The sequence below is a fragment of the Rhineura floridana genome, chromosome 2 (genome assembly GCF_030035675.1).
Source record: "Rhineura floridana isolate rRhiFlo1 chromosome 2, rRhiFlo1.hap2, whole genome shotgun sequence".
In the NCBI taxonomy this organism is placed as follows: Eukaryota; Metazoa; Chordata; class Lepidosauria; order Squamata; family Rhineuridae; genus Rhineura; species Rhineura floridana.
In genome coordinates, this window is record NC_084481.1 from 221563555 (window position 1) to 221685450 (window position 121896).

Here is a 121896-nt window from a genome sequence, read left to right on the forward strand (position 1 = left end):
AAGGTCAGACCAAAGCTCTACCAAGTCCAACATCCCTCTTTTAAATTTCCTGTTTTTGGAGCAACATGAAAGTGTCTGTCCTAGCACAATGCCATGTCTCAGCTCAGCTCTTCCAGGAAGCCTTTGCTGTAACCCCTTCTCTTCCCAGAGAAGGTGAGGCCTCATACACACTATACATTTAAAACACAGGGCATCCCCCAAAGATTCCTGGGAACTGTCATTCATTAAGGGCACTGGGACTGTAGTTCTATGAGGGGTCGACTACAGTCCCCAGGATTCTTTGGGGGAATCCATATGCTTTAAGTGTGATTCAAATGTATGGCGTGTATGCAGCTGAAACCAAGTGAAATTATGTATAACCGCATTTGCTCACATCCATTTCTCATGATCCCCCATGCCTCTCCCATTACACTATCTAATTTAGATCTCAATCTCCTCTAGCCAGAAATCTTTCCGTTTGCTTTGTATTATTCTGTAAAGTGCATCACTATAAGGTTTCCCAGCTTTGCATGCAATAGGCTGTCCAGTTCCTTTAATGCCATCCACACAAAGGAAAGAATTGTCCCAGCCAACCAGTGTTCACCCCACATGTGTACTTGATTAGATTAACAAACTGATTTGTTGAAAGAGCCATTTCTGTTGGCTCTGTGAATTGAAACATTGCTTGATTTTCAATCCGGTTTCACCGTTCTCAAAACAATATTCAGGAGAAGTATGAACAGCTCTTGGACAGATTAGTCCAGTGGGGACAGACAACTGGACAGACAAGCATGTAGATTTTCACACACATGCACACACATTGTGCCATCTTGGGGAAGTGCTGTAGCCATGCCGGGGTGGGTGGGGACAGGGGTGCCCCCCCCGAGCTGGATTTTTTGGGGAAATTTTCTTCTTTTTAATTTGTGACATGACAAACAATGACAACCTCCATTTAAAGAATGACAGCTGGTTTTAAGAACAGGAGCAATTTAAGAAGGGGACCCTCTGAAAAATTCAGTGACCAAGGCAGGGCGAGTGCACAACAAAAGTCTCTTCTGGAAGAGCCCCCAAAAGTCTGCTCTCTCAAAACTTTCCCTGAATGAGGCTGGATTTCTTATGATCACAGTCACCCTATAATCATTTAAGTGATCTGGAAAAAAACAGCCTGCATAGCAACATTGCCGCCCTGGGCTGATACTGGGAGAAAGGGTGGGATATAACTCTAATAAATAATAAATAAATAAACACGACCCTTGAAGAGTTAAATATTAGACGTTTGTTTTATGGGGCTAGAGTTAGATCCACCCCTTGGACTTTCCTTTGCTCTGCTTTTCAGTTTCAGTTTCACTGGGCTGTCTACCCAACCAGCAACAAAGTGTTGCTTGCAGTAAGAAGTAAGGGTTTGTTTATTCTGCAGGCACTATAGTGAACAGGGCAGGATTGGCTTCTTATTGCTAAAGGGTGAAATAAAGAGATAACTTAAAATGATCTAAAAATAGCTATCCTTTACTCTTTTAAAGCACTCACTATACTCACAATTGTACTGGCTGTTTTTTTCTTCTTTTTCTTGATTAATTGATGACAAAGGATGAAAACAGGCCTAGAAAAACTGCTACGCACACTACAGTTACCTATCTGGCTGACTGGATACCTAGGTTGTAACTCAGGCCTAATTTCTTATTTTCCCAATGCATGCAGCTTAGCATGAGGCCTTTTCAAGGTTTCTGAAGAGAAAAATCAAACCAGCAACCAGTAAAAAAAACCTCCAATTGCGACCCACAATTAGTTTCCAATGCTTAGTTTGTCCTTTATATAGCATCCAGTTAAAAAGTTTTCCCTTGACTGTCCAACAGGAAGGAAAATCTAAATGCCAGGAATAAGACTAGATGGAGGGGATCTCAAGGAGGAGTTGGCAAACACACCCGATAGTGTTTATTTTCTCTCTGCCTTTCAATAAAACTTGTAGTATGGACAAGTTTGTTTTTCAGGTGGAATCAAAAACTGAGATTCCTAATGCAGTATCAAAGCCAAGCTCAGGAGCTCACTGTCTTTACCAAAGCAGTTTAGTTCATAACTAGTTCAGAACACAGGGACAGACCACAGGTGAAAGGGGACCTTAGACAAAGTCAAGCTTTTCAGTGTGGTATTCCTGGGGATCTCTCAAAAAAGGGTGAGTCAATTCAACCGATTAAAGTTCATCCATGTAAGCTAACACACTATCTAGATGGAGGAGGAGTGATGGAGAAAGTCACTGTCTTTCCCTTCTCCTGGCCTGGCCCTCACATCCTCTCCACTAGTGAGGGGAGGGGGGATTGGCTAGCTCTATGCACCTCTCCCGCCAATGCCCTAGAAATGTGGTTGCCCCACCTAAGAAGAAAGGCTGGTGACAGGGCCAGCTATAGCTCAACGGCAGAGGATCTGCTCTGTATGCAGAAGATCCCAGGTTCCATCTGTGGCATCTCCAGGTAGGCCTGTGGAAGAATCCTATCTGAAATCCTGGGGAGCCGCTGCCAGTCAGTGTAGACAATACTGAGTTAGATGGACTGATTAAGTATACGGCAGCTTCCTATGTTCTTATTTGCACTGTGCTTCCTGAAATAACTGGGAGACTAGAGACCAGGGTCAAAAGTGTGCAAATGAAGGATGGCCCCATCCCCTCTGTCTTTGTTAGAGAAGGTGCCATAGCTCAGGGATAGAGCACCTGCTTTGCATGCAGAAGGACCCAGATTCAATCCCTGGCTTTTTCAGTTTAAAGCGGCCTTTCCCAACTGGGTGTCCTCCAGATTTTTTGGACTACAACTCCCATCAGTCACAGCCAGCATAGCCATTCTGGCTGGGCCTGATGGGAGTTGTAGCTCTGGGGAAGAACATCCAGCATCCTGTTCTCACAGTGGCCAACCAGGTGCCTGGGGGAAGCCCGCAAGCAGGACCCGAGTGCAAGAACACTCTCCCCTCCTGAGGCTTCCGGCAACTGGTTTTCAGAAGCATGCTGCCTCTGACTAGGGTGGCAGAGCACAGCCATCATGGCTAGTAGCCATTGATAGCCCTGTCCTCCATGAATTTGTCTAATCTTCTTTTAAAGCCGTCCAAGCTGGTGGCCATTACTGCATCTTGTGGGAGCAAATTCCATAGTTTAACTATGCGCTGAGTAAAGAAGTACTTCCTTTTGTCTACTTGGGTAGATGGATAAATAGGCTGATAGATATAATAAAGCCACTTCCCAGATGTTTGTGCCATCTTCCCAATGCTTCCCAAACTTACTTTGCTTCGATGGGTTCTTAGCAAACCATTCTCTTAGAATGTTCTGCCTTGATTCCAAACTTTGATTAAGCTGCCTCAGGGACACTACTCTGTGGTGTGCATGGCCTGCCTCACTGCCAATGCCACGTAAATGTAAAATAGTGGTAGCGGTAATTCACATCAATTACCCTGGCTCCACACTGGTGTTGTCTCCGTTGCTGTGGAACCCATCATCCCATGGCATGCAGCTTTGCAAATGTAAAGGTGAGACAAACGAGTTTGCAATGCAAGTTGCCAAGTGTACTGGAATGCATAATAGCCAATGGCAAAGCTGCAAGCACTGAATCAAAATTTACAAAATGCAGGGCGGTTGCATGATGAACCTGTAGACGCCTAACTAAAAACTCACGGCAGCGAACATTGAATGCCAGGGCAAATGTTGCAATGTTGTAAAAGTTTTTTTTTTTTAAAGGAATTTATGCAACCTATCTATCGTTGGATGGTATCATTTCATGGTTCAAATGGGGAACTGCATTCTTGGATGGCTGGTGATGTTTAGAAAAGCCCTTTCTGCAATTATAAAGCAAGCATGCTAGCCACAAGACTAACCTAGCATCCTTGTCCTTGACATGCTGTTTTTATTTTCAGATGTTAACTTTTGTTTTCAGGCGATGTTAACCTTTTGATCCCTCAGCAGTTTAGGCCAGGGTACCTTGAAGGCTGCTATGTCTCGTATCAACCTTCCTGGGCCTTAAGATCAGCTAGAGAGGCCCTGCTCAGTGTCTTGTTATCATTAGGCATGCAGTGAAAGGGTTGTTTCTGTAGTGGTACCAAAACAGTGCAATGTCCAATGGAGGAATTCACTAGGCTCCTTCCCTGTGGGTGATTAGGTAGACTATGGACACAGGGCTAAGGATGGCTGGGGAATTTGATCAAGGCCACGACCACCACACACACACACACATTCAAAATGGAGCCACGCATGGCTGGGAGTGACAGGACATCATGATGTCCTGTCCCAAGTAAGGCCTTCTTTTTTTCTGTATGATGCCTGGAGGGATAGCATGTCAACATTATTATTATTATTATCATTATTATCATCATCATCATTATTATTATTGTTATTATTGTCATCATTGTCACAACAACAACAATAATCCACCATTCACCAGTAGGTCCCAAGGCAGGTTACAGAAATTTAAAATATGGTCATCGCATCGCGACCATTTAAAATATGGTCATCGCATTGCATCGTATTTGTCACCCAATTGTCACCCTGGGCTCCTACTGGGAGAAAGGGCAGGATATAAATCAAATAAATAAATAAAATGGTGAATGCACTCACGGAAGAGGACCGACTCTCTAGCTGCTTGGAACGGCTATTAAAGGCAGCCCTTGGACCACTTTCTGTCTCTGTTTTACTAAGAATTCCCTTGCTGTTTGTTTTTTAAATGTACACTAATTTGGAAATGGAATGGAACAGGCTTAACAATGAACACATGCAAGAGTGACACAAGCTGGAATGGGACGAATCCGCCTCTCCCTGCTTAAGGCCTATTTGTTCCAACAGGCCTTTTGATGATCGCTCAGCTGGATCTTTTCATTCAGGGATGGGGGAACCTCTTTCAACCCTAGGGCCACATTAGGCCACATGTACGCACTCTCCTCCATCCATAGCAAGCAAGAGGCACAATCAGAGTTCAAGGAAACATGCGAGCCAGTCAGAATCACTCAAGGAAGGTGCAGAGCAAGGCTCGTAATGGGTGTAAGTCTAGTGAAAGGGAGCATGGCCTGGGAAGAGTTCTGAGGGCCAGATGGAGAGGACTAAAGGGCCACATTTGCCCCAAAGACCTGAGGTCCCTAACCCCTGTTTTAACTGATATGCTCATGCCACCTTTGCAATTGTTCCTATTTTAAGTTCATTCATATTTCAGCAGTGAGATATAATTTCATTTCTTTTGATGTTTAGGTATTATTGGGTAGGGGGTGGCAGACTATTTGCCACTCTGAATATATATAGAACAGAGTGCTAGAAATATTTCAAAATGCGTCCAAACAGGGAGGTGTTTGGTTTTTGGTTTTGGTTTTGAGATGGCAGAGCAGCAGTCAAGCAGGTAATCTCTCCCCCCCCCCTGCACACACACACACACACACACACACACACACATGCTGCTGGAAACGGTACAGCCCCTTGTAGCATCAGGGATGTTGGGGAAAACCAATGCCTTTCCATGCGGTGCTCCTGAGAAGTAAAGTCCAACAACAACAGAGCCAACTTTTGACTGCAATCTCTGGCTCGTAGATTTTTCTGTCTGGAAAAACTGCCCCAGTTTCATTAGCCTGATGTCTGCCGATCCTTTCAACAGCATACTAGGTCTCTTGGCATCTAGATTTAAAGAGAGCCAGATTTGGGGTGGCCAGTGTGTTTTTTGTGATAGAACTCGCCGGCATACAGTACCGGCACCTCTTTTTTCTTGCTTGCTTTCTTTTGTTGCCCACGGTAACCATGTTGTGCAGGCACTCACAGCACTTTTATCAAGGTATGAATACTGGCACCTCATTTTTTTACCGCCAAAAAAAAGCGCTGGAGGTGACCCTGGGAAAAGTGTCCTCAGGTGGACCAATTCACCCATCAGGCTTACTTATTTATTATAATTATCTCCCATCTTTTCTGCAAGAAGCTTAAGGTAGCGTACATCATTCTCCCTCTCCCCATTTTTATCCTCCAAACAACCCTGTGAGGTAGGTTAGGCTAAGAGGCAGCAATTAAACTAAGGTTGCCCTTCACAGCTGGTGATTAGGGATGGGCAGGAATTTTGCTAAATTTGAACGTGGCACCGGATTTCCTTATAGTTCACTTGTTCGCTGTCTCTGCCGACCAATCTCATATGCTAAGAGCTTTCATGGCTCTTTCTTGTCACTTGATTTAAAAAAAAAAAGACGTATCGGATATAACAATATTGAGAGCAATATTGTTAACTATGTCAACTTTGATAAAAAATGCTGAAATGTGTATTCCCTTTAACTTTTCTCAATGAGGTGTTGATGGTAGCCATTGTTTTGTTCTTAAACCTTTTTTTAACTCACAGACAGCACAGCTGTCATTTATGCAGACACAGTCGGTCAGCGTGGCTCCAATTGCAAGGGCTCTCTCTCTCTCCCCCTCCTGCCTGTCTCATTCCCTCCCACCCACCACCCCCACCACCCCCGTGCCCAGTTTCTCTCTCTCTCCTCTCCTCCACTTGAGTAAAACACAATCCAAGCAGGGAGGGAGTGAAGGAGAGAGCAGGCGAGGCATTGAACTCAGTGGGACTTACTTCCGAGTAAGCATGACTAGGATTTCATTAAGAGCCCTCTAAGGCAAAAGGGTCTGCCATTCTGGAATCTGCTGCGATCCTCTAATATCATTATCATTACATTTATATGCTGCCTTTCTAAGTCCCATGCAAGTTAATGGGGCTTCCTTGCTTCTAAATAAGTGCGTAGAGGGATTGCACTAGCTGCAGCATAAGCATGCCTGCATGTGTTAACTGAGAGGTACGTCTGAATGTAATGAGGCTTACTATGTAGTAAATATGCTTAGGGTTGCAGCTGTAACAATACAGCATGTTTACTCCAAGGTAAATACCTATATGCTCAATGGGGCTTATTCCCAGATAAATGTGCATAGGATCATAACCTTAAAATTACTTAGTTTGGGGGCTGGATTGTGCTACTGATCCTCGCTATGTTTGATCACACAAACAGCATTCTAGGAGAGGGGTGTGTGGAGGACTTGAACCCAGCTCTCCCAGGTCCCAGACCTACATTCTAACCAGTTTACCTTCTAACTCAGCCAGCAGTGGATCAGTTTTCAACTTTCAAAATTAAATCACCTAGATGAAATGAAAATAAATTCAACTACACAAGTCTCATTTAATTGCAGGGGGTTGGGGGGTCAGTTTATAGTCTTTGGACAGATAGTCTTGATAGGCAATTACCTGCTTCATTCACATTTGAACACATAAACAAACAGACCATCTGTATCAAGCACACTAAGAATAATGTTATTTTCTAGAGAGAGAGAAATCTAAACAGTAAAAGCAAAGATAGCGTGGAGAAATCGAACACAGGATGGAACCACCTGCCAGTTTCACAGAATGCAATTGAACCAGGACCAACAAGCGGATCCCATCCCTGCTGGTGGTGGGAAGGACTAGAGTGGGGCTTCTGTGTCTAGTCGCCAATCTAATTTCCCACAATACTCCTGTAGGGTTACCAGGTTCCTGGCCTGAGACTGATCCTGTATCTTTAAGAGAAGAAAAAGTCAGCCAAGTGCAGGTGTTCTTGCAACACTGTAGTGAGAAAAACCACAAGGTGGAATTCTCCCTCCCCCCTGCACAACTTATAAAGATACAGAAGACCTGTTGGAGGCCAGGCCTGGCAACCAAGAGGTCTTCTGTATCTTTAAAAGTTGTGGAGGGGGGAGGGAGAATCCCACCTTGTGGTTTTTCCCATTACAGTGTTGCAAGAACACCTGCACTTGGCTGACTTTCTCTTCTCTTAAAGATACAAGATCAGTCTCAGGCCAAGAACCTGGCAACTCTAGGAGAGTTGTCAGGAGACCCCTACTCGCCCCACCAAGCTACAACTCTCAGAGTCATTTAAGAATCAATCTTTCTTCCCAGGAAACTCTGGGAATTGTAGCTCTGTGAGGGAAAGAGAGGTCTCCTAAAAGCACCCTTAGCATACTACAGTTTCCAGGATTCTTTGGGGGAAGATGTTCCTGAAGCTCGCTTGCTTCTGGCATTTTATCAAAGAAGTTAATCTTCCTTTTTCCCCTCCCCTTCCCCAAAGGGGGAATCAGTGGAGGAGGGCCTGAAGGAAACTTGAACAAACCAGTTTCCTACCACATGCTAAGCAACATTTCTCACTTATTAGTGTCTTGGATGCAGAGCCAACACACCCTGGCCTCGAGTTGCAATAATATTCAAAGTGCATAAGCCAAACTGCTGACTCCCAGAGTTGATTGGAACATGAATATTCCACAATGATAGATTTCAAATCTTTAATTCTTAAATCATTAAGAGACTGCAGTAGGCACAGAACTAAGGTGGCAATCCCATGCACAATTTCCTGGGAGTAAGCCCCATTCTCCCTAATGGGACTTCCTTCTGAAGGGGGATGGGCAAATATGTCTAGTTTGGTTTCTCTCAGTTCCTCACTTTTCCAATCTGAAGTTCAATTCTTCGCATTTCCACATCAGTTTGCAGGGATTTTTATATATATATATAAATTCCTCATGAAAATTCAGCAGCATTTTAGTGCATATTTATCCTAATGTACACATTTTTGTATGCAAGTTTGCCTAATACGCACTTTTGCAAAGCAACCTTCCCTAATATGATGCTTTTCTGTATCTTCAGTAATATGTGCATTTACAGTATGTGCACACTTGACCCCAGTATATGCTGCAAAATTTACAGAAATGGAAATTTCAAAGAATGGCTACATTTTGGTTCATGTAATGTTTTGGAAAGTGTGAATTAGGTAAGCTTGCCTTTAAAGTGTGATTAGATAAGCTTGCCTTTAAATGCAAACTAAATCGAATTCCTCTCCCATCCATACTTCGGAATAAACATGCATTAGGTTGGAAGCTATTGAGGGTTTTAACAGGGGATGAGACGAATGGAGGATATCTCCATCAGGGGCTAATAATAATAATAATAATAATTCATTTATTCATTTATATTCCACATTTTTCCCAGCACTGGGACTCAAGTCAACTTACAAAAATTAAAACAAATGCAGTTAAAATATATAAATAAAACATACCGAAGTTATAATTAAAATGTAATTAAACTAACTACAAAATTAAAACCATTTAAAACACAGTGATACAAAAAAACCATAAACCACAAATCAATAAAAACAACACCCTATTTAATAGCCCTTGCAGTGAGTTCCCAAAGGCCCGTTGGAACAGAAAGTCTTCACCTGCTGACAGAAGAACAGCAGAGAGGGTGCCAGTCTAACCTCTCTAGGAAGGAAATTTCAGAACCCAGGGACCACCACCGAGAAGGCTCTTTCCTGTGTCCCCACCAGACATGCCTGTGAGGGTGGTGGGACCGAGAGAAGGGCCTCTCCCATTGATCTTAGGGCTCAGACAGGCTCATATGGGAAGATGCAGCCCTCCAGCCTAGACCCCAGCCATTTAGGGCTTTCTAGGTCATAACCTGTACTTTGAATTAGGCTTGGAAACAGACCAGTAACCAGTAGAGCTGTTGTAACAAGAGAGTGGTGCACTCCCTGTAAACCAGCCCCAGTTAACAATCTGGCTGCAGCTCTTTGGACCAGCTGAAGTTACTGAACATTCTTCAAAGGCCTAGCCAATCATGGTGGCCAACCAGTGTGAGAGAACGCATGTAGAACCAGGGTGGTTATTGCATGTTCACTTTCATGATCATCCATGCAGGTATGTACAGTTGTGTGAGCTGTTAAACACATGATAACTTAACATCCATATATGAAGTTTTCTTCTAAGCCATGCAATGTAATTTGCAGTTTGTCTTATTTAGCATATGCTGTTGGTTGTTAGCATATCGTAGTGTCCCCTGCATGCCGATTTCCTCCCTCATCCCCACTGTGATACCAATTGGGATACCGTCCAGGAATTTGCTTATATCTGCATGCATAATTAGCTGGAATGAACATGTCAACATGAAAAGACTGTGTGTTTTGAGCAAAGAGACTCGCCCAATGTGTGTGCAAGTAAATAATGTGCAAGCTGTACATTCACTGTACATGCACTTCATGAAACATCTAAACAAGGCTTAGTTGTTTCCAGGTTTACATGAAACAATACTCTTTGCTATTTCTATAGGGAGAATAAATTCTCTGGCTTTTATTCAAACAATGGTTAGATATATACCCAGTGTTGGCAATGAATGAATGAATGAATGAAACTTTATTTTTACCCCGCCCTTTTTCCAAACTGGAACTCAGGGCGGCTTACAAATAAAACTACATGTAGTTAAAAACATAGAAAAACATACAATTAAAATACAATTAAACAATGCACAACCTTAAAACCTTAAAAGGCACTTAAAAATCTAAAAACAAATTAAAATAATACAAATAATAATATAAAACAATAAAACAAGCCTTGTAAAGCCCAATCCTAAACACCGTCTATCCCAAAAGCCTGTCGGAATAAAAAAGTTTTTACTTGCCGACGGAAGGATGGCAAGGAGAGGGCCATTCGTGCCTTCCTAGGAAGGGAGTTCCAGAACCTAGGAGCAGCCACTGAGAAGGCCCTATCTCACGTCCCCACCAATCGCACCTGCGAGGGTGTTGGGACTGAGAGAAGGGCCTGTCCTGAAGATCTCAGGGCCCGGGCAGGTTCATACAGAGAGATACGGTCTGACAGATAGCCTGGACCTGGGCCGTATAGGGCTTTAAAGGTCAAAACCAGCACTTTGAATTGTGACCGGAAACAAACTGGCAGCCAGTGGAGCTGTTGTAACAAGGGAGTTGTATGGTCCCTGTAACCAGCCCCTGTTAACACTCTGGCTGCAGCTCTTTGTACCAGTTTAAGTTTCCGAACAGTTTTCAAAGGCAGCCCCACGTAGAGCGCGTTACAGTAGTCTAAACGGGATGTAACTAAGGCATGCATCACCATAGTCAAATCAGGCATTTCCAGGAACGGGCGCAGCTGGCGCACCAGTCTTAAATGAGCAAAGGCATTCCTGGCCACAGCCGAGACCTGGGTCTCCAAGTTCAGAGCTGAGTCCAGGAGCACACCCAAACTGTGAACCTGTGTCTTCAGGGGGAGTGTAACCCCATCCAGCACAGGTTGAATCCCTATTCCCTGATCTGCCCTTCGACTGACCAGGAGCACCTCTGTCTTGTCTGGATTTAGTTTCAATTTGTTCTCCCTCATCCAGTCCATCACTGATGCCAGGCACTGGTTCAGGACCAGGACAGCTTCCTTGGCTTTAGGTGGAAAGGAGAAATAGAGTTGAGTGTCATCCGCATACTGATGGCACCGAACCCCAAACCCCCAGACAACCTCTCCCAGTGGTTTCATATAGATGTTGAATAACATGGGGAACAAAACTGAACCCTGAGGGACCCCATAGGTCAATGGCCAAGGAGTCGAACAGGAGTCCCCCAGCACCACCTTCTGAGTTCGTCCCTCCAGAAAGGAATGGAGCCATCGTAACATGGTGCCCCCAAGTCCCATCCCAGCAAGGCGGTCCAGAAGGATACCATGGTCGATGGTATCGAAAGCTGCTGAGAGGTCCAGTAGAACTAACAGAAACACACTCCCCCTGTCCAGCTCTCTGCGAAGGTCATCCACCAAGGCGACCAAAGCTGTCTCTGTCCCGTAACCAGGCCTGAAACCAGACTGAAATGGATCCAGATAATCCGTTTCATCCAAGAATCTCTGGAGCTGGGCGGCCACCACACACTCTATTACCTTGCCCAAAAACGGAATGTTGGAGACTGGCCGATAATTTCCCATTATAGAGGGATCCAGGGAGGGCATTTTCAACAAAGGTCGTACAACTGCCTCTTTTAGGCGCGATGGAATTCTGCCTTGTTGTAAAGAGACATTAACTACTCCCCTCACCCACTCGGCCAGTTCCCCTCTGGCACTTTTGATAAGCCAGGAAGGGCAAGGATCCAGCAGACATGTGGTGGCTCTCGCCTCTCCAAGGATCTTGTCCACATCCTCGGGCTGTACAAATTGAAAGGAACCCATTATTATTGGACAAGCAGGGGCCAAAGTTACATCCCCTGAGACTGTATCAATCTTAGCGTCCAAGTTGGAGCGAATCTGAGTGACTTTATCTGCAAAGTGCAGTGCAAATTCTTGACAGCGGGCTGTTGAGTGGTCTATATTACCCTCCTGGGGGCCAGAGTTTAAAAGACCCCTGACCACTCGAAACAGCTCTGCTGGACGGCTCCCAGCAGACGCAATGGTGGCAGAAAAGAAACATTTCTTCTTAGCCCGCACTGCCATGGAGTAGGCCTTCAGATAGGCTCTAGCCCGTGTTTGGTCAGACTCACACCGAGTCTTCCGCCAACGTCGCTCAAGTCCCCGTCTTATTCGTTTCATTGCCGCCAGCTCCCTGGTAAACCAGGGAGCTGGTTTGGCTCCACTCCGTAAGAGGGGACGCTCAGGAGCAATCGTGTCAACCGCCCTGGTCATTTCCCCTGGCAATGTTAACTGCTGAATCCTTAAGCACCCAAGTGCTATTTTTGCCAGTTAGCAAATAGGAGGAAAGTAAGGTTTGGGTTTTTTTGCCACACCTGGGGAGAAAGGTAGGATATATATTTCTTTTTTTCCTCCTCACCTTTGCACCAATAGAGCATCTGCTTTACATGCAGAAAGTCCCAGGTTCAATTCCCAGCATCTCCCAAGTAGGGAATGTCCCCTGTCTGAAACCCTGCAGAATCATTGCCTGTTAGGATAGGCAACAATGAGTAAAATGGATCAATGAACTGACTTAGTATAAGTCAGCTTCCTATGTTCCTAAATACTATCGCATTAGCCTTAAAAGCATAGTGGACGGCCTAGGCTCTGTTCAAGGTCTGTTCACACGATCCAGCTCACAGTGCAATACTTCACATCTCTGCTCAGAAGCAAGTCTCACTGAGATCGGTGGGATATACTCTCTGGTAGGTGTGCAGAGGATTGAGGTTCAGGTCAGTTGTGCTAAGTTCCACTGACAGCAATCAGACTTGCAGTGAACTGGTCCCATTGGTAAGGATGGAAGTATCCGTCAATTTCGATTCCCTCCATTTCTCATTTTCCCAGTTTTAAATTCAGTTCTCCAGTTCTCTCCAGCAATTTGAAATTTTTTTGCAATTACCCTCATGAAAATTCTTCACATTTTAGTGCAAATTTCTCCTAATAAACACATTTTTATCCAGGTTTTGACTATTGTACATATTTTTGCAAGCAATTTCTCCTAATATAATGCATTTTTATATGTTACTTTCACTCATATATTCATTTTTATACACTTTCCCCCCCTAATATATGCATTCTTGCACTCATTGTTTGCATCGCAACACTCGGGTCAAGGTAAATTTCAAAGGATGCCTGCGTTTCAGTTTTCATATTGTTTCAAAAAGTGTGAATTTGATACATTCGGCTTTAAATGAGAACTGAATCCTTCCTGTCCCTACCAATTGGTTTCAATAAGACATCATCATGACTAGGCTGAGATTGATCATGGCCAGAACATGTGTGTGTGGGTTGTACTGTTTCTAGTCCCAGCCAAGTGATGGTAAGAGCGCTGCTGGAACAGGCCAGTGGCTCATCTACAGGGCCGGCGCCAAGCGTGACTGGGCCCTTGGGCACTAACCTGCCCCGGGGGCCCCACTCCCAGCCCCCCCCCCACAGACTGTGCAGGACCACTCCACCTACCTCTTCTTTCTTTCTCTGAATGCCCTGTGCGCTGGGCACACAGGTCGCTGCCATCAACCAAGATGGCGGCGGAGGCTTCTCTAAGGGGCTGATACCCCCACCACCATCCTCGTTCATGGCATGCATGCATGCTACACTGCATGTGTGCACATGCCTGTCATCAATCAAGATGGCGGTAAGGGCATCAGCCCCTTAGAGAAGCCTCTGCTGCCATCTTGATTGATGGCTGCTGCACACGCAGCACGCAGGGCATTCACAGAAAGGGAGGAGAGGTAGATGGAGCAGGTGGGCGCCACGGGCCTGCATGGTCTGTAGGGGGGGCTGGGCGCTCCATCTCTGCAATCTGCAGCAGGGTCAGGAGTCTACCCTTCCAAGGATCATAGAAGGGGAACGCTACCCCCACACCCTAAGGATCTGGGCCACAAGGGCCCTTAGTCAGGGCCCGACCTAGCCACCCTTTGGTGCTGGCCCTGCCCATCTACTTCAGCATTATGTTCTCACAGTGACCAACCGGATGCCCATGGGAAGCCCACAAGCAGGACCTGAGCGCAAGAGCACTCTCCCCTCCTGAGATTTCCTACAACTGATACATATTGCCAATACATATCCTGTTGCCAGTACATATGCTTATCCCATGCAGCCACACCCCAGTAATTTGGGCACTCCACCACTGTTGAGCCCGCAGGTGTGTGATCCTCATGTTGTGCCAGGCAATGTGATAATGACTCATGCACACCCCCACCTGCACATGTGGCTGTAACAGGCAAAAGCCACTACGCGAACCTGGCAAGATACCATGTGACTAAATCCAGGGAAGCCACAAGCCTGAATACTGAGACAACATGTGCTAAAATAACACTGCCGAATATTGGAGTTGCTGGATCAAAGTGAAAAAGGATGTTCAGAGTATGCGTGCAATGGCAAGATACATAGTATGGCCCTTGCATGTGTGTTTGTGCGTCTTCTCTGCTCTGTGTGTGTGTGAGTGTGTAGAGCATAATGACTCATCGCCCCGAGGCCAGATTGGAAATGAATCTCAGGAAGAGAGATGTTTTGTTATGTGTACTTGCATTCCCAACATTTGCAGCCGCAGAGAAACTCCTGCTCTCGCTTGCTCCCTCTCTCTCCACCCCTGGATCCACATTGGTGCTTGTAAATGTGGGCTTAAAGACAGAGTCAGTATTGAAATCCACCCACCCCAATCATCTTCCTCCATGTCTGAGAGTGAGTCACAGACTCAAAGGCATGTGTAGTTGCTCGGGCCCTGGATGAAGCAGTCCAGCTGTTGCCTTCCTGCAAAGGAGGGGGGAGTTGGATTTCACAGGCTGCGGGAGCTGCAACTTCGCAACTTCGCTTGGAGTGTGGCAGGGCAGGAGGACTCCTGGCGGGGGCGACGAGGCACCTCTCTTCCTAACCTGATGGGAGGAACTCTCCACTCAGCCTGACTTTGCGGCAGCGACACATTTGTTTACTGACGCTCTGCATGCTTCAGTTTGCAAGTGCTGCTTGGAGAAAAGGAAGGGGCTGGTCCCGGAGTGGCATGCTTGAATCTGTTTTAACTTCACCTCAACTTTTGAGAACTTTTGTTTGTTTCTTTTGGTAAGTCTTTGCTTTAAAAGAAACCTCTTCTTATTTTGTTGGGATATGTGGGATTTGCAGCACCAGATTTCAAACCAACTCGAGCACATTCGTTTGCGAGGTGCGTGCACGCACCGTGCGAAAAAAGATTGCATGTCAGATTGCACAGTGCTCCAGGGATACCAATTATGCACTGAGTAAAATGTGTACAACCATGTTGGGCACCCACCATCTCAGGCTTGCAGAAGCAAAAACCCAGAAAAGAACACACCTGAGGGTGTGGAATTGGATTTTTGAGTAGCTTAGAGGCAAGGCTCGTTTGATCAAAAGCATAGCGAACAAAAATGGATGGGCAGTTTGTTTTATGAGTTCGGGAATAAGGGGCAATTCTTAAAGGTAAATGAGTTCTACATCTGTAAGGTATTCTGCTTTGATCTTAGAATTTATTTATTATTTATTTATTTATTAGATTTATATCCCACCTTTCTTCCAGTAGGAGCCCAGGGAGGCAATTAAATTAAATGCTTGCAGCCCATACCTGTGCATGTAGACCCAGAACTGAGTCCCATCAACTTCAGTGGGACTTTCTTCCAGGGACGTGTGGACAGGATTGTATCTTGGTAAGAAAGTCCTGCGTGCATCAGGAGAGTGTAGTGGCTAAGTGTGGAAGCCGGATTCCCAAAGTCCTTGCTTAGACGACGTGGTTCTAGGTGAGCCACTGTCTCTCACCCTTGGCAATCTTTGAAAGATTGATATTGTCAAAAGTTGGTCCTCAACATACCGTCACACTGTAGAGTGACCAAGAAACAGTGTGTCTCAATGCATCCAACAAATAGGAGGGGCACATTGTGCAGTCAGTACTCCCCCCCCAAAATAATACTTGCAATTGAGCTGCGGTAGGCTTGATTATCAATGGTTTGGGGAGGAGGCTGACAAGGGGCATGCTGTGGGCTTAGCCACTTCACCCATCCATGCACCCAGAAGTGTCCACAAGTTGCACCACTTTCTTCCATGCAAATGTGTTGTTGCCATTGAGCCCTACAAGAGTGTTACCTTTTGAGACAGTGTGCAGGTGAAACAGCTGCACAGAGCACATAGGGAGCTACCTTATACCGAGTCAGACTATCCGTCCATCTACTTCAGTGCTGTCTACACTGACTGGCAATAGCTCTTCAGGGTTTCAGAATATACAAGCAGTTTCCCTGTCCTACCTGGAGATGCTGGGAATCAAACCTGGGACCTTCTGCATGCAAACCACTCCCACTGAGCGACTGGCCTTCCCCATAGGGAGACACTGCATATACAATTCTACAAAGGGTCCTTACAATAAACAAGCCCTCTCTACACACCCACTGATACATACACAAGCAATCAGTGGGCGGGGATCTCAGATCACTGCCTTTCCTTACCGAGCAGTTGCAAGCGCTGACTCCCTCAAGTTTCCCTAGTGCAAGATCAGTTTTGGTTGACTGCTGTTCTTTGCAAGTTCCCTCTACATCAGTAGCAAGGGACAAGGTGTCTGCCAGTCTTCTGTCTGTAGTGAAATCAAACAACAATTACAGATCCTTTCAAGCTGCCCATCCCACTTTTAAAAACAAATGGCTAGAACAGTGAAAATGTATGGAAAATACACTCCAAAGACATGTCAGGTTTCTGGGGCTGATCCAGTAAATGTTAAGAATGTGTGCAGCTTGATCCTGTGCATGAAGACTCAGAAGTAAATCCCATTCAGTGAACTGGGACTTACTCCCTAATAAAAGTACTTAGAATTGCAACCTTATACAGTGCAATCTTTTACCTGTCTATTCAGAAGTAAGTGTGAGTTCAGTGGGACTTGTTCCCAGGTAAGTCTCATTCGTTACTAGGGAAAAAAATTGGTTTACTGACCACTTTAATGTGGAATTTGCCGTTCCCAAAACAATATGTGAACTGAAACACAGTTGTCTGTCAGAATTCACACTTCTTCGAATTTTGTGATGCAGTTCTCCAACCCAAACCAAGTGTTAAAAATATCAGGGAAAGTGTTCATTAAAAATACATATATCAATGAAAATAACAAACATTGCATTGTATCAGGGAATATTGCTTGCAAAAATGTGCATATTGGGCAAAACGACATACAAGATCATGTGTATCGGAAGAAATGCTCACTAAAATGATGACAAATTTTCATAAGGACTTTTAAAAAAAAAATCAAAACTGCTGTAGAAATGTGGCAAACTGAACTTAAGACTGGAAAAATGACAAATGGAGAGAAACAGAAATTGAGAGCTTCCACCATCCATGTTCATGCACAATGGGAGAGGTGCGGAACCCTGTGACTGATTACTGAGAAGTAAATCCCACTATTTTCAGTGTGACTCACTCCCCCTGGTAAGCATACATAGGATTGCAGCCTTTAACATGCATAAACCCATCCCAGCACTTTTGATGGGATGTAAAAGTATTTAACTGTGGCACAAAGTAAATATCATAGAGAAAAAGGACAAGGTCAAATATAAATAGCATTTTTCAATGAAGGCATAGCAGTCCTGAGTGTGTATTGCTTCTAGCTGAGCCCTTGCTTTTCAGAATATACAAGCACAGGCCCTAGTTCGCGAATTAGCAAGTCGTTTTGAATTAGGGACCACATTTTGAAGGTAGCTGGTGAGGCAGCAGCGTTGGCTCCATTCACAGGCCCACTCCACAGGCAAAGGACTCTTTAACCCCCTCTCCCCCAGCATGAGCAATAAAGGCTATAGCAGAGCCCTTTAGTTAGGCCATTGCTGGGAAACCTGTGGCCCTCCAGATGTTGCTGGACTGCAACTCCCATAATCTTTGACTGTTAGTCATGCTGGCTGGGGCTGATGGGAGCTGAAGTGGCACCAACCCTTTGGAATTCCCTACCCTTAAATATCAGTCAGGTGCCATCTCTGTTATCTTTTCAGCACCTACTGAAGACTTTTCTCTTTCAACAAGCCTGTTAAGTAGAGACCTTATGCCAGTCTGCTTCTGTGTTGGAATTGCTTTTTTTATATATTTGTAAAGATTTTTTTAAAATGTTTTTAAAGATGTTTTCTTTTAATATGTGTTTAATGGTTGTTGTGTTTTAATATATTTTAAAGTCTGTTTTTATGATGTTTTAAAGTGTTTTGAGTGCTTTTGTTTGCTGCCCTGGGCTGCTACTGGGAGAAACGGTGGGATATAAATAAATAATAAGAGGGCCACAGGTTCTTCACCATTGGCTTAGCACTTCAGCTGATAGGAACACAGGAAGCTGCCTTACTCTGAGTCAGACCATTGCTCCATCTCGCTCAGTATTGTCTACACTGACTGGCAGCAGCTCTCCAGGATTTCAGACTGTAGTCTCTCCCAGCCCTATCTGGAGATGTTGAGAATTGAACCTGGGACCTTCTGTATGCAAAGCGGATGCTCCACCACTGAGCTACAGCCCTTCCATTTGTCTGTATGTCTTGGCTTGCCCAGGGGAATAAAAGGCTGAGAGGCACAATGCATAATTTGAAGGACTGCCTGCAACTATATGAACCTACCTGGGCTTTAGAAGATCAGTGTCAGAGTCTGTGCTTGCTGGTCTGACTATAAGATCGCTAGGACTGGCATTTGTACTTTTGGTGTCTTATGGGTCTATTGTTTTAATCATGTTTTGATTTTAGTGAGGGTTTTTTTGTAACCTGCTTTGGACACTTCTTTAATAAAGCAGGATAAAAATAAGAAACTGAAAAAGAAAAAAAACGAAATTGGTGAACATTTGTGATAGGGCCTTCTGCGTGGTGGCCTCTCATGTGTGGAACGTCTTCCCAAGGAAAAAATGGTTAGCTTCATCTGTTCTGGCTTTTAAGTGGGCTTTGAAGACCCATTTGCTTCCAGTTGCCTTTAGCTATGTTAACTTCTAGTTAAGAACTTGGGCTGTTTTTTATTTATTACATGAGCTCTTACACTGCTGGTTTAAAGTGTGTTCTAAATAATAATTTTATGAATTGCTTGACTGGACTTTAAGATCTTTCTAGCTACTGTTTTAAATGATAGCCTTTTAGTTGAGATTGTATGTGTGTGTGCTTTTATAGTTGAATAGTTTTATGTAAGCCACCTTAAGAAGGCTTTCCCCCCTGAAAGGTGGCTTAGAAATATTTAAAATATAATTAAACAATGAGAGAATTCTTGCAGAGTTTCTGTTGCTCTTCATACTGGGGAAAGAGAGTCATTTTGCTTGAGAAGTGGCCTGAGGGGTGCATTTGTATAAGAGGGTGAAGTTATGCTTTGTGCCAGTTTAAAAAGCTTGAACACCTTTGGAGGCCAAATTTGGCCCCTGGGCTTCAAGGTGCCAATCAGGACTGCAGATTCCATCAGCGCTCGTCATAGCTCGTTCTGGTTTCCACATAGGGTTGGCAGGCCCATAAAAAACCAGCCTGGCCTGCTCTGGTGTCTTTTATTTTAATCTATTCATTGCTGCAGCTCAGACTGTCAAAAGGACAGCTACAAAAGGACAGCTAAAATCATAGCATTGAATGGGACCTTGAGGATCATCTTGTCCAAGGGCGGGGAAGCTCAAACCCAGCTCTAAACGTGACCCTCCAGGCTTCTCTACCTGACCCTTGGCACTCTCCCCAGACCACAGCCATCACTGGTCCTGCTTTGCATCTCATATCTGTTTGCCTGGCTAGAATGTGTCCTCAAACTTAACTGAGAGCCAGTGTGGTATAGTGGTTAGAGTGTTGGACTAGGACATGGGAGACAAGGGTTCAAATCCTGGCTTGGCCATGAAGCTTACTAGGTGATCATGGACCAGTCGCTATCTCTCTAACCTACCTCACAGGGTTGTTGTGAGGATAAAATCAGGAGGGGAGAACCATGCTTATATGCCACGTTGAGCTCCTTGGAGGAAAGGTGGGGTAGAAATATAATAATAAAATAAGAATAAATAAATAAAATAAATTCATGCCCCTTGCTTCTCTGGATGGAGAATAGAGAGGGCCATGCTATTGAATCATAGAATCATAGAATAGTAGAGTTGGAAGGGGCCTATAAGGCCATCAAGTCCAACCCCCTGCGCAATGCAGGAATCCAAATCAAAGCATTCCCGACAGATGGCTGTCCAGCTGCCTATTGTGTGCGGAACATAGCCTACTGAAGTTCCCAACCCTGGATTAGCTTGACTTTTGGTCTTTCTGATCTTCTTATGTTCTTAGACTTGTGTCTTCAAATACAGGTTTTCCCCAGTCACGTTTTATGAGTGCATAGTGTGTGATTTGCATCAGGAAAAGGGTTCATCGGTGGAGACTTGGTGCGGCTTAGCATTGCATCCAAACACAGGCTCATCATTTCTTTCTCTCCAAATAAAGCATGAGGTTTGTAAACAAGGTTTATTCTTGGCTCACCTCTCAACAACTCTGCTCCATGCAGTGGTGGCTCCATATCAGTGGGGCAGTGTAATCTGCTCCGGGTTTTAGTCCGGACTTACAAAGGGGTTCAGACTAAAAGCCCGAGCAGATTCCACTGCCCCGCTGACATGGAGTCACCAGCTGCCACTGAGCTGACCAGACCTGAGGTCTGAAAGCTATACTTTTCCCTATCTAGGCCTTAGTAGCTGAGCAGGCTGCTGACAGAGTGTCAGGATCACCCAGGCATCTGGCCAGCAGCAGCAGGGCACTGGCTCAAGGCGATAGTCAGATATCAGTGCTGGTGCTCTAATCAAACAAAGCTGTGTCAGTGCCATAGAGGACACTCCCATTAAAACAAGTAAAGATGGATGGGTCTGAAACTTGCAGTCTGCAGTCCTAAAGGCAATAGTCTCCTAAGCCTTGCTGAAGCAAAGCCAGCATGGCTTCTGCAAGGGAAAGTCCTGTCTCAGTAACCTATTAGTATTCTCTGAGAGTGTCAACAAGCATATAGATAGAGATGATCCAGTGGACATAGTGTACTTAGACTTTCAAAAAGCGTTTGACAAGGTACCTCACCAAAGACTTCTGAGGAAGCTTAGCAGTCATGGAATAAGAGGAGAGGTCCTCTTGTGGATAAGGAATTGGTTAAGAAGCAGAAAGCAGAGAGTAGGAATAAACGGACAGTTCTCCCAATGGAGGGCTGTAGAAAGTGGACTCCCTCAAGGATCGGTATTGGGACCTGTGCTTTTCAACTTGTTCATTAATGACCTAGAATTAGGAGTGAGCAGTGAAGTGGCCAAGTTTGCTGACGACACTAAATTGTTCAGGGTTGTTAAAACAAAAAGGGATTGCGAAGAGCTCCAAAAAGACCTCTCCAAACTGAGTGAATGGGTGGAAAAATGGCAAATGCAATTCAATATAAACAAGTGTAAAATTATGCATATTGGAGCAAAAAATCTTAATTTCACATATACGCTCATGGGGTCTGAACTGGCGGTGACCGACCAGGAGAGAGACCTCGGGGTTGTAGTGGACAGCACGATGAAAATGTCGACCCAGTGTGCGGCAGCTGTGAAAAAGGCAAATTCCATGCTAGCGATAATTAGGAAAGGTATTGAAAATAAAACAGCCGATATCATAATGCCGTTGTATAAATCTATGGTGCGGCCGCATTTGGAATACTGTGTACAGTTCTGGTCGCCTCATCTCAAAAAGGATATTCCCTTACGAGGAAAGGTTGCAGCATTTGGGGCTTTTTAGTTTAGAGAAAAGGCGGGTCAGAGGAGACATGATAGAAGTGTATAAAATTATGCATGGCATTGAGAAAGTGGATAGAGAAAAGTTCTTCTCCCTCTCTCATAATACTAGAACTCGTGGACATTCAAAGAAGCTGAATGTTGGAAGATTCAGGACAGACAAAAGGAAGTACTTCTTTACTCAGCGCATAGTTAAACTATGGAATTTGCTCCCACAAGATGCAGTAATGGCCACCAGCTTGGATGGCTTTAAAAGAAGATTAGACAACTTCATGGAGGACAGGGCTATCAATGGCTACTACTAGTCAGAGGCAGCATGCTTCTGAAAACCAGTTGCCGGAAGCCTCAGGAGGGGAGAGTGTTCTTGCACTCGGGTCCTGCTTGTGGGCTTCCCCCAGGCACCTGGTTGGCCGCTGTGAGAACAGGATGCTGGACTAGATGGGCCACTGGCCTGATCCAGCAGGCTGTTCTTACGTTCTTATGTTATGTTCTTATGCTGGTATCCACATAGTCTGAGGTAGGGATGGAAAGATCTGTCAATTTCGGTTCTCATTTTTCCAGTCTTAAATTCCATCTCCACATTTCTGCAGCAATTCACAATTTTTTAAAAAAAATTCTCAGGAAAATTCTCCAGCATTTTAGCATGAATTTCTCCTAATAAACACATTTTTGTAGTAAATTTTGACTAATGCACCCACTTTTGTGAGTCATTTCTTATCATATAATGCTTTTCTGCATGTTCATTCACATATTCATTTTTATGCACACTTAATCCTGACACATGCATTTTTGCAACCATTGTTTGGTAGGAGAATTGCATCACAAAATTCAAGTAAGTGCAAATTTCAAAAGACAGCTGTGTTTTGGTTCTCATATTGGTTCGGAGAGTACGGATTTGATAGATTCAAATGTGTTCCAGTCATGACAAAGAAGCAAAGTTTCTAGATATTCTAAATGACTATTCCCTAGACCAGTTGGTCATGGAACCGACCAGAGGGACGGCAACCCTGGACTTAATCCTCAGTGGGGACCGGGACCTGGTGCGAGATGTAAGTGTTGTTGAACCGATTGGGAGCAGTGACCACAGTGCTATTAAATTAAACATACATGTAACTGGCCAATTGCCAAGAAAATCCAACACGGTCACATTTGACTTCAAAAGAGGAAACTTCACAAAAATGAGGGGATTGGTAAAAAGAAAGCTGAAAAACAAAGTCCAGAGGGTCACATCACTCGAAAATGCTTGGAAGTTGTTTAAAAACACTATATTAGAAGCTCAACTGGAGTGCATACCGCAGATCAGAAAAGGTACCGCCAGGGCCAAGAAGATGCCAGCATGGTTAACGAGCAAAGTCAAGGAAGCTCTTAGAGGCAAAAAGTCTTCCTTCAGAAAATGGAAGTCTTGTCCGAATGAAGAAAATTAAAAAGAACACAAACTCTGGCAAAAGAAATGCAAGAAGACAATAAGGGATGCTAAAAAAGAATTTGAGGAGCACATTGCTAAGAACATAAAAACCAACAACAAAAAATTCTATAAATACATTCAAAGCAGGAGACCATCTAGGGAGACAATTGGACCCTTGGATGATAAGGGAGTCAAAGGTGTACTAAAGAACGATAAGGAGATTGCAGAGAAGCTAAATGAATTCTTTGCATCTGTCTTCACAGTGGAAGATATAGGGCAGATCCCTGAACCTGAACTAACATTTGCAGGAAGGGATTCTGAGGAACTGAGACAAATAGTGGTAACGAGAGAGGAAGTTCTAAGCTTAATGGACAATATAAAAACTGACAAATCACCGGGCCCGCATGGCATCCACCTGAGAGTTCTCAAAGAACTCAAAGGTGAAATTGCTGATCTGCTAACTAAAATATGTAACTTGTCCCTTGGGTCCTCCTCCGTGCCTGAGGACTGGAAAGTGGCAAATGTAACGCCAATCTTCAAAAAGGGATCCAGAGGGGATCCCGGAAATTACAGGCCAGTTAGCTTAACTTCTGTCCCTGGAAAACTGGTAGAAAGTATTATTAAAGCTAGATTAACTAAGCACATAGAAGAACAAGCCTTGCTGAAGCAGAGCCAGCATGGCTTCTGCAAGGGAAAGTCCTGTCTCAGTAACCTATTAGAATTCTTTGAGAGTGTCAACAAGCATATAGATAGAGGTGATCCAGTGGACATAGTGTACTTAGACTTTCAAAAAGCGTTTGACAAGGTACCTCACCAAAGGCTTCTGAGGACGCTTAGCAGTCATGGAATAAGAGGAGAGGTCCTCTTGTGGATAAGGAATTGGTTAAGAAGCAGAAAGCAGAGAGTAGGAATCAACGGACAGTTCTCCCAATGGAGGGCTGTAGAAAGTGGAGTCCCTCAAGGATCGGTATTGGGACCTGTACTTTTCAACTTGTTCATTAATGCCCTAGAATTAGGAGTGAGCAGTGAAGTGGCCAAGTTTGCTGATGACACTAAATTGTTCAGGGTTGTTAAAACAAAAAGGGATTGCGAAGAGCTCCAAAAAGACCTCTCCAAACTGAGTGAATGGGCAGAAAAATGGCAAATGCAATTCAATATAAACAAGTGTAAAATTATGCATATTGGAGCAAAAAATCTTAATTTCACATACACGCTCATGGGGTCTGAACTGGCGGTGACCGACCAGGAGAGAGACCTCGGGGTTGTAGTGGACAGCACGATGAAAATGTCGACCCAGTGTGCGGCAGCTGTGAAAAAGGCAAATTCTATGCTAGGGATAATTTGGAAAGGTATTGAAAATAAAACAGCCAATATCATAATGCCGTTGTATAAATCTATGGTGCGGCCGCATTTGGAATACTGTGTACAGTTCTGGTCGCCTCATCTGAAAAAGGATATTATAGAGTTGGAAAAGGTTCAGAAGAGGGCAACCAGAATGATCAAGGGGATGGAGCGACTCCCTTACGAGGAAAGGTTGCAGCATTTGGGGCTTTTTAGTTTAGAGAAAAGGCGGGTCAGAGGAGACATGATAGAAGTGTATAAAATTATGCATGGCATTGAGAAAGTGGATAGAGAAAAGTTCTTCTCCCTCTCTCATAATACTAGAACTCGTGGACATTCAAAGAAGCTGAATGTTGGAAGATTCAGGACAGACAAAAGGAAGTACTTCTTTACTCAGCGCATAGTTAAACTATGGAATTTGCTCCCACAAGATGCAGTAATGGCCACCAGCTTGGACGGCATTAAAAGAAGATTAGACAACTTCATGGAGGACAGGGCTATCAATGGCTACTAGCCATGATGGCTGTGCTCTGCCACCCTAGTCAGAGGCAGCATGCTTCTGAAAACCAGTTGCCGGAAGCCTCAGGAGGGGAGAGTGTTCTTGCACTCAGGTCCTGCTTGCGGGCTTCCCCCAGGCACCTGGTTGGCCACTGTGAGAACAGGATGCTGGACTAGATGGGCCACTGGCCTGATCCAGCAGGCTCTTCTTATGTTCTTATGTTCTTATGATTCCCTCAGAGAATCCTAGGAACTGTAGTTTGCCCCTCATAGAGCCACAGTTCCAAACATCCTTAACAAACTTCAGTATCAGGATTCTTTGGGGGAATCTATGTGCTTTAAATGTTAGTAAATGGGGCAAATGTTCCCACTCCTTCGCCACGGATAGAAGCTCATTGGCCAAGGAAGCATGTGAATGGACCTTAACCGGAGCAGTTTTCAGAGAGTTAAAATTGGAAGCAGTCGCTTGTTTGTGTGAATTGTGCTTCTCATTTCCCATTGGACAGGAGCCATTTTCAGTGTTGCTTTTGTTTTTGTTGTTTTAGACACTCACTCACTGTCCATGTGTGAGCCATGCAGTAGCTACTTTAAAGCTTATTACATGGCACTTGTAAACCATGTAGGGATTCAGGCCTTTTTTGCACTTTTCCAACCACTGTGAAACTGTCAGCGTTGTACAAACAGTATGCATTTATCATCCATCCAAAGCTAGACCATGCTATATGACTGGAACATGTTGAACTCATTGTGTGATGTCTAAATGTGGCCTTTGTATATGCTAAACACAGTGCTCAAATTCAGAGCTTGGCAAGGTTACTTTTTTGAACTACAACTCCCATCAGCCCAATCCAGTGGCCATGCTGGCTGGGGCTGATGGGAGTTGTAGTTCAAAAAAGTAACTTTGCCAAGCTCTGCTCAAATTATAGAGTGAAAGGTATGGATGGAGGATAGGGTCCTTAATGAAATCCTAAGCCCCTCAGAGGGGGAAAAAATGATTCAGCTCACATTTAAAGCCAAACCTATCCAATTCACAGATTCCAAAACGGCAAGAGAACCGAAAACACAGCCATCCTTTGAAATCTGCAAATTTTGCAGCGCAGATCTCCAACCAAACATTGTGAAAACAACATACAAAAATGCATTATATTAGGAGAAATTGCTTGGGAAAATGTCTACATTAATGAAAACTGTGTTCAAAAACGTGTTTATTAGGACAAATCCACACTAATAAGGTGAAGAATTTTCATGAAGATTTTAAAAAAACTGAAGAAACACGAAGAACTAAATTGTTAGGAGTTAAAGACACAGTGAAGCCGGTAATTGACAGCACTTGGCAGAAACGCCCAAGGTCAGGCTGCAGCTGTAACTGATAAGTGAAGCAGCAATAAAAAGGCTTCAATGAGCACACAGAGGTGTGGGGGTAATAGGAAAGCATTATAAAGTTGGTTGGTGAGCAAGAGACCGAGCACGGTCTCTTGCAGTCGGGTCCTGCTTGCGGGCTTCCCCCAGGCACCTGGTTGGCCACTGTGAGAACAGGATGCTGGACTAGATGGGCCACTGGCCTGATCCAGCAGGCTCTTCTTATGTTCTTATGTTCTTAAATGTGAACTGAATCAATATTCTCACCCTTCTTTAGTCTGTGGTCTTCAGGAGAGACCCTGTTTGGAATCCCACCGCTTTCAGAAGTGAGATAGAGTGCAGTTGAGTTTGCAAGCTTCCCATAGGCATCTGGTTTGCCACTATGAGCAGGGGTGTAATTGTCCAGGGTCTCGGGGGCTCTTAGACCCTTCACTTTCTTGCAACCACAGTCCCAGGAAGATCCCTATGTCTTCAGCATCCTATGAGCCAATCAGCATGAAAGGGGAGAGTGTTAGCCACTGAGAAGAGTCTTCTAACATGCTTCCTTGTGGTGAGTCAGCCATTGAGAAGACTCTTCTCAGCAGCTAACACTCTCCCCTTTCATGCTTATTGCCTTCTAGGGATATCTAGGCATTAACAAGGATCTCATTCCCAACCCAGCAGCAAAGGAAGGGGGCATGGCTGTGATTAACGTGAAGGGACTCTGCATTTCTAAATTTGCTGCTAAACTGCTGACTGTGAGAGCAAGATGTTGGGCTAGATGAGCCATTGTCCTGATCCAGCAAGGCTCTCATGCGATTGACTTCCAGTAGGAACAAAGCTTTCATGTTTATAGCTCCTTCCTTATGGACTCCCACCTCGGGGCTCCATCCCTCTAAATACTTAGAAGACTGACTGCAGAAAGCTTTCGTGGCTCAAGGCGGCCACTCTCAGGTTGTAATTCTGACAGCTCTACTTTAATTGGGGGAGGGGAGGGACTGTGATTTTAACAGGTGCTGGCCAAGATCCAATCTGGAAACCTGGGTCTTTGCCAAACAGCTGCTAAGTGTTGATGGGAGGAGGGTACCATTTTAAGTGGAGAAGCTGCAGGCAGGTGGCGATGCTTAACCCTTCCCCTTCCTGCTGCTTTCCTCCACATCACCCTGCCATGCTATTCCTAGAGGGAAATGAAGTTGGTCAGCAGTAACGAAGACAGGTATGTTTACCTTGGAGAAGACTGAGAAAGCACATGATAGCCCTCTTCAAATGCCTGAATGGTTGTCACATAGAAGAGAGCAAAGACCTGCTCTCTGCTTCCCCAAAGGCAGGATTAGCTCTGAAGAGGTTACATTACAAGAGGGTAGATTTTGGTTGAACATTATGAGAAACTTCTTCATGGTATGAGCAATTTGACAATGGAATAAAATATATAAAGGGGTGGTGGGCTCTTCCTTGCTGGAGGTCTTCAGGTAGAGGCTGGACACCATCCGTTGGGGATGTTCTAGCTCTTGATTTTGTGTATCAAGCAGGGGGTGAGATTAGATGGCCTTCCTGGTACCCCTATTATATGATTCTATTATTTCCCGCAAACACACATCCAAAAACCTGGCTGGGAGACAAGTGGCTGGGGGAGGGTTTTGTAGGCGGAATGCAGTGAGTGGGAAGGGGCTAAGCATCCCCTCCTGCTCACTGCTTCTCCACCTGATATCATGCCCTCCCCACACTGCATTGCAGCTGTTCAGTGGAGAGCCAGGTTCCCACACACCCTGATCTCTGCAAAATGTCATGTCCCACCCTCATGGCCAGATTTTACTATAAAGTCTTTATTATTTTTATTTTTTTTACTGTAAGCTGCTGTTGGGGGGAATCATGCAGGTTCGACTTTCTTTCCTCACAAGATCTGTTTATTCTGGCATTCTCATTCAGTTGTGCGTTATTGCAGGTTTGATAGCTGATACCAAAAGTCAGCCGGCTTTCTTTGATGCGTCTGTTTCCTTTTCTTGTTGTTTTTGGTACAGCATTTTCGTAAAGTAAACTCAGCCCTTTGGCTGGGAGGTTTATATAAATCTTCTTTGGTGCAAGTGTGTCAAAGATGATCTCAGCCCCTGCTTAAAAGCAGTTCACTGAAGATGGCTCCATTCCAGTCTACAGTACAACTGTTGTTCATGCAAAATGCTGTGGGGGGCTTTTTTCCAATCTGGAAAGAGCACTGGCAAAGTTCTTCTTTGGGGATGTTCTTCTGGGCCCTGGTGATAGAGAATATTATTCATCTTCTTGTTAGGTCAGTTTTTATTCCCAGCTATGAGGTCAATGTGCCATTATTTCTTCATGGCTAGGCTTGCAATTTAATCACTAAAATGAATTCCAACAATCAGGGGATGATACAGTGAAATATATTAAGGCTCAGAGGTCAGAATTAGCGTTCAGGACAGGCCTATGCAATTTATGATTCACTAAGCTCAGTGCAGTTCACCAGCCAGAAATTGTGGATTCCTGACACCTGGATGACCACCATATGGGATGTCAGAACATAAGAAGAGCCCTGCTGGATCAGGCCAGTGGCCCACCTAGTCCAGCAGCCTATTCTTACAGTGGCCAACCAGCAGGCATGTCGTTGTCCTGGGTCATGGGGGGGTCATATACCCCTTTGTGGGGAGCAGGGGAGAAGACTCTTCTCAGAGGTTGACACACAGCCTCCCTTTTCATGCTGATTGGCTGCTAGGGGAGTGTGGAGTCAGAGACAACACAGAGAGCAAGGGAGGTGAGGGAAAGTGGAAAGGGGCATGGCTATCGGGGCGTGGCTGTGGCTGTCATGAAGGGACCCTGCACTTCTGAATTTGCCACTACACTTCTGCCAGCCAGGTGCTTATGGGAAGCAAGCCAGCTCTCCTGTGGATTCCAGAAACTGGTACTCAGAAGCAGACTGTCTCCAACAGTGAAAGCAGAAGAGTGGCTATTATTATTTATTATTTATTTATTTATTACATTTATATACCTCCCCATAGCCGAAGCTTTCTGGGCGGTTTACAGCAATTAAAAACAATAAAAACAAATACATAAATTTTAAAACACACACACAAAATTTAAAAACACAATTAAAAAAAATGTAAAAACAATTTAAAAACACATGCTAAAATGCCTGGGAGAAGAGGAAAGTCTTGACCTGAGGCCGGAAAGATAACAGTGTTGGCCCCAGACGCACCTCGTCAGAGAGATCATTCCATAATTTGGGGGCCACCACTGAGGAGGCCCTCTCCCTTGTTGCCAGCCTCCGAGCTTCCCTCAAGTCCCCCTAGTAGTCAGTGATAGTCCTGTCCTCCATGCATGTGCCTGTCAGGCTTAGGTGGGCAACACAGCCAGTTCCAGACAAGACCGTTAGGAGTTAAAGACACAGTGAAGCCGGTAATTGACAGCACTTGGCAGAAACGCCCAAGGTCAGGCTGCAGCTGTAACTGATAAGTGAAGCAGCAGTAAAAAGGCTTCAATGAGCACACAGAGGTGTGGGGGTAATAGGAAAGCATTATAGAGTTGGTTGGTGAGCAAGAGACCGAGCACGGTGTGAAAACAGTAAAGTTTTGTTTTCTTAAAACCATCACTTGGCTGATGGTCTATTATTTCGGTCGGCGACTGGCACTGATAAGCAAGCTAAAACGCTACTGGACTCTACTGGTTATACTGGTAAATTGGTGCTGCACTCTACAGTGCCTAACCCTCTTTTAGAGCCATCCAGGTTGGTGGCCATCACGGCCTCTTGTGGGAGCAAATGCCATAGTTTAACTCCGTGCTGTGTGAAGAAGGACTTATGCCTGACCTGAACCTTCCAACATTTACTTCATTGGAGTTCCAGCGTTCTGCATGCCCAGCAGGTGCTCTGCCACTAAGCAGCGACTCTTCCCATTTGGCAGTGGTGCCAATCACCTCCGCTGTTCCTTCCTTCAGTGCTCCAGGGAGGAAACAAACCATAATAAATACATGTGAATCTGCACTGGTGATTTGTTTCCCCCAAACCAACCACTAGCGGGACCTGCTTGATATCAGCTTAGATTATTTTTCTGTCTAGCCCAGCACTGTCTGCTCTGACTGACAGCAGCTCTCCAGGGTCTCAGGCAGATAATCTTTACTGTCACCTGCTATCTGATCCTTTTTTGAACTGGAGATGTGGGGGATTAAAGCAGAGTAGCATGTGCTTTGCTGCTGAGTTATGGTTAGACTTATAGAATAGTGGAGTTGGAAGGGGCCTATAAGGCCATTGAGTCCAGACTCCTGCTCAATGCAACTTCCAGCATCCATGACAGGTGACTGTCCAGCTGCCTCTTGAAGGCCTCCAGTGTTGGAAAGCCCACCACCTCCCTAGGTCATTGGTTCCATTGTCGTACAGCTCTAACAGGAAGTTTTTCCTGATGTTCAGTCGAAAGCTAGCTTTCTCTAACTTGAGCCCGTTATTCCGTGTCTTGCACTCTGGGACAATCAAGAAGAGATCCCTTCTCTGACTGGCAACCTTCCAAGTACTTGAAGACTGCTATTGTATTTCCCCTCAGTCTTCTCTTCTCAAGGCCAAACATGCCCACTTCTTTCAGTCTCTCCTCGCAGGGCTCTGTTTCTAGTCCCCTGATCATCCTCGCTGCCCTCCTCTGAACCTGTTCTCCCCCACACACTCTCTTCTTGGTTCTCTGATTATTCAGCACATCAGCTTGGAGTAGCAAAATGTCTTGTGCGTATAGACTAGGGCTGGGATACCTGCGGCCTGCAGATGTTCTTGGAGTCCAACTCCAATTCTCCCCCACCAGCATGGCTAATGGGAATTGTAGCTCAAGAAGATGAGGTGCCCCATAGGTCCCCCTCCTCTGCTGTAGACATAGACACAAATACACACAACCTCTGTCGAAAGAAAGGGTTGTGAAGTCAATGGCTGTCGCACTTTTAAGGGGTGGTTTGAATCTCAGGACAGACTGTAGCCAAACTGATGGATCTGGTAAGGATTTGTCCAGATCTGTTGTCAACTTCTTCCAGAACGCAAAATGAGGGGACAACAGGATTTCCTAATCTGTCAATAGGCATAATAGAATGTTGGGGGAATGTTGCTGGACAGTTTGTCCAAAACCCAGCTATTTTCTCCCAGGCATATATTAACTCTGCTCTGCTCTGGATAAGGTTGAATGGATGCACTCTCCGCACCATTTAACTTTGGTCGCGTTCAGTAATGCCTTCATTGTTAACATGAAACACCGAAAATAAGCGTCAGCCTCGCATCATATTACTTTTTTAAATGCCACTTGACCTGCTTAGATTGGATTCACTCAAACAAGCAGGAAGCAACGCTTTGAAATCCAAACCATCTGGAAGAGCTGTAGCTCGATGGCAGAGCATCTGTTTTGCATGCAGGAGGTCCCAAGTTTGATTCCCTGCCATCTCTTGGTTGGCTGGGACTGTCCCCTGTCTGAAACCCTGCAGAGCCACTGACGCACAGAGCAGACCAGAGATGGCAAGCCTATGGTTCTCCAGATGTTGGACTTCAACTCCCATCAGCCTCAGCCTGCTTGGCCACACGTTCCCCACCCAGGGTATAGATAATACTGAGCTTGGCAGACCAACGGTCTGACTCAGTATAAGGCACCTTCCCATGTTGCTATGTCAGGAAGTGTCTGGGGCCTGGGACTCTCGCTCACCATTTAGCATGCAAACCTACTTTAGACCAGATTAAACCAGTGGTCCATTTAGTCCAATATTGCAGGTGGGGGGACCTTTCGCCCTCAATATGTTGCTGAAGTACAACAGCCATCATCCCTGGCCTTTGGCCATGCTTGCTGGGGCTGATGGGAAATGTAGTTCAGCAACATTTCGAGGGCCAAAGGTTCCCCACAGCTGCAATGTTATCTACTCTGACTGGTTGTGGCTCCCCAAAATATCAGACATTGACTCTTTGTCAGCACTACTAGCCAAGATCCTGCTAGCTGGTGATGCCCAGGATAGAACCCAGAGCCTTCTGCACGCAGTGCATCCTATGTACTAATAGAGAACTCATTCTCTGAGTGTGGATCAATATGTAGCCAGAACAGCATCACCCATGCACGAAAGATTAGCACTGCAGGCACAGGGGAAGCCCAAGGTTTGCAGAAGTACAAAAACTCTTTAGTTTTTTTAAAAAGACTAAGGAGGCCATTCAACTTGCATTTACACCAGGCTGAGGGGAGTTGGATGTGGCGGATCTCCAGCTGAGCCGGCTGAGTCCTGGCTCAGCTGGGCTACACCAGTGTAAGTCCCTTAGCCCTGGCTCAGCCAAGCCCGGTGCAAGTAAAGCTGGCGTAAGCCAGCGTTAATGTCCAGAAAAGGGGCATGTTGGGGCGTCAAGGAAGGGGCCGAGGTGAGGGGACTGGGATCACATCCAACTCATGTTTGGAGCGCTCCTGCAGGTCTTAATCCAGGCAAAAGTTAAACAGGGAAAAGTGTTGGCCTAAGAAAATAATTGCAATAGAAGTTAATGGAAGGGGCTTACTCCCCAGTAGGGGTATTTGGGAGACCAGGCTTTTACTTCCTGGTGGCGGCAGAGGCTTCTTTAAGGGGCTTGATACCCCTGCTGCCATCTTGGTTGATGGCACGCATGCGAGGTACACTATGCGCACGTGTGCACACATGCCTGCCATCAATCAAGATGGCGGTAGGTGCATCAGCCCCTTAAAGAAGCTTCTGCTGCCATCTTGGTTGATGGCAGCCCTGCACGCTCAGCGCGCGCAGCAGCACAGGACAGGAGAAAGAGTGATAGGTGGAGCGAGCGAACGGACAGGCAGCCTGGAAGCTCTCTTCCTGCGATCTGCGGCAGGTAGCCTGCCACGGATTGCGAAATGGGAGAGCTACTCCCCCATCCTAGCAAGGGGCCCTTCAGGAGCCCCTGTGGGCTGCGGGGCCCTCGGCCAGGGCCCGACCTGGCCACCCTTTGGCGCCGTCCCTGGTGACCAGACATTGGGGGTGGGGAGGAAATGAAGTTTCTGTCTGTGATTAACACAACATAGTGGCTCATTCACATGTGCAAATCATCAATTGATGCTACAGTCAACAAGTGAACAGGATGTCTATATATCACAGATGTGAACCTGTGACCTGACCAGATGTTGCTGGGATACAACTCCCATCATCCCTGACCATTGACCATGTTATTTGGGGCTGAAGAAAATTGGAGTCCAACAACATTTATTTATTTATTTATTTATTTATTTATTTATTTATTAAATTTATATACCGCCCGACTAGCAATAGCTCCACAGGCTCTTCATCCATGCTGTACGTGAACCAGCTCACACAAATGAGTCCCCAAGAGCTGTTCACATGTTGACAAACTGCTTCCTGCACAGAGGCCCAATTTGTATGTTTGTTCCCTCTCAAAAAATGAAGAGAAAGAACCAGGCCTCCACACAAAGCATGCATCCACATGGAACAGTAGGTTATATACTTTGGTCACACTGTTGTTGTTATTATCATTATCACTATTATTTACATTTATACCCAACTTTTCCTCCAAGGAGCTCAAAGTGGTGCACATGGTTCTCCCTCTCCATTTTATCCTCCCAACAACCCTGTGAGGTAGGTTGGGCTGACAGGCTGCGACTGACCCAAGGTCACCCAATGAGCTTCATGGCTGAGTGGGCATTTGAACCCTGGTCTCCTAGGTCCTAGTCCAGCATGCCAACCACTACAGATCCACATGATACATTTAAAGCACATTTAAAGCATATGAGACACTGCTTACAAGTGCCTGTACGCTAATGCTAGGAGCCTGCGAACCAAGATGGGAGAACTGGAGTGCTTGGTCTTAGAGGAGAGCATTGATATAGTGAGCATAACGGAGACCTGGTGGAATGGAGAAAACCAGTGGGATACGGTTATCCCTGGATATAAACTATATCGGAAGGACAGGGAAGGACGTATTGGTGGCGGAGTCGCTCTATACGTGAAAGAAGGCATTGAATCCAGCAAGCTCGAAACCCCAAAAGAGGCAGACTCCTCCACAGAATCGTTGTGGGTGGTGATACCGTGCCCCAGGAGGGACTTAATACTGGGAACGATCTATCGTCCCCCTGATCAAAATGCTCAGGGAGACCTTGAGATGAGATATGAAATTGAGGAAGCATCCAAACTAGGAAATGTGGTAGTAATGGGTGACTTCAACTACCCGGACATAGACTGGCTGCATATGTGTTCCAGTCATGACAAAGAAGCAAAGTGTCTAGATATTCTAAATGACTATTCCCTAGACCAGTTGGTCATGGAACCGACCAGAGGGACGGCAACCCTGGACTTAATCCTCAGTGGGGACCGGGACCTGGTGCGAGATGTAAGTGTTGTTGAACCGATTGGGAGCAGTGACCACAGTGCTATTAAATTAAACATACATGTAACTGGCCAATTGCCAAGAAAATCCAACACGGTCACATTTGACTTCAAAAGAGGAAACTTCACAAAAATGAGGGGATTGGTAAAAAGAAAGCTGAAAAACAAAGTCCAGAAGGTCACATCACTCGAAAATGCTTGGAAGTTGTCTAAAAACACTATATTAGAAGCTCAACTGGAGTGCATACCGCAGATCAGAAAAGGTACCGCCAGGGCCAAGAAGATGCCAGCATGGTTAACGAGCAAAGTCAAGGAAGCTCTTAGAGGCAAAAAGTCTTCCTTCAAAAAATGGAAGTCTTGTCCGAATGAAGAAAATAAAAATGAACACAAACTCTGGCAAAAGAAATGCAAGAAGACAATAAGGGATGCTAAAAAAGAATTTGAGGAGCACATTGCTAAGAACATAAAAACCAACAACAAAAAATTCTATAAATACATTCAAAGCAGGAGACCATCTAGGGAGACAATTGGACCCTTGGATGATAAGGGAGTCAAAGGTGTCCTAAAGAACGATAAGGAGATTGCAGAGAAGCTAAATGAATTCTTTGCATCTGTCTTCACAGTGGAAGATATAGGGCAGATCCCTGAACCTGAACTAACATTTGCAGGAAGGGATTCTGAGGAACTGAGACAAATAGTGGTAACGAGAGAGGAAGTTCTAAGCTTAATGGACAATATAAAAACTGACAAATCACCGGGCCCGCATGGCATCCACCTGAGAGTTCTCAAAGAACTCAAAGGTGAAATTGCTGATCTGCTAACTAAAATATGTAACTTGTCCCTTGGGTCCTCCTCCGTGCCTGAGGACTGGAAAGTGGCAAATGTAACGCCAATCTTCAAAAAGGGATCCAGAGGGGATCCCGGAAATTACAGGCCAGTTAGCTTAACTTCTGTCCCTGGAAAACTGGTAGAAAGTATTATTAAAGCTAGATTAACTAAGCACATAGAAGAACAAGCCTTGCTGAAGCAGAGCCAGCATGGCTTCTGCAAGGGAAAGTCCTGTCTCAGTAACCTATTAGAATTCTTTGAGAGTGTCAACAAGCATATAGATAGAGGTGATCCAGTGGACATAGTGTACTTAGACTTTCAAAAAGCGTTTGACAAGGTACCTCACCAAAGGCTTCTGAGGACGCTTAGCAGTCATGGAATAAGAGGAGAGGTCCTCTTGTGGATAAGGAATTGGTTAAGAAGCAGAAAGCAGAGAGTAGGAATCAACGGACAGTTCTCCCAATGGAGGGCTGTAGAAAGTGGAGTCCCTCAAGGATCGGTATTGGGACCTGTACTTTTCAACTTGTTCATTAATGCCCTAGAATTAGGAGTGAGCAGTGAAGTGGCCAAGTTTGCTGATGACACTAAATTGTTCAGGGTTGTTAAAACAAAAAGGGATTGCGAAGAGCTCCAAAAAGACCTCTCCAAACTGAGTGAATGGGCAGAAAAATGGCAAATGCAATTCAATATAAACAAGTGTAAAATTATGCATATTGGAGCAAAAAATCTTAATTTCACATACACGCTCATGGGGTCTGAACTGGCGGTGACCGACCAGGAGAGAGACCTCGGGGTTGTAGTGGACAGCACGATGAAAATGTCGACCCAGTGTGCGGCAGCTGTGAAAAAGGCAAATTCCATGCTAGGGATAATTAGGAAAGGTATTGAAAATAAAACAGCCAATATCATAATGCCGTTGTATAAATCTATGGTGCGGCCGCATTTGGAATACTGTGTACAGTTCTGGTCGCCTCATCTGAAAAAGGATATTATAGAGTTGGAAAAGGTTCAGAAGAGGGCAACCAGAATGATCAAGGGGATGGAGCGACTCCCTTACGAGGAAAGGTTGCAGCATTTGGGGCTTTTTAGTTTAGAGAAAAGGCGGGTCAGAGGAGACATGATAGAAGTGTATAAAATTATGCATGGCATTGAGAAAGTGGATAGAGAAAAGTTCTTCTCCCTCTCTCATAATACTAGAACTCGTGGACATTCAAAGAAGCTGAATGTTGGAAGATTCAGGACAGACAAAAGGAAGTACTTCTTTACTCAGCGCATAGTTAAACTATGGAATTTGCTCCCACAAGATGCAGTAATGGCCACCAGCTTGGACGGCATTAAAAGAAGATTAGACAACTTCATGGAGGACAGGGCTATCAATGGCTACTAGCCATGATGGCTGTGCTCTGCCACCCTAGTCAGAGGCAGCATGCTTCTGAAAACCAGTTGCCGGAAGCCTCAGGAGGGGAGAGTGTTCTTGCACTCAGGTCCTGCTTGCGGGCTTCCCCCAGGCACCTGGTTGGCCACTGTGAGAACAGGATGCTGGACTAGATGGGCCACTGGCCTGATCCAGCAGGCTCTTCTTATGTTCTTATGTTCTTATGATTCCCTCAGAGAATCCTAGGAACTGTAGTTTGCCCCTCATAGAGCCACAGTTCCAAACATCCTTAACAAACTTCAGTATCAGGATTCTTTGGGGGAATCTATGTGCTTTAAATGTTAGTAAATGGGGCAAATGTTCCCACTCCTTCGCCACGGATAGAAGCTCATTGGCCAAGGAAGCATGTGAATGGACCTTAACCGGAGCAGTTTTCAGAGAGTTAAAATTGGAAGCAGTCGCTTGTTTGTGTGAATTGTGCTTCTCATTTCCCATTGGACAGGAGCCATTTTCAGTGTTGCTTTTGTTTTTGTTGTTTTAGACACTCACTCACTGTCCATGTGTGAGCCATGCAGTAGCTACTTTAAAGCTTATTACATGGCACTTGTAAACCATGTAGGGATTCAGGCCTTTTTTGCACTTTTCCAACCACTGTGAAACTGTCAGCGTTGTACAAACAGTATGCATTTATCATCCATCCAAAGCTAGACCATGCTATATGACTGGAACATGTTGAACTCATTGTGTGATGTCTAAATGTGGCCTTTGTATATGCTAAACACAGTGCTCAAATTCAGAGCTTGGCAAGGTTACTTTTTTGAACTACAACTCCCATCAGCCCAATCCAGTGGCCATGCTGGCTGGGGCTGATGGGAGTTGTAGTTCAAAAAAGTAACTTTGCCAAGCTCTGCTCAAATTATAGAGTGAAAGGTATGGATGGAGGATAGGGTCCTTAATGAAATCCTAAGCCCCTCAGAGGGGGAAAAAATGATTCAGCTCACATTTAAAGCCAAACCTATCCAATTCACAGATTCCAAAACGGCAAGAGAACCGAAAACACAGCCATCCTTTGAAATCTGCAAATTTTGCAGCGCAGATCTCCAACCAAACATTGTGAAAACAACATACAAAAATGCATTATATTAGGAGAAATTGCTTGGGAAAATGTCTACATTAATGAAAACTGTGTTCAAAAACGTGTTTATTAGGACAAATCCACACTAATAAGGTGAAGAATTTTCATGAAGATTTTAAAAAAACTGAAGAAACACGAAGAACTAAATTTCAGATCAGAAAAAATAAGAAACTGAGAGAAACAAAATTATCAGCTCCTTCCACCCTTAGCCCCGCCCCGTTCTCCTCCCCATTTTGGCCAGATCATGCCCCCCCCTTGCTATAGCCTTCTAAAAACAGTAGCTAGCTAAAGGCGCGCACACAGAGAGTGAATTCAGATACTGATCATTCGTAGATGGACGCAATGCAGAGCAATCCAGACTGCTCTCTTTAGCTGGCCACTACATCACAGAAATGTGGTGGAAAGATCCAAGCCAGGTTAGCATGCTGAGGCCTTGAAAAGGTGTGGGTTCCACAACAGTAGTTAAGAGGGGGCTGAATCCCTCCCCCTGCAATAATTTGAACACTGGATAAGCCTCAAAAAGTGCAGGGACTGTACTGTACCTTTGGGAGGACTCATTGTTTAATTGTATAGCACATGCTCTGTCTCAGGGTGGGGAGCCTTTTTCAGCCCAAGGGCCACATTCCCTTCTGGGCAGCTTTCCAAGGGCCACATTCCAGTGTTGGGCAGAGCCCAAACCAAAAATGGGCGGAACAACAAATGTGAGCTTCACCTTTGTACAGTAGGCTAGTTTCTGCACACATTCGCACTCAGCGCTCTCTGCCACATCAGCATTCTTTATGCCCATTGTAGAAATGTAGCGGTTGGCAGAGGAGGGAAAGATTGTTCCATCCCAACTGATCCAATCTAATTGATAGAAGGCATGGTCTAGCCTGCAAAGAGTATAGAATCATAGAATAGTAGAGTTGGAAGGGGCCTAACAAAGCCATCGAGTCCAACCCCCTGCTCAGTGCAGGAGTATAGTTGCCTGTGTTTCCATGCTGTCCAGAGAGAAAGTTGTTCCCCCTGTTACACAAGAGTATGGAACTTTAGGCTTATTGCTTTTTTAAAAAACTGCAGGCTAGCAACTTTTGAGGGTTATTTACGAGGCTGCCTAAAGCCCCTCTGTATTCTAGGAATGGGATACATTGGCCAGTGCCAGTTCGAAAGCATTCCATCGACCTAACAGGGTGGCATCAATTTGAGTTTGTTCTGTGCACGCTAGCTGCTGCTATTACCAATCCATGGTTTTTTTCACTCAAAAAAATATTGATATTAATATTGATATTTTTAAAAGGAATATATTGATATTGTAAAAGGATATATCAATATTTTAAAGAAATAACGATAAATGGTCATTCCTACAATCAATACTTTATGACAGATTTTTTTTTTAAGTTTGTTTTCAAAAATAGCTGCAGAAATTTGCTGCATTAAAATCTGATCCTCAGCGATTGAGAATAAGCGAATTAATGAAAAATTCAGGACCAAAGACAAATTGGGCGGAATTCTAGCACATCCCTACTGCATTCCCCTCTATCCTCAGTCTCATAGCTGAAAAAGGATCATGAAGTTTGGGTACCATTGAAAACAAATGTGGGCACTCTCTGCAGCATGCACAGTTTTATCAGGAACCTCTGAGAGATTAGAATTATCGCAGTGCTTCAAAAGAGATACAGTTTCCATGGGACTGCCAATATTTCCTGTTTCTAGCAGCAGAGCATTTCCTGTTTCTAATATCAGCCCAATGCAAAAGGTCCAGAGATACACAAAAAATAAGCCTGGCATGCGTTTCCGTAGGATTTTCAAAAAAAGGACACAGTTGGAATGTGTGCTGTCCCCTGCAGTACAGGAAAAATATGATTATTTAAATAGAACCGTTTCCATTATTCTAGAGCTAATTCCAGTCATCAAAGTGGGCTATTTATGGGAATGAATCCTGGGGTTATGCATGTAAACATCAATATTTCAGGCTTCCTTGAAAGCAAACAATTATCTCATAATTGTGCAAGCCAAATGTGTAACTAAGAATGCTTGAGGAATTCATTCTTTGCAAATTCCAAGGTGAACTGACCTGATCACCAGTTACTGGATTAATGGTAGACTGCAGTTTTCCAAATTTATTGATGCAGATCTCCCATCAAAAACTGTTCCAAAACATTTATTAAAATGTGTATTTTAGGATAAAATACAGCTAGAAATGCATGATATGAGAGAAAAAACATTTACAAATGCATATTTTGTGAGAAAAGGCATATTTAAATAAGATTTTTGTGAAGTTTTGCTTTTAAAAACATCACCAGATAATTGCTGAAATGGAATTAAACAGATTTATGAATGAACACATGCAAAGCTGTCATGGTCTGGAAGTAGTAGGTATATTGGAAATTGCCCTATACCAGATCAGATTATCTGTTCATCTCGCTCAGTATTGTCTACTCTGACTCGTAGCAGTCTGCCAGTCTCAGCTCGGGGCCTTTCCCAACCCTGTTACCTGATATCCTTTAAATGGGAAATGACCCTGGGACTTTTGGCATGTAATGCATTTGCATTTGCTCTACCTCTCAGCTTCAAGACTTTCTATTTCCATTTCTATTTTCTTTTTGTGTTATGAGGGTGAATCCAACTAATACCCAGAGTAGACCTGTTGAAATCAATGGACGTGACTCCCCACAGGTCAACTTTGACAGGCTGGCAGGATCATCCACCTATCACTCACCTGATGTCAGGATGGTGTCAAATAATTGACAGGTGGGTGGACTCACCCACCTCTCAAGGTTGACCTGTTGGGTGTGGGAAGAAAAAGATCTGGCCTGCCGGTCCAAAAAGTTTACCCACTCCTGCCTTAAATGAAGGGCATCATTTAAGAAACGTAGTTAGGTCCATTCATTTCTTTCTTCCTGATGACATGTAACCAAAGAGTAGGTCTTTGAACCTTGCTGTAGACTTCCCAACCTCCACCCTGAAATCTCCCATGCACAGCCAGAGGAACATGAAATGGATCTCCTCAAATGTAAAATTCCTTAACAATTATAAGAAACGTGGTTTTCCTTAAGGGAAAAACCCCCTATGAGACCCAAAAATGGTCTCCTGTGGAAGACCCATGACAGAGACAAGTGTGAATCAATTTTAAAAGCTTTTATTTCGTACTTGCAAGGACGGGTGTCCTACCAGAAGGCAGACACACTCAAATGACATTGGTACAAATCTTTTATCCCCTAGCCCGACGCTTCATGCCCTCCCCTGTTTTCCCCATTGGTCAGGTACTTCCAGGGTTCACAGCCTATCAGATCCGCCTGTCCCTGTCACATGAAACTCCTCCCCTGTTTACATCTCCCACTCCTCAGTTTTAGGCTACCTTATACCCTTATTTATTATTTCCCATATATGGTATATTGCTCCCCTCCCCTCCTCATTAACTAAGCATAAAAACTCCCTTTACATCAAGCAAAGCAATGAAGGGCTAAAAACATCAGCTGAATTAGTCAAGTGTAAATCCCCTTTCTATTTTGAAGTGGAACTCGACCACAAACTGTCTGTTCTGGCTGCTTTGTTTGAACTTCAGACAGATGTCCTATTCTAAGAAAAAGCCCCTTTTTCTCTACTTATGTTAACTTCAGCCTCTATAGAATATCTATTACAAACAGTCTATCAATTTATTAACCACTTATTCTTAACAATAAAATCACATATTTTATTTATCCTTAGAATATTTCTGAAAAAGCAACATAATATATACACTTCTCACATAAGTGGCTGGCAATGCCTGCCAATAACAGTAGCATTGATTGTTCACTGTGATTCATGAAAAGTGAACATGATTGGCATATTTCAAATCCTACATTCGCCACATCGACTTAATTGGTAGGTCGTTGATTGCATTAATCTACATTGGCATCAAGCACATGGTATTGTGATGCCGCATTGCCAGGTAAGGAAACTTCCCTTGGTGAAGAAGAAAAAATAGTATGCAAATTGTGCAAATATGTACAAAGGCAAAACAAAGTTCTTTCAGGGGGGAGGGAGCATTTTATGTTTGTACGTAGACATCAAGTAGCAGGGCACAGCTTCCCTTTCATTCTCTCCTATAATCACTATCCCAGGAGTTTCCAGACTGTGGTCCGTGGACCACCAGTGGTCCGTGAGCTTCATTCAGGTGGTCCGCAGCATGTCCATATTAAATATTCATATTGATTTTTAACTGTATGTTTATTGCTTCTTTTATTTCATATATTGTGTTTTATGGTATTCCAATTTGCATTCCATAAAAATAATAAGAGAAGCAATAAAAATACAATGAAAAAGCATGCAGGATCTAGCACAGTGCATTACAATTGCTACAACGTACATTAAGTGGTCCACCAAGTCCATCAGCAATTTTCGAGTGGTCCATGGGGAAAAAATATTGGGGAACCACTGACCTGTCCAAATAGCAAAGTGTGCAGAATGTGCTTGAGTTGCAGCTATAAAGCACTGACTCATGTGTCATGGTGAGCATGTTGCACTTGGGCTGGGGAGGCTGGAGTTGAAATGGCAACTGAGCTACAAAGTTATCTGGTTGACCTTCGGCCAGTCACTCTAAGGCTACAATCCTGTGAGACTTACCTTAGACTTGTTTCTGAGTCTCTCTCTCTCTTACCTACCTCACAGGGCTGTTATGAGGATAAAAGGGAGAGATCCATGCATGCCACCTTCAGCTCCTTAGAGGAAGGGTGGTATATTAATGCAATCAACAAACTAATGATCAGATCCAGGCTTCCTAAAAAGTAGGCTGCATTGGAATTGACCTTGTAATTGCAGCAGGGTTTCCCAAAGTGGTCGATATTGATGCCCTGGGGTTGATGGGACTGTGCAGAGGGTGAATAAAGACCTAGGGGTCGAAAGGGACCTGGGGGTGGAAAAGAAGTTTACGAAGTTTAGTACAAAAAATTAATAAGGTACTATGAGCCGTAGAAACAGTTGTATAGTGGCAAATCCAGAAGTGCAGGATCCGTTCATGAGTCATGCCACGTCCCCTCACTCTCTTGCTCTCTGTCATCATCTCCTCACTCCTCAGTGTTTCCTGCACATGCCTTCTCGCTCAATAACAGACATTCCTAGAAGCCAATCAGCCTGGAAGGGTAGTGTGTTAGCTACTGAGAAGAGTCTTCCCAGTGGCTGTCTTACCTCCTTTCACCCTGATTGGCTTCAGTCAGTAGGAAAGGATAAGGAAGCATGTTAGAAGGGTCTTCTCAGTGGCTAACATACTTCCCTTTCATGCTGATTGGCTTGTAGGATGCTGGAGACATAGGGACCCTGTTGGGACCCTGCTCCCAAAAAACGTAAGGGGTCTAAGACCCCCCGAGACCCTGTACAACTACACACCTGCTCAGAAATGAAGGGCACAGGCATGTACAGAGTGCACTTCCTTGCCAGGGAGGAACATATTTAATAAGTTGATTCCAAAATATAACAGTATTCCTTATTTTATTTTTTATGTTTTATGATTCCTAGTAATGGTGATTGATGATTAACAAACGTTGATTATATATTGATATTTCTTGACTTTATTCCTAAGAATTTGGGTTGGGGGTTGATGGCAACTTTATAAGCTTATCAAGAGGTCAGTGAACTCAAAGGTTTGGGAAACCCTGATTTAAGGTGTCCATGGTTACTTGAGTATATTGGTGCCCAGTGTCTGTGATCACTTGGGTGTATCAATCAGATATGAGAACTGAACTGATTGGATTATATTCTACAAAGCATTAAACAGGTCATTCCATCAATGCAAGGATTTCTCCTTGTGCAATGCAAGTCACCCCCTCTCCTACCCCCACACACACCCAAAATCTGTTCTGGAGGTTCCCCCAACTCTCCAGAGCAGATGTGGGGATGGCACATGGGGGAGGGAGAGAGGGAAAATCCCACTGTACCCGTGCTAATCCTTATGCTAGCACAGCTTTTTAGTTGAATACCACCCCAAATCACCATCTCTTTAGAACGCCTTGTGTGCCATCCTGATGCAATTCAACTTTCTAGTAATCCTTTTCCTGGGGCTGTTTGTGCCTCTTTTCTCAATGCTTCACTTTGTTCCTCTGGGCTCACCACATCCTCCTTGTGCATTCCAGTGGCCCTTGGGGGCTGATGAGTAACTAATTAAGATCTCTTCATAAGCGCCTGGCCCTCGTCCTGTGAAGCTAAACAGAGGTGCTGACATATACCTGATGCTAATATTAGATCCAATTATTTGTGGAGGAGCCTTTCAAGGCATAAACACAGGCTGTACATTGAATGTATGTTTCTCATTGTCCAGGTTTGACGGAGCTCTGAGCAAAGTGTCCTCTAGTACATCTATGAGAGGGTCCTAGCAAGCTTACCTGGCAGCGGTAGCAGCCCTGGGTAGCTAAACTAAGCCACCATTTGAATTTTGCATAAGGCCCTCTCTGTAGCATCAGTCCAGGGCATTGTGGGAAATGTAAGTGGCAGGTAGGCTCCACTCTCTGTCACTCTTCACAACACGAGACTAGGAAAACATTAAAGGGGGGGCAGGACAAATGTCAGTAGTGGGCCCTACCGGGACAGTGGGGCCAAGCAACTGCCTGAGAATGCTGGGTGCTGACGCCAGCCCTGCTGGTTGTACTCCCTTGGCAACTTCAGAGTGAATTGCTCCCATCCTGTGAGGCCCACAAAACAGGATAACAATGTAGGGTGGTCATATTTAAACCTTTCTTTTTTAACAATATATGTTTAAGCTTTTTTTAAAGATGTCTTGAACACTTTTAAAAAAAATGTTTTTAAAGATGTTTTGTTTTAATGTATTTAAAGTCTGTTTTTTGATGTTTAAAAGTGTTTTTAGTGCTTTTGTTTGCCGTCCTGGGCTCCTGCTAGAGGAAAGGCGGGATATAAATCAAATGATAAATAAATACATAAAATAAATAAACTATACAGAACCCCAAACTCCCCTCCCCCCATGAGATCTGTATGTGTATATCAGAGCTCTCTACCATGGTGACACTCTACGGGTGCAAAATTTCCCAGTCATGACACCCGTTAAATTGTACTGAGTTTGTTCTTTGTAACTTAATTCTTGTATGGTGTTATTTATAATAAGGATGAATATTACTAAGGGAGGTGCTGCACCTCTGGAGCTGTCTGTCTCAGAACTCTTGAAGGGACAGAGGTTGCCTTACCTCAAAGAGGATATCGTAGAGCTGGAAAAGGTTCAGAAAAGGGCAGCCAGAATGATGAAGGGGTTGCAGCATTTGGGGCTTTACAGTTTCGACAAAAAGGCGAGTCAAAAGTGACAAGATAGACGTGTACATAATTATGCATGGCATGGAGAAAGTGGATAGAGAAAAGCTTTTCGCCCTCTCTCATAACGCTAGAACTTGTGGACATCCCATGAAGCTGAATGTCAGAAGATTCAGGACAGACAAAACGAAGTACGTCTTCAGACAGTGCGTAGCTGAACAATGGAATTTGCTCCCACAAGAGCCAGTGATGATGGCCCCCAACTTGGATGGCTTTAAAAGAGGATTAGACAAACACATGGAGGATAAGGCTATCCAGGGCTACTAGCTGTGACAGCTATGCTCTGCCTCCACGGTCAGAGGCAGCATGCTTCTGAATACCAGTTGCTAGAAACGGCAGGAGGGGAGAGTGCTCTTGCAATCAGGTTCTGTTTACAAGCAACTGGTTGGCCACTGTGAGAACAGGATGCTGGACTAGATGGGCCATTGGCAGGATCCAGCAGGCTCTTCTTATGTTCTTATGTCCTGATCCATTTGTAAGGTTTCCACTTTCCCCACAGAACAAATGAGGCTCTTGTCTTTAACAGCTGCAACCTTTGTTGCCGCGCCATTACTGCATGTCTCCCTGGCTCTCTGTGATAGGGGTGAGGATCCTTTTCCAGCCCAAGGGCCACTTATCCTTCTGGGCAACCTTCTGGGAGCCACATGCCAGCAGTGGGCAGGGCCAGAGGCAAAAGTGAATAAACCAATAAATGTGGAGCTTACATTTGTGCAGCAGTTTTGACACACTCTCACACATCCCTACTCTATAGAAATTAAATCGCATTGTTCTCTCTAAATTGGTATTATGTGTTCCTGAGGGCTAGTCTCTTGCCATAGTTGAGCTACCATCTACTAGACTAGTTGCGGTTTAAACATGAGAAGCTCCTTTATACCAGGTTAGGTGATTTGTCCATCTAGCTCAGAATTATCTACTCTGATTGGAACTGTCTCTTCACAAGAGGTCCTTCCTTTTTTAATGGGAGATGCATGCCAGGTAGAGAACCTCTAGAACAGGGGTTCCCAAACTGTGGTCCACAGACCATCAGTGGTCCGTGAGCATCATTAAGGTGGTCTCCAGCTTGCCGGTGGGTGTGTGACTGAAGATGGGAGACGGCACATCCACCACATTCAATAATCATATTGATTTTTAATTGTATTTTATTGCTTTTATTTCTTATATTGTATTTTGTTGCATTCTGTGGAGATCAACATGTAATGCAATAAAATGCAGTGTGTAAGAAATAACAGAAGCAATTAAAAAATTAAAAATCAAACAGCATCTAGCAGAGCACTATGCAGTTGCTAAGCCGATAAGCCATTAAGTGGTCTGCAAAGACCCTCAGCAGTTTTCAAGTGGTCCATGGGGGGGAAAGTTTGGGAAGCACTGCTCTAGGACCTTCTGCATGCAAAGCATGTGCTTTAACTACTGAGCTCTGGTCCCTTTAAATAGTCTCCAAGGGCAGGCCCAGATAACAGCACCTTAAAGTAATCCACTTCCATTTTTACCAATTATCTGTACAGGGTGGTTTATAACAGATGCTATTGGAGGTCACTGATTCATAGGGTCGCCCTAAATTGTAACTGACTTGAAGGCACATAACAACAACAAATATCCACAGGAGGGTAGCCAGGATGGTTAGGGGCCTGGAAAGCAAGGACTATGGGAAATAGAAGAAAAAGCTGGGCATGTTTAGCCTGGAGAAGAGAAGATTAAGAGGAGACCTGATGACAGCGGTCTTCAATATCTGAAGGGCTGTCATGCAGAAGATGGAGCAGACTTGTTCTCTGTTGCTCCAGAAGGGAGGTCAGAGAAGCAGATTTTTGGCTAAATGTAGGGAGAAACCTCTTAACGGTAAGAGCTATTTGACAGTGGAATCTTCTGCCTCGGGGAAGTGGTGGACTCTCCTTTGCTGGAAAGAATCACCATGGAGAGGACTTGTCCAGTAGTGACCCCTGGTTATAGAAGGTTCACCTGGCACCATCCTTGTGGTTTTTTTGACATCAGGTGAAGACCTTTCTGCTCACCTGGGCCTTTTAAATAATCTGTGTAATCTTGGCTTCTCAGTTTTAAAACCTGTGTTTTAACTTTGGGGTAGTGATGAGTTTTGTTTTCTTGCTGCACCTTTTATACTGCTTTTGATTTTATGGTATTATATCTGATTTTACCATTGAATTGCTTTTATACTTATTTATTTGTAGCTGTCGAGAGAACTTTATATTATGGAATACATATGTTAAGGGCAAACAAATGTCAGCAACAACAACAATAAATATTTAAGCAGGGGCTGAACATCCATTTGTCAGAGATGTCATAGTTGCATCCTGCATTGTCAACCCTGTACTGTGTTCCTTCTGGGAGGAAGGGCAGGATATAAATTTAATAAATAAATAAATACTGAGCAATGGGTTGGACTAGATGCTCTCTAAGGTATCTTCCAACTCTCTAATTCTTTGTTGTTTTGTGTAACAGTGGCAAGATTTCCAGGAATAGGTGGTCCCTCTTTAGCAATCCAAAGCACTTCAGATGAAATCCAGCTGTTTATTCTTCTGAAAAGAACCTACACTTCCCCAGCTTGGGAAAGAGCAATGCGGAATCTCCAAGCTAGATGTTCCAAGCTTTGAAACAATGCAGGACAAGTGGGGAGAATGTAGAGCAAATAGACTGCAGATGACAAAATATATACAGCAACGATTTTTCCTCCAAATGACTTGTGTTTTGATTTCTTTCACTCTCATCTCTGAGTAATTTCCAGTCATTGCAACTCCCTTCTGGCTGGGGTGGAGTTTTAGCTGTCCTCGCTCAAATGTAAATCAAACCACTCTGCGGCAGTGAACTGCAGCTTCTGTGGCTGAGATGCCTTGCAGTGGGGAAGAAGTGGAGGGAAGGGACAAAAATAAGAAGATGCACCAAAGAAAACCCTACGTCTGTACCCCAGGAAAATGCACCTTTTACTTACGTTACCTAATCTGTTCCAATTGCAATATTGAACTTTTGCAGAATTTGAAACAAGCTGGGGTAATGGTAGCTGAGAGAGGAAAATGCATGTTTACCCATCGATCCTCCTTTCTTGGATTCTACCAGCTCAGGCCTTGCCAAACTTCTCAAACTTTATGAATGTATTAAAGGCAGGGAGTGAAAATAAACACTGCAAGCCCAACAGGCCTGAGTCCCTTCAGGTTTCTGAGTAAGTACTCACACATATCATTAAATATTCCCAGGGACCATGAGAGCTAGAAACTTAGGAAAAAGAAGAAAAAAGAGGGTTATGGGGAAGCACATCAGAAGCGTTACTCTTCCTTTTGTCAGTGACAAATCTGAAAATATACAGGATATAGGGAAGTGAAAGAAAGAGAAATGCATTGCCGAAAAGAGAACTCAGGTTTGCATTTAAAATTGCAAAGTTATAATTACTATAATTTAAATAGACATTCTAGTTGTCCAGGGTCTCAGGGAGTCTTAGACCCTTTACTTTTTTTGGAGCAGGGTCCCAGTGGGATCCCTATGTATCCTGTATCCTGCAAGCCAATCAGCATGAAAGGGGAGTGTGTTAGCCACTGAGAAGAATCTTCTAACTTGCTTCCTTGTCCTGTAGCCAATCAGAGTGAAAGGAGGCGAGTCAGCTACCGACAAGATTCTTTTCAGTGATTAACACTCTTCCCTTTCATGCTGATTGGCTTCTAGGGATGCCTCTTGTTGAGGGAGAAGGCATTAACAAGGATCTTACTCTCAACTTAGCAGCAAAAAAGGGAGAAGGGCTAGCTGTGACTAACACAAAGGGACCTTGTGCTTCTGAACTTGCCACTACCCTACTGATAGACATGTAAGACATGTCACTGTAGTGAGGAAGGCTGTGACCAGGTGACCTGTGTGCCTGCTCACTGCCGATGGGCAACTTCTTGTTCCACCTGCTCTGTCTTCTTTGGGTTCTTTTATCTTTAAATAAAAGTTGGGCTGGACAGCACTTCAAACTTTTGTTTTATTTATCCTTTGAAATATTTGTATACTTTTCATCAAGAAAAAGATCACAACAAAATTAAACAATTTTATATAAATTATGAAATGTAAACAATTGAAATAAAAAAGCACAATAAATCATCCTATAATATAAAAAATCACAAAACCTACAGAATCGGACAGCATTAACATTTTAAAATCCATAGACCAGATCAGCTAACAAAATCTACCATAAGCCTGGCAAATGAAGATGAAAGGTCATCAAGTGTGTATCTCTCTGTGCCACTGGGGGAATGGGGTTCCATAACTAGAGTGCCACCACCAAAAAGGTCCTATCTCATGTCCCCACATAGCATGCAATATTTATTGTGGGGACATCAAACTAGGCTTCCTTTCTGATTTCCAGTCTTGGGCATGTTGCTGTTGTCAGAGGCAATCTCTCAGATATCTAGGTCTCAAGTCATTCCAGGCTTTATGCATCAACATAAGTTCTTTCACTTGGTTCTGATAACATATAGTCTTCCAGTGCAAATCTCACAAAAGAAGGGGTTATATGACTCAGCATCAAAGGGCAAGTCAGTGCTCTAGTGGCAGCATTCTGCACTAGCTGCAGTTTCTGGACTGTCTTCAAGGGCAGTCCTATGCACAGCAAATTACAGTAGTTGAGTTGAGAGGTTATCAGAGCATGCAAAACAATGGCTAAGCTATCCTGCTCCAAGAAAGGCCGTACCTGACAAACCAGCCAGACCTAGACTAAAGATGCTCCTAGCCACAGAGTCACCTGGGCTTCTAAGGACAAAGATAGATTAAGGAGCATCCCCAGATTTCACACTTGCTCCTCAATGCGACACCATCCAGAACAGGCTGAATATCAGGTTCATAGACATATGAACCACTCAACAGCAACACCTCCACCTGATTAGGATTCAGATTCAGCTTTTTGGCCCTCATCCTGCCCATTACCGTCTCTAGGCACCGACTAAGCACCAACAGAGGTGCACAAATAGTGAACATAGTTGAATATGTAAACCAGTTTTTGGTTGATTAAGCAGTATATTTGTTGTTTTGTGCCTTCAAGTCGATTACGTCTTATGGCGACCCTATGAATCAGCGACCTCCAGTAGCATCTGTTATAAACCACCCTGTTTAGATCTTGTAAGTTCAGGTCTGTGGCTTCCTTTATGGAATCAATCCATCTCTTGTTTGGTCTTCCTCTTTTTTTACTCCCTTCTGTTTTTCCCAGCATTATTGTCTTTTCTAGTGAATCATGTTGTCTCATTATGTGTCCAAAGTATGATAACCTCAGTTTCATCATTTTAGCTTCTAGTGACAGTTCTGGTTTAATTTGTTCTAACACCCAATTATTTGTATTGCTAAATAAAATAAAATAAAGGACTGTCCTCTGTAAAATGAGACACATGGCCACTCTAACAGGAGAACAGGATATAAAAAATGAGCAAACCTTTCCAGATAAGGCAGATGAAAGCAGCCCAAACCACAGGTGTTTTTATTTCTTTGCCTGCTTCTGCTGCCTGCTTACCTGAGGCTGCGAAGAAAAAAAGGGTAATCAAAACCCACCCCTGGCAGGCCACCAAGCAGAGCTGGTGGGCTGCACCCCCCCCCCGAGAAGGGCCATCGCTCACTAATAGAGCATCTGTTTTGCACACAAAAGGTCCCAGGTTCAATCCCTGGCATCGCCAGGTAGGACTGGGAGAGACCCCTGCCGGAACCCTGGAGAGCCACTATATAAAGCAGCTTCCTCATTTCATCTTGGCAGTTTTTCAGGACTGTTCCAGAGTGTAGGAACTGGCCACCACTCCAGTAGAACAAGCCACATAGTCACATTCATGTCACAGAGCTTTTGCCAGAAGCCCACAAGTGATGAGCCACATGCTATGAAGCTGACGTTGTGTCAAGCCATCCATCCTAATCTGGAAGGAGGTAATAAAACACCCACTACCTGCATTTCCTTGTCCTTTTGACAACAGAACAGCTTCTGTGAAATATTATTCACCTCCAGCTTCAAAAGCTCCTGGCTTTGAAATTCCAACAGGCCCACAAAGCCGGCATTTCTTGATTTTTCGTTCCTTTTCTTTTCTAAAAGCAGGTTGTACAAGCTGAAAGGGAAAAACAACTTCCACAAAACCAGGAAATTTAAGCAGCATGGAAACAGTTCTGTCCTGTTATTTATGGACTCATGCATATACTGTGCTGCACTTCACCCCTACACCTGTCTGAGCAGCATTCATGCAATGAGAACAACTGCTAATGGTATCAGTGTAGAATTAAACTGCTTGGAGTTTAATTTGCCCCAGGGCACAGGCTCCAAAGAATCTGTTTCAAGGCTAGGGCTTTGCTCTGGGATATGTGAAACAATGATAAAAGTCGCATGCCTCTGAGTGTAAAGCAGGGAGGGGAACCATTGGCTGGTGCTTGGGAAAGAGCCATGGCAGAGCATGTCCCTTGTACACAGAAGGTCCCAAGTTCAGTCCCTGGCATCTCCAGGTAGGGTGGTGAGAGACTCCTGCCTAAATGCTCTGGAGAGCAGCTGCCAGTCAGTGTACAAAGTGGTGAGCTAGATGGATCAATGGTCTGACTTGCTTTAAGGGAGCTTGTTCCGCTTCAAAAGCATTCCATCCACCTAACAGGCCAGTATAGATTTAAGACGTTTCTTTGTCTGCTAGCCGCTGCTTTTATGATCAGTTTTTTTTTCTCTTGCAAAAAAATATTGATATCAGTATAGATATTTTTAAAAGTGAATGAATGAAGTCTTTATTGTTCACAGCCATAGGCTACCACAATTAAACAGATATACAAAGAAGATACAAAACATATTAAAAACAGATCATATTACAATAAAACACAGTTCAACAACATAGATACTTTTAAAATAAAATGTCAATTATTTTAAAGGAAATATTAATATATTGAAGGGAAATATTGACAAATGAAAGGAAATATCAATAAAATGATCATTCTTAATATCAATATTTTACAGGTGGATTTTTTTTTAAAAAAAAAGCTTTTTAAAATAGCCACGGAAAATCGCTACATAAAAATCTGATCCTCAATGATAGAGAATAAGTGAATTAATAGATAGTTCAGTACAAATTCAAGTTGGGTAGATTTCTAGCACATCTGTAGTGTAAAGTAGAGATGGGGGAGAGATTTCATGAGGTTCACATTTCAAGCCGAATCTATCAAATTCGCACTTTCTGAAACAATGTGAGAACCGAAACACAGCCATCCTTCGAAATTCACACTTATCCGAATTTTGCGATGCAGTTTTCCAATCAATGTTTATAAAAATGCATATATTTATTTATTTATTTATTGCACTTGTATACCGCCCCATAGCTGAAGCTCTCTGGGCGGTTTACAGTAACTAAAAACATTAAAACGAATACAATTTAAAACAGATCTTATAAAAACAATTTAAAACACAATTTAAAAAAATGTAAACAGTATAAAACACATGCTAAAATGCCTGGGAGAAGAGGAAAGTCTTGACCTGGCGCCGAAAAGATAACAGTGTTGGCGCCAGGTGCACCTCGTCAGGAAGATCATTCCATAATTTGGGAGCCACCACTGAGAAGGCCCTGTCCCTTGTTGCCATTCTCCGAGCTTCCTTGGAGTAGGCACTTGGAGAAGGACCTTTGGGGAAATGTACATAAAAACCACTACATTTTCGCTAAAATGTAATACAAAATGCATTACATTAGGATAAATTGCTTGCAAAAATTTGCACATCAGTCAAAACTACATACAAAGATGTATTTACTATTTGCACTAAATTGCTGAAGAATTTTCAGAATGATTTTTTTAAAATCGCAAATGGCTGCAGAATTTAAGATTGGGAAAATGAGAAACTAAGGCAGCCTTCCCCAACCTTCGGGTCCCCAGATGTTGCTGGACTACAACTCCCATCATACCCCAGCCAGCATGGCCAATGGGCAGGAATGATGGGAATTGTAGTCCAGCAACTTCTGGGGTCCCAAGGTTGGGAAAGGCTGAACTAAGGGAACTAAAACTGGCAGATCTTTCAATCCTTAAGTGTAAAGCGAATAAATACTATTAGGAATCAAAACTGTTCTCCCTGTGATGCTAGTTTCCAGTTATGCATTAATTTTTTTTAGCCTGAAACTCTAGCGGAGACCAGCAAATCTTTTTTGGCCCAGGGGCCACCTTCACCCTTGGCTAACCCTCCAGGGGCCACATGGCAGCAGTGGGTATGACCACTTCACACTCTTGCCCACACACAGCTGCATGGATGCATACAGGAGACATAGCTGTCCTGAGGATTATTGCCCCCTCCCCACTCATCAAATGAGCCATGTGATGAATGAGGAATTTGCATCCCCATCAGACTGCTGGCCCGGCCAGAGTGGTTTAAACCCCAATTCTGGGTCTACTTCTTTAAAAAAAAAATTGCTATCACTGTTAAAATCAGTGGGTTTTTGGGAGGACACATCAGGCTCTCAGGACGGGTTAGATAGTACTGAACTCCAAGTGTGGTTGCACCATAAGAACATAAGAAGAGCCCTGGTGGGTCAGGCCAATGGCCCATCTAGTCCAGCATCCTGTTCTCACAGTGGCCAACCAGATGCCCCAATGGGAAGCCTGCAAGCAGGACCTGAGTGCAAAGAGTGCTCTTCCTTCCTGCAGTTTCCAGCAACTGGTATTCAGAAGCATGCTGCCTCTCACTATGGAAGCAGAGCACAGCCGTCATGGTTAGCAGCCATTGATAGCCTTCTCCTCCATGAGTTTGTCTATTTCTTTTTTAAAGCCATCCCAGTTGGTCCCATCACAGCCTCCTGTGGAAGCAAATTCCATGGTACTATGCACTGCATGAAAAAATACTTTCTTTTGTCCGTTCTCACATTCAGTATGTCCAATTCAGTATAAGCTAGGCTCCTCCATTCCTGTTCAAGCATAGTTTCCCACTCAGTTTGTTGTGTCCAACAAGAGTCCTACCGTGTGATCATGCTCATCATGTAGCTTAGCGTGAACTAATCCGTGAACCAAACTTTGAAGAGCACTGTTGCGACACCCCCCCATACACAAAGAGTAAATGCATGTAGGGAGAGTGACATAATGACAGCAAGCCCAGCTCCCATCACACACCCTTTCTCTTGCACATCTGCAATGTCCCTGTGTTCATACACATGTAGGTTGGTACATGCAGTTGGAGATCCTGCAGAAAGCACAAACTCCAACTTGCTGCACATGCACATGCTACATACTATGTAGCAGTGCTGCATGTGTGCAAAGGAATGTGCATACAGAAGGCAGCAGGGCTTGCCATCAGGTAAGGATGGAAGAGAAATTTGATTTAGTTCACATTTCCAAAACGATATGTGAACTAAAACACAGCCATCCTTTGAAATTCACACTTCTCCACATTTTGCAGTGCCGTTCACCAACCACATAATGTGTATAAAAATGCAGGTACTAAGGGAGAGTGTACATAAAAATGCATAGATTTGTGAAAATTCAGGGAATTGCATGTAAAAATATGCATATCAGGCATATTGCATACAAAATGTATATATTAGGAGAAATATGCACTAAAATGTTGATGAATTTTCTGTTTTAAACAAAAATCAGAAACTGATGTGGAAATGTAGAGAACTGAACTTAAGACTGACAAAAAAGAGAGAGAAACCAAAACTGAAGATTCACCCATCCCATAACCAGGAACCTATTCCCCATCTGCCCATTCATTGTACATGTGTGGTTTCATCGGAATAGTGATAAAATATCATGCCGTAACATTGTTACTGTCTTTTCCTCGCATACAAATTTCTAAAAGGGTAAATTTGTTGTCGTTATATGCCTTCAAGTCGATTACGACTTATGGCGACCCATGAATCTTTTTTGGATATATATTCATAGGGTTTTTATGGTAAGAGGTATTCAGAGGTGGTTTACCATTGCCTTCCTCCAAGCCTACAGCACCCGGTATTCCCAGGCGGTCTCCCATCCAAGTACTAACCAGGGCTGACCCTGCTCAGCTTCAGAGATCAGACGAGATTGGGCATGTTCAGGGTAGTATGGCTGTAGAAAACAGTCAATAGCAGCCATCAAACATGTGCACCTTTAAATGCTGGGGGGGCGCTTCTCTATCCCATGAATCCTCCATGCTTCTCTAAAGAAAAGGGGGGAAGGCTCTTTAAAATGCCGTTATCCAAGTTGACCTGAAAGGCAGGAAACCTTCAGGCCAAAATGCTGACAAAACAACAGTCCTGGTAAAAAGCCCTGCCCCCCCCCAGAGCGTTGTGTGTGTTGTAAATATTTAGGAGGTTAATTTGTGAATAGAGGCTAGTGAGAAATCTGGTGACTGCACAGCTAATGTCAACAAGGAATGGTTAGTTTTTCCTACAGATGAGACAATGCCTCTGGAAAGCTTTATTTAAAGATGAAACCACAATAATACAGATCTCATGTTACAAAATGTGTATCAAATAGGGAATGATTCCAGATGTAAGAAGTGCTTGATTGTGTTTTCTTAGATTTCACTGATTCTTGCGTCCTTCCGTAGAAATAGCTGGATACCTTTTCTTTTCTCAAAACCAGCAAGCTTTTATTGTTTTCTTTTAAAAAAATAAATACATGAAAATTGGATATAGGATTGTTTAAAAGTAATATTTTTGTATCCTGTAAAATTCTAATTGGTTTCCAAATTGGCTGCTGTCTATCCTGATTTGTCTGCTGAGGATTCCGAGACACGTTCTCAGTTCCCAATAAATGCTCACCCAGCCCAGATATTCTCTGAGAGCAGGAACAATTGAGAGCCAGTGTGGTGTAGCGGTTAGAGTATTGGCCTAGGACCTGGCAGACCAAGGTTCAAATCCCCACTCAGCCATGAAGCTCACTGCATGACCTTGGCCCAAGCACTGTCTCTTAGCCTAACCTACCTCACAGGGTTATTGTAAGGATAAAATGCAGAGAAAAACAATGGATTTTATTTAACTACATCCTGCTCAGAGTAGACCCACTGAAATTAATGAACCTAAGTTAGTCATGTCTCTTAAATTCAGTGGGTCTAGGACTAGCATGGAATACCACCCCATGTATACCACAATGAGTTCCTTAGAGGAAAGGTATGATATAAATCTAATAAATAAATAAAATGAATAAATTATGGTAGACATTATCCTCCATAACTGATACTTGAGGAAAACCCCTAACAAGCTTCCAAGTAACCTCAAGATTCCTAGGAACACAACTTGACTGCCACATTTCTCCCAGATTCTTGTACTGTTATAAATAAGTTCCTCCTTCACTTATTTTTAAAAATTATAATTTAATGGGGGGGGAGCACCATGGATTGGAGCCAGCCCCTCCTCTTCGCTCCCGTTTTGCTCTTTGAATGTTTTCCACTCTCTTGGCATTCTTCGTTTTTAATGCTCAGACAGACTTGGTGCCCAAAAAGGTGTTTCCTTTCACAGCCTCCTTGCATTGTTTCCTCAGTTCCCATTTTTCAGCCCTCGGAGACACAAAGTTGGTCATAAACATGCTTTTGACTGGTGGATTCATGTGTGGTTCTCTATAGCAACAAACAAAAGTGTGAGTCAGAAACTGGTATGAAGCTGTAAACACATATATTTTTTCCTGACATTGCCCAGAGTTTGCTTAATATCTGTGGTGTGCTGTTGCTATACAACAGCTACCTGAGAAGGGCTGTTCACGATGTTGAACTATGAGGAGGCCTTCTTTGGAAAACAGAGGTGCCCCTGATGTAGGCTCTGAGTTACTACCAGCGGTATAGGCCTTTTTTCCCCATCCCTGCATCGGGGGGGGGGGGGGGAGAAGCGGAGCCAATTGCACTGTGTTCTGTCAAGCAATTGTTAAAGTTCTCCAGAGCTTCTGGCAGAGGGGAGAGAGAGAGAGAGAGAGAAAGCAGAAAAATTGCAGAGACATATGCCAGCTGTGTTTAAATTCTGTGCCACATATCATCATCATCATCATTTATTTGTATGCCACCTTTCCACAGCTGAGCCATGCTCAAGGCGGCTTACAACGTCAAAACATTACATGATTAATTCTAACAGTTACAAAAGTAAAACAAAATATAGTCAAACCACAGTCATAAGCAATAAACTAATGAAAACATCTCTATAAATATACAATAAAATTAAGCAGTCTCCACATACTTCAGAATAATGACTAACAATAAAAATACAAAGCTATACTCCCTAAAACAGCAAAGGTGCACCTCTAAAATTAAATCTTGACCCCAAAAAGAACTCCTTAAAAATATCCCCAGTAGCCTATAGACATCCTGAGCAGCAGGTCTTTCAGATCTAGTAGCAAGATGGCTCCTCGCCCTTTCAGCAGTTGCTGCTTTTGTAGCTGGAGTAAGACAGGGTAGATGGGAATTAGCCAGCAATGCAGGAAGCAGGTCTTGCAGAACTCACACAGGTGAGATGGTCTCTGGCCCCTTCAGCATTTGCTGTTTTTTGTAGCAGGGATGAGTCAGAGCCTGGCCCTCCCAGGCCAGGTGGAAGTTAGCCGGCAATGCTACCCTCCAACATCAAATGGCCCCAGAGCATCTCACGAACCTTGCTTCTCAGGCTCAGCCCTTGTTGTTATTGTTGTTGTTATACCTTGGCAAGTCATGAAGTCTGGTGAACAAAAATACTGTTCCTGCTAGCTGATAGAGATGATTATTCCAGTTTCTTGCATATGAATGACCAAACCACAGCCTCAATTCCTCCCTCCTCCCTCCCCCTCATAGAGCATCTGCTTTGCATGCAGAAGGTCCCAGGTGCAATCCCCGGCATCTCCAGGTACAGCTGGGAGAAAAACCTGCTTGAAATCCTGGAAAGCTGCTGCCAGTCAGTGTAGACAGTGCTGAGCTAGATGGACCAATGGGCAGAGGTGTAGTCGTCCAGGGTCTCCTGGGATCTTAGATCCCTTACTTTTTGAGGGGCCATGTCCCAGCAGGTTTCCCATGTCTCCAGAGTCCTGTGGGCCAATCAGCATGAAAGGGGAGTGTGTTGGCCACTGAGAAGAGTCTTCTAACTTGTTTCCTTGTTGTTTCCTGCTGATTGGAGCCAATCAGAGTGAAAGGAGTTCCTATGAGTTCCTAAAGGACAGTCAAATGGTGCCAGTAATAGAGAAGCAGAAAGCAGTATTCAAGCCTGGCCAGATTGTTCTGTAATCTTAGAAGGGTATACAATTTTAGAAAGGGGCATGAATGTAACTGCCATGAAGGGACCCTGCACTTCTGAATTTGCCGCTACATTACCGCCAATAGGTCTGATTCAGTATAAGGCAACATCCTATGTTTGTATGCTCCTTTGTTCCCCCACAACTTCAAACAGGGTGTACAGATGCAAAACAGGGAAGATTTCTGCTTGCTGCCCTGGGCTCCTGCTGGGGTGTAATATTCCAGGTCCAACAAACATACTTGTTAGAGCAGGAATGGATATCATTCTCAAGAGCATCTTCTTTCCCTGTCTCCTGTATCAAAACTGGGAGCAGTTAAACAACAGTTCTGCGGTTTGGATGTGGCTAGGGAACTGTGATTTAACAGGTAGCAGATTGTTCAGCAGACTGTGTTCCCTGTAGTAGCACCTTATCTCTGGCACTCTCTGCCCAAGGAAGTTGATAGGGCCATTTTACTTGTCGTTTGAGTAACTGGCAAAGACGCAAAGGCATTTTTTAAAGGAGGGCTCCGACATACAGCGGGATTCTTAGTTGTGTGGAAAGACCCCAATGTAAGTACAGCTGAACACAGGATTCATGCATAGATCACACCAATTATGTATTATTTTATTTATTTGATTATTTGATTTATATCCCGCCCTTCCTCCCAACAGGAGCCCAGAGCGGCATGTACATTTTATGGGGTCAGGAATGGGAATGGCACACATGATTCCTCTCCACCACAACCACCTCTCAATGCCCCATCACCTGACATCTTTGTGAGGTTGGGTGATTGACAGGTGGGAGACCATACCCACCTGTCAGATTTGGTTCACGAGGAGGGGGGCAGATCCAGTTCCCTACCACTGAGCTACACCTCTGGCAACTGGCACTAGGAGCAGACAGAAGGTAGATCTCTGGGTGATTGGCAGTAGATTGGCAAGGGGTCTAACTCTCAGTTGTTTCAACAATGGCAAGAACAAAAAGGTCCATTTCCCCCCGCCCTCAACACCCCTCTAAATTAGGTTGCTGAAATGAAGAAAGTTTAGAGGGAAGCCTGGAGTTGATTTGTAAGTGAAAGAAGTGGCGGCTGTTGGGTCCATGTCAGTGGGGCAGTTGAATCCACTTCAGGTTTTCATCCAAACTTTCAAGGATCTGTCCAAGGTGCTGAAATCTAGAGCAGCTCCTTGAAAGTTTGGACTTAAATCTAGAGTGGATTCCACTGTCCTACTGACATGGAGTCAACAGCCGCCAGTGTGTGAAAGGATTATAAGTTCACTTCTGGTACTAAACATCAATTTCTGGGCTCAACATGTACTCAGAGACACCTTCTTTCTTCATTCCTGGTGTATGCCCTTTGCACACACACCCCAAAGCCACTATTTTACATCTGGTGGATCTCAGGGTTCTAGCACAAAAAAAGATCTAGCAAGCCTGATGTCCGCCCACTCATGCTCTGCAATTATGGAAAATCCATTCACACAAAACTTAACATCAAGAACACTGAGTTGATGGTAGGGATAGGGATCCCGTGAGGTCATCCAACCCAACCCTCAATCCCAATACCATAGCATGGGGTGAGGAACATTTTCAGGCTTTTCAGACTCATATCAGAGGTGGACGGGGCTAGAGGTGGGTGGGGCTAGAGGCAAAAGCGAGCAAAACATTGAATGTTCATTTTACCTTTGTACAGTAGGCTAGTTTCTGCAAACTCTCATACCCCCCTCTCAATCCTGGCACGGCGAGAGTCATTTTCAGAGTTCAAGAGCACATTCCAGCCAGGCAAAAGCACTCAAAGAGGGCCAGTGAGTAATGTGACCTGGAGAGAGGGGGCATGGCTGTGGAGGAGGTGGGGCCTGGGCAGAGTCCCAAGGGCCAGACAGAGAAGCTCGCGGAGCCACATTTGGCCCCCAGGCCTAACATTCCCTTTCACTGCCATAATAGTATATTACTAGCAGTTCAGACTATATCTGATCACTTGCAAGGCATGAAATGTGCCTTAGCATTTGAGCATGTGCGTTTATATATACATGTACTCTAAGGAGAAGGAGCCTTATCCAAGGGTGGATGTACATAGAAAATATAATACATCACACAGTGGGGAAGACTGTGACCAGGTGGTGTGGTGCCTGCTCCATCTGCTGCCTGGGTGCAAACTGACGATGGGCCGCTTCAAGGTTCCTCTTCTTGGGATTCTTTATCTTTAAGCTAGGCATGGACCAGGTAGTCCTTCAAACAGAAGTGAAAGGCTTGAGTTCAGATCAGGATAGGAGTTTAGATGAAACATTAGCTTTGTGTTTCATCACTGATGAGATATGCCTTATGATCCTAAATGTTGGTCACTTAGATATGATTCTGAACAACTTGACTGCATGTTGTTTAGCATTTCTGGAATATAAAGAAGTTTGTTTGTTTGTTTTACCCTGCATCACATGCGTAAGCAAAGCCTCTTTCAGTCCAGCTCACTCGGGATCATGCCTATGATTTTGTCAAAACTCACTTTCAGACAGTCTACCAATGCTTGATGAAAATCCAGAAGCCGAAACTCAGAGTTCAGTTGCACATTACAAATGTGATTCATAAATTAAAATAAATCAGGCCGTGGCCCATATAATCCAGCATCCTGTTCTCACAGTGGCCAACCAGATGCCCGTAGGAAGCCCACAAGCAGGACTGGAGTGCAATAGCACTTTCCCCATTTGGGATTCTCAGCAACTGGTATACAGAAGCATTCTGCCTCTCCTACTGGAAGTAGAATACTGTATAGCCTTCATGGCAAGGAGCCAGTGTGGTGCAATGGTTGGAGTGTCGGACTATGACCTGGGCAATCTGGGTTTGAATCCCTATTCAGCCATGAAGCTCATTGGGTGACCTTGGGTCAGTCACTGTCTCTCAGCCTCACTTACCTCACAGGGTTGTTGTCAGGATAAAATGGGGAAGGGAGAGCCATGTACACCACTTTGAGCTCCGTGGAGGAAAGGTGGGGCAAATTTGTAATAAATAAATAGTAACCATTGCTAGCCTTATCCTCCATGAATTTTTCTAATCTTTTAAATTCAATAGGGTGATTTACACTGTTCTCTCTCATTCTCTCATTCTCTTAGTTCCTCATACTTGTTGGGTACAAGAATTCCAAATCTAACAATAAAGGAATATTAGCAATTATTGGCTTCCCCCATTCAGAGTAAACAGTACTGGGTTTAATGTTATAATGCAGTTTCCTATGTTGCAGTTCAAACACCAGTATAGGAAAGCAAGCTGAAAAGCCTGGGAAAGGTCTTCTTCACCAGGTGCTAAAATGACATCAGATTTGATGCCAGGCAAATTCCCTTGGAAAGACATTCAGCATATGGAGTGCCACCACTGAAAAGGCCCTCTCTCATCATCTGAAGTAGGCCACACTGCCCTACTTCAGATGATGAGGGAACTCAGAGAAAGGTCTTCAAATGATGAGGGGACCAGGGGTGTAATCATCCAGGGTCCAGGGTGTGTGTCTGAGGCCTCTTACCTTTTGGGGAGCTAAATCCAAGCCAAGTCGCTATGTCTCCAGTGTCCTATGAGCCAATCAGCATGAAAGGGGAGTGTGTCCCTGAGAAGAGTCCCAATGAGTGTCAATTGCAAGCAACCCTTTATTAGTTCCTAGTTCAAGAAGCCAAGACAAGTTGTGGAGAGTAAGAATGCTATAATTGCAGAAAAAGAGACAGTGAATCCTGATGACAGCATCCCATCTACATCATCAATAACTTTGGTAGTAGCAGGAGACCCTGAGTTCAGAACGTCAAGCAATCTCTGACAGTGAGAAAGGACAGTCAAATGGTGACAGTGATAGAGAAGAAGAAAGCAATATTTAAGCCTGGCCAGATTATTTTATAATTTTACATGAAGGGCATGACTGTGACAATCATGAAGGGACCCTGCACTTCTGAATTTGCCACTACACTACTGAAAGGGACTCAGAGAAAGGACCACTTCCATTTAAATACAGGAATGCAAATATAAATATTGACGCAGGTTCATGCAGGAGAAAGCAATCTTTTAGCTACCTGGATTGCAATCTATTCATTTTGCTAACACCCTATGTAGGTGGAGGCTTCTGCCCTAACATTCAAACATGCTTGCCTACATACACTGCCCTGAAGTAGTTCTAGGATTGCCAACTTCTTCACTGGCACCTACTTCTGTGCCTTTCACAGCAGCTGGATTGGGAGGCATTGGAGGGGGGGAAGAGCACTTCTCTTCACGCTGTGCAAAACCTCATGTTCTGATTTCTGCAGGTCAAGAGGCTGGGGAGAGGCCATGGCCCAGTGGTAGAGCACCTGAGGTCCCAAGTTCAATCCCTAGCATCGCCAGGTAGGGCTGGCAATGTACCCCTACCAGAAACCCTGGAGAGACACTGCAAACCAGTGTAAACAATATTGAGCAAGATGGACCAAGAGGCTGGCTCAGTACAAGGCAGATTCCTACATTCTTGAGGTGTGAAAGGTACGAGAACACACCAAGGTCCTTTATCAGGTCAGTTTGCAATCCCATCTGCTCATGAGCAATTGCAATGTGTGTTCGGTCAGCAGTGGGTCTACATACACTAGGAATGAGAGAGAAAGTTTTTCAGGAAAAAAGGAGTTTTTTTTCCCTCCAGGACAGATTTGAACTCTGGTAGCTCCTTTTCCCCATAAATTAAATACTGGTTCTACCAACTATCTAAATTGGCCCTCATGCGTCTCATAAATACCTTGTCTTCAGGCAGCCTTCTTAAGTGCCTGGTTCTCATTGCCAGGAGAGTGTCAGATTTTTGCAACCAATCATGCCATTTATGGTGATTTTTATGCAGAAGTTGGACCATGCCTGTTTAGAAACATCACCAATAAAACCAACACATTCGTGTCGACGTCTGAACTTTTAACAGTGTACAGCTTCCTCACTCCACCCGCCTGAAATCTCTGATCTTACCAGGGTTCCTCTCAGCTTAGCCAATGATAAAATGGTTGGCCCAGTTTAGGAAAAAGGCGCCTCTTTAAGACGGGAAGGAGTGGGTGAGAATTGGGTGAGTGAGGAGGCCAAAGCTCTTTGAGGAAGGGGAAAGGAGGTGTGTTTGGAAAGGAGTGAAGCAGGGAAAAAATAAGAAAGGCTGGATTAATGAAAAGCTTCAGAGTAACACTGAGGTGGTAGCTGTGGTAGTTGGGGGTGGTTTCGTATATTTTTTGGAAGTTTAAAACTGCTTTTAGAAGTTTGGTTTTAAATTGTTTTTAGAGGTTTTAATTGTATTGTATTATTGATGTATTTGCTGCCCTGGGCTTCTTCGGAAGAAAGGATGAGATTTATTATTATTATTATTATTATCATCATCATCATCATCATCATTATATGAGTTGCATGCCTTTTTGTACGAATGTGTCAATTTAATAATTTGTTTATGTTAAGTTTTTAAATGTTGAAATTCACCCAAAGACCTCTGTGTATCAAGTAGTACTAATAGCGGCAATCATCATCATCATCATATGATCAAAGTGTCTTGTGGCACATTAAAAGACTAACAAATTTCATTATGGCTTAAGCTTTCACAGATTCCAGTCCACGAAAGCTTGTGCCATAATAAAATTTGGTCAGCCTTCAAGGTGCCAAAATACAATTATACTGAAGAATATGAATACAAAGTAGGGGGGTGAGGGAGCCTGAAGCTCACTTTAGTGAAGACTGGGGGGGGGAAGGGGGTTAAGAAAAAACATGGAGGATTTTAAAAGGGAATTTCATGTTGTGTACAACTGCCTAAGGGCTGATGGGAGCTGTCGCAGTCCAAAATGTCTGGAACACAGCAGACTGGCGAAGGCTGCTTTAAGAGTGCTGAGGAAGATAGCTGTTCAGCTACAGCATCCCTGACAGACAGCCATCCAGCAAGGCTTGCTTTGTGCCCTCTTTGAGTGCTTTTGCCTGGATGGAATGTGCCCTTGAATTGCTCTCTCTCTCTCTCTCTCTCTCTGTGTGTGTGTGTGTAGAAACTTCTGACTTTGGTGTGGCTAGAAGGTATCCCACTGTGCAAAGGTAAAAGTCACATTGGTCTTTCTACACATTTTGGCCTCGGGCCACACTTCCTTTTGCCTCTGGCCATACCCACCACTGGCATGTGGCCCCCAGAAGGTAGCCTGCAAGGAAACACAGCACTCAGACTGTCTACCTCCATACTAGACAATAGGATGTAAAATGATCAAGCATCTATTGTTTACAGGTCAGCAAACTCCTGTCTGGCCCTCAGAGATGGAATGTGCCTACATAGGAATGATGATTTAATAAAACTTCCATCAAGCACCAATGAGTCATTAAAAAACAAAACTATTTTATTTAGTGGGGCAAAATTATCAAGTGTGATGTCAATTCCCTCCTGGGACAAAGCCAGTCATAAACAATTGTTAGACATTTTTCCAGTAAATAATGGGCACATTAATGAGCATAGGGAGGGTGGCATGATGGAAAGTGGCTAAGTGAATTCTGATTAACACAGTCAGTCAAGTGACATTTGCAAAACTTCTAGCACAGGAGTGGGAACCTTTTTCAGCCTGAGGGATGCATTCCTTCATGGGCCTTCCCTCTGGATGGAACCAGAGGCAAAAGTGGGTGGAACAATGGATGTGACTCTTAGCTTTGCACAATAGGCTGTTTTCCAGGCATGCAAAAATCAGAGGCTTTTGTGCATGCACGCACACACTAGGGATAGAAAGATCTGTCAATTTCTGTTCTCTCAGTTCACTAATTTTTCCAATTTTAGATTCAATTCTCCAGCAATTTGCAATTTGTTTTAAAATCAATTTTTTTAAAAAAAATTCCAGCATTTTAGTGTGAATTTTTCTAAATAAACAAATTTTATATGCAGTTTTGACTAACATACACATTTTTCCAAGCAATTTCTCATCATATAATACATTTTATGTTATTTTCATTTCATTTATTTTCATTCATATTTTTATGCGCACTTTCCACTAACATATGCATTTTTGTAAATATTGTTTGTTTGGCGAATAGCATTGCAAAATTCAAATAAGTGAGAATTTTGAAGGATGCTGTGCTTTGGTTCTCATACTTATTTATTTGATTTATATCCCACCCTTTCTCCCAGTACGAGCCCAGGATGGCAAACAAAAGCACTCAGAACCCTTTAAAACATCATAAAAACAGACTCCAAAATATATTAAAACAATACAACTATTAAAAACATATTAAAACAAAACATCTTTAAAAACATTTTTTTAAAAGTTTTTAAAACATTTTAAAAAAGAAGCTTTAAAAATATATTAAGAAGCAATTCCAACACAGATGCAGTCTGGGATAAGGTCTCTACTTAAAAGGCTTGTTGAAAGAGGAAGGTCTTCAGTAGGTGCTGAAAAGATAACAGAGATGGCACCTGCCTAAAATTTAAGGGGAGGGAATTCCAAAGGATTGGTACCACTACACTAAAGGTCCATTTCCTATGTTGTGTGGAACGGACCTCCTGATAAGATGGTATCTGTAGGAGGCCCTCACCTGCAGAGTGCAGTGATCGACTGGGCATACAGGAATAGCCTTCTATACGGACCTTCACTTTACGGACACTCATGAGTACAGACATATTTACAGTAGCACCATTCCCCTGTGACATGTTAGCAATAACCTGCCCCAGTGAGCAGTCTCACTGCTGCATTTTGCACCAGCTGCAGCTTCCAAACCAACATCAAGGGTAACCCACATAGAGCGCATTACAGTAATCCAATCTGGAGGTACCAGTGCATGGATAACAGTGGTCAAGCTATCCCTGTCAAGAAACGGCCACAGCTGTCTTTTCATCCGAAGCTGGTGAAAGGCACTCCTAGCCACTGAGGTCACCTGTGCCTGTAGCGACAAAGATGGATCCAGGAGCCCCCCAGACTATGGACCTGCTCTTTCAGAGGGAGTACGACCCCATCCAAAGGTGGCAAAATGGAAATGGACTGCCTTCAAGTTGATCCCGACTCATGGCGACCCTATGAATAGGGTTTTCATGGTAAGCAGTATTCAGAGGGGGTTTACCATTGCCTCCCTCTGAGGCTGAGAGGCAGTGACTGGCCCAAGGTCACCCAGTGAGCTTCGTGGCTGTGTGGGGATTCGAACCCTGGTCCCCCAGGTTGTATCCAGGTGGGCAGAGCTGGGTCAGATCAACTCCTCCCAGCTCTCCCACCCAGGTCTCAGTAATACACACAAAACTGGCATATTGTTTCCGAAAGTGTGAACTTGATAGATCCGGCTTGAAATGTGAACTGAGTTTAATTTCTCGCCTATCCCTAGCACATGCGCAACCCTCCATCCATACAGTTCAAGGACAAATTCTAGCAAAAACATTGGAGGGGGGCTTTAATCAGGGCCAGTGAGGGGGGACATGGCTGGGGGATTGGGGGTGGCCTGGTGAGAGTCCCAAATGCCAGATGGAGAGACTTGGAGGGTCACCTTTGGCCCTGGGCTCAAGGATCTCCACCTCTGTTTTAGCAGGATACCTATATATAAAAAGGGCGCTGGACTACGACCTGGGAGACCAGGGTTCGAATCCCCACACAGCCATAAAAACTCACTGGGTGACCTTGGGCCAGTCACTGCCTCTCAGCCTCATGAAAACCCTCTTCATAGGGTCGCCATAAGTCAAAATCGATTTAAAGGCAGTCCATTTACATTTATATGGTGACTGTGAGCCTCCAAAGTCCTACTCATTTTCACTTTTGGTGAAATCTGAGGATAGTGGAGGGATGTGTGAAATTTCACTTGTCTTCCCGAAACGCTTATGAGTACCCATGAGATTACTAATGGTGCAATGGTATACATGTCTGCTCACAAGTAAGGCCTATTAATGGAACTGAGTCCCAAATGAGCATGCATAAGATTGCAGATGTTTTATCCAGATGCATATCACTCCCATATGTTAAACCATCCTTGAGATTTGGGGAGATTAACAAAGGAATATTGTGGCCCCAGCTCAATTTACCACATTTGGAGGTTTTGCATATTCTATCCAATATAGTGTGGTGTAGTGGTTAGAGTGTTGGACTACAACCCGGGAGACTAGGGTTCGAATCCCCACACTGCCATGAAGCTCACTGGGTGACCTTGGGCCAGTCACTGCCTCTCAGCCTCAGAGGAAGGCAATGGTAAACCATGTCTGAATACCGCTTACCATGAAAACCCTATTCATGCAAAATGGAAATGGACTGCCTTCAAGTCGATCCCGACTTATGTCTACCCTATGAATAGGGTTTTGATGGTAAGCGGTATTCAGAGGGGGTTTACCATTGCCTCCCCCTGAGGCTAGTCCTCCCCAGCTAGCTAGGGCCTGCTCAGCTTGGCACAGCTGCACAAGCCAGCCCCTTCCTTGTCCGCAACTGCCAGCTGGGGGGCAACTGGGCTCCTTGGGACTATGCAGCTTGCCCACAGCTGCACAGGTGGCAGGGCACGTAACCCCTGAGCCACTCACTGTGGGGATGATCTTTAGCTGGCCCTTGACACCCAGGAGACATGAGCGGGGATTTGAACTCACAGACTCTGGATTCCCAGCCAGGCTCTCCTCCCCACTGTGCTATACCAGCTGTATAACCCTATTCATGGGGTCGCCATAAATCGGAATTGACTTGAAGGTGGTCCATTTCATCCAATGGAAGAGAAAAGGGGGACAGCATTGCTTTTCCTCTTCTCTCTACAACACAAGGGGATGGGGAAAGGACCTATGGCTACTAGATATGGCTGGACTGCAGTTCCGACCATCCCTGAACATTGGTGATGATGCTGGGGCTGATGAGAGTTGGAGTCCAACAACATCTGAAGGGCGACAGCTCCCCATTCCTGATCTAGAACTTCTGTTTTTTGCATTTCTATAACATGGTTCTTCGACTCCAAAATGCTTCCGTGATTATTTTTGCACAGGCTGGATCCAACGTTCTTAATTATGTCCCTTGGACACTGTAGTTTTGGAAACAAGTTCGTTGTGGTTTGCTTTGGATACTGGAGATCTAAGAGCTCATGAAAATGTTGTGTTTTGTACTATTTTAATGTTGCATTAGGTTACCACTTCCATTTGTAATTGTATCTGGAGATTATGAGCTCTGCAGGGACAGTAAAAGAGAGACTGAAATAAATTGATGCTGATGACATCAAGTGCAAAAACTATTTTTGTGTTGTTCATACCATAGAGACAGCACATTTAACAGATAGATAGCCAAAGGTTGCTTAAGCCAAATGATGCACTTAGGGAAAATGAAGCCATTACGTACATTCATACATCTTGATTGCTTTCAGTTCTGCGAGGAGGAGAATCTAAATCAGGGGTGGGCAGAGCTTGGAAAAGTTACTTTTTTGAACTACAACTCATCAGCCCGATCCAGTGGCCATGCTGGCTGGGGCTGATGGGAGTTGTAGTTTAAAAAAGTAATTTTTCCAAGCTCTGGGGGTGGGGAACCTGTGGCTCTGCAGACATTGGATGCCAACACCCATCAGCTCCAGCCAGTCAGTAGTCAGGGATCATGGGATTTGTAGTCCAACAACAGCTGGAGGGCTACAGCTTCCTTATTCCCGATCTAAATGAAAGATAAAATGGAAATAGTGCAGGTGCATGTTTTTGATTGGAAAACGTTAGGGTTTGTTTTTTCCCAGTAGATTAGTGCTGAGAAAACATTTGCGAAGGGAATTTCCTGATTGTGGAAGAAGGCTTCATGGGTTCATTTATGGTCCTTCAGATGTTGCTAAACCACCACTCCCATCATCTTCATCCATTGGCCATGTTTGCTGGGGCTGATGGGGTTCAGCAATATCTGGAGAGCCAAAGGTTCCCCATACCTGCTTCATGTGTATTTCAATGTTAATCTGGGCCCCATTGAACAAAAAATATGCATCCTTTTAATGTAGGAACAGGCTGAAGTTGTTCAGAGTTGAGGGAGTGGCACTTTACATGTGCTCAAAAGTCTTTAGTACTTAATTTCATTATAGACCACGCTTCATTGAAGGAGCACAGGGTGGTTTACAGTACATGATAAAACAATTACAAGGAATCTCAGAACAAACAATAAAACAGCAAAATACATTAAAACCAGGAATTTGCTGGACTTGACAACCCTCCTGACAAGTTTGTCATGTCCACGGTGGTGGGTTGCATTCCCCAAGGTATGCAGGCTTGCTTTAATCAATGGTTCTCAAAGAGCAAGTCAGGAGAATTCGCAGGGACTCACGGACAGTTGCTCTCATTTGCTTTTTCAAACTCCAGCAAGTATTTACCTTGATTCTTCCACAATGTGCCAACTTAAACCTGCTTCTGCAACCATTGGAACAATACTGGAAACTGTGGGCAGATCCACACCATATATTTGAAACGCATGTAACACACATTTAAAGCACGTGACTTCCCCCAAAGCATCCTGGGAGCTGTAGTTACCCACTCACAGAGCTGTAGTTACCCACTCTACTATTCTATGATTCTATGAAAGCAATGCACTTTAAATGTGTGCTGAATGTGCATCATTCCTTGTGTCTTCTGTTTTTAGATAAGTCAGGACATAAAATCTAGTTATGTATGATTACTTTAAATTTTGCTGATTTCATTTGCTTATTACTTATAACTGTTTTGTATTTTTAATTGACACTGCTTAGGAATTTTTAAATTAAGCTTTTTACAAATTCTTCTGAATAAAACAAAACATAATCCTCTAAGTTCTCCTAGGCTTTGCACTTCAAAGAAGTCATTGTCTGTGGATCCAAATGACTCTGCTTTGATATGTCCGCCCCTGGATTTGGGGCTATAATGTGGTCTTCCAGATGGATTTTTTGTCTAGTTTTCACTTCTTCCTGTCCAAGAAGCGTAGAGGTGTCAGTTCTTGGCATTTTTTTCTGTCAGAGTGCATTCTTTGATTCTGTGGAAACGCACATGCTAATTGCTCAAGAATGCAAAATTTTTCAGCTTTTTTTTTTTTAAAGAAAATAGCAGGCACAATTCAGATAGAAGAAATATTTTCACATTGCATTCAGTGAGTGTACAACCTGGGTACAAAAAGAGTTGAATTGTACACTCATCCCATAGCTCATACGTATTGCTCAACAGGTGTGTGAACATAGCAGCTGAGCTGTGCAAATGAACAAGTGTCCACTCTTTCACACAAACATTTGTATGTGTGTGGATAGCTTTTACCTTGTTCAGTATAATGTGTGAACAACCCTGGAGTCAAGCTTTTATAAGTCTCAGGATTTCAATGGCTCATGCTTAAATCTCCCCCCCCCCCGTTCAAATAAGTGAGCAGTCAAAGTGCTTAACTTTGACTGGATTTCATTTCTAGCCTTATAGTGATGAAGGAAGACTTGAGGGTATGTGAACAATCTGGTAAGACAAAAGGGTAGCTGAATAAGAATACCAATGGTTAGAGGCAGCAAACTTCATCACTCCCAATGATTAGTGAAGCCTTCCCCAACCTAGCACCCTCCAGGTGTTTTAGACTATGAAATAGCTGCTGGCTGGGGCTAATCCAAGGTATCTGGAGGGTACCAGGAAGGCTGGATTAGTGGAATTAGAGCAAATTGTACAAAATAAACAAAAACTATGCAAATTTGCATAATTTATACAGGTCACAGAATTCAGCTTTTTTAGATGCATGATTTTGCTTATACTTGCACAGCCTTGATGGTTTTGATCCACAATCCTGATTATAGTGAAGTCCTTGGGGTAATAGGAGGAACACTTTTCATCTATGGAGCCGGGTATTACCAATTTTTTTGGAAGCAATCTCAACATGCAGATTTGTTGGGAAAGCACCCAAGTTGAGTTTGCAAAGTGTAAGCTATAAAGTGTGTGTGTATATGTGTGTATTATCAAAATTGCAAATTTGAATTTGGAATTTGTCAAAATTCAAGATTTGGGAAAGTCGTGCTCCCCCTTCCAGCAAGAGAGATCCACATTTGTAAGCATCCTTCTGTGCTCTTTGCTGATATGGATACAGATTAGCAGTGCAGTGCTCATTTGAGCCCTGCTGAACTGACTGGATGCATCTTTTGATGAAAATATAGACAGGAAGGGCCACCTATTGTTATGCATGAGAAGGTGCTCATGATGACTACAGGTGGATCAGGGCCATACTGCTTTAGGTTTGGGGCATATTTCTTCAGTTTCCATCATGAGGTTAATATTAATCTTTTACTTTTCATTGCTATGGTTAGAGCAATCGTTTGATGGCTTGTTTGATCATTTCAGCTTCTGGCAGACAACTGAGACCAGAGGACACTGAGGCTGATGGTGAGGCTGATACGGAAGATGATTCTGTGAGTAACACCCATTGCTTCTAAAGCCACCACTGGCTTGAATTCAGGGATTCTTGGCTTTTCCCCCTTTACAACAGAAGCTTGGGGAAGGGCCATAGCTCAGTGGAAGAACATCTGCTTTGCATGCAGAAGATTCCAGTATAAAATACATTATAAAAACAGTTTTAAAACAAATTACATTCACAACTAGAAAGGGTGCTAAAATATACGTGTCTCAAGCGTCAAAAGCCAAGGTGAAGAGGTATGTCTTCAGCATACAACAAAGGCTGTATAGTGCAGGTGCCAGACACACTTTTGTGGGGAGAGAAATCCACAATTTTGAGGATGCCCCAGAAAATACCTTCTCCTGGGCCACCACCACCCACACTTCTGAGGGTGGTGGAACTACCAAGAGGGGCCCCTCTGCCGATTTCCACACGGGACCTGGAAGGGTCTGTAGTAGTGATGGGCTCCGTTTCTGCAGTAATTGGAGTTGCCCTTGGATTAATTATTATTTCTGATATTCTCTATCTTTGTGGAGAGGATGTTGAAGTAGCAACTCTCTATACCTAGTTTCCAATTCATTTTTCTTCTTTTCCTATTATTTTTTTTATTCACTTTGAAATCATCAATTAGTGTGAGTGATACTTTTATCAATCTACTTTCTATGTGAGCTCTTCCAATGTGTATTCCCTTTCACTGATGTCAATGAGGTGTTGAGTGGATCTGACAGACAGAAAGCAGCAGGGGAGAATGAGGCTTAGCTGTAACTGACAGACAGAAAGCAGCAAGGGGGAATGAGATGTTGATTGTAAACAGCAGGGGGGAAGACGCGGACTTGATTATCTGCCTTAATCTGCTCTGCAGTACACTTGAAAGGGAATGTAAACAGGCAATAACTACAGAGTTTAGAATAAAGATCGATACCAGTGGTGACATTGGAAAAATAAAAAGATATCAGAGGAAAAAGGAATCAGATTGTTATCGACCACTAGGGGGCACACTTTAAAATGAAATGTAAAAAAGGAGAAGATTGGTCTTTCTTTTTGCCATCTCCTTATGTCTCTCCTTTCCCCAGCCGTACCTCTCTCTCTCTCTTTCTTTGCCACCTGCTTTTCTCTTTGTTTCTCTCCCATCTCTCTCCCTACCTTTCCGTTCTGTCAAATGTGGGGGTTCACAGAGGCAAGCCGCTAATTAACAGATACCAGCTGCAGGCCAGATCATAAATCTGCCAGGCAGCATGTTACCATTTGGGAAGTGCTGAAGGGGAATGCAGAGAGTTGAGTCCTTAAGGTAGTCCAACGTTCATAAACCAAGAGATTCCGATCAGGCAGAGCAGGGTCCAAGGGTACGGGTCAACAGGAGAGCTGGAGTAATGTCTGCAGCAAGGCTTGACGTTGACTCTAGCAAGGAGTCTCCCTTTCCTTCCAGTCTTTTATCCTCTGTGTTCTGGCCCAGGTGCTTACAATCAGCCTGTGTTCTTGTGAGCTCTCCTGCTCCTTAATCGTGCTGATTGCCTTCGTCGCTGCAACACCTGTTGGTGTCTTCTCTCTGCTGGGGAAGGGGCAGCCTCCTGGTCGCTTCCTGACTCTGACACACAGGCTCCCTCAGGGGCTTGTCCCTGGTCTGGCGAAGGGTCTTGGGCTGTTTCCCTGCTTGTCTCCTCTCCTGGGTCTGCAGTCTCCCATTCCTCTTCCTCCTTGGATGAGTCCTCTGAGGAGGGCATGACATGTTCTCTTCCTTAGCACCCAGCATGGAAACAGTTGGTTTCTGTTCTGGGCACTGAGAAAGAGGCTTGCCTTCCTCAGCACCAGGGCAAAAACCCAGTGGGCAGCTACCAGGGAAGGAACAGAGCAATCTGGGCAGAGGAGAAGAGGGTGGGGCTGGGGAGGAATGCCTGCAGGGCATATGGAAGCTTATCATGGGCCAGATCCCCACCCTGATTTAAACTCTTCCAAGCGGTTCAGTGTTCAAGAAGTAATATTGGATAGAGGATACCTGTTGGCTAATGATAAGTTTGTTCTCTTCCTAAAGGTCAGCGAAGTGAGAACTGAAAACATACGACCGAGACCACAAGGATCCTCTCCTGTTTATGAGTATTGCATAGAAGATGAATTTTTTAACAAAAAGGCAAGACTTGGAGCAAAGAGATTTCATGTTATACCATTTAGCTAATAGCAAACTCTCATTTCTTTGGGACCATTGAAATAAATTGCTGTTGCTTTCCTTAGCCCATTGACGTCAAAGGCAAAACTGATATCAGTTGTCCATGGGGGCAACCATTTCTTCTTTCCTCCCAAAAAGCCCCAGGGAATGACACTACATAATCACATAACACTGTTGTTCCCATAAGGGCAGATTTCAAAGGGAAAGCCAACGGGCTGTTAAGGCAGCCAAGCTACTTCTTAAAGTTGAGTGGCAACGTGGGTAGATAAACCTGAGACCCCATTTCTATAAAGGTAAGCCATCCCTCACTTCGGCCCAGCACGAGATAATACCATTGTACTCAAGCATATACCATGTGCTGGAATGCCTGGACAAATCAAAGTGTTCTTGCCTGTTGTTAAAATGAGATCATTGTTGGTGCCAGGTGAGCTTCCTTGGAAAGTGCATCCTATAGTGCCATGATAGGCATGGTCTTGAAGATGCATAGTGACCACATGGTTGACAATAAGTGGGTCGGGCAGGGATTTCTGTCACCTCTTTTTATGCTGCCCATGGCAACCATTTTGAACTGGCACCTTTATCAAGGTGTGAGTACGGGCACCTCGTTTTTTTACCAAAAGAAGCACTATATCACTCACACACACACACACACACACACACACCTGACATCTGAAGATGAGCTTTTAACGTCATTATTCATTTTTTTCTGTTGAGAGTAAAGCACCAGCACTTGTAACAAGTAACCTGAAGCAGTGGAGGGCAATAGACAGAGGCAACCTATTCTTTCCTTGCTGATTCCTTCTTTAGTAACTACATGTTATATGTTCTTCCTCCATCTTAGTTGGTGTCAGTGTGTGTGAGTGCTAACCTGATGAGTCTATAATGGCCACAGGTAGGCCTGTACTCAGAGTGGTTTTATTTCCCAGTATTAATAAACCTGACATTTCTTTATTCTTTCAACCACCAGTCTTGCCAGACTATTCTTTTCTGCATTTTGCTGCTATATATAACTACTTCAATAGTAAATGCTAAAAGTGTTAGTTGATATTATGTGGGGATAACTGATTATCTCAGGTTTTAGAACACTTGAAATGAAATGTCTGTTTCAAAATGTTACCATACCTGTGGTGAATTATAATGTCACCCCCCTCCACGCACACAGACACACAAAACAGAGTTAGTGACTACTGAATAACAGATGCCTGAGGCGTTTGGCAGGATCTGTGCAAATCCATCCTAGCTAAGCACTAAAAATTACACTTGCATTTCCAGCTTCAGCAAGATATAGAGAACAGACAAAGACGGGATTCTTCTATCAAAATGAGCGATTCGCAGGTGAGTCTAAGACTCTGATAAACAGCAGTTACGCCCTTCAATACAGAAGAGCATTGTGCTGAAGCTCTTTAGAGAGAGTTATGTCTAGTTCATCTTCTCATTGATATCTGGCCCTGGAAGTGAATGCATTTACAAATCTTGGTTAGCAGAAGAATACTTTCCAGGCTCATTCCCGTTTGCAAAACCACAGAGGGTCAGTCCATGCGGGTCTTGGGTATGAACAGTGGAGACCGGTGGCTCTGACATCAGTGGGACAGTGAGCTGTCGAAGGTGCGAAAGCTCCTTGAAAGTTCAGACTAAAACCCAGAGTGGATTCACTGCACCACTGATGCCAATCTCCACCAGGTGTAAAGGTTGTATATTTGGAGAAGAGAGAGAGTCTCACACTTAAGCACTCCCCATACCACATACAGAACATGTAGTGTGTGACTGAGCATGTTTGTGTCTTCATGCATAACCAGACATGCACTATCCACATGATTCCTCCTGTACAAATATGCAGCGGATGTTTCACTTGGATGCTGCATACACATGCATAGAAGTACGCACACAACTTGTTCTACACATGGTGGAGGCAGGCTTGTGTGTATATGGGTTTGAAATATGCATTCAAGCCTCACGTCCGTGTGAACCAGCCTTCAGGCTTTCTCAAATGTTTCTGTGTTCCAATAAAAGTTTCAACACTGGCCTTGATCCACAGATGCTCACACAACACTGGGGGCTGTGCCACACATGCATTGCTGCACAGAAGATTCTGGACTCTCTTGAACTCCTTGCTGAAAATAGTAATTACATTTCTGCATCCAAGAAAGTCAAACTCTGTGCCAAGAAATGCTGGACTCTGCAACTATTATTTGCATTATTTATTCTACAATGTTTTCTTTTCCACATAGTTCATTCTGCCTTTGCTTGCAATGGAATGGGTATAGACACAGAGAAGACCCACTTTACCCCTATTCTAGCTGGTGAGATTGCAGCAGGCACTGCCCATATGCTTTCAAACACATTTTTACAGCCCTAAGAGCTAGAAACTTGCTTTTAAAAAAAGAGAGAACTATGCCAATAATAGTTGGCACTGTCAGTACTGAGCCCATGAATCATCTGTTGCAGGAAGAGAAAATATAGGCCTGGAATCAGTTCCTTCCCCAAAACAGTTGATGGTGCTATCAAAACTGACACAGCTGACTAGTTATTCAGCACGTCACGTGTAGTCCTGGTCAAGTAAGGCAGAGTAGTGTTTCTCAACCTTTTTCAGCTCATGCCCTCTTTTAGCTCAAATAAAAATCCCACGCCCCCTCTCAAACCTGCCTCCCCTAATTATTTTATTTGGATTTGCAAAAAGTTTGAAACATCGTTACCCTAAATTATAAATAGCAATTTGGGGCTTAATAACAAAAATGAAATATCATACTTACATTTTTTTAAAAAAATGATTTTTTTGAAAAATCCACATAAAATTTCAAAGAGTCAGCTTCAATTACTATTAATGTGAGCATTGATGCTGCATGCTTGTCATAAGCTTTTGGATTCTGGGCAACCATGACAACCTTCAGATCGTATAATAAGCTTTGTACAATCTTCTCACCTTCCAAACATAACATTTCATACTTTTATATTTTAATATTGTTCATTTTTATGTATACTGTACATATTTTTGGAAACCCTCATCCCCCCTGATATCTCCATATGCCCCTCCCCCAAAATCTTCATATGTCCCCATGCGGGGTCATGCCCCATTGGTTGAGAAACAATGCTGTAGAGGATCTATGTATGGATTCCCCTTGCTAGATTCAGATGCAATCCACTACTGTAGTAGCAGTAGTGACTTGTGCCGTGCAAAATTCTTTTTAGAAATGTTTTCATTAATCCTGACAACAAAGAAAAATCATTTGTGTATCCATTTTAAAGAATAGAAACTAAATGTGTTGTTTTTCTATGTCTATTTCAAGCAGCCTTCTTTACCCTGAGGTCTTCCAGATATTGTTTTATTCTAGCTGTCATCAGCCCTGGCCAGCATGGCCAATGGCCAGAGGTGATGGGAGTTGTAGTCTAGCAACATCTGAAGAGTCACCAGTTGAGAAAACTGACCTAGAGACTAAGCAGATACTTAACAGTAAGCTTAAGATATAATTTTGAACATAAATAAATAAGAGTAGGGCTTCCTGGTCCCATGCAGATGACATGATTTAATATAGAGTGGACATCATTTTAAACTGGAAAACTCTGTGGTTTCAGTTCCCCAGACAGTTTTATATTGCTTCTGAGTTTGTGCAAATGAACCTAGCAGTTCCACTGATGTCAGTGTAGTTTGCTGGATTATGGATGCCAAGAATTTTGATCTACTCAGGATAATGACAGGCTGAAACCACATTGAGTGGGAAGATCTCCAGGTAGATTTTTCACAGTCAATCAAACTGTTTACCCAAGTTGCTTCAATACCTAATTCATTTGCTGTAGGGCAGCCACACCTGTGAAATGAAACAGGATACGCAGGTGGTTGGGGCTGCTGAGAATTGTATTGAATGTGCCCATTGAACCACTACATGAACATTCACATTTCAAAATGAGGCAAATCGAATAACATTCAAAGCATTGTAATAGTTGTGCAACAGTCTCTGGATGGTAAGAGTACTGCCTTGGGAAGCAGTCAGTGGCTTAAAAATGGGTGGGGAAATCTTTTTCAGCCCGAGGGCCACATTCCCTTCTGAGCAACCTTCCAAGGGCCACATGCCAGTGGTGAGTGGGGCCATGGGCAGAAGTGGGTGGAGCAACAAATGTAGATTTTACCATTGTACAGTACTCTAGTTTCTACACACATTCACACAGACCTCTGTGTCCTCTATGCAGACAAACAAGATGCATGATCAGAAGAGCTAATGAAGGGTGTGTGGCCTGGGAAGAATTCTGAGCTCCAGACAGAGAGATCTGACAGGATACATTCAGCCCCTGGGCCTAATGTTCCGCACCCCTAGTTTAAAATGAGAATTTGTTGCTGTGTGTGTTTGTGTTTGCTAAATTTGGTTTAAATGCAGCACAGCAGCAGCAGAGTAACAGCGGATGTTGAAATGCGAGTGTGCCAGCGTGTGTGTGCGTTTACCTAAGAAAGCAGGCTTTTACCCTGCATCAGGATCACTGAGACTGGAGACTTAGTAAAATAAGAAAAGCTACTTTATTTATAGAAATACATAGTAGATGGAAAGGCAAACCTAGTTCTAACTAACTAACTAAGTTGGAGGCATAACACCCATATGTAGGAGTTAGCCCCATGGCTTGGAGAGACAGCAGAGACAAAAGGAGTCTCCTCTCTCCGGGACAGTCGGAGAAGAAAGAAGAGGAAAGGGCAGGAGGAGGAGCGGCAGGTAAGCTTCCCTGAAGACGTAACAGTCTAGTGACAGAAGGAAGTCAGTCAGAGCACCACAGGTAAAGGTAAACAACCCTATCCATCTGGAGGACCCTAGCTTTATCTCCCTTCTGGAACACAAACAAAAGAACAAAACAGGAGTTGCTCTTGTGCCACTTCCAACAGAATTCGCCTTCAGTCCTAAACACATATACTTGAAAAGAATCTATTTGTTTCAGCAGAGATTACTTCTAAATTACATTACTTCTAAACTTGTGTTATTTTATAAAACGGTGTTAAGCAGAGACATTTCAAATGAACTGGGTGGGGTTCTATTTCACTACATATTTTGAGAGCCAGTATGGTGTAGTGGTTTGAGTGTTGGACTAGGATCCAGGAGACCAGGGTTCAAATCCCCATTCAGCCATGAAGTTGGGTGATCTTGGGGAGTCAGTGTCTCTTAGCCTAACCTACCTCACCGGTTGTTGTGAAGATGAAACGGGAAGGGGAGGAAACATGTATGCCATCTTGAACTCCTTGGAGGAATAGCGGGATATAAATGTAATTATAGATAGATAGTATTGAATTTTCATATTAGATTAGAATACTGGTTTTCTATTCCAAGCACTGCAGAAAGATCTCTGTATCAAGAAACTATCTTCTAACAATTAGCCATATTGGACCATTAAAGAAAATTAGTGACATTCTCTATTCAAACCCGATTCTGATCAGGCATCGCAGGAGGGCAAAACCCTCATGCTAGGGCTATTCACAGTCATCAAACAGCAAGCCCACAGCAATATCCTATTGAAAACCTTTGCCCATCCATTTCATACCACAGTAAGTTTGCTAGTCTTTCACATACTAGAGATCTCTGGAAATACTCCTTTGATGCAACCTCGGTTGAGTTGATGTTTATGAAGTTGTGACATTTGCTGATGTTATGACATGAATGTGTTGAACAGATTAGAAATGAGGATTGATAAAATGCCTTTTGGGCCATCTAGGAATCTATGGAGGTGACCTTGCAAACAGAAGTGGAATCTGGGGCAAGTGGATTTAGTGTGGCCGGCGGAGGAGCCGAGGGGATATTTGTGAAGCAAGTGCTCAAAGAGTCCCCAGCATCAAAGTTATTCAGTCTGAGAGAAGGTATAGTACAGTCTTATGTTACATTATGATTTTGCTTTAAGGAAAGTGATAATGAAGCTAATATACATTTTAAAATATTGGATAAATTAATTCATACTTTTTTAAAAAAAATGCATTTTGGACTATCTACAGAGGAGAGCAAAGTGGGCTAAACCTTTTTAAATGAATGACTGAATACCAGTGGAGCTGGGACTAATCTACTTACAGTGCAATCCTATTCATGTCTATTGAGAAGTAAGCCCTCTTTGAAGGCAAGAGAGCTTACTCCCAAGTAAGCTGGTACAGGATTGCAGCCTTAGTCCATTTATCTATGATTATTTTGATGGATCACGAGCTGAAATCCAAATGCTTCAAGTCTGTAAAAGTAGCTGTACACACACACACACAAAACACCTCAGGAATGGTCATATAAGCCAAGGGTCCATTCAAACTTTGAGACACAGCTTTGTACACCAGGGTGATTTCCTTCCCTATTAGATGGCCATCTGCAACCTGGTTTTGTGAATGTCTAGATAATGTGCTCACATTGCAGGCTAATCTCTGCATTCAGTGTTCTGAAAATCTCTGAATAAGAGCTGGCCCACATTCTACATAACGCAAGTATGGGGTGGGTTATTTCCATCACGTGGCCTGAACCGCTGATTTCTTGTGGGAAGGAGGGGTCTCTGATGTGCATGCAGAATTATGGTACCTGCAAAGCTATAATGGAAGAGGGTGGAGTTCTTGTGGTCACAAAAAGAAGACTTTCACTTTGTTTACCTAAGAGATGGCTGAGGGTCATGAGGCAATTTACTAGGTCATTTATGGGCCAAGCCATATTTAGTTACATACCTCTGAGGAAAAATATGCCTGCCAGAATGGAGGATCTGGGAAACACAAGTTGTAGGTTTGCATGTTGTTGCTGTTTGTGCCTTGCAGGGCTATTCTGAGGCCATCGCCTTTGCATACGCAGGGACCTGACGGGCCAGCCTGATATTTTGCAATCCAATTAGTTTCTGCTACCTCTTTACAGGTGATCAGCTACTGAGTGCCACGATCTTTTTTGATGATATCAAATATGAAGATGCACTCAAGATTCTGCAGCATTCTGAGCCATACAAAGTACAGTTCAATCTTAAAAGAAAGTTGACTGGGAAGGAAGATCTTGAAGCAATACATTTTGCAACACAATCCAAAAAGGAAAAATTGAGTCAGGTAAGGTACACCTGTAAAATTACACTTTTTTGAACCATTGCAGCCCCTCTCCCCAGAGTGCTCCATCACACATGGTTCCAGAGGTTCCCTCGGCCTCAGAAGCAGCTTTTCAGAAAGTGCAGAGGCTGAATGGGTGGGAGGGGGAATCAGGAAAGCCCCACTGTGCAAGCGACGTTCTGCTCATGTGTCTCTGGATTAAAAAAAGATTGAAACTAGGGCAGTGGACAGACCTCTGAACTGCCCCATAGTTAAAATCCGGGGTGGGAGCATCAGGCCAAACCACCCTGGGTCAGCCTAAGGACCCCCCACCCCAGCTCGGAGCCACTCCCGAATATGTTCAGGGCGGAGCTCATGTTTAATTACGGTAAAAACCCTGTAATTAAACATAAGGCCGGGAGGGGGAAGATGTTGTGTCTTCTTCCCGTCCTGACCAAGAACAGGGGCCAATTGTATTCAAGGTCACTCCCTTCACTGTTGAGCCAAGGGAGCAATCCAAGAAGGTGCTGTTTTACACCACCCCTAAGGATGGTGAGGACTCCTCAGTGATCCTGGTTTGCAAAGAAAGCCCCTTGCAAACCAGTAATGTGCAGGATCACTCCCTCGGCTCATCAGCTGTGAGCTGAGGGAGTGATCCTGTGGGTTGTGCAGTGCTGTTTTGCAGGAAAGCCCCTTGCAAAACACCACCCCGCACCCCACAAAACCACTGCATCTGCTCATCAGCTGATGAGCTGAAGCAGCAATCATGTGGGATGGCGCTCAGGCAAGAGGGAAAGCCAAGGTTGCCTCATCTTCCTGCCTGATGCCCTGCCCTGTGATGGCCCCGGATCACTGTGGGTCATCCAATCCAACCTGTAGCAATTTGTGGCTATCTGAATCCAGCTTGGCCAAGGCTCAAAAACCATCCAAATGGGCCCTATTTGCTTTGGGCCTCAGCTGAATCCAGTGCACAGCCCTAATTAAAACATGTCAATATCTACCTGTCTGGATAGGCTTGCCTAAACAAAAATGTTTTAAGGAGGTGCTGAAAACATACACCAAAGATGCCTAACTGATGTCAATAGGCAGAGAGTTCCAACATATAGATACTACCAAACTAAAATATCAATTTCTTACAAGTGTGGAATAAGTATTATGTGGCATAAAATAATAATTATGTGGCAATAATATAAAAATATGGATAAATACAGGACTGGAGGCAAGTGGGTGTCGCCATAGCCAAAAATGGATGGAGCAATGGGCATGACTTATCTTTGTACAGTAGGCTACATTCTTGCCACACAAAATTCAGAGGTTTGCACACAAACACACCCTTCTCCATTGTCCACCAAAGCAAGCAAGAGGCATCTTCCCTTCTGTTTGCATGCAGCCCTCCTCTGAATTGCTAGGCTCTATCCCAGCTTCATGTACAATAGAACTCAGGTTAGTAGGTCTGAGTTTCAGGTGAGTCCCAACTGAAGTTTACAGGCATAGATTAACATGTCAAAGGACACTTTCTTGGAGAATAAAACAAGGAAGCCAGGAGCCAAAGCGGTATGATTTATGTATTCGTTCATTCATTAATCGTTTCCTATGAAGCATCTCAAAGCAATTTCAAAATGCAATAAAAACATATACAAAACAACTGCATATATAAAAACAGTTTTATAAACTGCATGTGTAAATAGTCATAGTCAATGTATTTGTATACCACTTTTTCCACAAAGACATCTGTGCTCAAACTGGTTCACATAAAAACAAACAATCTAAATAAAGTAGTACAATAACAATAAATAATTAATGGTTCATTTATCATACGTCACAATTCAAGTGAGCATAAAGCTTTGTTAATGCTTTCTTACTGTTTTGAGCTCAACTTGGTTGTTGGAAAAGCAATATGCAAAATATGAAATCAAATTAAATCCATTGCTTCCTAAAAGGTAATAAATAAAGAAATAAAATAAGTGGCAGAATTATTAGAAGAAGATGGAATATTATTGGGTGACAGCCATTACATCAGGCTGCAGCAGAGGAGGAAAGAGAAGAGATGAAGGTCCATTCTATCTGTGCAGCTACATATATAAACAATTAAAACAATTATGTATATAAAAATACATATATAAAAACAATTCCATATAGAAAAAAATCAAATAAATGCAAATTCCAACTGGAATAAAAATCTTTGCTTAGAATGCTTGATCAAAGAGGAAGGTCTTCAACAGGTGCTGAAAAGACAATAAAGACAGTGCCTGTCTGCTATGTAATGAGACAGAGTTTCAAAGGGTAGGTGCCACCACACTAAAGGCCTGGTTCTGACATTGTACAGAAGGGACCTCCTGATAAGATGATGTCTGCAGGTTGCCCTCTCAATCAATCAATCTTTATTTCTACCCCGCCCTTTTTCCAAAACTGGAACTCAGGGCGGCTTACAAATAAAAACTACACACAGGTAAAAAACATACAAAAATATACAATTAAAATAGAATTAAACTATTCGTAACATTAAAGACATAAAACTTACACTTAAAATACTAAGACAATTTAAAACTTTAAGAATAGGACCATAGAACAATACAACAGACCTTATGAGGCCCTGTGTTAAACATCTTCTAGTCCAAAACCCTGTCGGAATAAAAAAGTCTTTGCCTGCCGACGGAAGGATAGCAAGGAAGGGGCCATTCGTGCTTCCTTAGGAAGAGAGTTCCAGAACCTGGGGGCAGCCACCGAGAAGGCCCTATCTCGCGTCCCCACCAATCGCGCTTGCGAAAGTGTTGGGACTGAGAGAAGGGCCTCTCCTGAGGATCTCAACACCCAGGCAGGCTCATATGGGGAGATACGGTCTGACAAATAGCCTGGACCTAGGCCGTATAGAGCTTTATAGGTCAAAACCAGCACTTTGAATTGTGACCGGAAACAAACTGGCAGCCAGTGGAGCTGTCGCAACAAGGGGGTTGTATGGTCCCTGTAACCAGCCCCAGTTAGCACTCTGGCTGCAGCTCTTTGTACCAGTTTAATGAATGCAGTGATCAGCTGAGTGTATAAAAGATGAGACTCTTTTTTGTTATCCTGGTCCCAAACTGTATAGGGCTTTGTATACTAGTTGTTGTTGTTGTTACGTGCCTTCAAGTCAATTACGACTTATGGCGACCCTATGAATCAGCAACCTCCAAGAGCATCTGTCATGAACCACCCTGATCAGATCTTGTAAGTTCAGGTCTGTGGCTTCCTTTATGGTATCAATCCACCTCTTGTTTGGCCTTCCTCTTTTTCTACTCCCTGCTGTTTTTCCCAGCATTTTTGTCTTTTCTAGTGAATGATGTCTTCTCATGATGTGTCCAACGTATGATAACCTCAGTTTCATCATTTTAGCTTCTAGTGATAGTTCTGGTTTAAGTTGTTCTAACACCCAATTATTTGTATTTTCACAGTCCATGATATGCGCAAAGCTCTCCTCCAACACCACATTTCAAATGAGTTTATTTTTCTCTTACCTGCTTTTTTCACTGTCCAACTTTCACATCCATACATAGAGATCGGGAATACCATGGTCTGAATGATCCTGACTTTGGTGTTCAGTGATACATCATTTCATTTGAGGACCTTTTCTAGTTCTCTCACAGCTGCCCTCCCCAGTCCTAGCCTTCTTCTGATTTCTTGACTATTGTCTCCATTTTGGTTAATGACTGTGCCAAGGTATTGATAATCTTTGACAAGTTCAATGTCCTCATTGTCAACTGTAAAGTTACATAAATCTTCTTTTGTCATTACTTTAGTCTTTTTGACGTTCAGCTGTAGTCCTGCTTATGTGCTTTCCTCTTTAAGTTTCATCAGCATTCGTTTCAAATCATTACTGGTTTCTGCTAAGACTATGGTATCATCTCCATATCTTAAATTATTGATGTTTCTCCCTCCAGTGTTCACACCTCCTTCATCTTGGTCCAATCCCACTTTCCGTATGATATGTTCCGCGTACAAATTAAACAAATAGGGTGATAAAATACACCCCTGTCTCACACCCTTTCCGATGGGGAACCAATTAGTTTCTCCATATTCTGTCCTTACAGTAGCCTCTTGCGCAGAGTATAGGTTCCGCATCAGGACAATCAGGTGCTGTGGCACCCCCATTTCTTTTAAAGCATTCCATAGTTTTTCATGATCTACACAGTCAAAGGCTTTGCTGTAGTCTATAAAGCACAGGGTAATTTTCTTCTGAAATTCCTTGCTCCATTCCATTATCCAACATATGTTTGCTATATGATCTCTGGTGCCTCTTCCCTTTCTAAATCCAGCTTGGACATCTGGCATTTCTCGCTCCATATATGGTAAGAGCCTTTGTTGTAGAATCTTGAGCGTTACTTTACTTGCATGGGATATTAAGGCAATAGTTCAATAATTACTGCATTCTCTGGGATCCCCTTTCTTTGGAAGTGGGATATATATTGAACACTTCCAGTCTGTGGGCCATTGTTTAGTTTTCCATATTTCCTGCCCCCTTTAGGATGCACACCTTAACGTGGTGAGGGGGTTTGAGAGTGTTGAAGAAGCTGAGAGCAATGCCATCAGGAGCCTAGACCAAGAGACTAGACTCCTAGCAGGGGCACCCATGGCGGAATGGTCAAAGCTGAGACACCAGACTAAAATGCATCCAAACTCAGAGGAAGGCAATGGTAAACCACCTCTGAATACCTCTTACCACGAAAACTCTATGAACAGAGTATCCAAAATGCAACACGAGATAGTGCTGGAAGATGAGACCCCCAGGTCAGAAGGCACTCACCGAGCTACTGGGGAAGAACTAAGGACAAGTACGAGTAGCGCTATGACTAATGACACAGCTGGGTCAAAGCCGAAAGGAAGCCCAGAGGCTGATGCGCACAGATGCGAAAGGAGAGTCCGGAGTTGTACGACGCACACAATAGGAACATGGAATGTGAGAAGCATGAACCAGGGAAAGTTAGAAATTGTCAAGCAAGAAATGAAACGCATCAACATTACAATACTTGGTGTGAGTGAATTAAAATGGACTGGAATGGGACATTTTCAGTCAGGCAACTACAATATATTTTATGCAGGAAATGAGAAATCAAGAAGAAACGGGGTTGCTTTAATAGTGGGAAGTGATGTAGCAAAAACAATTAGGAGCAACAACGCAAGGTCTGAGCGAGTGATATCAGTGAGATTAAATGGGAAACCTATTAACATAACCATCATCCAACTCTATGCTCCAACGTCAAATGCAGAAGAAGAAGGAGAGATTTTACGCAGAAGTACAGGAGGAAATTGATCACACACCAAAACAAGATGTGATGATAATCATGGGGGACTGGAATGCAAAAGTAGGGAACAGAGAAGAACTAGGAATTGTGGGGAAATGGGGCTTAGGAGACAGAAATGAAGCAGGAGAAAGACTTATTGAATTTTGTGATTTGTTTCTTGCCAACACATTTTTTGAGCAACCAAAAAGACGACTGTACACGTGGACATCACCAGATGGTCAATATAGGAATCAAATTGATTATATTGGAAACAGAAGATGGAGAAGTTCCATACTTCCTGCAAAAACAAGACCAGGAGCAGACTGCGGTACAGATCATGAATTGTTCGTAACGAAAATCAGAGTAAAGCTAAAGAAGAACAAAGCACTCATAATGCCAAAATACAAGTTAAATAACATCCCAGAAGAATATAAAGATCAAATAAGGAACAGGTTTGAGGCCTAAACTTAGTTGACAGAGAACCAGAAGAACTATGGACTGAAGTCGGGGACATTATCAGGGAAGAATGCAAAAAGACAATACCTCTTGTTAAAAAGAGAGACAGACCTCAATGGATGACTGAAGAAACTCTTAAAATGGTTAAAGAGAGAAGGAAAGCAAAAGCAAAAGGAGATGGAAACACAGTCAGAACCCTAAATGCAACTATACAATGACTATTACATAGGCACAAAGAAAACTATTACAATAATTATTGTATAGAAATAGAAAAGGACAACAAATTGGGAAGAACAAGAGCTCTGTTCCAAAAGATTAGAGAAATGAAAGGGAAATTTAAACCACGAGTAGGGATGTTGAATAATCAACAGGAGAACACACTGACTGACCGAGATGAAATAAAAGGAAGATGGAAACAATACACTGAAGAACTCTATAAAAGAGATGACAGGATGACAGATTCATTCACGGAGGAACCATATGATGAAGAACCAGAAATTTTAGAATGTGAGGTGAAAGCTGCTCTTAAAATTCTTGGAAGAAACAAATCACCAGGAATAGATGGCATACCAATAGAGTTGCTACAAGCTACTAAGACTGAATCTGTCCAAATTTTGACAAAATGTATACTAGTACCAGCACCTTACTTAGCCTAGTTGCTAGTTGGCAGCCAGTGTAATTCTTTCAGCAGCAGTGTAATACAATGGTGATATTCTGCCCCAGTGAGCAGTCGAGCCACTATATTTTGCACTATCTGCAGCTTCTGGGTCAACCATAAGGGCAGCTCCACATAGAGGACATTGCAGTAATACTGAGCCATAACAGCTGAGGTTTTCCCATGTTCAGTTTAGGATTGGTTTCCACATCAGACAGATTGAACTATAACCAGTGATGGCATGCATAAAATGTTAAAGCTCAGAATCATTTTTTTTATGGAAGCAGCTCATCAGATAATTGCCAGAACTGGAAGTCAGCCTCCAATTTTACATATGCTCTTACGGAGATATTGACTAGACAACTGCAAGCTCAACATGGAATAATAGTCAAAGATGACATTGAATCCACTTGGTATATCTTTATTCAGTATATAAGAGACAACATAAAAAATTCCATACCAGTCTTTGGAAAAATCTGTTCAGATAAAATGAAAATGGAAAAGATACACTCAAGACCATTTATGACATTGTGATCATCATCTGAACTTTGTTTGCCTACTTTGTACATATGATATAAACATACAGATCGCATCTGGGGAGGGGAGTTTGGGGTTCTGTATAGTTTTATTTCATGTATTTATTTATTATTTGATTTATATCCTACCCTTCCTCCCAGCAGGAGCCCAGGGCGGCAAACAAAACCACTAAAAACACTTTAAAACATCATAAAAACAGACTTTAAAATACATTAAAACAAAACATCTTTAAAAACATTTTTAAAAAGCTTTGAAGGCATCTTTTAAAAAAGAGAGAGAAAAGGTTAAAAACATGTTTGTTTGTTTTTTAAAAAAGGTTTAAACACATATTAAAAAGCAATTCCAACACAGATGCAGACTGGGATAAGGTCTCAACTTAAAAGGCTTGTTGAAAGAGGAAAGTCTTCAATAGGTGCTGAAAAGATAACAGAGATGGAGTCTATCTAACATTTAAGGGTAGGGAATTTCACAGGGTAGGTGCCACCACACTAAAGGTCCATTTCCTATCAGGTTCAGATCCCTGAACCTGAACTAACATTTGCAGGAAGGGATTCTGAGGAACTGAGACAAATAGTGGTAACGAGAGAGGAAGTTCTAAGCTTAATGGACAATATAAAAACTGACAAATCACCGGGCCCGGATGGCATCCACCCGAGAGTTCTCAAAGAACTCAAAGGTGAAATTGCTGATCTGCTAACTAAAATATGTAACTTGTCCCTTGGGTCCTCCTCCGTGCCTGAGGACTGGAAAGTGGCAAATGTAACGCCGATCTTCAAAAAGGGATCCAGAGGGGATCCCGGAAATTACAGGCCAGTTAGCTTAACTTCTGTCCCTGGAAAACTGGTAGAAAGTATTATTAAAGCTAGATTAACTAAGCACATAGAAGAACAAGCCTTGCTGAAGCAGAGCCAGCATGGCTTCTGCAAGGGAAAGTCCTGTCTCAGTAACCTATTAGAATTCTTTGAGAGTGTCAACAAGCATATAGATAGAGGTGATCCAGTGGACATAGTGTACTTAGACTTTCAAAAAGCATTTGACAAGGTACCTCACCAAAGGCTTCTGAGGAAGCTTAGCAGTCATGGAATAAGAGGAAAGGTCCTCTTGTGGATAAGGAATTGGTTAAGAAGCAGAAAGCAGAGAGTAGGAATAAACTGACAGTTCTCCCAATGGAGGGCTGTAGAAAGTGGAGTCCCTCAAGGATCGGTATTGTGACCTGTACTTTTCAACTTGTTCATTAATGACCTAGAATTAGGAGTGAGCAGTGAAGTGGCCAAGTTTGCTGATGACACTAAATTGTTCAGGGTTGTTAAAACAAAAAGGGATTGCGAAGAGCTCCAAAAAGACCTCTCCAAACTGAGTGAATGGGCAGAAAAATGGCAAATGCAATTCAATATAAACAAGTGTAAAATTATGCATATTGGAGCAAAAAATCTTAATTTCACATACACGCTCATGGGGTCTGAACTGGCGGTGACCGACCAGGAGAGAGACCTCGGGGTTGTAGTGGACAGCACGATGAAAATGTCGACCCAGTGTGCGGCAGCTGTGAAAAAGGCAAATTCCATGCTAGCGATAATTAGGAAAGGTATTGAAAATAAAACAGCCGATATCATAATGCCGTTGTATAAATCTATGGTGCGGCCGCATTTGGAATACTGTGTACAGTTCTGGTCGCCTCATCTGAAAAAGGATATTATAGAGTTGGAAAAGGTTCAGAAGAGGGCAACCAGAATGATCAAGGGGATGGAGCGACTCCCTTACGAGGAAAGGTTGCAGCATTTGGGGCTTTTTAGTTTAGAGAAAAGGCGGGTCAGAGGAGACATGATAGAAGTGTATAAAATTATGCATGGCATTGAGAAAGTGGATAGAGAAAAGTTCTTCTCCCTCTCTCATAATACTAGAACTCGTGGACATTCAAAGAAGCTGAATGTTGGAAGATTCAGGACAGACAAAAGGAAGTACTTCTTTACTCAGCGCATAGTTAAACTATGGAATTTGCTCCCACAAGATGCAGTAATGGCCACCAGCTTGGACGGCATTAAAAGAAGATTAGACAACTTCATGGAGGACAGGGCTATCAATGGCTACTAGCCATGATGGCTGTGCTCTGCCACCCTAGTCAGAGGCAGCATGCTTCTGAAAACCAGTTGCCGGAAGCCTCAGGAGGGGAGAGTGTTCTTGCACTCGGGTCCTGCTTGCGGGCTTCCCCCAGGCACCTGGTTGGCCACTGTGAGAACAGGATGCTGGACTAGATGGGCCACTGGCCTGATCCAGCAGGCTCTTCTTATGTTCTTATGTTCTATGTTGTGCAGAACGGACCTCCTGATAAGATGGTATCTGCAGGAGACCGTCACCTGCAGAGCACAGTGATCGACTGGGTATATAAGGGATGAGACGGTCTTTCAGGTATCCTGGTCCCAAGCTGTATAGGGCTTTGTACACCAAAACTAGAACCTGGAATTTGGCCCAGTACCAAATGGGCAGCCAGTGCAATTCTTTCAGCAGTGGGGTGACATGTTGTCGATACCCTACCCCAGTGACCAGTCTCGTTGCTGCATTTTGCACCAGCTACTGCTTCCGGACCAACCTCAAGGGCAGCCCCACATAGAGTGCATTACAGTAACCCAGCCTGAAGGTTACCAGTGTGTGGACAACAGTGGTCAGGCTATCCCAGTCCAGAAATGGCCACAGCTGTCTTACCAGCCAAAGCTGGTAAAAGGCACTCCTAGCCACTGAGGTCACCTGAGCCTCTAGCAACAAAGGTGGATCCAGGAGCACCCCCAGACTACGGACCTGCTCTTTCAGGGGGAGTACAACCCTATCCAAAGCAGGCAACTGACCAATTATCTGAACTTGGGAACCACCAACTCACAGTGTCTCTGTCTTGCTAGCATTCAGACTCATTTAGTCGTCCTCATTCAGCCCACCATAGAGTCCTGGCAGCAGTCCAGGGCTTGCACAGCCCTCTCCCAATTCAGATGTTACAGAGAAATAGAGCTAGGTATCATCAGAGTACTGCTGACACCTTGCCCCAAATCTCCTTATGACCTCTCCCAAGGGCTTCATATAGTTGTTAAACAGCACGGGGAACAAGATGGTACCCTGCGACACCCCACAGCACAACTGCCAGGGGGCTGAAAGACAATCACCCAACGTTATTTTCTGAAAACGACCTCGGAGATAGGGTTGGAACCACTGTAAAACAGTGCCTCCAATACCCATCTCATCAAGTCAGTCCAGAAGGATACCATGGTCAATGGTATCAAAAGCTGTGGAGAGATCAAGTAAGAGTAACAGGGTCGCACTCCTCCGTCCTTCTCCCGATAAAGGTCACCCATCAGGGCGACCAAGGCTGATTCAGTCCCATAACCAGGCCTGAACCCAGACTGTAACAGGTCAAGATAATCTGTTTCATCCAATAGTACTTGCAATTGCTGCACCACAACCCTCTCAATCACCTTCCCTAAGAAGGGGGTGTTTGCAACCGGGTGGTAGTTGTCGCAGACCAATGGGTCCAGGGTGGGCTTTTTCAGGAGAGGTTGGATCGCCACCTCTTTCAGGGCAGCTGGAACCACTCCCTCCCACAATGGTGCATTGACCACACCCTGGATCCACTTGGTCAAACCCCCTTGGCAAGCTTTAATAAGCCAAAAGGGCAAGGGTTGAGAGGACAAGTTGCTGGCTGCATCATCGCAAGCACCTTGTCTGCATCATAGTTTCTTCTCATGTGTTCAGGTTATATATTGTAACATTGGAAAATGACAAATAAAAACTTAAAAAAAAACAACAGAAAGCTTAGAAAGCTTATTTTTCAGCAGGTATCTATTGTCTTGAAGTCTCTCGGTAACTCTGTTTTAACACTGTGATATGTCTGTATGTCTGTATGTGCCTGTGTCAATGGAGGCTGGTCCATATAGGGCTCTGTGCCATCAACTTCAGACTGCCTTCTTACTTATAACCAATGGGAGGATGGTGCAGCCTATTATTGGCTCTGGCTCCATCTGTCACTGATTCTGGTGCCACCTACTGTTGGCCTCCCTGGTTTCTATCCCACAAGTCCCAATGGGCACCAGCCTCCACTAGTGTGGGTGCGTCTATTTCTTAATTTCAATGTTCTGATGTAGACTGTCTTGAACATTTTTTAAGATAGAAAGGGGGGGGATTTTAAATGCATACACAGTAAGTACTCCATACAATTTATATTGGAAATTCTGTTTCCCAGGGAAAGGAAACATTGGAAATACCAGAGAAGACAATCACAGAAGAAGATAAAGCAACCTTAATTGTAAAACAAAGAGTTGGACGACCAAAAAGACCCAAGAAAGACAGACTCTCCTGGCCAAAATTCCAGTCAATGAAAGGTAAAAAGATTTTGGAACATAGGAGATCTCGTAGCACATCAGATGCATATGAGCATGGCATTCCAGATGTTTCTCCAACAAGCACAGACACAGAATCACAATTTCAGGCAGAAGAAATTCAAGCAAAACTTAAAAAAGGAAGTCAAAAGAAATTAAAATTCCCCAGTATTGGGTTCAAGATGCATAGAAGTAAACAGGAACCAGAGGAGAGGGCAAAATATGAAGCCAAACATCTTACAGAGTATGAAAATGATAATGCCCAGGAAATCCCAGGAAAAATCACAGTAGAATATTCTACTTCACAGACTAAAGACAAAAAAAAAGGAGAGGTAGAGGACCTAAAAAGAGATGTAAAAGAAACAAACTTTGAACTACCATATCAATCAAATAAATGTCCTGAAGTTGAATTAACTATTAAAAAACACAAGGAAAAGAAACCGAAGTCCACACTCATGACAAAACACTCAGAAACAACAGTAATAACATCACAGATAGCAACACCAATGTTACAAACAACTGAAATACAAGATAAGCATACAAATGAGTTAATAAAACCAAAGATACGTAAAAAAAAGCAGAAAGGATCAACAGAAAAAATGCAGGCAAAAATAAAAATGGACAACGAACAAGCAGAAAAACAATCAAAAACATTGGATAGCATACTGAATAGCATACCAGGAAAAACGTATCAAATTGAAGAAGATTCAGATCTCATATTACAAGCAACAGACATAAAAATCGCGACAGGCCAGGCTTCCACTGAATTGAAAACTACAGGGTTCAAGACAGAGGCACCATCAGTCGACACTGCAGACATCGAAGGGGACGGGACGAAAATACACATACCAAAGTTCAAGATGCCCAGCATGGGTTTCTCCAAACCAGAAATCAAAGGCCCCAAAGTCGATGTAGACATCAGCGAGCCTAAAGTTCACGTCACTCTTCCTGATGTCAGTGTTACCAAGCAAGAGCTGAAAATGGGGGACCTAGCGGCAGACATCAGCCTCTCAGCACCTGAGGTAAAGCTTCCAACGGGCCAGGCTTCCTTGGAATTGAAAGCTCCAGTGCTCCAGATAGAGGCACCATCAGCTGAGATTGCTCTGGAGGGCAGTGAGGCAAAGCCGGAGGGCATGGATAGAAAGTTTAAAATGCCTAAATTCCAAATGCCCAAGATTGGAATTTCGCTTCCCAAAGGGAAAGAAACTGCCAAAGGGGAAATGACCTTACCTTCCGTGGAAGTGGACAAATCCATGCCGGACCTTAAAGCTGAGGTGACACTGCCCTCAATGGACATTGGGGCTGACGTGAAGGTGCCAGGAGCCGACATATGGGCACCTACTGTGGAAGTGGAGGTTGGTGAGAAAGGCAAAATCAAGACGCCCGATGTCAAGATGCCCAGTGTCCAAGTCCCCAAACTGAAGACTCCTCAAGTGGGGGTCACCCTGCCAAAGGTCGAGGCAGATGTCTCCCTCCCCAAAGCAAAAGTCACTGTGCCAGAGGCAGAGATCTCCGTCAAGGTGCCTGATGCAGAAGGCAGCATCGAAGGAGGCGGGATGAAAATACACATGCCAAAGTTCAAGATGCCCAGCATGGGTTTCTCCAAACCAGAAATCAAAGGCCCCAAAGTCGATGTGGACGTCAGCCTGCCTAAAGTCGGCGTCACTCTTCCTGATGTTCGCATTACCAAGCCCGAGTTGAAAACAGGGGACCTGGCGGCAGACATCAGCCTCTCCGCACCTGAGGTAAAGCTTCCAACGGGCCAGGCTTCCTTGGAACTGAAAGCTCCAGAGCTCCAGATAGAGGCACCATCCGCCGAGATTGCTCTGGAGGGTGGTGGGGCGAAGCTGGAGGGCACAGACAGTAAGTTTAAGATGCCTAAATTCCAAATGCCCAAATTTGGAATTTCGCTTCCCAAAGGGAAAGCAGCTGCCGAAGGGGAAATCACCTTACCTTCCGTGGAAGCCGACGTGTCCATGCCGGAACTGAAAGCGAAGGTGACACTGCCGTCTGTGGGTGTCGGGGCTGACGTGAAGGTGCCAGGAACCGACATACGGGCACCTGGTGTGGAAGTGGAAGTTGGTGAGAAAGGCAAAATCAAGATGCCCGATGTCAAGATGCCCGATGTCAAGATGCCGAGTGTCAAAGTCCCCAATCTGAAGACTCCTCAAGTGGGGGTCACCCTGCCAAAGGTCGAGGCGGATGTCTCCATCCCCAAAGCAAGAGTTGCGGTGCCAGAGGCAGAGGTCTCCGTCAAGGTGCCCGATGCAGAAGGCAGCATCGAAGGGGGCGGGATGAAAATACACATGCCAAAGTTCAAGATGCCCAGCATGGGTTTCTCCAAACCAGAAATCAAAGGCCCCAAAGTCGATGTGGACATCAGCCTGCCTAAAGTCGACATCAGTCTTCCTGATGTTGGTGTTACCAAGCCCGAACTGAAAACGGCGGACCTGGCGGCAGACATCAGCCTCTCAGCACCTGAGGTAAAGCTTCCAACGGGCCAGGCTTCCTTGGAACTGAAAGCTCCAGAGCTCCAGATGGAGGCACCATCCGCCGAGATTGCTCTGGAGGGTGGTGGGGTGAAGCTGGAGGGCACGGACAGTAAGTTTAAGATGCCTAAACTCCAAATGCCCAAGTTTGGAATTTCACTTCCCAAAGGGAAAGCAGCCGCCGAAGGGGAAATCACCTTACCTTCCGTGGAAGCCGATATGTCCATGCCGGACCTGAAATCGAAGGTGACACTGCCGTCTTTGGGCCTCGGGGCTGACGTGAAGGTGCCAGGAACCGACATACGGGCACCTGGTGTGGAAGTGGAAGTTGGTGAGAAAAGCAAAATCAAGATGCCTGATGTCAAGATGCCCAGTGTCAAAGTCCCCAAACTGAAGACTCCTCAAGAGGGGGTCACCCTGCCAAAGGTTGAGGTGGATGTCTCCCTCCCCAAAGCAAAGGTTGCGGTGCCAGAGGCAGAGGTCTCCATCAAGGTGCCCGACACAGAAGGCAGCATCGAAGGAGGCGGGATGAAAATACACATGCCAAAGTTCAAGATGCCCAGCATGGGTTTCTCCAAACCAGAAATCAAAGGCCCCAAAGTCGATGTGGACATCAGCCTGGCTAAAGCCGACATCAGTCTTCCTGATGTCAGCGTTACGAAGCCCGAGCTGAAAATGGGGGACCAGGTGGCAGACATCAGCCTCTCAGCACCTGAGGTAAAGCTTCCAATGGGCCAGGCTTCCTTGGAATTCAAAGCTCCAGAGCTCCAGATAGAGGCACCATCTGCCGAGATTACTCTGGTGGGAGGTGAGGTGAAGCTGGAGGGCATGGACAGTAAGTTTAAGATGCCTAAACTCCAAATGCCCAAGTTTGGAATTTCACTTCCCAAAGAGAAAGCAGCTGCCAAAGGGGAAATCACCTTACCTTCCGTGGAAGCGGACGTATCCATGCCAGACCTGAGAGCCGAGGTGACACTGCCATCTGTGGGCCTCGGGGCTGACGTGAAGGCGCCAGGAGCCGACATACGGGCACCCGGTGTGGAAGTGGAAGTTGGTGAGAAAGGCAAAATCAAGATTCCCGATGTCAAGATGCCCAGTGTCAAAGTCCCCAAACTGAAGACTCCTCAAGTGGGGGTCACCCTGCCAAAGGTCGAGGCAGATGCCTCCCTCCCGAAAGCAAAAGTCGCGATGCCAGAGGCAGAGGTCTCCGTCAAGGTGCCCGACGCAGAAGGCAGCATCGAAGGAGGTGGGATGAAAATACACATGCCAAAGTTCAAGATGCCCAGCATGGGTTTCTCCAAACCAGAAATCAAAGGCCCCAAAGTTGATGTGGACGTCAGCCTGCCGAAAGTCGACATCAGTCTTCCTGATGTCATCGTTACCAAGCCCGAGCTGAAAACAGGGGACCTGGCGGCAGACATCAGCCTCTCAGCACCTGAGGTAAAGCTTCCAACGGGCCAGGCTTCCTTGGAACTGAAAGCTCCAGAGCTCCAGATAGAGGCACCATCCCCCGAGATTGCTCTGGAGGGCGGTGAGGCGAAGCTGGAGGGCACGGACAGTAAGTTTCAGATGCCTAAATTCCAAATGCCCAAGTTTGGAATTTCACTTCCCAAAGGGAAAGCAGCTGCTGAAGGGGAAATCACCTTACCTTCCGTGGAAGCAGACATATCCATGCCAGACCTGAAAGCCGAGGTGACACTGCCATCTGTGGGCCTCGGGGCTGACGTGAAGGTGCCAGGAGCCGACATACGGGCACCCGGTGTGGAAGTGGAAGTTGGTGAGAAAGGCAAAATCAAGATGCCCGATGTCAAGATGCCCAGTGTCAAAGTCCCCAAACTGAAGACTCCTCAAGTGGGGGTCACCCTGCCAAAGGTCGAGGCAGATGGCTCCATCCCCAAAGCAAAAGTCACTGTGCCAGAGGCAGAGGTCTCCGTCAAGGTGCCCGATGCGGAAGGCAGCATCGAAGGGGGCGGGATGAAAATACACATGCCAAAGTTCAAGATGCCCAGCATGGGTTTCTCCAAACCAGAAATCAAAGGCCCCAAAGTCGATGTGGACGTCAGCCTGCCTAAAGTCGGCGTCACTCTTCCTGATGTCAGCGTTACCAAGCCCGAGCTGAAAACAGGGGACCTGGCGGCAGACATCAGCCTCTCAGCACCTGAGGTAAAGCTTCCAACGGGCCAGGCTTCCTTGGAACTGAAAGCTCCAGAGCTCCAGATAGAGGCACCATCCGCCAAGATTGCTCTGGAGGGCGGTGAGGCGAAGCTGGAGGGCACGGACAGTAAATTTAAGATGCCTAAATTCCAAATGCCCAAGTTTGGAATTTCACTTCCCAAAGGGAAAGCAGCTGCTGAAGGGGAAATCACCTTACCTTCCGTGGAAGCAGACATATCCATGCCAGACCTGAAAGCCGAGGTGACACTGCCATCTGTGGGCCTCGGGGCTGACGTGAAGGTGCCAGGAGCCGACATACGGGCACCCGGTGTGGAAGTGGAAGTTGGTGAGAAAGGCAAAATCAAGATGCCCGATGTCAAGATGCCCAGTGTCAAAGTCCCCAAACTGAAGACTCCTCAAGTGGGGGTCACCCTGCCAAAGGTCGAGGCAGATGGCTCCATCCCCAAAGCAAAAGTCACTGCGCCAGAGGCAGAGGTCTCCGTCAAGGTGCCCGATGCGGAAGGCAGCATCGAAGGGGGCGGGATGAAAATACACATGCCAAAGTTCAAGATGCCCAGCATGGGTTTCTCCAAACCAGAAATCAAAGGCCCCAAAGTCGATGTGGACGTCAGCCTGCCTAAAGTCGGCGTCACTCTTCCTGATGTCAGCGTTACCAAGCCCGAGCTGAAAACAGGGGACCTGGCGGCAGACATCAGCCTCTCAGCACCTGAGGTAAAGCTTCCAACGGGCCAGGCTTCCTTGGAACTGAAAGCTCCAGATCTCCAGATAGAGGCACCATCCGCCAAGATTGCTCTGGAGGGCGGTGAGGCGAAGCTGGAGGGCACGGACAGTAAATTTAAGATGCCTAAATTCCAAATGCCCAAGTTTGGAATTTCACTTCCCAAAGGGAAAGCAGCTGCCGAAGGGGAAATCATCTTACCTTCTGTGGAAGCGGACGTATCCATGCCAGACCTGAAAGCCGAGGTGACACTGCCGTCTGTGGGCCTCAGGGCTGACGTGAAGGTGCCAGGAGCTGACATACGGGCACCCGGTGTGGAAGTGGAAGTTGGTGAGAAAGGCAAAATCAAGATGCCCGATGTCAAGATGCCCAGTGTCAAAGTCCCCAAACTGAAGACTCCTCAAGTGGGGGTCACCCTGCCAAAGGTCGAGGCAGATGTCTCCATCCCCAAAGCAAAAGTCGCTGTGCCAGAGGCAGAGGTCTCCGTCAAGGTGCCCGATGCAGAAGGCAGCATCGAAGGGGGCGGGATGAAAATACACATGCCAAAGTTCAAGATGCCCAGCATGGGTTTCTCCAAACCAGAAATCAAAGGCCCCAAAGTCGATGTGGACGTCAGCCTGCCTAAAGTCGGCGTCACTCTTCCTGATGTCAGCGTTACCAAGCCCGAGCTGAAAACAGGGGACCTGGTGGCAGACATCAGCCTCTCAGCACCTGAGGTAAAGCTTCCAACGGGCCAGGCTTCCTTGGAACTGAAAGCTCCAGAGCTCCAGATAGAGGCACCATCCGCCGAGATTGCTCTGGAGGGCGGTGAGGCGAAGCTGGAGGGCACGGACAGTAAATTTAAGATGCCTAAATTCCAAATGCCCAAGTTTGGAATTTCACTTCCCAAAGGGAAAGCAGCTGCCGAAGGGGAAATCATCTTACCTTCTGTGGAAGCGGACGTATCCATGCCGGACCTGAAAGCCGAGGTGACACTGCCGTCTGTGGGCCTCGGGGCTGACGTGAAGGTGCCAGGAGCTGACATACGGGTACCCGGTGTGGAAGTGGAAGTTGGTGAGAAAGGCAAAATCAAGATGCCCAATGTCAAGATGCCCAGTGTCAAAGTCCCCAAACTGAAGACTCCTCAAGTGGGGGTCACCCTGCCAAAGGTCGAGGCAGATGTCTCCATCCCCAAAGCAAAAGTCGCTGTGCCAGAGGCAGAGGTCTCCGTCAAGGTGCCCGATGCAGAAGGCAGCATCGAAGGGGGCGGGATGAAAATACACATGCCAAAGTTCAAGATGCCCAGCATGGGTTTCTCCAAACCAGAAATCAAAGGCCCCAAAGTCGATGTGGACGTCAGCCTGCCTAAAGTCGGCGTCACTCTTCCTGATGTCAGCGTTACCAAGCCCGAGCTGAAAACAGGGGACCTGGCGGCAGACATCAGCCTCTCAGCACCTGAGGTAAAGCTTCCAACGGGCCAGGCTTCCTTGGAACTGAAAGCTCCAGAGCTCCAGATAGAGGCACCATCCGCCAAGATTGCTCTGGAGGGCGGTGAGGCGAAGCTGGAGGGCACGGACAGTAAATTTAAGATGCCTAAATTCCAAATGCCCAAGTTTGGAATTTCACTTCCCAAAGGGAAAGCAGCTGCCGAAGGGGAAATCACCTTACCTTCTGTGGAAGCAGACATATCCATGCCAGACCTGAAAGCCGGGGTGACACTGCCGTCTGTGGGCCTCGGGGCTGACGTGAAGGTGCCAGGAGCTGACATACGGGTACCCGGTGTGGAAGTGGAAGTTGGTGAGAAAGGCAAAATCAAGATGCCCAATGTCAAGATGCCCAGTGTCAAAGTCCCCAAACTGAAGACTCCTCAAGTGGGGGTCACCCTGCCAAAGGTCGAGGCAGATGTCTCCATCCCCAAAGCAAAAGTCGCTGTGCCAGAGGCAGAGGTCTCCGTCAAGGTGCCCGATGCAGAAGGCAGCATCGAAGGGGGCGGGATGAAAATACACATGCCAAAGTTCAAGATGCCCAGCATGGGTTTCTCCAAACCAGAAATCAAAGGCCCCAAAGTCGATGTGGATGTCAGCCTGCCTAAAGTCGGCGTCACTCTTCCTGATGTCAGCGTTACCAAGCCCGAGCTGAAAACAGGGGACCTGGCGGCACACATCAGCCTCTCAGCACCTGAGGTAAAGCTTCCAACGGGCCAGGCTTCCTTGGAACTGAAAGCTCCAGAGCTCCAGATAGAGGCACCATCCGCCAAGATTGCTCTGGAGGGCGGTGAGGCGAAGCTGGAGGGCACGGACAGTAAATTTAAGATGCCTAAATTCCAAATGCCCAAGTTTGGAATTTCACTTCCCAAAGGGAAAGCAGCTGCCGAAGGGGAAATCATCTTACCTTCTGTGGAAGCGGACGTATCCATGCCGGACCTGAAAGCCGAGGTGACACTGCCGTCTGTGGGCCTCGGGGCTGACGTGAAGGTGCCAGGAGCTGACATACGGGTACCCGGTGTGGAAGTGGAAGTTGGTGAGAAAGGCAAAATCAAGATGCCCAATGTCAAGATGCCCAGTGTCAAAGTCCCCAAACTGAAGACTCCTCAAGTGGGGGTCACCCTGCCAAAGGTCGAGGCAGATGTCTCCATCCCCAAAGCAAAAGTCGCTGTGCCAGAGGCAGAGGTCTCCGTCAAGGTGCCCGATGCAGAAGGCAGCATCGAAGGGGGCGGGATGAAAATACACATGCCAGAGTTCAAGATGCCCAGCATGGGTTTCTCCAAACCAGAAATCAAAGGCCCCAAAGTCGATGTGGACGTCAGCCTGCCTAAAGTCGGCGTCACTCTTCCTGATGTCAGCGTTACCAAGCCCGAGCTGAAAACAGGGGACCTGGTGGCAGACATCAGCCTCTCAGCACCTGAGGTAAAGCTTCCAACGGGCCAGGCTTCCTTGGAACTGAAAGCTCCAGAGCTCCAGATAGAGGCACCATCCCCCGAGATTGCTCTGGAGGGCGGTGAGGCGAAGCTGGAGGGCACGGAAAGTAAGTTTGAGATGCCTAAATTCCAAATGCCCAAGTTTGGAATTTCACTTCCCAAAGGGAAAGCAGCTGCCGAAGGGGAAATCACCTTACCTTCCGTGGAAGCAGACATATCCATGCCAGACCTGAAAGCCGGGGTGACACTGCCGTCTGTGGGCCTCGCGGCTGACGTGAAGGTGCCAGGAGCCGACATACGGGCACCCGGTGTGGAAGTGGAAGTTGGTGAGAAAGGCAAAATCAAGATGCCCGATGTCAAGATGCCCAGTGTCAAAGTCCCCAAACTGAAGACTCCTCAAGTGGGGGTCACCCTGCCAAAGGTCGAGGCAGATGTCTCCATCCCCAAAGCAAAAGTCGCTGTGCCAGAGGCAGAGGTCTCCGTCAAGGTGCCCGATGCAGAAGGCAGCATCGAAGGGGGCGGGATGAAAATACACATGCCAAAGTTCAAGATGCCCAGCATGGGTTTCTCCAAACCAGAAATCAAAGGCCCCAAAGTCGATGTGGACGTCAGCCTGCCTAAAGTCGGCGTCACTCTTCCTGATGTCAGCGTTACTAAGCCCGAGCTGAAAACAGGGGACCTGGCGGCAGACATCAGCCTCTCAGCACCTGAGGTAAAGCTTCCAACGGGCCAGGCTTCCTTGGAACTGAAAGCTCCAGAGCTCCAGATAGAGGCACCATCCGCCAAGATTGCTCTGGAGGGCGGTGAGGCGAAGCTGGAGGGCACGGACAGTAAATTTAAGATGCCTAAATTCCAAATGCCCATGTTTGGAATTTCACTTCCCAAAGGGAAAGCAGCTGCCGAAGGGGAAATCATCTTACCTTCTGTGGAAGCGGACGTATCCATGCCGGACGTGAAAGCCGAGGTGACACTGCCGTCTGTGGGCCTCGGGGCTGACGTGAAGGTGCCAGGAGCCGACATACGGGTACCCGGTGTGGAAGTGGAAGTTGGTGAGAAAGGCAAAATCAAGATGCCCGATGTCAAGATGCCCAGTGTCAAAGTCCCCAAACTGAAGACTCCTCAAGTGGGGGTCACCCTGCCAAAGGTCAAGGCAGATGTCTCCATCCCCAAAGCAAAAGTAGCTGTGCCAGAGGCAGAGGTCTCCGTCAAGGTGCCCGATGCAGAAGGCAGCATCGAAGGGGGTGGGATGAAAATACACATGCCAGAGTTCAAGATGCCCAGCATGGGTTTCTCCAAACCAGAAATCAAAGGCCCCAAAGTCGATGTGGACGTCAGCCTGCCTAAAGTCGGCGTCACTCTTCCTGATGTCAGCGTTACCAAGCCCGAGCTGAAAACAGGGGACCTGGTGGCAGACATCAGCCTCTCAGCACCTGAGGTAAAGCTTCCAACGGGCCAGGCTTCCTTGGAACTGAAAGCTCCAGAGCTCCAGATAGAGGCACCATCCGCCAAGATTGCTCTGGAGGGCGGTGAGGCGAAGCTGGAGGGCACAGACAGTAAATTTAAGATGCCTAAATTCCAAATGCCCAAGTTTGGAATTTCACTTCCCAAAGGGAAAGCAGCTGCCGAAGGGGAAATCATCTTACCTTCTGTGGAAGCGGACGTATCCATGCCGGACCTGAAAGCCGAGGTGACACTGCCGTCTGTGGGCCTCGGGGCTGACGTGAAGGTGCCAGGAGCCGACATACAGGTACCCGGTGTGGAAGTGGAAGTTGGTGAGAAAGGCAATATCAAGATGCCCGATGTCAAGATGCCCAGTGTCAAAGTCCCCAAACTGAAGACTCCTCAAGTGGGGGTCACCCTGCCAAAGGTCGAGGCAAATGTCTCCATCCCCAAAGCAAAAGTCGCTGTGCCAGAGGCAGAGGTCTCCGTCAAGGTGCCCGATGCAGAAGGCAGCATCGAAGTGGGCGGGATGAAAATACACATGCCAAAGTTCAAGATGCCCAGCATGGGTTTCTCCAAACCAGAAATCAAAGGCCCCAAAGTCGATGTGGACGTCAGCCTGCCCAAAGTCGGCGTCACTCTTCCTGATGTCAGCGTTACCAAGCCCAAGCTGAAAACAGGGGACCTGGCGGCAGACATCAGCCTCTCAGCACCTGAGGTAAAGCTTCCAACGGGCCAGGCTTCCTTGGAACTGAAAGCTCCAGAGCTCCAGATAGAGGCACCATCCGCCAAGATTGCTCTGGAGGGCGGTGAGGCGAAGCTGGAGGGCACGGACAGTAAATTTAAGATGCCTAAATTCCAAATGCCCAAGTTTGGAATTTCACTTCCCAAAGGGAAAGCAGCTGCCGAAGGGGAAATCATCTTACCTTCTGTGGAAGCGGACGTATCCATGCCGGACCTGAAAGCCGAGGTGACACTGCCGTCTGTGGGCCTCGGGGCTGACGTGAAGGTGCCAGGAGCCGACATACGGGTACCCAGTGTGGAAGTGGAAGTTGGTGAGAAAGGCAAAATCAAGATGCCCGATGTCAAGATGCCCAGTGTCAAAGTCCCCAAACTGAAGACTCCTCAAGTAGGGGTCACCCTGCCAAAGGTCAAGGCAGATGTCTCCATCCCCAAAGCAAAAGTCGCTGTGCCAGAGGCAGAGGTCTCCGTCAAGGTGCCCGATGCAGAAGGCAGCATCGAAGGGGGCGGGATGAAAATACACATGCCAGAGTTCAAGATGCCCAGCATGGGTTTCTCCAAACCAGAAATCAAAGGCCCCAAAGTCGATGTGGACGTCAGCCTGCCTAAAGTCGGCGTCACTCTTCCTGATGTCAGCGTTACCAAGTCCGAGCTGAAAACAGGGGACCTGGTGGCAGACATCAGCCTCTCAGCACCTGAAGTAAAGCTTCCAACGGGCCAGGCTTCCTTGGAACTGAAAGCTCCAGAGCTCCAGATAGAGGCACCATCCCCCGAGATTGCTCTGGAGGGCGGTGAGGCGAAGCTGGAGGGCACGGACAGTAAGTTTGAGATGCCTAAATTCCAAATGCCCAAGTTTGGAATTTCACTTCCCAAAGGGAAAGCAGCTGCCGAAGGGGAAATCACCTTACCTTCCGTGGAAGCAGACATATCCATGCCAGACCTGAAAGCCGAGGTGACACTGCCATCTGTGGGCCTCGGGGCTGACGTGAAGGTGCCAGGAGCCGACATACGGGCACCCAGTGTGGAAGTGGAAGTTGGTGAGAAAGGCAAAATCAAGATGCCCAATGTCAAGATGCCCAGTGTCAAAGTCCCCAAACTGAAGACTCCTCAAGTGGGGGTCACCCTGCCAAAGGTCGAGGCAGATGTCTCCATCCCCAAAGCAAAAGTCGCTGTGCCAGAGGCAGAGGTCTCCGTCAACGTGCCCGATGCAGAAGGCAGCATCGAAGGGGGTGGGATGAAAATACACATGCCAAAGTTCAAGATGCCCAGCATGGGTTTCTCCAAACCAGAAATCAAAGGCCCCAAAGTCGATGTGGACGTCAGCCTGCCTAAACTCGGCGTCACTCTTCCTGATGTCAGCGTTACCAAGCCCGAGCTGAAAACAGGGGACCTGGCGGCAGACATCAGCCTCTCAGCACCTGAGGTAAAGCTTCCAACGGGCCAGTCTTCCTTGGAACTGAAAGCTCCAGAGCTCCAGATAGAGGCACCATCCGCCAAGATTGCTCTGGAGGGCGGTGAGGCGAAGCTGGAGGGCACGGACAGTAAATTTAAGATGCCTAAATTCCAAATGCCCAAGTTTGGAATTTCACTTCCCAAAGGGAAAGCAGCTGCCAAAGGGGAAATCATCTTACCTTCTGTGGAAGCGGACGTATCCATGCCAGACCTGAAAGCCGAGGTGACACTGCCGTCTGTGGGCCTCGGGGCTGACGTGAAGGTGCCAGGAGCCGACATACGGGTACCCGGTGTGGAAGTGGAAGTTGGTGAGAAAGGCAAAATCAAGATTCCCGATGTCAAGATGCCGAGTGTCAAAGTCCCCAAACTGAAGACTCCTCAAGTGGGGGTCACCCTGCCAAAGGTCGAGGCAGATGTCTCCATCCCCAAAGCAAAAGTCACAGTGCCAGAGGCAGAGGTCTCCATCAAGGTGCCTGACGCAGAAGGCAGCATTGAAGGGGGCGGGATGAAAATACACATGCCAAAGTTCAAGATGCCCAGCATGGGTTTCTCCAAACCAGAAATCAAAGGCCCCAAAGTCGATGTGGACGTCAGCCTGCCTAAAGTCGGCGTCACTCTTCCTGATGTCAGCGTTACCAAGTCCGAGCTGAAAACAGGGGACCTGGCGGCAGACATCAGCCTCTCAGCACCTGAGGTAAAGCTTCCAATGGGCCAGGCTTCCTTGGAACTGAAAGCTCCAGAACTCCAGATAGAGGCACCATCCGCCGAGATTGCTCTGGAGGGTGGTGAGGTGAAGCTGGAGGGCGCGGACAGTAAGTTTAAAATGCCTAAATTCCAAATGCCCAAGTTTGGAATTTCACTTCCCAAAGGGAAAGCAGCTGCCGAAGGGGAAATCACCTTACCTTCCATGGAAGCGGACGTGTCCATACCGAACCTTAAAGCCGAGGTGACACTCCCCTCTGTGGGCATTGGGGCAGACGTGAAGGTGCCAGGACCCGACATACGGGCACCCAGTTGGGAAGTGGAGGCTGGTGAGAAAGGGAAAATCAAAATGCCTGATGTCAAGCTGCCAAGTGCCGAATTCCACAAACTGAAGACTGCTGACGTGGGGGTCACCCTGCCAAAGGTCGAGGCAGAGGTCTCCCTCCCCAAAGGAAAAGTCCACATGCCAGAGGCAGAGGTCTCTGTCAAGGTGCCCGACGCAGAAGGGAGCATCGAAAGGAGCGGGATCAAAATACACATGCCAAAGTTCAAGATGCCCAGCATGGGTTTTTCCAAACGAGAAATCAAAGGCCCCAAAGTCGATGTGGACATCAGCCTGCCTAAAGTCGATGTCACTCTTCCTGATGTCAGTGTTACTAAATCCGAGCTCAAATCGGGGGACCTGGCAGCAGACATCAGCCTCTCAGCTCCTGAAGTAAAGCTTCCAACGGGCCAGGCTTCCTTGAAATTGAAAGCTCCAGAGCTCCAGATAGAGGCACCATCCGCCGAGATTGCTCTGGAGGGCGGAGAGGCAAAGCTGGAGGGCACGGATAGAAAGTTTAAAATGCCTAAATTCCAAATGCCCAAGTTTGGAATTTCACTTCCCAAAGGGAAAGCAGCTGCCGAAGGGGAAATCACCTTACCTTCCATGAAAACAGACATGTCCATGCCGGACCTGAAAGCCGAGGTGACACTGCTCTCTGTGGGTGTCGGGGCTGATGTGAAGGTGCCAGGAGCTGAGATACGGGTACCCAGTGTGGAAGTGGAGGTCGGTGAGGAAGGAAAAATCAAAATGCTTGATGTCAAGCTGCCGAGTGTCAAAGTCCCCAAACTGAAGACTCCTCAAGTGGGGGTCACCCTGCCAAAGGTTGAGGCGGATGTTTCGCTCCCCAAAGCAAAAGTCACGGTGCCAGAGGCAGATGTCTCTGTTAAGGTCCCCGACGCAGAAGGCAGCATCGAAGGAGGCGGGATGAACATACACATGCCAAAGTTCAAGATGCCCAGCATGGGTTTCTCCAAACCAGAAATCAAAGCCCCCAAAGTCAATGTAAATGTCAGCCTGCCTAACGTCGATGTCACTCTTCCTGATGTTAGCATTACCAAGTCCGAGATGAAAACGGGGGACCTGGCAGCAGACATCAGCCTCTCAGCACCTGAGGTAAAGCTTCCAACTGGCCAGGCTTCCTTGGAACTGAAAGCTCCAGAGCTCCAGATAGAGGCACCATCCGCCAAGATTGCTCTGGAGGGCGGTGAGGCGAAAATGGAGGGCACAGACAGTAAGTTTAAAATCCCTGAATTCCAAGTGCCTAAGTTTGGAATTTCACTTACTAAAGTTGACATTGACATTCCCGACATTGATACTGAACTGCAAGTTACAGATATCAGAAAATCTGAAGCACCTGAAATAGATTCAGGTGTTTCAGGTCTAAAAATGCAGATTTCATCAGTGAAAGTTCTCCAAATGCCAAGAGCTGGTATTAAAAAATCAGAGATAGATGTCCTTCCATCTATAGATATTTCTGTCGCAAAGTCAGAGGCTAACATCCAAGGACCAGATTTAGAAAGCAAAGATAAAAGAACTGAAACTGATGAAAAGGAAACCGTAGAAAAAGCAAGTAAATTTAAAATGCCGAAATTCAAGCTGCCATCATTTAGCCGGTCTCCAAAAAAAGAAGCAAGTGTTTCTGCAGATACTGATGAAGAGCCCTCATTTGCAGTTTCAACCAGTGAAAAAGAATCTGAATTAACACTCACTATAGAGGAAACTGAAGGCCAAATTGAAGAACTGGAGGGACTTATGTCTATTGATAAAGACTCTGAGAAAACTAAAATTAGAAGACCTCAGTTTACCATGCCAAAAATATCCCTTCCAAAAATAAAGAGTCATAAAGCTGAAATATCTGCACCACAGCTGGATACAGACATGACAGCGTCTATAAAAGAGGAAAGAGAGATTTCACTACAAATACCAGACAAAGAAATCAGTGGTGGTGATCCTAAAAAAGGCATTAAAATACCCAAAGGTAAGCTTCCAAGCCTAGAAATTTCCAGGCCAGAAATTAAAGCTCCTAAAGTGGGCATGGAGGTCAGTTTACCTAAAAGTGATGTCAAACCTCCTACACTTGATGTCAGTCTTTCACAACCAGAATTAAAAGCAGGTGTTATTGGTGATGATAGTACTAAATCAATGACAGAAATTAAGGTCCCTATGGTAAAAGGTTTAGAAGTAGGAATGGAAGCACCATCCACTGATATCTCTGTAGATGGAGCAGATATAAAAGTTGAAGGTGTGGACTGGAAGATGAAAAGGCCAAAATTCCAAATGCCTAAGTTTGGGATTTCATTTTCTAAAGGAAAAGCTCCAGAAACTGATATTAGTCTACCATCTGAGAATGCAGATGTTCCCCAGCTGAAAACAACAGCAGATATTGCTGATATTGCAGTTGAAGCTCCAACACTTGAAGCTGAGCATGACATGGCTGGTTCAGGAAAAACTGTTCTGGAAGGGAAAATAAAAATGCCACAAATTCCTAAAGCAGACCTTAAGACCCCAGCAACAGACATAAGATTACCATCAGTTGGACTTTTTGTGGCACAGCCAGAGAGGGAGGCTCCAGATTCAGATGCTACAGAAAAGGAAGCCAATTTTGAGGGAGATATAAAGGCTGGAAGTATAGATGCAGAAGAAAAAGAAAGCCATGTCAAAATGCCAAAATTCAAATTGCCATCATTTAATTGGTCACCTAAAAAAGAAACAAGCCTTAAAACAGCCACAAAAGAACCTCCAGAAGAACCTAAACTGACTATCTTATCAGGTGATACAGATGCAGAACTAACAGCAGTTCTGTCAGAAGATCAAGAAGTTCACATAGATCTAGATGCTGAAATATCCACAACAAAAGGTCAGGTAAAAAGGCCTCATTTTAATATGCCCAAAATCTCTCTTCCTAGGCCAAAGCTTCCAAAATCACAGGGTAGCCTACCAAAAGTAGGGGCAGATATTACTATGGAAAGAAGTGGAGCTTTGGTACAAATACCTGACATAGAGAGCAGTCTGACCACAAGAAAAGAAGAAGGAACTGAAATAAGCATAAAAATGCCAAAGGGTACATCAAAAGTGGATATCAAAGTTCCCCAAATAGATACAGATATTAAAGCTGATATTAAGGTGCCCACAATGGATAGTTCATTTGAGCTGAAGAGTTCAGAAATAGGTTTTGAAGGTGAAATCGATGTGGATAGTGGAAATATACAAACTGATGATGTAGAGGGTAAGATTAGAATGCCAAAACTCCAAATGCCAAAGTTTGGAATTTCAATTCCTCAAGGGAAATTGCCAGAGAGTGGGGTCACCTTCCCAAAAACGGAAGGTGAAACTTCTCAGCTACTAGTGACAACAGAAATTGAAGGACTTCGTGGGAAAGCTCCAACCCTGGAAGTAAAAGCTGAACACGCTGATGTAGAAATAAAAGTATCAGCTGGAGAAATACAAATGCCCAGAGTTGACATCAAAGCTTCTGACATATCTGTTTGCACCCCCGCTGAACAGGATATAAAAGAACATGATGCAAAGTCTGAAGAGATCCAGACTGAGGAGTCTCAAGGTTGGTTTAAAATGCCAAAGTTCAGGATGCCTTCATTTGGCCGATCATCTTCGAAGGTGAAAAAAGCCGATGCTGAAGTGGAAGGTGGCACTGGAAAAGCTCCCCTTGTTGAAGTACAAGCTGAAATAAAACCTCCTGAAATTGCAGCCCAGTCTCCCCATGCAACTGCTGAATCATGTTCTGAAAAGGATATTTTAAAAGGCGAAGTCATTTTTCCTGAAGAGGACATTACAAAAGGTGGAGTTTCCATACAGAAAGAAATTGGCCTATTAATGGGTGAAGGCAGTTTTTCACAGCCCTCAGGAAAAGCTGACAGTAAATTAAGTCCCCTGGGGTCTAAAACGTATGCTGATGTAGTTAAACATGGTGCTGAAGGACAGAGTTTACATAAAACTCCGTTCACTGTCCCTGCATCAGAAATAAGTGTACCAAAAGTAGATACTGATATAACTCGCCCTAAATGTGATATGACACTTCAGCAGCACAAAGTCAAATCAGATACTCCAATAGTGTCTAAGACATCCTCCACTGAAATTACTGTGAGTGGAACAGAGAAGAAAATTGACGCGGTCCTTGCAGAGGCAAAGGTAGTTTTGCAAAGCCCTCATGCAGCAGCAAAAACTGAAAAGGAGGGACAAATGAAATCACCCCAAAAAGATATTCAAGGGAAAGAAAGCATATTCAAATTACCAAAGTTCAGTGTGCCTTCATTTGGATGGTCAACCACGAAAAGCACAGAGAAAGTTGTGGATGCTACATCTGACCTGGAAGAGCCTATTATTGCACCTTCAGAAGTTAAAATGGATGTTTCAATCACTGATGAAGGCTTTGAAATAATAGAGTACCCAATTGAAGGCTTTGAAGAAGATACACCAGTGGAAAGTGAAGTGAAAGCAGAAGAGGCAGATGGATCGAGTAAAACAAAATCTTCTAAGTTCAAGATGCCAAAGTTTGGCAGTTTACGTACGAAATCACGAAGTTCAGAAGTTGACATTGATCCACCAAAGACAGAGGCTGAGGTGTCACTAGCTAAAACTGAAGGAGAGATATTTAGAATCCAGGCTCAAAAAGTAGAAGCATCTCTTGACATGAAAAGTAAAAAACCAGGAGACACTATGGACAAAAAAGATTTGGAAGATTCAGAGCTAAGTTTCCATATCCCCAAACTTAAAATGCCCAAGTTCACACACGACACATCTGTAGCTGAAGAACAAATGTTGACTTCAGAAGGAACAACAGATATGAAATATGCTGCTACTGATGGTGATAGTGCACCTCAACTAGAATTCAGAACTATAGTCCTTGATGAGAAAGTAGAAGACACAGATTGTAATATCCAGAAATCAAAAGTCAGAATTACAACACTGTCTGACATCCAAAGAACACAAGTGGAAAGTCAACTCCCATTTACAAATCCTTCTTTTACAGAAACAACCAGACAGAGGCCAATGGAATTCAGTGCTAAACTTCCTACAGAGAGAATAGACACCATGGATGGTCAAATCCAAAAATCAGTAGCTAAAATTACAACACTGACTGAACCAGATATTCAGACAACACAGCTTGAGATTAAACGCCCACATGCAGATTCATTTATTCCAAGTTCATCACTGCACGTCCAAGGACCATACATTGAAGATAATGAAAAAAAGATACAAGGTAAATCTGCATTTGGATCTGATGATGCTGAAAGTCAGGAATCTTTCTCAACTCAGATAGTAAGAGAATCTGAAATTCCTCCATCAGATGTTAAAACCGCCACCTATGGGTTTTCTCTTTTCAAAGTGAAAATCCAGGAATCACATGTGAGCTTAGATATACCAGTCAAACTGTCTTCTACAGAATATACAAATGAAACATTTGAGAGGAAAGATCACCAATTTTCAGATGAAAGTTCAGGAGAAGCAACACAAAAGACCAGCTTTGCTGAACTGAAATTATCTGACAAAGGCCAAGATATAACTGGCAAATTTACTGATGGAGCATCTTCCACTACTACCCTGACAAAGCTGAAAGCATTTACAGTTGAAGTACCATCTTCTAGTGAGTTTGTAGACAGTTCAAGGTTGTCTGAATCTCCTATAGAAATTACAGAAGAGACAGAAGTTACAAGTACTGAAGAAGAGCCAAGAGATCAAACAGAAATATCTGATAGTAAGAGATCTTCTGGCAGGTTTAAATTTTGGTTTCCAAGTATTGGGTTTTCTTCCTCTGTCGATGACACAACTTCAGATTCCAAACCTGAAGCTCAAAAATCATTTTCAGAAGAAACACAACTTGATGACCCATCCACATCGGACAGTGACTCTGCCAAACAAACTGAAAAAACTGGATGGTTTAGATTTCCCAAGTTAGGTTTTTCATCTCCATCAAAAAAGAGCAGGGAAACTGACAAAGAAGAGGAGACACATCCAGATGAAAGAAAAGCTCAGAATGAAGAAAGTCCAACAGAAAAACCAGAAACTTTTTTTGATGCTCAAGAAACCTTACCAGCTAATGAGACAATAACAGAAAGTGAAACCTCAGGGACCGCAACTTTTGCACCCATTGTTTCATCTTCAGCAAGAACTGAATTGATACTACTAGAGAAAGGGAAAGCTGTATCCCAAAGCATTCCTGAAGAGGCATCAAAATGAAGTGGCTTCTTTCCCATCATAATTCTGGCATACATAAAAATGTGACAAATGCTTTAAAAAAAAAATCAGAAAACTTGTTGCCTTCTTTCAAGCAAAAGAAAATAGAACATTACATTAAAAGGATCCAGGTTTTTTTTAATTATAGTACTGTTTTCAAGATCACGGAAATGTAGAAAAATTGTTCCTAACAAAGACACTTGTTGCATGGGATCTGTGCATAAGGAAACAAAAACAGACAAAGAAAACTACTGACAAAAGGCATCCATGGTTCTAATGAAACCAACAAAGAACCTTTCTACTAATTTCCACAAAAGTGGTCTTTCTTCAAACCTATTCAGAGGACTAAAGGCTGGACAAGAAATTAAATATGATCATTTGAGAATAACATCAATGATTTTGTTATAGATTATTTACAAAGAATATTAAGAAGCTAATGCTGGGAAAATTAGAAACTTATTTACTTTTTTAGATTTTATTTTTTTTTACTGTGTTTCTGCTGCTATCTTATAAAAAATATTTTCGTTATCTTCGAGCAATAGGTGTATTCCAGGATTATTTTAAAACATAGACCGGACAGTGGAAATAATACTGTAAATGTTGCAATGCTTATTCTTCCTTTCCAGAACGGGAGCAGGGTAGCATTCTGCCAGTTTCTAAGATCAGTCAAACCTGCAACCCAGTTAAACTGAAGTATCAGGACCTAAAGTGATTTACATATCAGTCCTAAACATTTGCACCAACATACCTATCTAATACCTTCCCTGCTATAGCAACATTGTAATGCTATTATTTTCTGATGTACTAGTAGAGCTATTAATGCAACCCATTCTAAGCATTTGTGCCGGAACAGCATATCTAAATGCTACTTATGGGGTTTTTTTAAGAAGGATCTTAGCACCATTGTCTTAAGGTCTGTGTTGGTGTGCCTTTTGGAGTTTTCTACACATACAATATCAGGACCATCTGATATGATCACCTGGGTGAATGATGTGTGTGTGTGTTATGTGCCTTCAAGTCTATTATGACTTATAGCGACCCTATGAATCAGCAACCTCCAGTAGGATCTGTTGTAAACCACCCTGTTCAGATCTTGTTTGGTCTTCCTCCTTTTCTACTCCCTTGTTTTTCCAAGCATTATTGTCTTTTCTAGTGAATCATGTCTTCTCATTATATGTCCAAAGTATGATAACCTCAGTTTCATCATTTTAGCTTCTAGTGATAATTCTGGTTTAATTTGTTCTAACACCCAATTATTTGTCTTTTTCACGGTCCATGGTATCAGCAAAGCTCTCCTCCTACACCACATTTCAAATGAGTTGATTCTTCTCTTACCCTCTTTTTTCACTGTTCAACTTTCACATCCATACAGAGATCGGGATTACCATGGTCTGAATGATCCTGACTTTAGAGTTGAGTGATACATCTTTGCATCTGAGGACCTTTTCTAGTTCTCTCATAGCTGCCCTCCCCAGTCTTAGACTTCTTCTGATTTCTTGACTATTGTCTCCCTTTTGGTTAATGACTGTGCCAAGGTATTGATAATCCTTGACTAGTTCAATGTCCTCGTTGTCCATTTGAAAGTTACTTAAATCTTCTGTAGTCATTACTTTAGTCTTCTTTGCTTGTATTCATGCCCGTCCTATGGCAAGTTAGGATAAATGCATCTGCCACTATACGTAAGAACGAGCTTTAGCAATGTCCTTCAAATAATTGTTTTGAAATCTTTGCAATGGGAAGCTAAAAGATGGATCCTGTACATGATGCACATGGCCAGTTTCCCTGGCCTCTAGCTCAGTGTTCTTCAACCTTGCATCTCCAGATGTTGATGGACTACAGCTCCCACCATCCTTGATGACTGACCATGCTGTCTGGGGATGATGTAAGTTATAGTCCAACAATATCTGGGGACCTAACATTGAACTGTGCTCTAGCTGATTGTCTGAGCAGATTCCCAGTTTTATAGTGGATACAGGATGAATACAAATGACCATTTACCTTATCATGTGACAACTTACCACACAGTATGCACTTAATTCCTTAAAATTGGTTGTCCATATTGTCCTGCGAAGCAGTGAGAATTTGACCTCCTTCCTCCTTCCTCAGATTTCTAATCAGGTAGAGAAATGTGGCAGAATTCTTCATGCAACTTGGCAGTTTAATACAAACCCTCTTCCCCTGTTCTTCCCTCACCATCATGTGAGGGGGAGGGTCGGCCCAAGACTTTATGCTGCCTGAGGTGAAAGACAGGATGGTGCCCCATGCCCTACCCACATACAGAAGCCAACCACGTGGTACCTGAATCTTACTTCAATACTTGCAACAGGCAGGACAGTGCACCTGAGGGCAGCAGGCTCCCTTAGGAGACACAGGGCAGTCTTGTGGCACCCATAGCACTATCCTCCAAGACCTTTCCACTTATCTCCACCTCCTAGCATCTGCTGCCTGAGGTGGTCACTACACTCTGCCTAATGGTAGGGCTGGCCCTTTCTGTACACATATAGGCACTCCTTGTAATTTAGAACCCTGGTTTTTCCATGTTCTAAATAGCACAGGTAACATGAGTACAAAAGGATCCCTGGTGCAGAAGTTCCCTTCCCAATGTGGAAGGCAATGAAGGGGACATGACAGACAGGATGTGATGGGGCCAACAGAATCATACCCACTTTCCTCCTCATTGTATGAGGTCTGAAGAGGGCTACACTCAACTTTTTAAAAAAATGCCTATATACATACCGACTTGTCAATAGTCATCTGTATTCATTCATTGACAATCATTTACAAAGTGTGAATCATCCACCACAGTGTGAATGACCCCAGTTGGTAAGCTGTTTTTTGTATCCTTCTGACAAAGCAGTAAAAAGAATTTCCCGACAGAACAGGTACAGAAATGTGGCCACATTGTCCTCTGTAGTCACTCTCAGTCCAAAGACATGCACTGGGCACACCAGATTCATTGACGTTCATCAAGAATAAAACTGACGTGAAATACATCTAACCACTCAAAGGTGGCATTCATTGGCATCAGTCTTAAGACAAGGGTCATAAGATCCAACTCTCTTGATAAAAAGAACCTTCTGATCAGTACAATGCTTCCACTGAATGAGGCCTGAAGTAGCTTAAAGTCAAGTACTTCAGTATGACTGGATTGTAAACTGTCATTCATGTGTCTTCAAAAATAAAAACAATAGTCATGACAGGAGTGTAACATTTGAAGTATAGACAGAAGGGAGCATAGGTAAGTGGCTTTAAGTTTTTCCTAGAGATGTAAGTTGTAAATAGTTATTGTTTGCCTTTTGGATTATATGACTGCTTCTTACACATATGCAGCCAACAAGATGGTACATATATACCTGTCAAACATTGTGCTTATGTACAGCAAGAACGTTGAATGTATCCTGGCTATGCCCCTGATATGGAAATAAAAGCAGTATCATTAGTATTGTGATAATAATTCTGGTTCTGAATAAATTCTATTCACGCTAACATGAAGATTTTGCTCTCTGAAAAGCCTGGAAAAATTGAAATAAATCTCTTTGGTTCTTAGGATCAGTTTGTTTACCAAGAAAAGCAGTATGTTACCGGGAGACTTTTGAATGGAAATTCATTACCTTCAGTTCCATCTGCTAATTTGGAAATTGTCCCTAGTCCCCTGCAGGCATAACTGCAGTACATGTTTGACAGCCAGACAATGACTGTTAAATCTGTACTGTAGATAGTCTGCAGCAGACTGGGGACAATTTCCAAACTAGTAGGTGGAATTACGACTACATCAGGTGAATTGTACATGTCAGTAAACCCTGAGAACAGCAAATCTGGTTTAGGGGCTGTAATGTGTCACTCTTCTATAGTCTTTCCTATTGTAGCCCATTTGCTTTGACCCATAGATTTTAACAATAACTATTGAGAATCAAGCTCATGTAACTCCACCTTGGAATCCACTTTTTGTTAGTGCTACACTGCAGGATCAGTTTCAGGTTTTAGAGAGCCCAGGGTGAAATGTAATCTGATGACTCTCCCCACTAGGCAGCATAGTGCAGCAAAGCTACAGGGGGCCAAATCCCTTGGGGGAGGGCTAACACACATACTACCCATAGAGATGGGCAAGTAGCAGTGGCTGCTGCAGTGGCAGGGCAGAGCATTGCGGGTTCTGCCAGGATGCTAGAGCCTCAGTAGTTGCCTGAGGATGCCAAATCCTGATGCTGGCCCTACTGGAGTGTAATGTTAGTATTGATGGAAATGAAAGCATGTTACCAATTATTTAATTATGTAAAACTGTTCTATCCTGGCTTTCCCCCCTCAAAGGCTCCTCAAGGCAGCTTCCAAATTAAAACACAGAGAGATAATAAAAACAGCAACAATACTATCAGTGCAACAAATGCAACAAAACCCAAAGGCATAAAATCGATTTAAAACAGCAGTAAAGAACATAAAAATGAGCCAGTTTTAAAAAATATAAAACCACACCAGGAGATTACTCAAAGCAGATTAAATGCATTTTTAAAGGACTTTACTGTTTGTTCAGTTCTTCATCTGCACTGGCTTCCTGTTCCAGATGCCATTCAAAGTGCTGGTGATTATCTAAAAGGTTCTGAATGGCTTGGGACCAGGTTATCTGAAAGACTGCCTTTTCCAGTATAAACCTGCCCACCCATACTGCAACAGCATTCATCTTCTGGGGCTATCACTTTCTGAGATACAGTTGGCTGGGATGTGAGACAGGGCCTTCTTTAGTTGTGGCACCTCAGTTTATGGAACTTCCTCTCTAGGGTGGGGAGTTGGCAAAAGGGTGGGGTATAAATGCTTTAAGTAAATAAATAAACCAGGAAAGTTCACCCGGTTCCTTCTCTTGAGTTTTAGGGGGGCAGTAATAGGGGGGAAACCCTTTTTAATGAAATACACTAGGACTGCACTATTGATCTAGCTTTAGAATGCATGAAACTAAATTCTCACAATGTGTATGGTCATAACATTTAGCAGAAGATGTGGTAAAATCTGCTTGGGGACAGCAGTTGGTAGGGTGGCAACTTACGCATTGCGAAAATTAAAGGAAACATATTTCCAAAAAGAGGACCCCACCCAAATATCCTGTGCCATGGTTCCAATCTGGACTGAGGTAGGGGGAGCAGCCGCTATTTTAATGGGGGGGTGATCCTGAGAGAGATGAAGATGTGCTTTCAACATTACATCTCTTTTGGCCCTCAAATGTGCCACCACTTTTCACTGAGGGGGAAAAACTGCCTTAGTAATCCGAAGTTTAGGAAACACTGGAATAGGGCCTCCCATAAATATAACCACTACAACTGCTGCCCTGGGCTCCTGCTGGAAGGGTGGGATATAAATCAAATAATAAATAAATTCCGCACATTCCTTTCTGACCACATATCCCAGTTCTTCTTCTGGCAAGCCTGTGCTAACCTGCAACATGAAAGAAAATGAAAGCCTCACATCTGCCAACGCAGTCCATTGAGGGAAGCATATATGTATCTGAAAGTGGATAGGAACATTTTTATTAACTCATTATTCAATCAAACTGCCAAAAACACCAAAAATCAAAGATCAAAATGCCCTGGAAACAGCGGCAAGAGATGACCTAACAAACAGATTCTGACCAGACTGTGAGTCCTGCCTTTAGTACACCAGAATCAAGTTCTATAATCCCTAAAAGTGCTGTCAGGGAAAACCTCCGATCCAGATATGCTGTGACATCCTGGATTTAAGATGGTGTCATGTAGTTGGTTACTGTACAGATAATGTGGTGTGGGAAGGGCCTGGTTCAAATTTTACCTCAGTTGGGAACTTACTCGCTGTTCTTAGCCACAACATTACCTTTTTAGACTCACCCTTACCCCCAACACCACCATCTGCAGTATGGGGATATTATACAAGCCTTTCACAGATAGGATTACTGAAATAAAGCATGATATACAGAAGAAGTATTATATACGTTTTTATATTATGGTCTCTCCTGCTAACTCTTTCCTCTCACAGTGAAGGCTATGTGCCTCCTTTCTTCACTTTTCCCTCACAGGCTGTTGCTTCCCGCCCTCCACTGATGCATTGTGGGACTTGTAGTCCTGAAAAGAGTTACACCAGGCCTAGTAATATATTGTCACCTATTTTTAATGTTTTAAAGCTAGGATTGTTTTTTCCATAGAAGGCAGAAGGGTGTCTGGTTCATCTTTTATCCTCAGTTCTAGCCTCCTCCCATTTTAAAATCTTTTTTCATTAATTAAGCATTAATTAAGTAAAACTGACCGGGGTGGGGGGAATGGAGGGACAGCTGGAGTCAGCAGGGAAGGAGGAAGAAAGGAGAAGGGAGGAGGGAGAGGGGAGGGGAAGGGAAGGGAAGGAGGAGAAAGCCAGTTCTGATTATTTGCATGCTTATTGAGTTCAATGGGATTTTTGTTGTTGTTATGTGCCTCCAAGTAGACTACAACTTATGGCGACTCTATGAATCAGTGACCTCCAAGAGCATCTGTCATGAACCACCCTGTTCAGATCTTGTAAGTTCAGGTCTGTGGCTTCCTTTATGGAATCAATCCATCTCTTGTTTGGCCTTCCTCTTTTTCTACTTCCTTCTGTTTTTCCAAGCATTATTGTCTTTTCTAATGAATCATGTCTTCTCACTATGTGTCCAAAGTATGATAACCTCAGTTTCATCATTTTAGCTTCTAGTGATAGTTCTGGTTTAATTTGTTCTAACACCCAATTGTTTGTCTTTTTTGCAGTCCATGGTATCCGCAAAGCTCTTCTCCAACACCACATTTCAAATGCGTTGATTTTTCTCTTATCAGCTTTTTTCACTGTCCAACTTTCACATCCGTACATAGAGAAAGGAAATACCATGGTCTGAATGATCCTGACTTTGGTGTTCAGTGATACATCTTTACATTTGAGGACCTTTTCTAGTTCTCTCACAGCTGCCCTCCCCAGTCCTAGCCTTCTTCTGATTTCTTGACTATTGTCTCCATTTTGGTTAATGACTGTGCCAAGATATTGATAATCCTTGACAAGTTCAATGTCCTCATTTTCAACTGTAAAGTTGCATAAATCTTCTGTTGTCATTACTTTAGTCTTTTTGACGTTCATCTGTAATCCTGCTTTTGTGCTTTCCTCTTTAACTTTCATCAGCATTTGTTTCAAATCATTACTGGTTTCTGCTAGTAGTATGGTATTGTCTGCATATCTTAAATTATTGATATTTCTCCCTCCAATTTTCACATCTCCTTCTTCTTGGTCCAATCCTGCTTTCCGTATGATATGTTCTGCGTATAGATTAAATAAATAGGGTGATAAAATACACCCCTGTCTCACACCAATGGGGAACCAATCAGTTTCTCCATATTCTGTCCTTACAGTAGCCTCTTGTGCAGAGTATAGGTTGCGCATCAGGACAATCAGGTGCTGTGGCACCCCCATTTCTTTTAAAGCATTCCATAGTTTTTCATGATCTACACAGTCAAAGGCTTTGCTGTAGTCTATAAACCACAGGGTGATTTTCCTCTGAAATTCCTTGGTCTGTTCCATTATCCAACGTATGTTTGCGATAGGATCTCTGGTACATCTTCCCTTTCTAAATCCAGCTTGGACGTCTGGCATTTCTCGCTCCATATATGGCAAGAACCTTTGTTGTAGAATCTTGAGCATTACTTTACTTGCATGGGATATTAAGGCAATAGTTCAATGATTACTGCATTCCCTGGGATCCCCTTTCTTTGGAATTGGGATGTATATGGAACGCTTCCAGTCTGTGGGCCATTGTTTAGTTTTCCATATTTCTTGACAGATTTTAGTCAAAATTTGGACTGATTCAGTCAGTAGCTTGTAGCAACTCTGTTGGTATGCCATCTATTCCTGGTGATTTGTTTCTTCCAAGTATTTTAATAGCAGCTTTCACCTCACATTCTAAAATTTCTGGTTCTTCATCATATGGTTCCTCCGTGAATGAATCTGTCATCCTGTCATCTCTTTTATAGAGTTCTTCAGTGTATTGCTTCCATCTTCCTTTTATTTCATCTCGGTCATTCAGTGTGTTCTCCTGTTGATTATTCAACATCTCTACTCTTGGTTTAAATTTTCCTTTCATTTCTCTAATCTTTTGAAACAGGGCTCTTGTTCTACCCTTTTTGTTGTCCTCTTCTATTTCTATACAGTAACTATTGTAATAGTTCTCTTTGTCCCTACGCACTAGTCTCTGTATTGTTGCATTTAGGGTTCTGACTGTGTTTCTATCTCCTTTTGCTTTTGCTTTCCTTCTCTTTTTAACCATTTGAAGAGTTTCTTCAGTCATCCATTGGGGTCTTTCTCTCTTTTTAACTAGAGGTATTGTCTTTTTGCATTCTTCTCTGATAACGTCTCTGACTTTATTCCATAGTTCTTCTGGTTCTCTGTCAACTAAGTTTAAAGCCTCAAACCTGTTCCTTATTTGATCTTTATATGCTTCTGGGATGTTATTTAAATTTTAATTTGGCGTTATGATTGCATTGTTGGTCTTCTTTAGCTTTACTCTGATTTTCGATATGACCAGTTCATGATCTGTACCGCAGTCTGCTCCTGGTCTTGTTTTTGCAGAAAGTATGGAACTTCTCCATCTTCTGTTTCCAATTATATAATCAATTTGATTCCTATATTGACCATCTGGTGATGTCCACATGCACAGTCGTCTTTTCAGTTGTTCAAAAAATGTGTTCGCAGGAAACAAATTATTGGCTTCACAGAATTCAATAAGTCTTTCTCCTGCTTCATTTCTGTCTCCTAAGCCCCATTTCCCCACAATTCCTAATCCTTATCTGTTCCCTACTTTTTCATTCCAATCCCCCATGATTATCAGCACATCTTGTTTTGGTGTGTGATCAATTTCTACTTCTGCATAAAATCTCTCCAATTCCTCTTCTTCCGCATTTGGCGTTGGAGCATAGACTTGGATGATGGTTATGTTGATAGGTTTCCCATTTAATCTCATTGATATCACTCACTCAGATCTTGTGTTGTAGCTCCTAATTGCTCTTGCTACATCACTTCTCACTATTAAAGCAACCCCATTTCTTCTTAATTTCTCATTTCCTGCATAAAATATTTTGTAGTTGCCTGATTGGAAATCTCCCATTCCCGTCCATTTTAGTTCGCTCACACCAAGTATTGTAATGTTGATGTGTTCCATTTCTTGCTTGACAATTTCTAACTTTCCCTGGTTCATGCTTCTCACATTCCATGTTCCTATTGTGTGCATCGTACAACTCCAGACTCTCCTTTCACATCTGTGCACATCAGCCTCTGGGCTTCCTTTCGGCTTTGACCCAGCTGCATAATTAGTCACAGCGCTACTCGTTCTTGTCCTTTGTTCTTCCCCAGTAGCTTGGTGAGTGCCTTCTGACCTGGGGGTCTCATCTTCCAGCACTATCTCGTGTTGCATTTTGGATACTCTGTTCATAGGGTTTTCGTGGTAAGAGATATTCAGAGGTGGTTTACCACTGCCTTCCTCTGAGTTTGGATGCATCTTAGTCTGGTGTTTCAGCTTTGACCATTCCACCTTGGGTGCCCCTGCTAGGAGTCTAGCCTCTTGGTCTAGACTCCTGACGTCATTGCTCTCAGCTTCTTCAACACACTCAAACCCCCTCACCACATTAAGGTGTGCATCTGAAGAGGAGGTCAATGGGATTTACTCCTATGTAATCATGGTTAGGATAGGTAACACTGTCCATGGGGAAGGAGCAGGGGGAGAGGTGAGGGAAGGAAAAAGGGAGGGGAGAGGGAGGGAGAAGGAGGGGATTGGAGAGGGAGGGGCAAAGGAAGGGGCAGGGGAGGGCAGGTTTGATCATTTGCATGCATATTGGGTTCAACAGTATTTACTCCCATGCAACCATGCTTAAGATAGGTAAAACTGACCATGGGGAGGAGGAGGGGATTGGAGGGGGAGGGAAGAGGCAAGAGGGAGGGGATAGGAGGGAGGAGAAGAGAGGGTGAGTTTGATCAGTTACATACTTTTTGAGTTCACTGGGATTTATTTCTGTGCAATCATGTTTGAAAATGGAAATGGACTGCCTTCAAGTTGATTTACGGCAACCCTATGAATAGGGTTTTCATGGTAAACGGTATTCAGAGGTGGTTTTCCCATTGCCTTCCTCTGAGGCTGAGGTCATCCAGTGAGCTTCATGGCTGTGTGGGGATTCGAACCCTGGTCTCCCAGGCTGTGGTCCAACACTGACCTGGGGGAGGGGCAGGGAGGGCAAGAGGGGAAGGGTACGAGATTGGGTGGGTGGGCATTGGGTAGAGAGGAAGTCCCTTTCCTTTCCAAAAGAAAAACATTGTGAACAGTATCATTACTTTTCAGGGTTTCCCCCACCTTTTTATTCTACAGCAGGCACATGTAGCCTCCCATCCAAATTTAAACCAAAGCTGTCCCTGGCCACATCCACACCAGGCCTTTATTTCACTTTGGAGAGTCATGGCTTCTCTCAAAGAATCCTGGGAAGTGTAGTTAGTGAAGGTTACTGAGAGTTGCTAGGAGAGGCCCTGTTCCCCTCCCAGAGCTTCAATCAGAGTGTTGTCTCCCAAATGGGTTCGTTGCCCGGTGCGCAGTACAGCCAAATGACCACACCCAGGTTGAAGGGTCCAACAAACTTTATTTCGTTCTG

General features: G+C 44.4%; 1 protein-coding gene and 1 pseudogene across 2 annotated transcripts; one reads left to right on the forward strand and one right to left on the reverse strand.

Moving 5' to 3' along the window:
- Nucleotides 1-14802: 14802 nt before the first annotated feature.
- LOC133377724 (neuroblast differentiation-associated protein AHNAK-like) lies at nt 14803-114713 on the forward strand. 2 transcript variants are annotated; one of them, XM_061612296.1, is made up of 8 exons: nt 14803-15238; nt 62726-62963; nt 71662-71729; nt 73743-73838; nt 75147-75209; nt 79557-79698; nt 80711-80892; nt 91994-114713. In XM_061612296.1, the coding sequence occupies exons 5-8, from the start codon at nt 75195-75197 to the stop codon at nt 111260-111262; spliced, it is 19608 nt and encodes a 6535-aa protein (XP_061468280.1). In that variant the 5' UTR covers nt 14803-15238; nt 62726-62963; nt 71662-71729; nt 73743-73838; nt 75147-75194; the 3' UTR covers nt 111263-114713. The 2 variants fall into 2 exon arrangements, with proteins under 2 accessions (XP_061468280.1, XP_061468279.1); XM_061612295.1 differs by lacking the exon at nt 62726-62963.
- LOC133378509 (5S ribosomal RNA) lies at nt 55245-55363 on the reverse strand (annotated as a pseudogene).
- Nucleotides 114714-121896: the final 7183 nt, after the last annotated feature.

What these genes read in the sequence shown, in the direction of transcription:
- LOC133377724 (XM_061612296.1), top strand. An exon ending in GTTATTCAGTCTGAGAGAAG is followed by an intron (nt 79,699 to 80,710) that starts GTATAGTACAGT and finishes ACCTCTTTACAG; the next exon opens with GTGATCAGCTACTGAGTGCC. An exon ending in AAAAGGAAAAATTGAGTCAG is followed by an intron (nt 80,893 to 91,993) that starts GTAAGGTACACC and finishes TCTGTTTCCCAG; the next exon opens with GGAAAGGAAACATTGGAAAT.